Source organism: Ranitomeya imitator, chromosome 6 (assembly GCF_032444005.1).
Source record: "Ranitomeya imitator isolate aRanImi1 chromosome 6, aRanImi1.pri, whole genome shotgun sequence".
Classification (NCBI taxonomy): domain Eukaryota; kingdom Metazoa; phylum Chordata; class Amphibia; order Anura; family Dendrobatidae; genus Ranitomeya; species Ranitomeya imitator.
Genome location: NC_091287.1, coordinates 483,489,693 through 483,611,588, shown reverse-complemented (window position 1 = coordinate 483,611,588; position 121,896 = coordinate 483,489,693). Strand labels below are relative to the sequence as shown.

At 43.9% G+C, this 121,896-nt stretch overlaps 1 protein-coding gene across 1 annotated transcript; it reads left to right on the top strand.

Annotated features, from left to right (window-relative positions):
• Positions 1-424: 424 nt before the first annotated feature.
• On the top strand, positions 425-99,298 carry PIP4P2 (phosphatidylinositol-4,5-bisphosphate 4-phosphatase 2). Its single transcript, XM_069731594.1, has 7 exons — positions 425-564; positions 63,292-63,440; positions 65,603-65,709; positions 65,854-65,977; positions 75,327-75,379; positions 78,557-78,647; positions 94,831-99,298. Exons 1-7 carry the CDS (start codon positions 462-464, stop codon positions 94,972-94,974), a joined length of 771 nt encoding a protein of 256 aa, XP_069587695.1. The 5' UTR covers positions 425-461; the 3' UTR covers positions 94,975-99,298.
• Positions 99,299-121,896: the final 22,598 nt, after the last annotated feature.

Below are 121,896 nucleotides of genomic sequence, written 5' to 3'. Positions count from 1 at the left end.
GGGCTTAGAGGTCATTTTCAGGAGCAAAAATAGCGAAAAGAAACCTGCAGCAAACTTTTTAAAAGTCGTGCAAAATTTGACACAAGCTGTAGATTCCAGTCTTGCGCATGATGCTCCACTTTCGATCATTTTTCCCATGTTTGGTTTGTGGTTTTTTTTTATCCAGTGTTATTTTCTTTGAAAACAATGAGTTATCCAGGTGCAGAATTTGGGGGAACTTGTGAAATGGCATATGTGTTTTAAAAATGTTACAGAATGAATCAAACATTCTACAATCTGCTTACAACGACTGCACATTTAATAAACCTGGTGAAATGCCCTATTCGTGCCATTGCCCAGCCTGTGGATGGGTGGGAGGCTGTCTCCTCCCCTCCTTCCCTGTGATTGCCAGCCCTGTGACATGCACATCATGAGAATCAGCCTCTCCCCTCCCCTCTGCTGGAGCTGCAGCTGCTGCAGTCATGGCTGCTGATGGCATTGATGAACGCTCTCCCCTGATCTCTCCACATTCTGGCAATGTCACCCCTACAGCACCTCCATACAGCCAGGAGAGCAACCTGCGGGGTAAGGCCAGGCTTCCTCCATACAATGCAGTCAGTCTGTCTGTGTCCATGTGTCCTCCAATTCCCACTCACAGGGGGGAGGTGGTGCTGGCGGAGTGGCTGAAGGATCCTACAGCTCAGGACCCTCACTGCAGAGGTCCAGGCTATCACATCTCTGATGCTTTGTTTGTCTGGGATATAAGTACACCCCAAGACGTGCACTGGGTCCCATACAGCGCTGCCCCCCTATACCGCCACCATGCCTACGTCTCATGGAGATGCCCTTTAATCCTGGTATACAATGTGTCTGCTTCTTGCTACACGTGTGTTACCAGTTGTCCAGGTGGTAACTAAATCTGCAGGAGATTAATCCCTGTAACGAGCTTTACCCCGCCAGGCACCAGTCCCAATATCGCACCGGTAATACGCCAATAATTACTCGTCCTAATCATGTAAGACTCCATTCTGCGCTGATCATAGGATATTGATACAGACGAAACCCTCAACATTATAAGTATATGCTGAAATATGGACCAGTTTTCAGTTTTGTGTGTTTTTGTTACTGACCTTACCTTGTATAGTATTATATAAATATGGCTGAGACAAAGGAGCACATGGGAGCTTGTAACTTTTCTCACGCAGTCCTTGTGGACACATGGGGTCGTCCTTCTTTTGTCTCGCTGTTTATATGGGGGGCACGGGGTAGAGCGTCTTGACACATTCATCAAATTGCGTATATATCTGTACACTTTTTTTTGTGTGTGTCTTCGGGACATTTTGGGATGACGTATTTTCCACAGTGCAACATATATATAAAAGATTTTGGACTATTAAATAATGTGAAAATATGAGTAACTGTAATTAGGGGTCTCATATGACGCCCCTCATGTGTTGTGAGCCCCCTGTCCTATATCCCATCACTGGGGCTAAATTCATATCAATATAGCAGTTTTGTGATGTGGATTTTTGGGTCAGATTCTTCTCCAAACTCCACATAGAGGGTCTGTACACACAGCGATGCTGACCCGGATGCCAAATTTTTCCAGGCGGTCATTTTCCTGATGCCAGTTTGCGGGCAGCTTTGCCATCATTCTTGCTGTACGGCGGCTTCCGGGCAGAAGCACACGGAGAGTGAACACGTCACTTCTTAAGGCTATGTGCACACGTGAGAAAAGAGGTGCAGAATTTTCTGCACAAAATCCGCATCTCCTGGCAGAATCCGCAGCCGTGGATTTTATGCGGATTTTTTGTGGTTTTTGCCACTGCGGATATTTAACATGGAGGGGTACAGAAACGCTGTAGATCCAATTCCGCACTGATTTTTCCGCACCATCTGCACATCCTTTTTTCTTTTTTTTTACCATTGAATAACATTGTACTGTACATCGCAGTGCGGATCTGCAGCGTTTCTGCGCGGAAGGATCCGCAGCAAATCCGCATCGTGTGCACATAGCCTTATAAGCTCTTTAGGTTTCCACGGCCTGACAGAAGTGACATAAGACGGAGCATGAGAACTGTATTGGCGTTTGACATTACTGTGCACTATGTTCGTTTTATGGCACTTTTTTTTTTTTTTTAGGTTGATCCCTCACAAAATCCACCTGAAAAAGTCTCCGTGTGCACAAAGCCAAGTAAATTCATCAAATACTATTTCAATAATCTTCCTATTCGTTTCAGCGTTCAAACCCGCCTATAAATCACTTGGCGCTGTCTGCTCCCATGTGTCGATTATTGAATTGTTTCTGCTTGGGGAAAAAAATGCTCCAAATTTGACCGCTCAATAAGTAAAAGCAGAAAAAAAAAGTCTCAAACACAAAAATGTAAAAAGAAAAAAACAAGTTATAAAAGATTTTTTTTTTTTTTTTAATGTGGATATTTCAAGCAGAAAAATCCTATATATGCCCGAATAGTATTTGAAAAGGTTCTTGATATGGATTTTTTTTTTTTTTAGTGCATACTTTTCAAAATCCATGTGAACACTAATAACATTTACACACCCGTTTTTTGTATTTTTCATACATAAGTTATTTTTTCTTTGTGGTTTTTGTCGGTAAGTCCATTTTTACCATTATTATTCTTCTCGTAATGACACAGCTTCTCCTACCCATTGCAATTTTGGAAACGGACAGCACACGAAGGCACTCGTGTTGTTGTTTTCACTGGCCCATAGACTAGTGTGGGTGATTTTGATCCGTGATTTGGATCAAGAATGGTCATATCACTCAAACAGCACCATCGACTATAATGGGTTCTTGTTCTGTCTGTGAAAAATGTGGCTAGAACATGTACATGACAACATGCATGTGAATAAGGCATTGGCTGTGTCCGCACGTTGCAGTTTTTTGCTGCTTTTTTATGCAAATTAAAAGTTGCATTTTACAGTACCAGCAATATCATTGAGATTTCAGAAATCTTAGGCACACACTTGTTTTCGGCTTTTTTTTTCTTTTCCTGAATGTATTGGAAAACTGCAGCATTTTTTAAATCTGCAGCGTGTCACTACTTTCAGCGGTTTTTTTTTTCCATCTGTATAAAAATGAGTGCAAAAACGCTTGGTTGCGTTTGTTGCATCATTTTTGGTGAATAAAACTAACTTTATTAAACGTACTGTAGATCTATTGCCCAAGTAATCCGCACCAAGAAACAAAACACAAACATTTTGAAAAGAGGAGCTTTGAGCGCAGCGTTTTTACTGCCAAGAGAGCAGGTCCTGGCTGCTGAGGGAAAAACCTGCAAAAACGCAACGTGTGAACATAGCTTTAGGGAACAGCCACACTGTTTGGATATGCATAAATCACATAGTTTTGGTGATAATACTACACAGCAATCCCAAAACAAAAGGTACTTTCTAATAAAATATAGTTTATTATACAGAAATAAAACATACATAGACATCAATTGACAAAAAATATATATAAACACAAAATCACAAAAATTCACAAAAAAAGGGTACAAAGACCATTAAAAAGAGGGACATATCCATAGGAGAACCACTAAATACTATGATGCTGCGGTGCTGTAAAGTAAAGAGAGGCAAAATACCTCACTAATAGAAAAAGGTCATAGTCTAGTATGGACCATATGTAGTATCATGTGTTCCTGTCTAAGTTTTTAGACCATCCTATATTGTACAAGTGACACATATGGTACTCTAAGGGGAGAAGCCCCTATGACTAAAGTGATAAGTGCCGATATCGGCATAAAAAGATGCTAGTTACCCGCAGTATGCAGTGTAGTCTCTCCTCGGCGTCCCTCTGCCCCAACGCGCGTTTCACTGACGGCTTCTTCAGGAGGCGTGTCTAGGCAGGGGGATAGCCGGTTTATATACGCAAGGGAGCTATTCTCATTGGAGAAAACATGAGCAATAGGTGGGTCCTTGGTGCAGTCACTTCCGCTTTAGCCCTGCTACCAGTGCACATCGCGCGTGCGCGGAAAAGTCCCCGCGAACATAAAGGTGCATATATACATAGTGACAGTCTGATCACCCCAGTTAAAATGCAGCTGGCGTTGCGCATGCGTGGGAAGTTACCGCACGCACCAATATATGTGCGCGGAAATCCCCGTAAATACTATAACAGGCCATAGCGCGTGCGCACTTAATGCCAAAATGTAACAGGCATTGCGCATGCGCAATAAATCCCCACCATATAAATAGCACCCGTATATCACGCACGCGCCGAATGCCGTACATCGAAGTATGCTTCTAAGGTGAGTATAGAGGATTAACCACGGAGATGTTTAGCAGCACAACCGCTAAAAATGTGATACAGCGCTATAAATGTGATTCAGCTCCGCTACACTAGAGGTGACTACAGCGGAAACCATAATATACAACCAATGGACCAACCCATAAATGTATAAGGAGCAATATCAAAACTGAAAATAATAAAAGGGAGGAAATACAGCAGTCCATATGACTATGTCACGGCTACAGTAAAAATTACCTGGATGCCGCATGTGTGCCACACTGATGTGCCACGTGAGCACACGGACACGGATAATTCCGGTACCAATTTTTCCAGTACCGGAATTATCTGGACGTGTGGGACAGGCCTAACAGAATGAATTTCTCTATGTCAAAAACCAAAGTCCTACATCTGGGCAAGAAAAATGAAAAAAGCATATAGAGAATGGGAGGGATAGAACTAAGCAACAGCACGTGTGGAAAAGACTTGAGTGTACTAATAGATGACAGACTGCACATGAGTCAACAGTGTGATGCAGCAGCTTAAAAAGGCAATTGCAATTCTAGGATGTATTAACAGAAGCATAGAGTCTAGATCACATGAAGTAATTATTGCCCTCTACTCCTCCTTGGTCAGACCTCATCTGGAATACTGTGTCTAGATCTGGGCACCACATTTTAAAAAAAGACATCAACATACTGGAGCAAGTTCAGAGAAGAGCGACCAGAATGGTAAGAGGATTTGGGAATTTGGTAGCTGCCTACAAATATCTGAAGGGCTGTCACAGTGTAGAGGATCATAATTATTCTCATTTGCACAAAGAAACACTAGAAGCAATGGGATGAAACTGAAAGGGAGAAGATACAGATTAGATATTAGAAAAAACTTTTGGACAGTGAGGGTGATCAATGAGTGGAACAGGCTGACACGAGAGGTGGCGAGTTCTCCTTCAATGGAAGTCTTAAAACAGAGGTTGGACAGACATCTGTCTGAGATGGTTTGGTGAATCCTGCATTGAGCAAATCCAGGGTTCTGGTTAGTTTATGGTGCAGATTTTTATTTTTTTTCTCAATGCATGCATAAGACTTTTTTTAAATCTCATACCAAGCATTACTTCTGTAAAATGCAGCTGGTTTTCAATCCAGAAAATTCAATTTGTTTTGCTACGTGGAGACATACTAATAGTGCATATTCCTGCTTGGAGAACTTGTTTCAGACGTTTCTGTAAATGAAAATTCTATTATGTCCATCCGATTGGTATTTTTCTAGCAGCATGTGCATTGCTTTTCACATAGCTATTTTAAAGAGGACCTTTCTCCAAAGTTTTCATGTTGAACTGGACACAGGATGTAATAGTGGCTGCAGTGGCCTAATGAGTTAACCTTTTGTTAATGGGACTCTGTCAGCACAGAATGACTGTTCAAACCAAGTACAGGCGCTCGGTGCATCATTTATATACACCTTCCTACCTGTTTGTTTTCCATCTATATCCACCCTTCTCTGACTCTATGAAGCCAGAGCTGTAAATCAAAGAGGAGGAGGGTGGAGATTAAGGAAAACCAAGCAGGTGGGAAGGTGATAATTTATTGGCCTTGCCATGAAGCAAAGTGTGTTGGAACTTGGTTAGAACAGTCTTTCTGTGCTGACAGCACCCACCTGCTCTTAAAGGGACACTATCAGACAGTTTTCACTGGGGGCGTGGATTCTCCCTGTAATGAGTTGCCCAATCATAAGCAGGCAGCAACAGCAGAAATAAATCCCCCCCCCCCCCCAACAGCTAGGTTTTTCAGTGAGATGAATGACATACAGTTCTAAGCTCCTGCGTAATGAAAAAGTGCTGGGAGAATAGAGCAAATCATCAACACCTTTCAGATAAGGTCCCTGTGGGGGGATAGACAGCGGAGCTGAGTTTAGCTGTGTCACATTACAAACGCTTATATCAGCTCTCCTTTTTATAGCGCTGACTGCTCTGCTGTATTACCCCTCCCCCAACACTGCCTCTGCCTGTGCAGAGAGGAATCATACTTATGTCTGTTTGTGCTCAAAGCAACTTGTAATTGCTCTGATCTAGAGATGGACGGACACCTGGATGTTCGGGTTTGATGGGTTCGGACAAACGGTTACAAAAAGTTCAGGTAATAGAACAGTACCCGGACCCCATTCACTTGAATGGGGACCCGAATATCCAGTGTTTGCCACGCTGTCATGTGCAAAAACAGCGTGGCAAACAATGCTTCTGATTGGTGGTAAAATCATTACCGCCGGTCAGACAGCCGCGCTTCCCACGCTGTCAAGACTGCGTAAGCCAGCAAGCTGTGATCAGAAGTAGAAAGTTTACCTCTAGTCATAAGTGTCTGTTACTTCTCCCACCAGGCGACACCTGTTGCCGCTAATAACAGCGAGAACAGGAGCGGCTGATGAGATTATCCATCAGCCAGCACCTGCGCTGTAAATAATTATAAAAAAATGTCTTTGGGTCCCCTTATTTTTGATAGGCAGCTTTGCTAAAGCAGACAGCTTCGGGCTGGTATTCTCAGGCTGGTAAGGGACCATTGATATTGGACCCCCCTCCCCCAGCCAAAAAATAGCAGCCCGCAGCTGCCCAGAAAAGGTGCATCTATTAGATGGGCCAATTCTGGCGCTTTGCCTGGCTCTTCCCACTTGCCCTGTGACGGTGGCAAGTAGGGTTCATATTTGTGGGGTTGAAGTCACCTTTGTACTGTCCGGTGACATCAAGCCCTCGGATTAGTAACGGAAAGGTGTCTATTGTGGTTCACTCTTCTCTACTTTGCACATACAGTATGTTGACTTTAGCTGAAAGGTGTGAGACCTCTGTGCTTTACTCCTGCACTTTCTAATCATACAGGAGGTTAGACCTGGAGATCAGAGCTGTATTCTTACATCTCACACCATGAGAAACTGAAGCAAAGGCAATGTGAAAATGACAGAAACTATTGGTCTTTGGGCGACTTCGTTTGGAATTCACCCGGTCTGTAAGGTAGAAGGTCTAGGCAAAAGACAAAAAACAAGCTGGCAGATCTGCTTCAGGAAAAAAGTGGCCATCTTTTTCCTGAATCGGCTTTGTGAGGCAACTGCGGCGTCTCCGCCTATGGATTAAAGATATTATGAGCACATAGCCACTGAGCAGAAAATCTGAGTTTTTGAGGAGGATTTTGAGAGTTTCCTCTGTTTCTTTGTGCCCATACACTTAGGCCATGTTTGGATGTCCCAATCTCAAAATGTCCGGCTATCAGCTCTCAAGTGTGAGGAACATCCTCGGCCGTTGTCAATGCAGCTTCATTTCCTTGACCCCTTTGAGCGCCTGGCTGTATTTTGTGGGGGTGCTTTGAGACTTAATCAGTTGTGTTTTACAGAGGGATATAATTTATAGGAGTCCTGTTCACATGTTTAGGATCTGACGAGGAGTTAATTGCAGCTTCTGTGTTAAAGGGGGATGTCCACCTCTGGCTACAATTTTTTTTTAATTTCTTTTAATATAAATATGCATGTATTTGTGGTTAAAAATCATATCATATTTGCAGTTTGATTACAAATTTCGCACCGTTTCGTTTTTCATATATTTCCCTGCACGTTCAACTTTGATGTGGTCATAAATTGAAATAAAGACACACGAGTTGGAAACTTTCCTGTTTGGGCCTTCAGCACTAAATGTGCTGTGGCCAGGAGTATGTATAACACAGATACTGTATATCCTCCAGTCCCGGGTCTGAGACCAGCGGTTCTTCGCAGCGTACAGTATGTGTGTCCTGGGGGATTCATAAGTCTCCAGTCACACACAGTAACTGCAGACTTATCGATATGTACAGGCAGCGCCTAGATGGCATAAAAATCCTAGTCGCCGGTCCCATAGACTTGTATAGGTGATTTTGATCCCTGACTTGGATTAAAAACATGACTTATCTCTGTGGTTTTGTGCGGACACACCAATGTGTGGACAGCTCCATAGATTTTAATGGTTAAAAAAAAAAAATGGCTTGAACTCGTATATGAAAAATGGATGTCTGAATAAGGCCTTAGTGTACCTTCAAAGTCATACACTCGTTCATGGCTGCAGGCGGTCACGATTGACGGAAGCATGCGGCAGCCTCACCATTGGATCCCAGCCATAGGCAGACCCTGAAGATGTGAACATACCTATAGGGTAACTCGCATGATCGCTGTAGATCTTCCAGTATGGAGACGGCTCAGCAAAATCCCCTGCTGTAACTACATGTATCTCACTGTGGCAGTGGCGCAGCCACGTTCCCGTATGTGGGTGATGTCCTCCACAATCCCTACATGAAGGGTAACAGGGCGGCCTCTGTGTGCTGCACTGTACTAGATACAAGGACGGCACAGTCCGGCTACTGTCGCTTCATAGGACGGCATTGTGAAGACTGATAGAAACGCACGTGCCAGTCTCTATGAATTAATCGCAGCTGCTACAAGTTCAGGATTGTAAAACAGATGCTGCAATAAAATAATGTAAGGGATTTAGTATCCAGTTGAGCACAAATTGGATATACAGTATTTGAGATACAGACGCACAAGGTGGATTTGCTCTGAATTTTCTGCATTGAAACTGTGACAAATCGGCAGCCAGATTTGCTACATGTGGATCTGCGTCGCAGAATCCTCAGAGAAAGAAGTGACCTGCTTTCGAATTGAAAATCGGCACCGTGGATCATTTTACATGCTGAACATTTCAGCAATGTGTACCCAATTTATTTTTTATTCACTTTTTTCAAAATCCCATCTGTGTGAAATTATGGAAATCACAGGCTGGATAGACATTTTAATGATGTGCATATAATGAAAGAAACAGAAACAACATTTTCAAAACAGCCGCGAGCAGAAATGCCAACACTTACAGCCTTGGCTGCTATCACTGAGGTTACTAATGGTCGTCTGAGGAAGGTTCTACTACACTGATTCCGCATGGGCAAATCATCAAGATCCGCTACTGGCAGCTGTTTGCTGTTGCCTATCAATGATGTGCTTGATGGATGAGAAGTCTAATGTCGCTGGCCATGGTAGCACGTTTAGGCCACGCAGGCTGCTCACAGTAGCACGAGAAACTTATGTTCTGCTTGTCATTGTCGCGTTGAAAAAAATCTGCTTCTGGGACACTGCTGACATGTCCGTACCACTGGTTCCACAATCGATCCCTTCTGTACTGGAAGCAATATTAATGTCACATACCAAGCCTGAACAGTGTCTACACAAACCAGCGGAACATCTCTGCCCATCATTGAGCTGCGAGCCAGATGTGGTGGTGTTCCCTGGCCTCATGCCACTACTCATGGTGCAGAGCAAGACTGCAATGGAGATCTATCCTCTTAGCGATGAGTCTCTCTAGTGTTGGATGCAAGATATTGGCCTCTAAATCATGCGTATAAGACCATGTAGAAGTCTTCACAAGGGAGAACGTCGCAGCAGTGTTCATCCCGGGATTATGGTGTGGGGTGGCATAAGGTAAAGTAGTCATCCTTCCAGGGACACTGCCAGCTCAACATTAAGGCTCGTCCATATGGCCGTATTTTCGGTTCAAGTGCGATCCAACAAAAGTGGGATCAAACTCGGACCAATGTTATTTTATGGGGCTTTGCACATGCCAGAGTCTGATCTGATATTCAGATTGTAGTCCGCCATGTAAATCAATGAGTCCATGGAACCCATGGGACTGCACTCTACCAGCTGCGAGCAGAATAGAGGAGATGGAGAAATTTGTTTCTCCATCTTCACCTATGAGATAATTGGAGCGCACTGTGATCAGTGTGTGATTTTCATAATAGACCCGACTCTCTGGGATGAGAGACTACGCGGCCGTCTGCACCTTTCCTTTCATTGTTAGCTGTGGAACCAGTGTCTCCTTCAATGAAGCTAATCCGCATGGTTTGCTCCTCACTTATGGAAGCTTTGGAAAGATCAGCAGCCACATAAGGAGCGCATCGTCTACACTGGAAGCAGATTGTAGGATATTTTGTGGAGTTTAAGTTCACGTTTTTGCTGCTTTTTTTTTTTTTTTTTTTTGCAAAACCTCTCTTGGCAGTAAAACTTCTGCATTCAAAATGCACATTTTGCATTGATTTCTGATGGTTTTGTTTCTCTTCTTTGCAGGATTTTCTGGGGTCTGGATTTTTTTTTTTTGGCTTAATAGTTTAGTTTTTGTTTTACCAAAAAAAAGCTGCAAAAAGTTTGCATTTGTGAACATGGCCTTAATGTCACATGATATAATGATATGTTACTAGGTGACGGCAATGGCATGTAACCACTGCAGCCAATCACTGGCCTCCTAGAGGGCTAATCGGAAAGCATTTCACATACACAAATACCCCTGAACGCTCCTAGCCTTGTCTATTTGCTGACTTAGGGCTAGCTTATTCATGAATACGATATGGGTATTACCGTAAATATATTAAAATAAATAATATACGTCAGCAACAAAATCCTAGTACTAGTTTCTCCAACAGGTAATTTTGCATTGAGCCATTCCCTTTATTTCATTAGTTTCGGCTCTTTTTAGAGCTTCCCTGTAACATCTTTATATGGCGGAGTCCCTGCTGCTGATAAATCCTTGTCTCCTAACACTACAGAATGATAACCCGTCTTACACCACTGACTGCAGACCCTACATTTACACGGTAGATCAGTATTTGGCCAATTTAACCGATATGGGGAGAGCGCACTGTCACTTTTTGGCTAAACGCCTTGTTTATCGCTGTGAAAATTGCAAAGCAAAGACCATAAGTAATTGTGCTTCAATCAATTCCTGCCCGGGGTTCTCGTCGATTGCTCCTCGTCGCTGACTTGATATTGTGGCTGAACGTCTCGGCCATGCAGAAGCAGCTGACTGGACAGGACGGTCTACCCCGGCTTATGCGAATCCATTTTGCTATGAATGTACAGATTAGATCCCGGCACAGTGATCACAAGAATTTATCTAATGAGCCCTGTGGATAGTGCTCAAGTTTATGTTCTCCCTTGGGGGTGTCACATGGCGGATAAGCTTCCTCTCGGGGTCCAGTGGTGGGGAGGAATAATGCAGCAGATGTATTCATCCTGCATATCTTATTTCATGTCCGACTGGAGCTACAAGAGCACAAAGCCTGACATCCTGAATGTTATGGCTTCTAAGAAACCCCAAAGTATTAACTCTTACTAAGGGATCCTTTATGCTGTAGAATGCCCATAGAGATCAACGGGATTATACCACACCGCCATGCATCACATGTTTTACATGTTAGACTTGTATCATGTCCTATTAGATGCTGCAGGTCGGTAATGGGGGTACCCACCATAGTTATGTGCAAAATAGCAGTGTGCTTAAAACTAGTGATGAGCAAACGTGCTGGGATAAGGTGTTATCTGAGCATGCTTGGGTGCTAACCGAGTGACTCTTTGGCATGCAGCTGCATGTGTCACGGCTGTTCGACAGCTGCCACACATACAGAGATTGTCTAACAATTGGGCAATCCCTGCATCTGTTGCGGCTGTCTAACAAAAAAAGAATTTGTGGAGCGACATCAGAAATGCTGTTTTTGATACAAAACATAAAAATGCAAAAGAAGTGTGGAATGTGGAGCAATCGGCTCGGGCTAGAATATCTGTCCCCAGGGTTCAGATGTTGGCTCCATGCCGCAGTGATGTAAAGCCGTCCTCAGAAATAAAGGTTATACGGCTAAATATTAGTTCAGTGACTCACATAAAAAAGCGAAGTCTGTAACCAAACTTTCAGTCTCTGCTGTAAATATTCCAGTTTGTAAATGAAAACATACACAGCTATTTAATATTTGTATTATATATGAGATACACTGCTGATTTTACAAGTTTCCCACCTACAAAGAATGGAGAGATCTGTAATTATCATAGGTACACTTCACCTGTAAAAGACAGAGGCGGCACTGCAGCTCCTGGTCCAATGCAGCTGCCCGCATGGCTACGCTACGTAGATGCCATGGACAACGCAGCTAAAGACAGTTTTAATTTGTAAGGAAAAAAAAAAAAATATATATATATATATATATATATATATATATATATATATATATATATATATATATATATATATATATATATATATATCCCAATTCTAACGCATCGGGTATTCTAGAATATGTATGTATGTATATAGCAGTCACATAGTATATAGCACAGGCCACGTAGTATATGGGAGTACCAGGGCTGCCACTAGAAATTTCGGGGCCCCATACTGGCAAAATTTTCGGGGCCCCCTTGAGACTCCGCCCAGGCTCCACCCCAGCCCCGCCTCCAGGCTCCACCCCTCGAACTGTCCACAGTCCCACCGCTCTCTCTTGGAAAAACTCCACTTCTCACCAATCACACATTAACAGTTCCCATCACCAGATCACACATATAGCAGGCAGCTTTTGTTTTGGCCAAAAGATTTTTTAAGCCGCCACCATAACACGGTAGACACTTTTGGCCAGGCCCTACTCTGCTGTAACCTATTAAATATTTGTTAAAATATGCAATACAATTTAGGTATATTTTTATTTATTTTTCAATTTTTAAAATGCCCAATAATATCACATAGAAGGAACAAATACCACAACACCATGACCAGATGACATATTACCACCACAGTGATCGAATAATATCACATACAAAGAACAAATACCACAACACCATGTCCAGACCACATATTACCACCACATAGTGACTGAATACTACAATTCTGATCAGTAATTTTTTAAAAAGCACCATACTATCACCATAAGTGCCATTATACACAGGAGATCTGTACTTAGTATGCAGTGTCTGTGTACAGATAATACAGTGATCACTAGTGAAATTATACACAGGAGCTCTGTATACAGTGTATAGTGTCAGTGTATAGGTAACACACTGACTCACCAGTGACGTCTCTAGGTGAAGTCCTTCATCTTTCATCCAGTACAGACCGCCATCATTTCATCCAGCCAGGACTTCTCTCTGCAGGAAATAACACAGTTATCTCGAGCTCCGCTTGCAGAACACATTACTTAATTTTTCACAACTTCTACATTACACCACATGAAGAAGGCGACATAGTATCACTCTATACAGTAACAGGACCGCCCCCCCATTTAAAACAGTATACTCAAAAAATAAAATAAATACATCACTGCAGTAATAATATCCCTAAATTAGCCCCTATGGTATTAATAATATCACCCAGCCTGGCCCCGTGTGTCTCATTCCTGGCGTCAGCCAGATATTCTCCCATCCTGCCCTCATGAGTATCCATTCTGCCCCATATGATCGCCCCATCCTGCCCCATCTGTCTCCATCATATCCATCCTGCCCCATGATCCTGCACGATCTGTCTCCAATTCTGCCCCCAGTGTCTCCAATCATGCCCCATGTCTCCATTCTGCCCCCTATGTCTCCAACCATGCCCCCATGTCTGCAATCCTGACACTTGTCTCCAATCATGCCCCCTGTGTCTCCATTCTGCCCCATCTGTCTCCAATCCTGCCCCATCTGTCTCCAGTCATGCCCCCATGTCTTTCATCCTGCCCCGTGTCTCCAATCATGCCCCGTATCTCCATTCTGCCCCGTGTCTCGCATTCTGCCCCTGGGTCTCACAGTCTGCCCCTGTGTCCAGCATTCTGCACCTGTCACTGTGTCCAGCATTCTGCACCTGTCACTGTGTCCAGCATTCTGCACCTGTCACTGTGTCCAGCATTCTGCCCCACTGTGTGTCCGGCATTCTGCCCCACTGTGTGTCCGGCATTCTGCCCCACTGTGTGTCCGGCATTCTGCCCCCCGGGCCCCCCTGGATCGCAGCAGCTCTCAAAGAAAAAAAAAAAACACAACTTCTTACCTGGCCAAGCTCCAGCGCCGGGTGAAGCTCCCTCTCCAGGCTCCACACAGACGCACTCGCCGCCGGGCCCGGCGGCTGACAATGACGTCAGACGCCGGCGAGTGCGCACTGCGGCCCTATTCAGCCGCCAGCCTCAGACTGGCTGGCGGCTGTTAACTATTGACGTGCGGGCTCGGGCCCGCACGTCAATAGTGTGCCGCTGCCGCAGCGCCTGCAGGGGGGGCCCGGTGACCAGATGAGACGGGGCCCGATGCGGGCCCCCTCTGCTCACCGGGCCCCATACGCCAGTCACGGCTGTCATGCCCTGATGGCGGCCCTGGGGAGTACTACTTGGCCTGTGGTATATACCATGTGGCTGCTATATACATACATACATATTGTAGAATACCCGATGAGTTAATATAGGTCATGCAGTAAATAACACAGAGCCACGCGGTATACAGCAGCCCACGCGGTATACAGCAGCCCACGCAGTATTTGGCAGTGTGGGCACCATATCCCTGTAAAAAAAAAAAAAACTAAAAAATAGTGTTATACTCGATCCAGCGTAGATCCAGCAAGCCTCTGGCGATGCGTGTGCGGCTGCCGCCATCTTGCGTTCCCAGGATGCATTGCGCAATTACCCAGATCACTTAGCGGTCTTCTGGGTAATTTCGCAATGCATCTGTGGGAACGGAAGCTGGCGGCAGGCGCGAGCGCATCGTCTGACTACGGAAGGTGAGAATAGCAGGTTTTTTTTTTTTTTTTTTTTAAATTATTTTTAACATTAGATATTTTTACTATTGCTGCATAGGCAGATAAGAAAAACAGTTAGATTATACTCACCCTGGGGCGGTCCCGCTGCGGTCCGGGTCCGATGGGTGTCGCGTTCCATGTCCAGGGCCTCCTATCTTCATACGATGACGTCCTCTTCTTGTCTTCCTGCTCCGGCGCCGGCGTACTTTATCTGCCCTGTTGAAGGAAGAGCAAAGTACTGCAGTGCGCATGCGCCGGTGTAACAGGTCAGATTATCCCTGCGCCCAGAATATACTCGGGGTATAAATTGGACTAGGGCCAGATTATACCCCTCTGGGTCAAAATATACACCAGCTGCTGTAGATCAGATTTTTCAGGCTTTTGAGAACCAATGAGTGATATACTCCATAACGGGGCCCCAGGCAGCATACAGGATCCCAAGGCAGTGTAGAGGGGTAGAGACAGCGCATGGGACTCCAGACAGCACACGGGGGGGGGGGGGCCAGAGTCAGCGCGCAAGGGGGGAAGAGACAGCGCCTGGGGCCCCCCGTGCGCTGCCTGCCCCCCCCCCCCCCCCCCCCCCGTGCACTGTTTCTGCCTCCCTGTGCGCTGCCTGGGGCCCCGTGTGCTGTTTCTGCCTCCCTGGGTGCTGCCTGGGGCCCCGTGTGCTGCCTGGGGACCAGTTCGCTGTCTCTGCTCCCCATGTGCTGCTTGTGGCCCTGTGCGCTGCCTGGGTCCACTTTGTGCTGCCTGGGGCCCCTGTGCACTGACTGGGGCCCCGTTATTAAGTATATCACTCAATGGTTCTCAAAAGTATGAAAAATCTGATCTACAGCAGCTGGGGTATATTCTGTCCCAGAGGGGTATAAACTGGCCTAGGCCACTTCAACCCCTGGTATATTGTGGGTGGGGGGGTCAATCTGGCTTGTTACACCGGGAAAGGTCAGAGAGGCCCAGCGTCTGCGCACTGCAGTACTTTGCTCTGCCCTCAACAGGGCAAATTAGTACGCCTGCGCCGGAGCCATAGCGTGAAGACCAGAAGAGGACATCATTGTATGAAGCTAGGAGGCCCCGGACCGCGACGCCCATTGGACCAGGACCGCCCCTGGGTGAGTATAATCTAACCTCTTTTTCTCATCTTTCAGGATACATCGGGGGCTTATCTACAGCATTACAGAATGCTGTAGATAAACCCCTGATGCCGGTGGGCTTAGTTTATAGGCCAATTTTGGGGTGACAGATTCCCTTTAATAATGTGGAACATCATTTTTAAGAAGTTTTCCTTTAATTAGAATAATCTGGAAAACTAATTATAACGTTTTTAAGATTGATTTCAGTGATCCATTGAGCCCTGAGACACAATCCCATCCATGAGTTTATTTGAAAAACAAAACAATTAAATCTTCATGACACTTAAATCCAATTTTGCATAATAATTTGGAACACGGTGTATATCATAGGGAGTCAGAAGCGTCCTTCATATTTATTACATTACTTGTATCCTCACACCGCACGTTCAGGGACATATAGTGCTGCCAAGTAGAGACGCAACTGGATACAAAATCCATCAAAAGGTATGTTTAACCCCTTCGCGCCATGCGCCGTACTAGTACTGCGCTGCCGGCACTGCATTAGTGCCAGCAGCAGTACTAGTACGGCGCATCGATCACCGCGGTCTCGCGCTGAGCGCCGCGGTGATCGGGTGCGGGTGTCAGCTGTATATGACGGCTGACACCCCGCAGCAATGCCCACGATCGGCGCTATCGCCGATCGCGGGCATTTAACCCCTCTGATGCCGCTGTCAGTAGTGACAGCGGCATAGAGGGGGATCGCGCAGGGACGGGGGCTCCCTGCGCTCTCCCACCGGAGCAACGCAATGAGATCGCGTTGCTCCGGTGACCCGGAAGGAGTCCCCGGATCCAAGATGGCCGCCGGACTCCTTCCGGGTCATGAAGTCACCTGGCTAGCCGGCGCCTGCTGAGAGCAGGCGCTGGAGAGCCAGCTAAACTGCATGTCAGATCGTTGATCTGACAGTGTGCTATGCACAGTGTCAGATCAACGATCTGATCTAATACAGAGATGTCCCACCCTGGGACAATGTTAGAAAGTAAAAAAAAAAAAAATAGAATGTGTAAAAAAAAAAATAAAAAAAAATCCCCAAATAAAAAAAAAAAATTTCCCAATAAATCCATTTATTTATGTAAAAAAAAAAACAAACAATAAATGTACACATATTTGGTATCGCCGCGTCCGTAACGACCCGCTCTATAAAACTATCCCACTAGTTAACCCCTTCAGTGAACACCGCAAAAAAAAAAAAAAAAAAAAGGCAAAAAACAACGCTTTATTATCATACAGGCGAACAAAAAGTGGAATAACACGCGATCAAAACGACGGATATAAATAACCATGGTACCGCTGAAAACGTCATCTTGTCCCGCAAAAAAAAAGCCGCCATACAGCATCATCAGCAGAAAAATAAAAAAGTTATAGCTCTCAGAATAATGCGATGCAAAAAACAATTATTTTTTTATATAAAATAGTTTTTATTGTGTAAAAGCGCCAAAACATAAAAAAAATTACATAAAGGAGGTATCGCTGTAATCGTACTGACCCGAAGAATAAAACTGCTTTATCCATTTTACCACACGTGGAACGGTATAAACGCCCCCCCCTAAAAGAAATTCAGGAATTGCTGGTTTTTGTTCATTCCGCCTCCCAAAAATCGGAATAAAAAGCGATCAAAAAATGTCATCTGCCTGAAAATGTTACCAATAAAAACGTCAACTCATCCCGCAAAAAACAAGATCTCACATGACTCTGTGGGCCAAAATATGGATAAATTATAGCTCTCAAAATGTGGTGATGCAAAAACTATTTTTTGCAATAAAAAGCGTCTTTTAGTGTGTGACGGCTGCCAATCATAAAAATCCGCCAAAAAAACGCTATAAAAGTAAATCAAACCCCCCCTTCATCACCCCCTTAGTTAGGGAAAAATAATAAAATGTAAAAAAATGTATTTATTTCCATTTTCCCATTAGTGCTAGGGTTAGGGCTAGGGTTAGGGCTAGGGTTAGGGCTGGGGTTAGGGTTTCAGTTATAATTGGGGGGTTTCCACTGTTTAGGCACATCAGGGGCTCTCCAAACGCGACATGGCGTCCGATCTCAATTCCAGCCAATTCTGCTTTGAAAAAGTAAAACAGGGCTCCTTCCCTTCAGAGTTCTCCTGTGTGCCCAAACAGGGGTTCCCCCCAACATATGGGGTATCAGCGTTCTCAGGACAAGTTGGACAACAACTTTTGGGGTCCAATTTGTCCTGTTACCCTTGGGAAAATAAAAACAGGGGATAAAATATCATTTTCGTGGAAAAAAAAATATTTTTTATTTTCACGGCTCTGCGTTATAAACTGTAGTGAAGCACTTGTTGGTTCAAAGCTCTCACAACACATCTAGATAAGTTCCTTGGGGGGTCTAGTTTCCAATATGGGGTCACTTGTGGTGGGTTTCTACTGTTTAGGTACATCAGGGGCTCTGCAAATGCAACATGACACCTGCAGTCCATTCCATCTAAGTCTGCATTTCAAACGGTGCTCCTTCCCTTCCGAGCTCTGCCATGCACTCAAACGGTGGTTCCCCCCCACATGTGGGGTATCATCGTACTCAGGACAAATTGGACAATAACATTTGTGGTCCAATTTCTCCTGTTACCCTTGGGAAAAAAAAAATTGCGGGCTAAAACATCATTTTGTGGAAAGAAAAAATGATTTTTTAATTTTCACAATGCTACATTCTAAACTTTAGTGAAACAATTGGGGGTTAAAAGTGCTCACCACACATCTAGATAAGTTCATTAGGGGGTCTTCTTTCCAAAATGGGGTCACTTGTGGGGGGTTTCCACTGTTAAGGCACGTCAGGGGCTCTCCAAATGCGACATGGCGTCCGATCTCAATTCCAGCCAATTTTGCATTGAAAAGTCAAATGGCACTCCTTCCCTTCCGAGCTCTGCCATGCGCTCAAACAGTGGTTTATCCCCATATATGAAGTATCGACGTACTCAGGACAAATTGCACAACAACTTTTGGGGTACAATTTATCCTTTTACCCTTGGGAAAATAAAAAATTTGGGGCAAAAAGATCATTTTTTGTGAAAATTAATAAAAAAATTTTTTTTACGGCTCTACATTATAAACTTCTGTGAAGCACTTGGAGGTTCAAAGTGCTCACCACACATCTAGATTAGTTCCTTAGGGGGTCTACTTTCCAAAATGGTGTCACCTGTGGGGGTTTCCACTGTTTAGGCACATCAGGGGCTCTCCAATCGTGACATGGGCTCCGATCTCAATTCCAGCAAATCTTGCATTGAAAAGTCAAATAGCGCTCCTTCCCTTCCGAGCTCTGCCATGTGCCCAAACAGTGGTTTACCCCCACATATGGGGTATCGGCGTACTCAGGACAAATTGTACAACGACTTTTGTGGTCCAATTTCTCCTGTTACCCTTGGTAAAATGAAACAAATTGGACCTGAAGTAAAAATTTTGTGAAAAAAAAGTTAAATGTTCAATTTTTTTAAACATTCAAAAAATTCCTGTGAAGCACCTGAAGGGTTAATAAACTTTTTGAATGTGGTTTTGAGTACCTTGAGGGGTGCAGTTTTTAGAATGGTGTCACTTTTGGGCATTTTCTGTCATATAGACCCCTCAAAGTCACTTCAAGTGTGAGGTGGTCCGTAAAAAAATGGTTTTGCAAATTTTGTTGCAAAAATGAGAAATCGCTGGTCAACTTTTAACCCTTATAACGTCCTAACAAAAAAAAATTATGTTTCCAAAATTGTGCTGATGTAAAGCAGACATGTGGGAAATGTTGTTTATTAACTATATTATGTGATATAACTCTGTAATTTAAGGGCATAAAAACTAAGAGTTTGAAAATTGCTAAATTTTCATAATTTCCGACAAATTTTTGTTTTTTTCACAAATAAATGCAAGTCATATCGAAGAAGTTTTACCACTATCATGAAGTACAATATGTCACGAGAAAACAATGTCAGAATCACCAGGATCCGTTGAAGCGTTTCAGAGTTATAACCTCATAAAGTGACAGTGGTCAGAATTGTAAAAATTGGCCCTGTCACTTAGGTGAAAACAGGCTTTGGGGTGAAGGGGTTAAAGGTATTTTCCCAACCACAGGATCAATGATAAATCGACTGCTGAAACCCACTCTGACTATGGGAAAAGGGGGCCCAAAGTCCCGTGTTGTAGCTTGACATGCAGCCTACCACCCCTTCTATGGACCGTGAATGGAGCAGGGGTCGTCCATAGACCTTCCAGCTTGTTGGCCCCGTTGGTCAGTGTCTCATCTATCTCTTATTTATCATCTATCTTGTGAATAGGCAATATGATCATGGGAGAACCAGAGTCTTTGTAGCTCCATATTTTCAGAAATGGTAAAAGCCCCTCCTGTCACCTATATCTGTATGTGTGGGTACATTACAGTATGTGATCAGATCTGTTCTGACCATGTTTTATCAGAAGGCTCAGAAGATGCATTTATGAGATAGATTTGTTGCTTTTACAGTAGTCTAAGGCTTTGTGCCCACGTTGCAGAGTGTTCGCAGAACTTTCCTGAACAAAACCAGACTCCTTTCGCAGGAAATCCGCTCGTGTTTTTTTTGCTTTTTTTTCTTGAGCGTCCCACTACTATATTATACAGCGGCAAATCCGGAGATTTTCCACAAAATTAATGAACATGCTGCATTTCTTTCCGCAATGCGTCTTTTTTTTTTTGCGGGAAAAAAACGCAGCATGGGCACAAAAATTGCGGAATGCATTCTAATAATGGGATGCTTAATGTAAGCATTTTTTTAGCACTTTTGCAGCAGGAAACTGACGAAAAAACGCTAAAAATCCTGAACGTGGGCACACAGCCTAAGGCCGGCATCACACTAGCAGTATTTGGTCAGTATTTTACATCAGTATTTGTAGCCAAAACCAGCAGTGGAACAAATAGAGGAAAAGTATAACAGAAACATATGCACCACTTCTGTATTTATCACCCACTCCTGGTTTTGGCTACAAATACTGATGTAAAATACTGACCAAATACTGATAGTGTGACGGCAGCCTAAGGAGTGATGTTTCTCCTTGTGAAGAGTGATTAGCCAAGCATGGCATGTCAGAGTGAGGAGACTTGTAGGCCATGCAATTCTCCTCTGGGAAGTGAATTATGGAAATTGTCTCTTCAGAAGAACCATTTCCATACCTGCTTCTACAGCGTATTTATTCTAAAAATTTTTTAGGAGAACGACCTCTAAATGTTAGTGTATGCTTCCCCTGAGGAAGGATGGAGACTGAACAGTAATGTAACAGGATGCAGTCTCCTCACATGTGGGGTTAATAACGTTAAACCATCCCTGACATTCCCTGGCATCCAGCTGTGGGCTACTTTTCAGCCTCTCTGCCTTTGTCAGACTAGGAATGATATAGGGGTGGACAGACAAGCCAATGGATTCCAGAAATCTCTCAGCCCTCTAAACTTTTTTTTTTTTTAAGCTAGTTGTACTATATCTATCAATATAGATATAGAACAACTAGCTTAAAAAAAAGTTAGAGGGCTGATATATATATATATATTTATTATTATTATTATTATTATTATTATTATTATTATTATTCAGTACAGACCAAAAGTTTGGACACACCTTCTCACTTAAAGATTTTTCTGTATTTTCATGACTATGAAAATTGCACATTCACACTGAAGGCATCAACACTATGAATTAACACATGTGGAATTATATACTTAACAAAAAGTGTGAAACAACTGAAATTATGTCCTATATTCTAGGTTCTTCAAAGTAGCCACCTTTTGCTTTGATGACTGCTTTGCACCCTCTTGGCATTCTCTTGATGAGCTTCAAGAGGTAGTCACCGGGAATGGTTTTCAATTCATAGGTGTGCCCTGTCAGGTTTAATAAGATTTCTTGCCTTATAAATGGGGTTGGGACCATCAGTTGTGTTGTGGTGGATACACAGCTGATAGTCCTACTGAATAAAAAAGCAGCTAAGTAAAGAGAAACGCATAGCCATCATGACTTTAAGAAATGAAGGTCAGTCAGTCCAAAAGATTGGGCAAACTTTGAAAGTGTCTCGAAGTGCAGTGGCAAAATCCATCAAGCGCTACAAAGAAACTGGCTCACATGAGGACCGCCCCAGGAAAGGAAGACCAAGAGTCACCTCTGCTTCTGAGGATAAGTTTATCTGAGTCACCAGCCTCAGAAATCGCAGGTTAACAGCAGCTCAGATTAGAGACCAGGTCAATGCCACACAGAGTTCTAGCAGCAGACACATCTCTACAACAACTGTTAAGAGGAGATTTTGTGCACCATGCCTTCATGGTACAATAGCTGCTAGGAAACCACTGCTAAGGACAGGCAACAAGCAGAAGAGACTTTTTTGGGCTAAAGAACACAAGGAATGGACATTAGACCAGTGGAAATCTGTGCTTTGGTCTGATGAGTCCAAATTTGAGATCTTTGGTTCCAACCACCGTGTCTTTGTGCGACACAGAAAAGGTGAACGGATGGACTCTACATGCCTGGTTCCCACTCTGAAGCATGGAGGAGGAGGTGTGATGGTGTGGGGTGCTTTGCTGGTGACACTGTTGGGGATTTATTCAAAATTGAAGGCATACTGAACCAGCATGGATACCACAGCATCTTGCAGTGGCATGCTATTCCATCCGGTTTGCGTATAGTTGGACCATCATTTATTTTTCAACAGGACAATGACCCCAAACACACCTCCAGGCTGTGTAAGGGCTATTTGACCAAGAAGGAGAGTGATGGGGTGCTACGCCAGATGACCTGGCCTCCCCAGTTACCAGACCTGAACCCAATCGAGATGGTTTGGGGTGAGCTGGACCGCAGAGTGAAGGCAAAAGGGCCAACAAGTGCTAAGCATCTCTGGGAACTCCTTCAAGATTGCTGGAAGACATAGTAACATAGTTAGTAAGGCCGAAAAAAGACATTTGTCCATTCAATTCAGCCTATATTCCATCATAATAAATCCCCAGATTTACGTCCTTCTACAGAACCTAATAATTGTATGATACAATATTGTTCTGCCCCAGGAAGACATCCAGGCCTCTCTTGAACCCCTCGACTGAGTTCGCCATCACCACCTCCTCAGGCAAGCAATTCCAGATTCTCACCGCCCTAACAGTAAAGAATCTTCTTCTATGTTGGTGGAAAAACCTTCTCTCCTCCAGACGCAAAGAATGCCCCCTTGTGCCCGTCACATTCCTTGGTATAAACAGATCCTCAGCGAGATATTTGTATTGTCCCCTTATATACTTATACATGGTTATTAGATCACCCCTCAGTCGTCTTTTTTCTAGACTAAATAATCCTAATTTCGCTAATCTATCTGGGTATTGTAGTTCTCCCATCCCCTTTATTAATTTTGTTGCCCTCCTTTGTACTCTCTCTAGTTCCATTATATCCTTCCTGAGCACCGGTGCCCAAAATTGGACACAGTACTCCATGTGCGGTCTAACTAGGGATTTGTACAGAGGCAGTATAATGCTCTCATCATGTGTGTCCAGACCTCTTTTAATGCACCCCATGATGCTGTTTGCCTTGGCAGCTGCTGCCTGGCACTGGCTGCTCCAGGTAAGTTTATCATTAACTAGGATCCCCAAGTCCTTCTCCCTGTCAGATTTACCCAGTGGTTTCCCATTCAGTGTGTAATGGTGACATTGATTCCTTCTTCCCATGTGTATAACCTTACATTTATCATTGTTAAACCTCATCTGCCACCTTTTAGCCCAAGTTTCCAACTTATCCAGATCCATCTGTAGCAGAATACTATCTTCTCTTGTATTAACTGCTTTACATAGTTTTGTATCATCTGCAAATATCGATATTTTACTGTGTAAACCTTCTACCAGATCATTAATGAATATGTTGAAGAGAACAGGTCCCAATACCGACCCCTGCGGTACCCCACTGGTCACAGCGACCCAGTTAGAGACTATACCATTTATAACCACCCTCTGCTTTCTATCACTAAGCCAGTTACTAACCCATTTACACACATTTTCCCCCAGACCAAGCATTCTCATTTTGTGTACCAACCTCTTGTGCGGCACGGTATCAAACGCTTTGGAAAAATCGAGATATACCACGTCCAATGACTCACCGTGGTCCAGCCTATAGCTTGCCTCTTCATAAAAACTGATTAGATTGGTTTGACAGGAGCGATTTCTCATAAACCCATGCTGATATGGAGTTAAACAGTTATTCTCATTGAGATAATCCAGAATAACATCCCTCAGAAACCCTTCAAATATTTTACCAACAATAGAGGTTAGACTTACTGGCCTATAATTTCCAGGTTCACTTTTAGAGCCCTTTTTGAATATTGGCACCACATTTGCTATGCGCCAATCCTGCGGAACAGACCCTGTCGCTATAGAGTCCCTAAAAATAAGAAATAATGGTTTATCTATTACATTACTTAGTTCTCTTAGTACTCAAGGGTGTATGCCATCCGGACCCGGAGATTTATCTATTTTAATCTTATTTAGCCGGTTTCGCACCTCTTCTTGGGTTAGATTGGTGACCCTTAACCCCTTCATGACCGTGGGATTTTCCATTTTTCCGTGTTCGTTTTTCGCTCCCCTCCTTCCCAGAGCCATGACTTTTTTATTTTTCCGTCAATTTGGCCATCTTAGGGCTTATTTTTTGCGGGACGAGTTGTACTTTTGAACGACATCATTGGTTTTAGCATGTCGTGTACTAGAAAACGGGAAAAAAATTCCAAGTGCAGTGAAATTGCAAAAAAAAGTGCAGTCCCACACGTTTTTTGTTTGGCTTTTTTGCTAGGTTCACTGAATGCTAAAACTGACCTCCCATTATGATTCTCCAGGTCATTATGAGTTCATAGACACCTAACATGACTAGGTTATTTTTTATCTAAGTGGTGAAAAAAAATTCCAAACTTTAATAAAAAAAAAAAAAAAAAAAAATTTCCGTTACTCGTAGCGTCTCCATTTTTCATGATCTGGGGTCTGTTGAGGGCTTATTTTTTGCGTGCCGAGATGACGTTTTTAATGATATCAATTCGGTGCAGATACGTTCATTTGATTGCCCGTTATTGCTTTTTAATGCAATGTCGCGGCGACCAAAAAACCGTAATTCTGGCGTTTCGATTTTTTTTTCTTGTTACGCCGTTTAGCGATCAGGTTAATGCTTTTTTTTATTGATAGATCAGGCGATTCTGAACGCGGCGATACCAAATATGTGTAGGTTTGATTTTTTTTTTTATTTTTTTTTTTATTGATTTATTTTGATTGGGGCGAAAGGGGGGTGATTTCAACTTTTATATTTTTATTTTTTTTCACTTTTTTTTTTTACTTTTGCCATGCTTCAATAGCCTCCATTGGAGGCTAGAAGCAGGCACAACCCGATCGCCTCTGCTACATAGCAGCGATCTGATGTTCGCTGCTATGTAGCAGAAAATCAGGTGTGCTGTGAGCGCCGACCACAGGGTGGCGCTCACAGCTACCGGCGATCAGTAACCATAGAGGTCTCAAGGACCTCTATGGTTACAATGGAGCAGCATTGCTGACCCCCGATCATGTGACGGGGGTCGGCGATGCGCTCATATCCGGACGGATGCGGTAGTTAAATACCGCTGTCTGCGTTTGATGCGGGCACATGTCAGCTGTTCAAAACAGCTGACATGTCCCGGCTTTGATGCGGGCTCACCACCGGAGCCCTGCATCAAAGCAGGGGATCTGACCTCGGACGTACTATCCCGTCCGAGGTCAGTAAGGGGTTAATATAGGGTTTTCATTGTTTCTTGGGATTTCACCTAGCATTTCATTTTCCACCGTGAATACCTTGTAACTAACTCTTGAAGCTCATCAAGAGAATGCCAAGAGTGTGCAAAGCAGTCATCAAAGCAAAAGGTGGCTACTTTGAAGAACCTACAATATAAGACATATTTTCAGTTGTCTCACACTTTTTTGTTAAGTATATAATTCCACATGTGTTAATTCATAGTGTTGATGCCTTCAGTGTGAATGTACAATTTTCATAGTCATGAAAATACAGAAAAAAATTTAAATGAGAAGGTGTGTCCAAACTTATGGTCTGTACTGTATATACGGTAGGAGCGTCACTCTGTCCGAAGCCTTTATAGACTGCGCAAGCGCGACGCTCCTAGCGTTAGATTATAGACACAGTGTCAGTATTGAAGAAAAAATGGCACCGGAAAGCGCAGACTGCGCTGGCGCCGAGATCTGTGTCATAATTCCGCCCATAGCACTTAGTTTCCACCCCCACAGTGTCCTCATGCCCCCGATTCCAGCCTATAAATGTCCCCCTGCTCCCGGAATCAGGGGGCGTGAGAACACGGACACGATCCCACCTTCATGACATTGCAGCAGATCATGCCACAGCAATTACTTACGCCCCCTGATTCCGGCGCATGAATGTCCCCTTGCTCCCGGAATCGGCGCCTGCGCAGTCCGCACTTTCCGGCACCATTTTCTTGAATACATACTACGGGAGCAGGGGGACATTTATGAGCTGGAATCGGGGGGCGTGGGGACACAGTGGACACGATCCCTCCCTCATGACGTTGTGGCAGTTCATGCCACAGCAATTACTTACTTAGGCCCCCTGATTCCAGGGCATGAATGTCCCCCTGCTCCTGGTATCGGCGCCTGCGCAGTCCGTGCTTTCCGGCGCCATTTTCTTGAAGACACACTGCAGTATCCAAGAAAATGGCGCCAGTCTTCAAGAAAATGGCGCCGGAAAGCGCGGACTGCGCAGGCGCCGATCCAGGGAGCGGGGGGACATTTATGGGATGGAATCAGGGGCTGTGGGGACACGATCCCGCCCTCATGACGTTACTTGCATACATCTGAAGAGACACTGCTGCCCGGACTGCGCAGGCGCCGATTACTGCATCACAATCCCGCCCTCATGATGTCGTGGCATTTCCGCCCACATTAATGATTTTGTTACAGATATCAGGAGCATGTGTAAGAATATCTACACTATACAATACGTCAGAAAAGCTACCAAGTAACTTTCTACTTAATACCGCCACAGTGTCTGTTGCCATCACTGATTAAAACGGGGGCGCAGGATGGGAGAGCAGCACATGACAGGATGGTGACCATATACCAATATAAATGCTCGCCACCCGGGCGTAGAACGGGTTCAATAGCTAGTGTGTGTGTGTGTATATATACATATCTATATGTATATCTCTAAAGGGTCATTTCCGTCTGTCTGTCCTTCTGTCACGGTTATTCATTCGCTGATTGGTCTCGCCAGCTGCCTGTCATGGCTGGCGCGACCAATCAGTGACGGGCACAGTCTGGAAGAAAATGGCCGCTCCTTACTCCCCGCAGTCAGTGCTTGTCGCCCGCATACTCCCCTCTGGTCACCGCTAACGCAGGGTTAATGCCGGCGGTAACGGACCGCGTTATGCCGCGGGTAACGCACTCCGTTACCGCCGCTATTAACCCTGTGTCCCCAACCTTTTACTATTGATGCTGCCTATGCGGCATCAATAGTAAAAAAAAGTAATGTTAAAAATAGTAAAAAAAACAAAAAACCTACTATACTCCCCCTCCGTTGTCCGCTGAGCCGCTCGCGCCTGCCGCCATCTTCCTTTCCCAGCGATGCATTGCGAAATTACCCAGAAGACCTAGCGGTCTCGCGAGACCTAAGTCATCTGGGTAATTTCACAATGCATCCTGGGAACGCAAGATGGCAGCAGCCACACGCCCATCGGCACAGTGCCGTTGGATCCCAGGAGGCGGAGAGACAGGACGCTGAGGAGCAGCGACGAGAATGGTGAGTATGTTAAAACTACAAGGGGCCCTCGGATCGTTAGGCGAGTATGTTTATTTTTTAACCTGTAACATACGTGGCTGGGCAATATACTAGAATACCCGATGTGTTAGAATCGGGCCACCATCTAGTGTGTGTATATATATCTATAATATAACGCTGGGAGCGTCACTCTGTCCGAAGCCTTTATAGACTGCGCAAGCGCCGGCGCAGTCTGGGCCTCACAGAGTGACGCTCCCGGGAGATCGCGGTATGTGTTAACACTGAACGCACACCGCGATCTCCAACAGAGAAGCAGGGACCGCCAGGAGGGTGAGTATCGGCTATATTCACCTGTCCCGTTCCACCGCTGCTCGCCGCCATCTTCCCGGTCCTCGGCCTGTGACCTTCAGTTCAGAGGGCGCGATGATGCGCTTAATGCGCGCCGGCGCCGCCCTCTGACTGAACAGTCACAGCCAGAGGACCGGGAAGATGGCGGCGCACAGCGGTGGAACGGAGGACAGGTGAATATAGTAAGTGCTGGGGGGCCTGAGCTGGCAGCGATACCGGCACCTGACCCCCACAGCGCGCCGGTGTCCCCGCCTGCTCAGGCCCCCCAGCACTCGGGGCCGAGCGGGTCAGAGGCAGCGGGGCCGAGCGGGTCAGAGCTGAGTGTGGCAGGATGGGAGCAGCCCATGTCAGAATGGGGGCGCAGCACATACCAGGATGGAGACCATATACCAATATAAATGCTCGCCACCCGGGCGTAGAACGGGTTCAATAGCTAGTATACAGCACATGACAGAACAGGGGCACAGGATAGCAGCAGCACATGACAGAACGGGCGCAGGATGGGAGCAGCACATGACAGAACGGGGGCGCAGGATGGGAGCAGCACATGTCAGAATGGGGGTGCAGGATGGGTGCAGCACATACCAAGATGGAGACCATATACCAATATAGATGCTAGCCATATATATACATATATTCTCTATAATCTATAATATAACGCTGGGAGCCTCACTCTGTCTGAAGCCTTTATAGACTGCGCAAGCGCCGGCGCAGTCTGGACCCCACAGAGTGACGCTCCCAGGAGATCGCGGTATGCGTAAGCACTGAACGCACACCGCGATCTCCAACGGAGAGGCAGGGACGTGCCAGGAGGGTAAGTATAGCTGGAGCGCCCCCAGACACAGGGCCAGTACTGGGCCTCTCTGGTTCGGTTCTGAGGCTGTCACGGTGGCTAGACCCGGTCCGTGACCCTGCTAAGGGGCGTCCAGTAAAGGGATTTGTACAGTCTGTCAAAGGTTCATGACGCCACCTGTGGTGTTCGGTCAGGGTGACCGACGCTGCTGTGGGGTCCACTGGGGTGATGGAATGGCAGCTGGATGGTATACCTTCCCACAGGTGAAGTATGTCCCCAGGGCTTCCCAGTGAGGTGGATGGTGATGGTGTAAGGCGCAGTCAATAACGAAGACACAAGGTTGCAGTCGCTTTACCTCTTTACTAAAGGCTTCAGGATCCTCAATCCAGAGTACGTTCAACAGGGCTATCAGAGACCGGCCGGTCCGATGGGCACATCCAGAGTTTCCCTCGCAGATGGAAATCGTTGCCTACCAATAGCGCCCGTGTGTTGTAGTCCTACCCTGCTGAGCATTCGGAATAGTCCTCACAACTGCTGTTTCTCTTCGTTCTCTCTCTCCCTCTCTCCCTCTCTCCCCCTCTCCCTCTCTCCCCCAGATATGTTATGGCTAGGACACCACCCGTTTGACGGGAAGGCTTGGAGGTCTTCCGAGACCCTAGACACGCCCCTCTCCCAATGTTGCCCCCTATGTCTTCGTAGGTGTGAAAGGTAGGCAGCCAACCTATAATCAACTGTCCAGCGGAATTTAAAGTAAGGCCTGAAGTCAGTTACTCCTACGGTGATCCGGCCACCGACTACGCGCCTCAGTAAGATGTTGCCTTCCTCTCTCGCCACGACTCTTACTGGCTCTCCTTTGTGCTGATCTCGTTTACACTGTTCCACAATATTCTTCCCCTCTTGTCTCTCTCTGCCAGGTTCCCACGCCTGACAGGGATCCCCCCTGCCACGGGATGTTGCCTGGTTCCAACCCAGTCAGCTTCTGACTAACTTCCTCCCCAGCCCCTAGTTTTACCAGTGTGAGGAGTGGCCCAATAAATAAAGCTTTTTTCTCCCCCTAGTGGCCGGAGTGTGAAGTGTAATGTGTTCTAGTGATACCTGGTCAGGAGAACTCCTTAGTGCCATCAGACGTACCGCTGCTCCCCTTAGTGGCAGAGCGCTATACTGCAACGACCAGGTCTCTGGGGCGCTGCATAGCTATATTCACCTGTCTGTCCCGTTCCAGCGCTGCGCGTCGCTCCATCTTTCGGGTCCTCTGCCTGTGACGTTCACAGTTCAGAGGGCGCGATGACGCGCTTAATGCGCGCCACCCTCTGACTGAACAGTCACAGCCAGGGGAGCCGGAACACGGAGCGGCGCGCAGCGCTGGAATGGGACACAGGCGAATATAGCAAGTGCTGGGGGGCCTGAGCTAGCGGCGATACTGGCACCTGACCCCCACAGCGCGCCGGTGTCCCCGCCTGCTCAGGCCCCCCAGCACTCGGCGCCCAGCGACGATAGGTGAGTATGGTATTTTTTTTTTTTTTTTATATATCGCAGCAGCATACGGGGCATATACTATGGAGCATCTTATGGGGGCCATAAACCTTTATGGAGCATTGTACGGGGGCATATACTATGGGGGCCATAAACCTTTATGGAGCAGTGTACGGGGCATATAATATGGAGCATCTTATGGGGGCCATAAACCTTTATGGAGCAGTGTATGGGGGCATATACTATGGAGCATCTTATGGGGGCCATAAACCTTTATGGAGCAGCATATGGGGCATATGGATGGGAGCAGCAAATTACAGAACGGGAGTGCATGATGGCAGCAGCACATGACAGAACGGGGGTGCAGGATGGCAGCAGCACATGACAGAACGGGGGTGCAGGATGGCAGCAGCACATGACAGAACGGGGGTGCAGGATGGCAGCAGCACATGACAGAACGGGGGCGCAGGATGGGAGCAGCACATGACAGAACGGGGGCGCAGGATGGGAGCAGCACATGACAGAACGGGGGCGCAGGATGGGAGCAGCACATGACAGAACGGGGGCGCAGGATGGCAGCAGCACATGACAGAACGGGGGTGCAGGATGGGTGCAGCACATGTCAGAATGGGGGCGCAGGATGGGTGCAGCACATGACAGAATGGGGACGCAGGATGGGTGCAGCACATACCAGGATGGAGACCATATACCAATATAAATGCGAGATATATATATATATATATATATATATATATATATATATATATATATATATATATATATATATATATATATATATATATATATATATATTTATTTTTATAATTTTTTTTTTTTTTTAATTATTATTTATTTTATTACTATAAGACCAGTGAAGTAGGAAATCCAGGCCAAATGACAGACCCCCCTCAGTCTCCTCCCACCATCTTGATTTCAATGGTTGAACACAATGGAATAACGGAGTGGTCGGCTCTCTGCTCCACCAATCATCCGTGCGTCTGAGTCTCAGTGCTGCAGGCGCAATTACATCACTAGATGACACCACCTGCGCTGTACGTTTTTGTGGCGCACTGGGGGTCCCAAGACCCTTATTTTGCTTGCTGAAATCTCCTATCCAGGTGGAGGATGAGTGAGGAGGTGGCCGCACATGAGCTGACTGGCTCCGCTATTTCCATGAGGCTAAGATCAGACGACACATTACGCATGTGAGCATACATCTGCTGATATCTAGAGCAGCTTTATTTTAAGAGGGGGGTTTGAACAGTTTTGATCACGCATTTAAATTATGGAGATGCTTTTTTTTAATACCTTTTTAGTTCATGGTACGGTAGGATGGCGTTTTTAAAGGGGTTGTCTGGTTTTAGGTTACAAGTCTGCAGTCACACAGCGCTGTGAGGATTGTCACCTGGGCAGCGGGTGGACATTTGACCCTCAAGTATGTGATTTGCATACTTCTGGCCACTGTCCTACTAGATGTGTCCGGCCTCGCTCAGCATATTTACATTGAGAGGCCGTGCACGTCTAGTTGGCACGGAACCTCATGTATGCAAATCGCATACTTATGGTCATACTTCCCCCTTCTTCAGACATCGGAGAATCCTCACAGCGCGCCCAGGCCTCTAGATGAGTTCAGAGACATCTCTAGGAAAAAAACAAAACAAAACCGGTCCTTTATAAATTGAACAAAAATGGTTGCAAAACGTAATGTAAATGCCTGTTTTTAAGGGGGTCCATTCACTGTAGAGACACACACAGAAGTATAAACTTTAGTTTCCATGTTGCGTCTCTTTTTGCTCCTTTTGTAACTGATCTGTTTTAATGCTGAATGTGTTATAAACTGACAACTGTACATGTGAACAAAGCCTTAAATCTACATCTATGTTACAGGTTTGGCTGTAGTAGTGTATATTGCGCCATGTTCCATGTTTTTCTGCTGCAGGAAAACATGGAACATTTAAAAATGTTAAATAATGATGGTACTTAGGGCACAAATTTGTGTGAGCCCAATTGTATGAAGTTGGCCTTTTTGTGTTTACATATTACAGCGTTTCAGAGTGCAGCTTTAATTTGTTAGTTACATATTGAGTGGCTTTAACATGCCCATGTTCACATTTTCTTTTCTGATTGGAAGTGCTGGTCATTTTGCTCCATGTAATTTTTTTTTTTCTAAGCGCACCATAGTGTATGCAGTATGTAAAATAGGCAGCGGATCAGTGACCGGTCGTAAGCCCATACCGATGCATATGTAAGCAGAGCACCACATGAAGACCCCCTTCCCCCCCCCCCCCCCCAGTCCCACTCACGAGCATATCATTAACTGAAAACTGAAAATAAAGAATAAACCACCACAAGACGGATTTCATCACTCGGGTATCATTTTTAATCAGTATAACGGCGCCAGCTTGACAGTGTCTGTAGTTTACTGAGCACAATTCTGCTGACAGATTTGCTTTAAGGTTACTGGACAACAGGGGGCTGATTACAAATGCAGGTCGCAATTTGCAGATTTATATTTTTTAAATTAATTTGAAAACCATGTGTGGAGACCCAGGTCAGTGGATGCTCTACTCCGCTAGCCAAAACCTCATAGACCAGGGATCATCCCACCGAACACCTGCTCTCCTTTTACCATGGGCATAATACTGCTCAGGTTGTGGGAAAAAGTGTGGCAAGCCTTTTATTGAACAACAAAACAGGCAAATAACACACAGAACAGTCCCAGCAAAATACCCAAGATGGTGCAAAATTAGTCTCGCCCTTCCGCTAACTCGCCGGGTTAGGAGCAGCTGTGACTTCAGAGCCTCCAGGGCCACTTGTATGACGCCAATAGGCTATCTGTAGAAACTACAGGTATGGATCGTATGAGAATGAGCCCTAAGGCCAGGTTCACATTGCATCAACAGCAGCCTGTTCAACACATATGTTAACGGGCTACTGTCAACGCAAGTGCCGGTATGGCAGAGCGCTAGCGCAGATAGAGCATCTGTTAGCTCTATCTGCGCTAGCGGTGACGGACCCGGAAACACTGCAGCCCGCGTCTCGGGGTCCGTTACTCAATGACGGCACATCGCTAGCGCACGCCCATTGTGGGCGTGCGCTAGCGATGCGTCTGATATTGAATTCAATGGCAGCATTACCGGACTGCGTTACACCGCGTTATGCCGCGGTGTAACGTAGTCCATCTAACGGATTCCATTAACGCTATGTGAACCCAGCCTTACAGTCAATATCGACCCTTTTAAAGGGTCTTCTCGGGACAGTCTGTGAAAAATGTACAGCACTAGGATGCCTTGGACCCATTGATATGAATAAGGAAGTCTGATCCTTGATTATGATCAGATTTGTCCCTGGTTTATTATGGTTACATTTTCTATCCAGGAATAACACTAATTAGAACATGAACGAAGAGATCCAGAATACAATTAAAATAAAGCTTTATTACAGAACAAAATTCTATCCAGTGCAGTAGTGCACAAGCACCTTAACAAAAGATGGGAAGCCATGTAATATCCATTGCTACTAACATATGCTGCATGGTAATAAGTACAGAATCATATATTTATCTGGTACAATATTGGCTGCCTAAGCATGCATATAGTGTAAGCAGTACAGACATGTAATTGACCAGAAACTATTGCAATATCTGCCTGCAGCAGACCCAGCGTCTCACCTCACCCCAAAACGTGCGTTTTGCAACCAGCTTCTTCTGGGGGCGTGACACCTCTGGAAGAAGCTAGCTGCGAAACGCGCCGCTTCACTCATATGCGACTTTCATACTTGCGCTGTTACGTGACAATGAGCTTCTCTTCTGCTTCTCTCAGTTTTTCACTGGACATTGAATTAGGGAGAGCAGCTCATCGGCACGTGACCAAGTGTGCAAATCGCATATGTGCTTGGGAGGAGACACTGAATTCTTGCCCCGGGTGCCAGAAAATCTAGATATATCTCTGATGACATGGATCTTGTACAGAAGTCACCTCGTAAAAAGAGCAATCGCACTTAATTGATGGCTGCTTGAGGCCTTTTTTTTTAGGAATTGGTTGCTGTGGTGTTTCTGTTAATTAGCACTTTGTATCCATTGTTAGAAATAAAGACTTCACCAAAGATTTAAAAGGAATCCGTCATCGGGTTTTAGCTATTTTATCTGACAGCACCAAAATACAGCTCTGGCAAAAATTAAGAGACCACTGCAAAATGTTCAGTTTTGTCTGATTTTTCTCTTTATAGGTCTACTTTTGAATAAAATGTAAATTGTTCATTTATTCGATAAACTTCTGACATGTCTCCAAATTTCCAAGCAATAAATTTTGGATTTTTTTTTCTGACAAAGAAAAATTGTCAAAATTTATAATACAAAGAAAACAAGTTCAGAATTATTTAGAAACAACAATACTAATGTTTTAACTCGGGAAGAGTTCACAATCAATATTTTGTGGAATAACCATGATTATTAATCACAGCTTTCATGCGTCTTGGCATGCTTTCCTCCAGTCTTTCACACTGCTCCGGCGCAAAAAATGTAAGCAGTTCTTCTTTGTTGATGGCTTGTGACTATCCATCTTCCTCTTGATTACATTCCAGGGGTTTTCAATGGGGTTCAGGTCTGGAGATTGGGCTGCCCATGACAGGGTTTTGATGTGGTGGTCTCTTCATTTTTGCCAGAGCTGTATATGGCAAGACAGCCTGATTCTAGAGATGTCACATATTCGGCTGTGTTGGAGTTTCAATACAACCAGTGTTTATCAGCAAGAGATTATCATTGCCTTACTAGGTTTCATGTGCAGACCAGTCCAGCTAATTTGTGTAACCCCAACCCGACCACTGATTGGCTGCTTGCTGACAATGTATACTGGAAGCTGCCAATCAGTAGTGTGGGCGGGATTATACACGGCCCAGCATTCATAGCACTGCTTCATCCACAGCAGAGAAAACAGGGATTCTAGTAAAACTACAACAAGCAGCCCAGTAAGTGACACATTGCTGGAGTCAGGATCTCGGCCCCTACATCATGCTGCTCTCAGATTACATAGCAAAAAGCTGCTGACGGATGGATTTCCTTCAAAAAAATTAAAAGACCGAATAGTGAAATTCTATTAGTTTTGCTCTCAGGAGCCCATGGCAATAATGAACGTTGTGTTATGAAAAGCTGTGATCAATTGGATTTTATTCTTTTTTTAGTTTGAGGTTGTTTGAGCAATGGCCCCTTCTCCTCTTTAGTACCCCGGGTGGAGATCTGCACTTTTCTCTTTTGGATTCATTACAAGTATTGTCATTTATCTACTATATAATTGTCTAAGGGTCACTTCCTTCTGTCACGGTTATTCATTCGCTGATTGGTCTCGCCAGCTGCCTGTCATGGCTGCCGTGACCAATCAGCGACGGGCACAGTTCGGAAGAAAATGGCCGCTCCTTACTCCCTGCATTTAGTGCCTGTCGCCCGCATACTCCCCTTCGGTCACCGCTAACACAGGGTTAATGCCGGCGGTAACGGACCGCGTTATGCCGCGGGTAACGCACTCCGTTACCGCCGCTATTAACCCTGTGTGTCCCCAACTTTTTACTATTGATGCTGCTTATGCATGGAAGGTCCTGCGCTCATACCAATCCTGGGACCGGACACCACACACAAGCGCCGGAACTACAACGGGCTCTTCGGATGGTGAGTATGTTTCTTTTTATTTTTTAACCTGTTACATACGTGACTGGGCAATATACTACCTGGCTGGGCAATATACTACGTGTCTGTGCTGTATACTACGTGACTGGGCAATATACTACCTGGCTCTGTGCTGTATATTACGTGGCTGTGCAATATACTACGTGGCTGGGCAATATAGTACGTGGCTGGGCAATATACTACGTGGCTGGGCAATATACTACGTGGCTGGGCAATATACTACGTGGCTGGGCAATATACTACGTGGCTGGGCAATATACTACGTGGCTGGGCAATATACTACGTGGCTGGGCAATATACTACGTGGCTGGGCAATATACTACGTGGCTGGGCAGTATACTACGTGACTGGGCAATATACTACCTGGCTCTGTGCTGTATATTACGTGGCTGGGCAATATACTACGTGGCTGGGCAATATACTACGTGACTGGGCAATATACTACCTGGCTCTGTGCTGTATATTACGTGGCTGTGCAATATACTACGTGACTGGGCAATATAGTACGTGGCTGGGCAATATACTACATAGCTGGGCAATATACTACGTGGCTCTGTGCTGTATATTACGTGGCTGGGCAATATACTACATAGCTGGGCAATATACTACGTGGCTGGGCAATATACTACGTGGCTGGGCAATATACTACGTGGCTGGGCAATATACTACCTTGCTCTGTGCTGTATATTACGTGGCTGGGCAATATACTACATAGCTGGGCAATATACTACATAGCTGGGCAATATACTACGTGGCTGGGCAATATACTACGTGGCTGGGCAATATACTACCTTGCTCTGTGCTGTATATTACGTGGCTGGGCAATATACTACATAGCTGGGCAATATACTACATAGCTGGGCAATATACTACGTGGCTGGGCAATATACTACGTGACTGGGCAATATACTACGTGACTGGGCAATATACTACGTGGCTGTGCAATATACTACGTGGCTGTGCAATATACTACATAGCTGGGCAATATACTACGTGGCTGGGCAATATACTACGTGGCTGGGCAATATACTACGTGGCTGGGCAATATACTACGTGGCTGGGCAATATGCTACCTGGCTCTGTGCTGTATATTACGTGGCTGTGCAATATACTACGTGACTGGGCAATATAGTACGTGGCTGGGCAATATACTACATAGCTGGGCAATATAGTACGTGGCTCTGTGCTGTATATTACGTGGCTGGGCAATATAGTACGTGGCTGGGCAATATAGTACGTGGCTGGGCAATATAGTACGTGGACATGCATATTCTAGAACAGGGGTCCCCAACTCCAGTCCTCAAGGCCCACCAACATGTCATGTTTTCAGGATTTCCTTAGTCTTGCCCAGGTAATAATTGCATCACCTGTGCAATGCAAAGGAAATCCTGAAAACATGACCTGTTGGTGGGCCTTGAGGACTGGAGTTGGGGACCCCTGTTCTAGAATACCCGATGCGTTAGAATCGGGCCACCATCTAGTAAGAAATAAAGGCCGATTTCCGCACAGTCAGATTCCATGTATGACTCCAAGCTTCAGCGTTAAAATGGTCAACGCAAAGATTTCTGCCGCACCATTACCTCTTTGTAAATTTGATCGCTAGTTATTGTTACGCTTTGCATTGTGCTGTTAATTTAGGCATTTACAATAGTAATAATAGAGTCCTGGATGTTTCGCCAGGGTCTGCACCTCTACACTTGGGTTCTGGCCAAAGTGCAGCACAACGCACCCGAAAGCCACACGGACACGCTTTTTGCTGCTGTCATTTACAAACTGTGCTTGCGCGGCATTGTGGCCCGTACCTAGTTGATGATCTTTAAAGTGGTCTTCCAATGCGAAGGCCATGTTCACATCACGTGTCGGCCAGCGTAAAAACCTAACTGTGTATATTACTATCAGCTTTTGGCAAGAAGAGGTGCTGGTCCTGGGGTGGAAAATCTGTTTGAGGCTACGTTCCCACCATGCATTTTTGGTGCGTTTTTGATGTTGCAAATTTTCTGCACCTATTATGTAAATTAAATATCGCATTTTGTCTCTTGTTGGCACGTCCTGCTATACAGTGGGGCAAAAAAGTATTTAGTCAGTCAGCAATAGTGCAAGTTCCACCATTTAAAAAGATGAGAGGCGTCTGTAATTTACATCATAGGTAGACCTCAACTATGGGAGACAAACTGAGAAAAAAAAATCCAGAAAATCACATTGTCTGTTTTTTTAACAATTTCTTTGCATATTATGGTGGAAAATAAGTATTTGGTCAGAAACAAAATTTCATCTCAATACTTTGTAATATATCCTTTGTTGGCAATGACAGAGGTCAAACGTTTTCTGTAAGTCTTCACAAGGTTGCCACACACTGTTGTTGGTATGTTGGCCCATTCCTCCATGCAGATCTCCTCTAGAGCAGTGATGTTTTTGGCTTTTCGCTTGGCAACACAGACTTTCAACTCCCTCCAAAGGTTTTTCTATAGGGTTGAGATCTGGAGACTGGCTAGGCCACTCCAGGACCTTGAAATGCTTCTTACGAAGCCACTCCTTCATTGCCCTGGCGGTGTGCTTTGGATCATTGTCATGTTGAAAGACCCAGCCATGTTTCATCTTCAATGCCCTTGCTGATGGAAGGAGGTTTGCACTCAAAATCTCACGATACATGGCCCCATTCATTCTTTCATGTACCCGGATCAGTCGTCCTGGCCCCTTTGCAGAGAAACAGCCCCAAAGCATGATGTTTCCACCACCATGCTTTACAGTAGGTATGGTGTTTGATGGATGCAACTCAGTATTCTTTTTCCTCCAAACACGACAAGTTGTGTTTCTACCAAACAGTTCCAGTTTGGTTTCATCAGACCATAGGACATTCTCCCCAAACTCCTCTGGATCATCCAAATGCTCTCTAGCAAACTTCAGACGGGCCCGGACATGTACTGGCTTAAGCAGTGGGACACGTCTGGCACTGCAGGATCTGAGTCCATGGTGGCGTAGTGTGTTACTTATGGTAGGCCTTGTTACATTGGTCCCAGCTCTCTGCAGTTCATTCACTAGGTCCCCCCGCGTGGTTCTGGGATTTTTGCTCACCGGTCTTGTGATCATTCTGACCCCACGGGGTGGGATTTTGCATGGAGCCCCAGATCGAGGGAGATTATCAGTGGTCTTGTATGTCTTCCATTTTCTAAGTATTGCTCCCACTGTTGATTTCTTCACTCCAAGCTGGTTGGCTATTGCAGAATCAGTCTTCCCAGCCTGGTGCAGGGCTACAATTTTGTTTCTGGTGTCCTTTGACAGCTCTTTGGTCTTCACCATAGTGGAGTTTGGAGTCAGACTGTTTGAGGGTGTGCACAGGTGTCTTTTTATACTGATAACAAGTTTAAACAGGTGCCATTACTACAGGTAATGAGTGGAGGATAGAGGAGACTCTTAAAGAAGAAGTTACAGGTCTGTGAGAGCCAGAAATCTTGATTGTTTGTTTCTGACCAAATACTTATTTTCCACCATAATATGCAAATAAATTGTTAAAAAAACAGACAATGTGATTTTCTGGATTTTTTTTTCTCAGTTTGTCTCCCATAGTTGAGGTCTACCTATGATGTAAATTAAAGACGCCTCTCATCTTTTTAAGTGGTGGAACTTGCACTATTGCTGACTGACTAAATACTTTTTTGCCCCACTGTATATATATATAAATCTACTTTGTTTATTGATACTTCGTGTTCACCTGTGGTGGCTGCTTCTTCTCGTGTGTGCTGCCACACCGGTCCTCGATACAGCGCGGGTGGCGCATGAACAGATTGAACTCATTGCTTGCCGAAAGATGCCACTGTGCATGTGCCCGCCACCGGCACCATTTTGTTGTAGACCAATTTTTTTTTTTTTTTTTTTTTTTTTGAAGACATGCTACCTATTGTGCAGGCACAGCATTTAGAATAGGAGGCAGGTCTCTGACGGTTCGGTGTCATTTCAGCACAAAACAGGGTGGATAAAAATCAATTTAAAAAAAAAAAAAAAAACGGATTTTTTTTTATTTAAATCGGATTTTTTTTATTTAAATCGGATTTTTTTCAATAAACTGCTTTTTGAGGAAAATATTTTACCATCCAAAGGTTCTTTCATCATGAGATAAAGCTGAGTTGTTTAACTCAGTAGAATAAAGGCTGTATTTGTGTAACATTCACAATGCCATGCTCTTCCAGAGGTTTCTGTAGGATTAGTGGGCAGTTTCTCTCCTATATTATCACAGACGCTCGCTTTACTTACGCAGTTCTCAAAACTGAATTTGACAAGAACTAAAGGGTTTTTCTACAAAAGAGCTAATGTTTGTGGGCGCCCTCCAGCACGACTGCTTCATCCCAGATCGGGTCCCACCCTTATCTCATCACTCAAAAATGATAAGGGCCAACTGGTCCATAGTAATGAGGAGATCCTAGAGGTCTTTCAAAAGTTCTATAAATCCCTATACAACATTAGGGGCAGGGGCAGTATTAGACCTAATACTATCTAATAGACCTGACAGAATAACAAATCTGCAGGTGGTTGGGCATCTAGGAAATAGCGACCACAATATTGTACAGTTTCACCTGTCTTTCACTAGGGGGACTTGTCAGGGAGTCACAAAAATACTGAACTTTAGGAAGGCAAAGTTTGACCAGCTTAGAGATGCCCTTAATCTGGTAGACTGGGACAATATCCTCAGAAATAAGAATACAGATAATAAATGGGAAATGTTTAAGAACATCCTAAATAGGCAGTGTAAGCGGTTTATACCTTGTGGGAATAAAAGGACTAGAAATAGGGAAAACCCAATGTGGCTAAACAAAGAAGTAAGACAGGCAATTAACAGTAAAAAGAAAGCATTTGCACTACTAAAGCAGGATGGCACCATTGAAGCTCTAAAAAACTATAGGGAGAAAAATACTTTATCTAAAAAACTAATTAAAGCTGCCAAAAAGGAAACAGAGAAGCACATTGCTAAGGAGAGTAAAACTAATCCCAAACTGTTCTTCAACTATATCAATGGTAAAAGAATAAAAACTGAAAATGTAGGCCCCTTAAAAAATAGTGAGGAAAGAATGGTTGTAGATGACGAGGAAAAAGCTAACATATTAAACACCTTCTTCTCCACGGTATTCACGGTGGAAAATGAAATGCTAGGTGAAATCCCAAGAAACAATGAAAACCCTATATTAAGGGTCACCAATCTAACCCAAGAAGAGGTGCGGAACCGGCTAAATAAGATTAAAATAGATAAATCTCCGGGTCCGGATGGCATACACCCACGAGTACTAAGGGAACTAAGTAATGTAATAGATAGTTACATAGTTACATAGTTATTAAGGTTGAAGGAAGACTATATGTCCATCTAGTTCAACCCATAGCCTAACCTAACATGTTGATCCAGAGGAAGGCAAAAAAACCCCATGTGCAAAGAGTAAGCTCCACATTGGGGAAAAAAATTCCTTCCCGACTCCACATACGGCAATCAGACTAGTTCCCTGGATCAACGCCCTATCAAGGAATCTAGTGTATATACCCTGTAACATTATACTTTTCCAGAAAGGTATCCAGTCCCCTCTTAAATTTAAGTAATGAATCACTCATTACAACATCATACGGCAGAGAGTTCCATAGTCTCACTGCTCTTACAGTAAAGAATCCGCGTCTGTTATTATGCTTAAACCTTTTTTCCTCCAACCGCAGAGGATGCCCCCTTGTCCCTGTTTCAGGTCTATGATTAAAAAGATCATCAGAAAGGTCTTTGTACTGTCCCCTCATATATTTATACATTAAAATAAGATCACCCCTTAGTCTTCGTTTTTCCAAACTAAATAGCCCCAAGTGTAATAACCTATCTTGGTATTGCAGACCCCCCAGTCCTCTAATAACCTTGGTCGCTCTTCTCTGCACCCGCTCCAGTTCAGCTATGTCTTTCTTAACCCCTTTCTGCCATCAGACGTACTATTGCGTCCATGGGGGGTGGGCCCTACTTCCCAAGGACGCAATAGTACGTCATATGCGATCGGCAGCGCTCACGGGGGGAGCGGCGCCGATCGCGGCCGGGTGTCAGCTGCCTATCGCAGCTGACATCCGGCACTATGTGCCAGGAGCGGTCACGGACCGCCCCCGGCACATTAACCCCCGGCACACCGCGATCAAAGATGATCGCGATGTGCCGGCGGTGCAGGGAAGCACCGCGCAGGGAGGGGGGCTCCCTGCGGGCTTCCCTGAGCCCCCCGCAGCAACGCGAAGTGATCGCGTTGCTGCGAGGGTCTTGCCGCCCTCCCTCCCTGCTCCAGGTCCCGGATCCAAGATGGCCGCGGATCCGGGTCCTGCAGGGAGGGAGGTGGCTTCACAGAGCCTGCTCAGAGCAGGCACTGTGAAGGCTGCAGCGCTGCATGTCAGATCAGTGATCTGACAGAGTGCTGTGCAAACTGTCAGATCACTGATCTGTGATGTCCCCCCCTGGGACAAAGTAAAAAAGTAAAAAAAAAATTTTCCAAATGTGTAAAAAAAATTAAAAAAAAATATTCCTAAATAATGAAAAAAAAAAAAAAATATTCCCATAAATACATTTCTTCATCTAAATAAAAAAAAAAAAAAACAATAAAAGTACACATATTTAGTATCGCCGCGTCCGTATCGACTCGCCCTATAAAACTGGCACACTAGTTAACCCCTTCAGTAAACACCGTAAGAAAAAAAAAAAAAAAAACGAGGCAAAAAACGACGCTTTATTATCATACCGCCGAACAAAAAGTGGAATAACACGTGATCAAAAAGACAGATATAAACAACCATGGTACCGCTGAAAGCGTCATCTTGTCCCGCAAAAAACGAGCCACCATACAGCATCATCAGCAAAAAAATGAAAAAGTTATAGTCCTGAGAATAAAGCGATGCCAAAATAATTATTTTTTCTATAAAATAGTTTTTATCGTATAAAAGCGCCAAAACATAAAAAAATGATATAAATGAGATGTCGCTGTAATCGTACTGACCCGAAGAATAAAACTGCTTTATCAATTTTACCAAACGCGGAACGGTATAAACGCCTCCCCCAAAAGAAATTCATGAATAGCTGGTTTTTGGTCATTCTGTCTCACAAAAATCGGAATAAAAAGCGATCAAAAAATGTCACGTGCCCGAAAATGTTACCAATAAAAACGTCAACTCGTCGCGTAAAAAACAAGACCTCACATGACTGTGTGGACCAAAATATGGAAAAATTATAGCTCTCAAAATGTGGTAACGCAAAAAATATTTTTTGCAATAAAAAGCGTCTTTCAGTGTGTGACGGCTGCCAATCATAAAAATCCGCTAAAAAACCCGCTATAAAAGTAAATCAAACCCCCCTTCATCACCCCCTTAGTTAGGGAAAAATAAAAAAATGTATTTATTTCCATTTTCCCGTTAGGGCTAGGGTTAGGGCTAGGGTTAGGGCTAGGGTTAGGGCTAGTGTTAGGGTTAGGGCTAGGGTTAGGGCTAGGGTTAGGGCTAGGGTTAGGACTAGGGTTAGGGTTAGGGCTAGGGTTAGGGTTAGGGTTAGGGCTAGGGTTAGGGCTAGGGTTAGGGTTAGGGCTAGGGTTAGGGCTAGGGTTAGGGCTAGGGTTAGGGTTAGGGCTAGGGTTAGGGTTGGGGCTAGGGTTAGGGCTAGGGTTAGGGCTAGGGTTAGGGCTACAGTTAGGGTTGGGGCTAAAGTTACAGTTAGGGTTTAGATTACATTTACAGTTGGGAATAGGGTTGGGATTAGGGTTAGGGGTGTGTCAGGGTTAGAGGTGTGGTTAGGGTTACCGTTGGAATTAGGGTTAGGGGAGTGTTTGGATTAGGGTTTCAGTTATAATTGGGGGGTTTCCACTGTTTAGGCACATCAGGGGCTCTCCAAAAGCGACATGGCGTCCGATCTCAATTCCAGCCAATTCTGCGTTGAAAAAGTAAAACAGTGCTTCTTTCCTTCCGAGCTCACCCGTGTGCCCAAACAGGGGTTTACCCCAACATATGGGGTATCAGCGTACTCAGGACAAATAGGACAACAACTGTTGGGGTCCAATTTCTCCTGCTACCCTTGGGAAAATACAAAACTGGGGGCTAAAAAATAATTTTTGTGGGAAAAAAAAGATTTTTTATTTTTACGGCTCTGCGTTATAAACTGTAGTGAAACACTTGGGGTTCAAAGTTCTCACAACACATCTAGATAAGTTCCCGGGGGGGTCTAGTTTCCAATATGGGGTCACTTGTGGGGGGTTTCTACTGTTTAGGTACATTAGGGGCTCTGCAAACGCAATGTGACGCCTGCAGACCATTCCATCTAAGTCTGCATTCAAATGGCACTCCTTCCCTTCCGAGCCCTCCCATGCGCCCAAACAGTGGTTTCCCCCCACATATGGGGTATCAGCGCACTCAGGACAAATTGGACAACACATTTTTGGGTCCAATTTCTCCTGTTACCCTCGGGAAAATACAAAACTGGGGGCTAAAAAATAATTTTTGTGGGAAAAAAATTTTGTTTTATTTTTACGGCTCTCCATTATAAACCTCTGTGAAGCCCTTGGTGGGTCAAAGCGCTCACCACACATCTAGATAAGTTCCTTAGGGGGTCTACTTTCCAAAATGGTGTCACTTGTGGGGGGTTTCTACTGTTTAGGTACATTAGGGGCTCTGCAAACGCAATGTGACGCCTGCAGACCATTCCATCTAAGTCTGCATTCAAATGGCACTCCTTCCCTTCCGAGCCCTCCCATGCGCCCAAACAGTGGTTTCCCCCCACATATGGGGTATCAGCGCACTCAGGACAAATTGGACAACACATTTTTGGGTCCAATTTCTCCTGTTACCCTCGGGAAAATACAAAACTGGGGGCTAAAAAATAATTTTTGTGGGAAAAAATTTTTGTTTTATTTTTACGGCTCTCCATTATAAACCTCTGTGAAGCCCTTGGTGGGTCAAAGCGCTCACCACACATCTAGATAAGTTCCTTAGGGGGTCTACTTTCCAAAATGGTGTCACTTGTGAGTGGTTTCTACTATTTAGGTACATTAGGGGCTCTGCAAACGCAACATGGCGTCTCATCTCAATTCCTGTCAATTTTGCATTGAAAAGTCAAACGGCGCTCCTTCCTTTCCGAGCTCTCCCATCCGCCCAAACAGTGGTTTACCCCCACATATGGGGTATCAGCGCACTCAGGACAAATTGTACAACAACTATTGGGGTCCAATTTCTTCTCTTACCCTTGGAAAAATAAAAAATTGGGGGCGAAAAGATAATTTTTGTGAAAAAATATGATTTTTTTATTTTTACGGTTCTGCATTATAAACTTCTGTGAAGCACTGGGTGGGTCAAAGTGCTCACCACACCTCTAGATAAGTTCCTTAGGGGGTCTACTTTCCAAAATGGTGTCACTTGTGGGGGGTTTCAATGTTTAGGCACATCAGTGGCTTTCCAAACGCAACATGGCATCCCATCTCAATTCCTGTCAATTTTGCATTGAAAAGTCAAACGGCGCTCCTTCCCTTCCGAGCTCTCCCATCCGCCCAAACAGTGGTTTACCCCCACATATGGGATATCAGCTTACTCAGGACAAATTGTACAACAACTATTGGGGTCCAATTTCTTCTCTTACCCTTGGAAAAATAAAAAATTGGGGGCGAAAAGATAATTTGTGTGAAAAAATATGATTTTTTATTTTTACGGTTCTACATTATAAACTTCTGTGAAGCACTTGGTGGGTGAAAGAGCTCACCACACCTCTATATAAGTTCCTTAGGGGGTCTACTTTCCAAAATGGTGTCACTTGTGGGGGGTTTCAATGTTTAGGCACATCAGGGGCTCTCCAAACGAAACATGGTGTCCCATCTCAATTCCTGTCAATTTTGCATTGAAAAGTCAAATGGCGCTCCTTCGCTTCCGAGCTGTGCCATGCGCCCAAACAGTGGTTTACCCCCACATGTGGGGTATTGGCGTACTCAGGACAAATTGTACAACAATGATTGCGGTCCATTTTCTCCTGTTACCCTTGGTAAAATAAAACAAATTGGAGCTGAATTAAATTTTTTGTGAAAAAAAGTTAAATGTTCATTTTTATTTAAACATTCAAAAAATTCCTGTGAAGCACCAGAAGGGTTAATAAACTTCTTGAATGTGGTTTTAAGCACCTTGAGGGGTGTAGTTTTTAGAATGGTGTCACACTTGGGTATTTTCTATCATATAGACCCCTCAAAATGACTTCAAATGAGATGTGGTCCCTAAAAAAAAATGGTGTTGTAGAAATGAGAAATTTCTGGTCAACTTTTCACCCTTATAACTCCCTAACAAAAAAAAATTTTGGTTCCAAAATTGTGCTGATGTAAAGTAGACATGTGGGAAATGTTACTTATTAAGTATTTTGTGTGACATATATCTGTGATTTAATTGCATAAAAATTCAAAGTTGGAAAATTGCGAAATTTTCATAATTTTCGCCAAATTTCCGTTTTTTTCACAAATAAACGCAGGTACTATCAAAGAATTTTTACCATTGTCATGAAGTACAATATGTCACGAGAAAACAATGTCAGATTCACTGGGATCCGTTGAAGCGTTCCAGAGTTATAACCTCATAAAGGGACAGTGGTCAGAATTGTAAAAATTGGCCCGGTCATTAACGTGCAAACCACCCTTGGGGGTAAAGGGGTTAAACACCGGAGACCAGAACTGTGCACAGTATTCTAAGTGTGGTCGAACTAGTGACTTGTATAGAGGTAAAATTATGTTCTCCTCATGAGCATCTATGCCTCTTTTAATGCATCCCATTATTTTATTTGCCTTTGTAGCAGCTGCCTGACACTGGCCACTGAATTTAAGTTTGTCATCCACCCATACACCCAGGTCTTTTTCATTGACGGTTTTGCCCAGAGTTTTAGAATTAAGCACATAATTATACATCTTATTACTTCTACCCAAGTGCATGACCTTACATTTATCCCCATTAAAGCTCATTTGCCATTTATCAGCCCAAGCTTCTAGTTTACATATATCATCCTGTAATATAAAATTGTCCTCCTCTGTATTGATTACCCTGAAGAGTTTAGTGTCATCTGCAAATATTGAAATTCTACTCTGAATGCCCCCTACAAGGTCATTAATAAATATGTTAAAAAGAAGAGGGCCCAATACTGACCCCTGTGGTACCCTACTGCTAACCGCTACCCAGTCCGAGTGTGCTCCATTAATAACCACCCTTTGTTTCCTATCCCTGAGCCAGCTCTCAACCCACTTGCACATATTTCCCCCTATCCCCATTATTCTCATTTTATGTATCAACCTTTTGTGTGGCACCGTATCAAAAGCTTTTGAAAAGTCCATATACACTACATCCACTGGGTTCCCTTTTTCCAATCCGGAACTTACCTCTTCATAGAAACTGATCAAATTAGTCTGACGTGAACGGTCCCTAGTAAACCCGTGCTGATACTGGGTCATGAGGTTATTCCTCTTCAGATACTCCAGTATAGCATCCCTTAGAATGCCCTCCAGTATTTTACCCACAGTAGAGGTTAAGCTTACTGGCCTATAATTTCCGAGTTCAGTTTTTGTCCCCTTTTTGAATATTGGCACCACATTTGCTATACGCCAGTCCTGTGGCACAGACCCTGTTATTATGGAGTCTTTAAAGATTAAAAATAATGGTCTATCGCCTTATGGTTGGCTGTCTTTGAGCTTTATAACAAGATGTCTATCATTCAGATTCAACCTTCTCCATGCATAGCATTACTATCCCTATGTGATTTGTCGATTTCCCGATATAAAAAGAGCATCCTCAGACACTTCCTCACCGCGGTTAGGAACTTGATTCCACGCTTTTGGAAACAGGAAAAATTTCCCTCACGTGCGGAGTTTGTGGCGGAACTCAATGACATCTATAGGATGGAGCAGTTAATAAATCAATCTCTAGGTAATGTAAATAAAACATATATCACATGGGCCCCCTGGATAGCTTTCAGGGAAACCCCTGACCTGGATTTCTGGATTTCTGAAGCCCGATGTAATACATGACTCGCTCTCGCTTATCATTAGATCATTCATCAGTTTACGTCCTGACAACTGGGACGGGATGATGGCCGCGCCTTTCCCCACCCTGCCCCGTTACCCTACCCAATTCTCTCCTCTTCTTCTACCCCTCTATCTCTTCTCTACTCTAATCTCTTTGTTTGTTTTCCACCCCTTCTTTAGTTTGAATACGCATTGTGAGTACTGAATAGTCATAATGAAAATAATATAGGTTATTATTCACTTCAATTGTTCTTCATTGTCAACATATTATAATATCAATCAGTAGTATTACTTTTTAGAATGTTAAGTGCAAGATATATGATGTTGCTGTAATGCATTTCTTGTCTAGCGTGTAATTTTACCTGGTATTTTACTGATATACTAGCATGCATCGTTTACTTTTATTCTTCTTGCTTCACTCAATAAACATGATTTAAACAAAAAATAATGGTCTATCAATGACTGTACTTAATTCCTGCAGTACTCGAGGGTGTATCCCATCCGGGCCCGGAGATTTGTCAATTTTAGTGATTTTTAGACGCCGCCGCACTTCCTGCTGGGTTAAGCAGGTGACATTTAATTGGGAATTTTTATCACTAGACATTTTGTCTGCCATGGGATTTTCTTGTGTAAATACTGATGAAAAAAAGTCATTTAGCATATTGGCTTTTTCCTCATCCTCATCCACCATCTCACCCAGACTATTTTTAAGGGGGCCAACACTATCATTTTTTAGTTTCTTACTATTTATGTAGTTAAAGAATATTTTAGGATTATTTTTACTCTCTCTGGCAATGAGTCTCTGTCTCAATCTTTGCTGCCTTGATTTGCTTTTTACAGAATTTATTTAATTTTCTGTATTTATTTAATGCCTCCTCACTACCTACTTCCTTTAATTCTCTAAATGCTTTCTTTTTGTCACTTATTGCGCCCCTTACAGCTCTATTTAGCCATATTGGTTTCCTCCTATTTCTAGTATGTTTATTCCCATACGGTATATACTGTGCACAGGTCCTATCCAGGATGCTAATAAACGTCTCCCATTTTCTTTGTGTATTTTTGTGTCTCAGGATATCGTCCCAGTTAATTGCACCAAGATCCTCTCTCATCCGTTGGAAATTTGCCCTCCTGATGTTTAGTGTCCTTGTAACCCCTCTACTACACATCTTTTTAAAGGATACTTGAAAACTTATTATTTTGTGATCGCTATTTCCCAAGTGACCCCCAACCCTTATATTTGATATGCGGTCTGGCCTGTTGGTTAATATTAGGTCTAGCAGTGCCCCCCTTCTTGTTGGGTCCTGAACCAGTTGTGAAAGGTAATTGTCTCTCATAATTGTCAAAAACTGATTACCTTTGCTGGAACTGCAGATTTCTATTCCCCAATCTATTTCAGGGTAGTTGAAGTCCCCCATAATAATGACTTCTCCTTGAGTCGCAGCTTCATCTATTTGCTTTACGAGGATATTCTCCATTGCTTCCATTATTTTTGGAGATTTATAACAAACCCCTATCAGTAATTTATTATTTTTTCCCCCTCCCCTTATCTCCACCCACAGGGATTCTACATTTTCATTAAATTCACCTATATTATCGCGCAGGATGGGTTTTAAGGATGATTTTACATATAGACACACCCCTCCCCCTCGCTTATCTGTACGGTCATTTCTGAACAGGCTGTAGCCCTGCAAGTTAACAGCCCAGTCATGGCTCTCATCCAGCCACGTTTCAGATATCCCCACCATGTCATAATTATGCTCCAACAACATTAGTTCTAATTAAATAAATAAACCATTATTTCTTATTTTTAGGGACTCTATAGCGACAGGATCTGTTCCGCAGGACTGGCGCATAGCAAATGTGGTGCCAATATTCAAAAAGGGCTCTAAAAGTGAACCTGGAAATTATAGGCCAGTAAGTCTAACCTCTATTGTTGGTAAAATATTTGAAGGGTTTCTGAGGGATGTTATTCTGGATTATCTCAATGAGAATAACTGTTTAACTCCATATCAGCATGGGTTTATGAGAAATCGCTCCTGTCAAACCAATCTAATCAGTTTTTATGAAGAGGTAAGCTATAGGCTGGACCACGGTGAGTCATTGGACGTGGTACATCTCGATTTTTCCAAAGCGTTTGATACCGTGCCGCACAAGAGGTTGGTACACAAAATGAGAATGCTTGGTCTGGGGGAAAATGTGTGTAAATGGGTTAGTAACTGGCTTAGTGATAGAAAGCAGAGGGTGGTTATAAATGGTATAGTCTCTAACTGGGTCGCTGTGACCAGTGGGGTACCGCAGGGGTCAGTATTGGGACCTGTTCTCTTCAACATATTCATTAATGATCTGGTAGAAGGTTTACACAGTAAAATATCGATATTTGCAGATGATACAAAACTATGTAAAGCAGTTAATACAAGAGAAGATAGTATTCTGCTACAGATGGATCTGGATAAGTTGGAAACTTGGGCTGAAAGGTGGCAGATGAGGTTTAACAATGATAAATGTAAGGTTATACACATGGGAAGAAGGAATCAATATCACCATTACACACTGAATGGGAAACCACTGGGTAAATCTGACAGGGAGAAGGACTTGGGGATCCTAGTTAATGATAAACTTACCTGGAGCAGCCAGTGCCAGGCAGCAGCTGCCAAGGCAAACAGGATCATGGGGTGCATTAAAAGAGGTCTGGATACACATGATGAGAGCATTATACTGCCTCTGTACAAATCCCTAGTTAGACCGCACATGGAGTACTGTGTCCAGTTTTGGGCACCGGTGCTCATGAAGGATATAATGGAACTAGAGAGAGTACAAAGGAGGGCAACAAAATAAATAAAGGGGATGGGAGAACTACAATACCCAGATAGATTAGCGAAATTAGGATTATTTAGTCTAGAAAAAAGACGACTGAGGGGCGATCTAATAACCATGTATAAGTATATAAGGGGACAATACAAATATCTCGCTGAGGATCTGTTTATACCAAGGAAGGTGACGGGCACAAGGGGGCATTCTTTGCGTCTGGAGGAGAGAAGGTTTTTCCACCAACATAGAAGAGGATTCTTTACTGTTAGGGCAGTGAGAATCTGGAATTGCTTGCCTGAGGAGGTGGTGATGGCGAACTCAGTCGAGGGGTTCAAGAGAGGCCTGAATGTCTTCCTGGAGCAGAACAATATTGTATCATACAATTATTAGGTTCTGTAGAAGGACGTAGATCTGGGGATTTATTATGATGGAATATAGGCTGAACTGGATGGACAAATGTCTTTTTTCGGCCTTACTAACTATGTTACTATGTTACTATGTTCGCTGATTTGGATCCCACCACGTTGAAAAATAAAATTAAATCTTATATGAGTAGGATCAAGGTCCTGTCCCTTCTTGAGGCGGATTTGGTGGTCCTGGAAAAGGACGTAACCCCTGAGGAGCTGGCAGAAGCTGTTAAATCCACATCCACCTCTAAATGTCCTGGGCCGGATGGGTTCACTCCCTTATTCTATAAATCCCTTCTATCTGACTTGCTTCCCCAAATGGTCCTCACCTTTAATGCGATTTCTGAGGAGAATAGTTTTACCCCCCAGTCCCTAGAGGCTCATATTTCTGTTCTGCCAAAGCCTAATAAAGATCCCCTGCTGGCCGGGAGTTATAGGCCAATCTCCCTGATCAATGTCGATATAAAATTATTTGTTAAGGTATTGGCTGACAGATTGTCGGGACTTCTCCCATCTGTTATTGACCTTGATCAGGTGGGCTTTGTCAGAGGCCGGGAGGCGCGGGACAGCATTATCAGGTCTCTTCTCCTTATTGAGAGGACCAAGATGCAAAAGTCCCCTCTTTGTCTTCTGTCGATTGACGCGGAAAAGGCCTTTGATAGAGTCCATTGGGATTTTTTACGGGAGACCCTGACCCATATTGGCTTACAATCCAATTTCCTGGGGAAAATTATGTCATTATATTCAAAACCCTCAGCTCGTGTTAGTCAATGGATCTTTGTCCGATCTTTTTCATATCCAGAACGGTACTAGACAAGGCTGCCCGTTGTCGCCCCTTTTATATGTTTTAGTTATTGAACATTTGGCTAAGGCTATCCGAGTTAATGACAGTATCTCAGGGATTCAGGTTGGAAACTCTAACCATAAAACGGCCCTATTTGCCGACGACATCCTCCTCTTCGTCTCTAACCCAGTCGTCTCTTTTCCAGTGCTTATGAAGGAGTTCGAATCCTTCGGGGATTTAAGTAACGTCAAGATTAATTACTCCAAAACTGAGGTCCTGAACGTTTCTCTATCTTCCGTGGTGGCTTCCTTGAAGCAGACCTTCCCCTTCAGATGGCAACAGGATCAGATTTCATATCTCGGAGTGAACCTCACCTCGGATCCTCTTCAATTATTTTCTTTGAACCATCAGGTCGTTTTGAACAAGGTGGGATCCCTTCTGGAGTCTTACGGCCCATTGAGGCTGTCGTGGCTCAGTAGGATTCAGGTGGTTAAGATGGATATCCTGCCGAGATTTCTTTTATATCTTTCAGGCAATTCCCTTTTGGCCACATAAATCGTTTTTTATTAAAATACGGTCCTTGATTTCCCGTTTTATCTGGAAGGGGAAAACACCGAGGGTGAGTTACAAGGTTTTATCTAGGCCACGCCAGTTTGGTGGGGTTGGTCTACCCAACCTCCGAAACTATTGCAGGGCAGCCATATTAGTTCGCCTCTTGGACTGGAAATATAAAATTAAATTTAAAAAATGGGTAGATTTGGAACAAGAATGGTCTGATTTGCCTCTTCATTATCTTCAGTGGATCCCAAAGCAATATGCTCTTCAACGGGGGAGATTTTCCTTCCTAACCTCAGAGGCTATGAGGGCATGGCACTGCAGTGGTGTGAAGGGGTCCGCTCCTGCTGGGGCCAGCCTTCTTACACCTATTTTTTGCAACCCGGCATTTCCTCCGGGCATTCACAGGAAAGCCTTCATGGGATGGAAATACAAGGATGACATACGGGTTGGTGATATCTTTCAGCGTGGCGAGATTCCCACCTTCTGTTCCCTCCAAACCCAATCTCCCTCCACTAAACTTCTATGGTGGGAGTACTTACAGGTCCGGTCCTTCCTGGCCTCTTTGAATTTGCCAAGGGGTTCGAATTGTATACTTTCTCCCTTGGAACTGTTGTTTGCCGGTGGTGACGCCCCGAGCAGGGGAATCTCTTCCCTCTACTCAATTTTTTCAACACCTGTGTCTGACGCAAGGCTCTATTTCCAGTCTGCTTGGGAGAAGGATTTAGGGCGAATTCTGTCGGATGCGGAATGGGAGCGTTGCTTCCTGATGAACCATAAACTCCCGAGTTCCAGTGAGGCCTCGGAGAAGGGGTTTAACCCTGCTGTTCTGTTGGTCAAAAATGACCGACTTTGAACTTCAATATTCTTTAAAATATTCAAGATGCGGCTCTGAAACCCGTGGCCGACCGACCCATCCTCATTTAAGTCAATCAACCACAAGTTTCAGAACCGCATCTTGAACACCCCAAAAAATACCAAAGTTCAAAATAGGTCTCCCCAGACCGAACAGAACAGCAGGGTTAAACTGCAATATAGGTGGTACCTCACACCTGACAGGTTACACAAATTTTCTCCCACAATTTCAAACTGCTGTTGGAGGTGTAGAAATGGCATTGGCTCCCTTTTGCATATCTGGTGGGGCTGCCCCTTGATTAGAACATTCTGGGATCAAGTGTTCAGAAATTATGGTTTGATCACAGGCAAGCACATCACCGGTACTCCGGAGATGGCATTGCTCTCCATGATTCCCGGTTCGGTGAGATCCCAAAAAAAGGACATCCTCAAATTTTGTCTAGCGGCTGCTAGAACGGTGATCCCCCGCCGATGGCGAGACCCGGTTCCCCCCGATATTGTGGAGTGGTTTTCAGAATTTGAAACCATCTTTAGGATGGAGGAAATTGATTCAGACCTTTCACAGACAAGGGTCTCCTTTTTAGGTATCTGGACTGAATGGATTCTATTTAAAGATTCTGCTCGTTTCCCTGACCTGTTTACCTGAATACACCTGTCTATTCTACAGTCGATTACTATGCTACTCTTCCTTTCTTTTCGTGTTCTCATTTTATATTTATTTTCTTGAGCCCCACCTACTCGGGCTCCCCCCTCTATTTCCTCTTCTTTCAATCTCCCCCCTGGGTGAGCTGTTCACCTTCCACCAGCTCGGTGTGATAGGTCTATACCATGATTTATCAGTTACTTTTATAATGATACTATTTGCGTGCATGTCTCGCTATAGGGGACATGGGCGAACTGATTTTAGGTATGCTTTATTTTATTCACGGTAAGGAAAGTCCTCGCCTGTTGCGGGGGCAAGGAGTTATTGCTTATATGTTAAAGATACCGTAGTCATTCTAGAGGGTTTACTCCCTCTAATTTTTTTTTTTTTTTTAATTCTTTCTCTCTTTTATGTAAGATTTATGCAAGGTTTGTGAACAAGTGTTTTTTGTGTTACTCTTCTCAAATTGTATATTATAAGAAAAAGTACTTTGATCATTGACATAGTTTTCAACTACTGTTTTTCTTGTAAAATTCTCTTCTCTTTTTTTTTTTTAATCAGATAAATTTTTATTGATCATAATAAATGTTATCTACTTATACAACAAGGTGCATTTGTGTTTTTTATTTTAACAAGAAAATATACCCCTTCTCCCCCCTCCCTCCCTCCCTCAGATAACCAACCCCAACTTTCCCCCTCTCCTCCACAAGAAGATCTTCTTTATTACAAACATATTGCATTATTAACATTGTTTTCCACAACCTCTTAATCATTCCCATTTAGCCATGGCTGCCATAGCTTTTGAAAAAATCCCATCCTATTCCTCTTGGTATAGATGCTTTTTTCGAGCTGGACAATATGATTCACTTGTGCAACAAACTCTCGTCTGGTTGGAGGTTCCTCCCTAATCCAGTATCTCGCAATCACTTTCCTTGCAACGAAGAGCAATCTAGCTATTGCCATTTTGGCAGTTTCATCGGCCGACAATTCCTCCACATACCCAAGTATACAAACCACTGGATCCTTGGGAACCGCACATCCATAAAGCACCCCAATTTGGTTCAACACTGCTACCCAATACGAAAAGAGCCTGGGGCACACCCACAACATGTGAAGCATACCCGCCTCAGTCTGAGTGCACCTAGGGCACTCAGAATCCAATCTCACTCCGGCTTTGAACAACAAGTCGGGTGTCCTATAGGCCCTATTAACCACATACAGTTGCGACAGTCTCCCAGGCTCACTCATTGACAATTTAGGAATGTATTCCAGAATAGACCCCCATTTGTCATCGTCTATTTCCCCCAGTTCGGCCTCCCATTTCTCTCTAGCTTTAATCGGGTAATCCTCCAAAAATGTGTGTAGTAAATCCCCATATACTTCCGATATAGCCCCCTTTTGTTCCATTATTATTTAGTATACAGTCTAACATGAGATCCTTCTGAATCACTATGGGCCCCCTCCTCCTCTGTGCCTGAAAAGCGTGCTGAACTCTCCTATATTGATACCATTTCAACCCCGGAAACTGAAATTCCTGCTGAAGCGCATCATAAGACCTAAGACTCCCATTGTGAATCAGTTGTCCTAATAGCCTAATGCCCTTTTCCCTCCATTCTCCCATTCCTTCCATATGGTTAAATTCTTGAAGAGATGAGTTATCCCAGATAGGTGAAAATTCCGTGAATCCCCCAATTCCCCTAATTCGCTTCAGCATCTGCCATACTCTATGAATTAAATTCATGGTGGGACAACCAGTCCCCAATTTCCTAAATAGTCCTGATTCCAGACCCAAACTCAAGGGCCACACCCCGCTGATATGCACCAGACTACTGTGACCCATTTCTTCCTCTAACCCTTTCCCCCATCCCCTAAGATGTTGGCTCTGTGCAGCCAGAAAGTACAACCATGGGTTGGGTAACGCAAGCCCCCCCTCATCTTTGGGTCTCTGCAGAGTCTCCTGCCTAATCCTCGGGCTCTTCTTTCCCCACACCAACTCTCCAAATAACGATCTCCGCTTACGGAATGTTCTCATCGGGATCCATACCGGAGAATTATGTAGGACATATAAGATCTGAGGCATCACCACCATCTTGAGGAGATTTACTCTTCCTACCACCGACAAATTTAGCTTACTCCAAGCTGAGATCTTAGTGCGTATCTTAGTTATTAAAGGCTCGAGATTAAGTTCCTCAAATCTGGTTAAGGGAAGAGCTACTTGAATCCCCAAATATTTAAACTGAGTGACCACCCTTAATTTTGTACCTTCTTCCACCTCCCTTGTACAATCCACTTCTCTATCTACCTGCAAAACGCTCGATTTGTCCCAATTATTAACTAGCCCTGAAATTTGCCCAAATCTCTCGATTAATGCTATTACGTTCCTCAATGGTTCCCCAGAGCTCTCAAGAAAAAGCAGTATGTCATCTGCATATAAGGCGATTTTTTTTCCTCCATCTTCCCATATAAAAACCCTTTCACCATTTGAGACCGTCTGATAGTCGCTGCCAGTGGTTCCACCGCCAAAGCAAACCGTAGCGGGGACAACGGGCACCCCTGCCTTGTACCTCTAAAAAGCTGAAAGCTGTCTGACATCATATTATTCACCTTGATTTTGGCCACCGGAGAGGAGTATAGGAGTCTCACCCATGACATAAAGACTGGCCCAAACCCACAACGACTCAGCACCGACCACAGGTATTGCCATTCTATACTATCAAAGGCCTTATGTGCATCGAGGGAAACCACCACTCTCCTGCCAGCATTATCAGCCGGTATTTGCATATTGAGAAATAGCCTTCTCAAGTTAATGGCAGTTGATTTATTAGGCATAAAGCCTGATTGGTCCGAATGAACCACTTTTTCTATCACCCGGGTCAGCCTGTTCGCCAGGGCCTTAGCCAGAATCTTGACATCTGTTGTTAGGAGTGATATTGGTCTATATGACTCCGGTAACCGTGGATTTTTGTCTGGTTTGGGGATGACCACAATAATGGCCTCCCTCATGGAATTAGGCAATATACCTCTCTCCAGCGACTCCTCAAAGACCCCCAACAACTGAGCCATCAGCTCCTCAGCAAGGTCGCCATATAGTTCGACAGGAATGCCGTCCGCCCCCGGCGCCTTCCCTCCCGCCATGGATCTCAAGGCCCCCTCCAATTCCTCCACCGTAAACGGCCTATCCAACCATTCTCTATCCTCTGTCTCTATTCTAGGCAAGTCTGCCTCCTCTAGGAACCTGTCAATTCCTTCTTCTCCCTGTTCCAATCGTGATGTATATAATTTGCTGTAAAATCCCTTAAATCCTTCCACAATTTGGGCCCCCTGTGTGACAATACTGCCATTCTCCAATTCTAGGGCATGTACATGTGCCGATTCCCTTTGCGCCGATGCCACCACCGACAGCAGATGACCCACTTTCTCTCCCTCCGCATAAAATGCCTCTCTTTGGAAATTCCTTGTCCTTTCTGCTCTACGTAAGTGTAACTTATTCACCTCCTCCTGAGCCTTCTTCATACGTTCTATGGTAAATTCTCTTCTCTTTAATAAAAATATATTTAAGAAAAAAAAAAAAAATGAATTTGACTCCGCAGAGGTCCCAGCCTCTTCTTCACGGCAAAAATGTTACAACATGAACAGAGTTGAGAAAAAGACCTTAATCCTATTGTTCTACAAACCTATGAATACAGAATCAACCCCTTCAGTGCCAAGTCCAAGAAGTTAGACAGTATGTTTCTGATTGTTTGGAGTGGAATAGATCTGCACAACACAAGAAGAATGTGAATCTAAGTGTGAGGAGGAGGAAGGGCAAGCAGACAAGAAAATGAAAGTGAAACTTTGAGCACAATACTGCAGCATAGCCACAGACAGACAAGTCTGGATCTGTTTGTGTGTACGATCTGAGGTTTATTACATTCTTTCCTTATAATGGCAGCAGGCCGTAAAAGAGACCCAGTTTGGGAATATTTTAATGAAGCTCCTTCGCCTATCGGTAAGGCAGGCATGCGTGCAAAATGCAAACGATGCAACAAAGAGATGCTAGGCCTGGTGGCGCGAATGAGGCAACATCATGAGAAGTGCGGTGATGAAGATGACGACAAGTGAGCTACAGAGGACAGCAGGGACAGTAGTATTTAAGTTTTTCATGTGTCGGCTGGGCTGACCGTCTAAGTTTCTTAAAATATATATATATATTTTGTTTAGCCAAATTAGTTAACAAACATTGATGTTTGTTTAAGCAAATAACTTATGCTGTAACGTTGTTATTGTTTCAGTTGAATAAATCTATTAAAATTGTTATTAAGGTCAGGATTATTTTTCTCCTTCCTAAGTACAACAGAACAGTGGTGTCCAAATATGAATGATTAACCCATTAAACTGGGGAGAAAAAGTAATATAAAAAGTGATTCTAAAAATCTTCATCTACTTGCATGTTAAAGTAGCAAGAACTAGTTTAGGTAGAAACTTTGATTTAAATCACTGATTTAAATCAAGCCTTACTGACTAGTGATTTAAATCGTGATTTAAATCAGTTAGATTTAAATCAAATCCACCCTGGCACATAATAATGACGATGAGGCCAGACCACCAAGAAAAGGCCCTCCCTGAAGCAAGAGCATATCACTCACTTCAAACAAAGATTACACAAGAACCACAAGACGGATTTCTTCACCCCAGGTATCAATTCAATCAGTAGAACGGCACCAACCTGACAGTGTCGGTAGCTTACTTAGCAAAATCCTGCTGACAGACTCTCTTGAAACTGAATTGGTGCTGTTCCATTGATTCTGGATAAGTTGGGAACCCCACCTCACCCCCAAAGGAGGAGATTTGTCTAACGTGACCATGCTGAGAACCCCACAGTTGCCCCTTCTTTTTCTGCTAGTGAAGCGCTGGAACCCAGAAAGCACATCACTTGTAATGTAGTCGGGGGTCTGGCGCTCCGACCCCACTGCACTGCGGCCCTCCTGTGTTCTGGGACCTTCTCTGTGGGCGTTTGCTTTCCTGCTTTATGGTGTAACTTTCACCACATGCTGGACAAACGTGTACACTTTATTATGCAGGTCATGGGATGGATGTGGCAATACCACTGAGGTAAGGATGCTTTCACTGTGCGTTCAGGCACCTGTTCAGTGGTCTTGTTGTGACTTATGTCTGAACCCCCCACAAAACAGGATTCGGGAGTACAATGGTGCCAAAAGAACAAACATGCAGTCTGTCAGGCATAATTTTATGGCGTATGTGCGGCCTACTAGAGACTGACACTCATTTGTAGCAGTCTGTGTCTGGGAGTCCGTCTCCAGTATGTGTACACACCCAAAAATGATGCACAACCGCACTCGTTCATTCTGTCGGCACCATTATAGTCATTTGTGTATACGCTTGAATCCTGTTTTGCTGGGGGTTCGGGCATAAGCCCCAATGAGACCAATGGAAAGGGTTGAAAGCATCCTAAAGTAATTGCTTTTTTTTGTCTGAAAAGGGAATTTAAACATGCAGTCCTATGATCACTTCTATAATACACTCCAATGACCCTGTATTTCAGAGCACTATTCTGGTCAGTGTAAGCCCACATTCACACAGTCAGTATTTTACCTCAGTATTTGTAAGCTAAAACCAGGAGTGGAACAATCAGAGGAAAAGTATAATCAAAACATGTGCACCACTTCTGTATCACCCACTCCTGGTTTTGGCTTACAAATACTGAGGTAAAATACTGACCAAATATTGAATGTGTGAACGTGGCCTTAAGCTGATGGGCAGTGGTTTGATCCCTCCTGTGTAAGCCATGGGTGGCTTTGATCACGGCATATGAAAGGTTTACCAGTCTACATCAAAGTGCAGCAGGGTGTTGGCAGTGTGGTAAACCTTCCTTCTAATTTTAGATTTGCCTCTAAAATCACAGGTATTTTTCACATTTATTATTTTTAATGATTACTGAGAATACATGATTATAAAACAGATTTCACTGAAAATCAATGTGCAAATAGATGCATAATCCTGATACTATATTGTAAGCTGATCAGTTTAGGCAGTGCAAAAACAGCATATGGGCCCATTCCAGTCCAATAGTTCTGCCATGACAGAAGAGCCTAGCTGCTTTGAAGGTGTTAGAGGGCGACATTACCTCTTGGGCCCCTGTGCGACTACACATGCTGCACCAATGATATGTCCGCCCCTGACTTTAGGAGTCCAGCAAAAGAGTCTGAGCGTTTGTGTCCCCAAGTGTATCTAGACTGTACCCAGCCAGCCTTACAGCTGCAGCTTGTGCTGAGCAGTGTGAGATCTCAGCTGCATCAGCCAGGAGGAGGGACACTGAGGAGCTGTTTGTCAGGATGGGTGGGTGAGTTTGGCTGTTTAATCCTTTAGGAAATTTAACTCCTTCTGACATGGATTGTCAGCGTAAATACATCATTATCAGGTCTAAGCGTTCTGTTTAGTATGGAGTTTGTGTTGTGGAATTAGGCGACAGATCCATATTAATATAATAATCCATTCCTTATACACCTATCCTCTAATATACTACTTTGCATATAAACCAGTCCTCTAATTTAACAGGACCGTGCTTTAGGGCGACATCTTTATTTTTCATCTCCCTTCCCATATACTGCAGTCAGTGTGTTATTCCTCCCTCCCAGAGCTGCCGGCTCCATCACCTTCCTCGTGTCACAATATACTAAAATGATTTTCTCAGACTATCGCCCGAGTCCCTATTGTCTGCCTTCCACCACCGCTGACGATAATGACATGTGAATTCTTGTCAGTTTAATAGACGGCCAGAATTTGATTTATATTCAGAGGAGTGGGAAGGACACAATGGAGATCGGAATTTTTTTTCATCAAAGATGCAGTAAAGGGGTTTCCAGTTTTAATGAAAATTAGACTTATCAGTTGTAATTTTCTAATAAACCTCCTTTTGCTTTTGAGATCTGTTTTCTGTCGGTAAATGGAAATATTCTTGCTTTCCTTTTAGAGGGGAACCCGTCACTTCCCCCTGGCGTTTGTAACTAAAAGAGCCACAAGGTGCACTAATGCTGCATATAAAAACAGAATACAAAACTTGGTGCAATCATCATAGAATAGAGAGCGGTGCTCCGGAGCAGAATTATGTTTGGACATTTCTTTTAAAGACTTTAAAGGGAACCTCTCACCCCCCCAGGCGTTTGTAACTAAAAGAGCCTCCTTGTGCTGCACTAATGCTGCATTCTGACAAGGTGGCTCTTTTAGTTCGGGTACCTGGCACTGCTGTGATAATCGCTTTTGAAATTTGTCCCTCATACCTGTGAATTCCCCCCCTAATCCAGACGCCTCACAGCCGTCACTCATGGCCTCTTCCTTCAGTAGCGTCCCCGGCGCCTGCGCTGTAAGTTCGAAGGACAGCGCAGCTGCGCATGCCCAAAAAACAAACAAACAAAAAAAAAAAAAAAACAGCAGGCGCCGGGGATTCTACTGAAGGAAGAGGAGGCGGTGCCCGGCGCGCAGAGGCCATGAGTGACGGCTGGGAGGCGTCTGGATTAGGGGGGAACGACTTGCCCCCCGGACAATTTCACAGGTATGAGGGACAAATTTCAAAAGCGATTATCGCAGCAGTGCCAGGAACCCGAAGTAAAAGAGCCACCTTGTCAGAATGCAGCATTAGTGCAGCACAAGGAGGCTCTTTTAGTTACAAACGCCAGATGGGGGTGACAGGTTCCCTTTAAAGTCTTTAAAAGAAATGTCCAAACATAATTCTGCTCCGGAGCACCGCTCTCTATTCTATGATTGCACCAAGTTTTGTATTCTGTTGTTATAGCATCAGATAGTAAATATAAAGAGGTTATCAGTGGACGTACATAAAGGGCTGGCCGGTAGTGATGAGCGAATAGCATTGTTGCTCGGGTGATCGGTATTTGTCAGTGCTCGGAGATTTTGTTTTCCTTGCCTCAGCTGCATGAATTACGACTGCTGGACAGCCTGAATACATGTGGGAATTCCCTAACAAACAGGCATTCCTCACATGCATTCAGCCTGTCTAGCAGCTGTAAATCATGCATCTGAGGCGACAAACTAAATTTCCGAGCACATGCAAATACTCGGAGATCACCTGAGCGTGCTCGGGGAAAACCCGAGCAACGAGTATACTCGCTCATCACTACTATCCGGCCTTGGGGTACAAGTCTGCAGTCTCTTTGTGACGGCAGATCTGTGCATCCTTGTAGCGAGATGTGAGGGTTGTCCGGGACTGGCACCGTGAGAATCGAAAATGGCAAAACTGCTTTCTACAAGAAATGTAAAGATTTACTCAGCAGTATAGCTCCTTTACATACGTGCTATTAGTTTTGTTGGCATATGCAACAGATTGGGACTTATTATAAGTGAAAGGAGGACTTTATACTAACCAGACAGCAGATGGCGATAGTGTGTAAAGTTATATACTTGCTGTAATGTGGGGAGGGAAGCTCTCAGTGGTTGGTTGTTTTCTTACTTTCGGTTTTGCTTTTCTTCATGAATGTGTTGTCTTCAGTGCACGGACTGTGTGACACTGAATTGTATCTCATGTTTATCCAGTATGAAGTAAATACTGTTTACTCAAGATATTTTGCTGATTGAAGCTCTCCTAAGTACAGCGGTGACTGCAAGAAGACGCACTCTTTAAACAGAATCGTTCATCAGCATTTTATACCCCAAACTTGTTGCAGAGACTTTCTCAGCACAAAATGACTGTTCAAACCAAGCACAGGCGCCAAGTGCAGCATGGTGTGGCCAAACATACTACACCTTCCCACCGGCTTGTTTTTCCTCAATCTCCTCCCTCTACTTTGACTGTTCTGACTTGATAGTCAAAGAAGGGTGGAGATAGACGGAAAACAATTAGGTGAGAAGGTGTAGTTAAATGTTTGGCCGCCATGATGCCCCAAGCACCTGTACTTGGTTTGAAAAGTCACTCTGTGCTGACAGTCTCTTTTAAGTGTGGCTAATCTGTAGTTTAGTTTTTAGTTGTTTATATTCTTGTGGATTTAAAATAATGTCGGCGGCTCAAAATTGGCGTTTCCATTGCAAATTTGAACATGGCCTTACTGCGATTGTTGACATCGGATAGATAATAGTTGATGTGATTCCCAGACAAATCATTAGTTGTGCTGGTGGCTGCTGTTGTGGCTGCTGTTGTGGCTGCGGTTGTGGCTGCGGTTGTGGCTGCTGTTGTGGCTGCTGTTGTGGCTGCTGTTGTGGCTGCTGTTGTGGCTGCTGTTGTTGTTGTGCCGCTCATGTTTTCACCAAATGTTGATAGTCACTTTCCCACAATGTTTCTGTGCAGCTGAATTACCGCCTCCATATACAGCAATCGTCAGTCCAGATGCCAGTGGTGTTCCCGTAATAAACTGCCGCGTGTGCCAGTCCCTCATTAATTTGGACGGAAAGCTTCATCAGCATGTAGTGAAGTGCACAGTCTGCAATGAGGCTACGGTAAGAGAAATGCCATGTGACGTTATGTCCGGGAGGGTGCTGATTTTTTTTTTTCCTAGTCTTAGAGCCTGTGCACACGTTGCAGGTTTTTCACATTTTTGTTACGTTTTGTTTTCTTCTGCGCTAATTTGTCAGAAAACCGAAAGGGTTTCCTGATGCCAGCAAAGTGAATGAGAATCCTGAAGTCTCATGCATATTGAGCTTATTTGTGACTTGCAGATTTCACCTATACCCATGAATGGGGAAAAATCTACAACAGAAACGCATGTAAAAAAAATTCAGCAAAAAACGCATCTATTTTACGCTGTATGTTTTTTTTTTTTTTTTCCTGCCATGAATGCAGAAATGGTGCATGCATTTCTGCACTAAATACGTGTGCACAGAGCCTTATTCACACACTGTGTATAAAAACATAGGACTTGCTAATGCCTTTTTCACTTTGTATAGCACCTGCTTTATGAACATTTCAAAAAGCAACTTTATTAAAAAAAAAAAAAAAAAGTCCATAGCAAAAACTGCATGTCAGAACATGCGTTCCTTTTTTATTTACCGTATTTTTGTACATGGTTTCTGGTAAGCGGTAGCAGTTCTGCACCACAAAGCAATGTGTGAATCCGGCCCTTTATCGTCTACAAAAGAAGCCATTAAAATTCTTGGCCTACATTGAGAAGCCATGATTATTTCATCAGTCTGGTCCACCAATTAGTATGGTGCTGTTTTTTTGTAAACAGTAAAGTAAACCTATAGCTCTTAAAGGGGATGTCCACTTTTAGGGAAGTGGGCTACAAACTGTAAATTAACAACTCGGCACGTACTCTCCCTCCTTGGCTGCAGCGAGGACATCACGTGTCGCCCCCTATAGCCGATCACTGACATCAGCGGCTTGGGCACTGAGCTCGGTGTCATGTGCCGTCAGCCTTGACAGAGCCGCTGGGCCCCGTGCATGAGACGCTGGAAGCCATTATGGTAGCATTCAGGTTGCAATTTGACTCCACTCAACATTTTGCTGTGATGTCCTGTGATCTGTTTTGTGGCCAGAGTTTGTTTTGTCCGAGTCTTTTGTGGACCATAGACTGGAAAAAAAAAAAATCCCAACAAAGTCATAAAAATAAATTTATATTTTTTTAAAACTGCACCAATATTGATGAATTTACACTCTGAAACATTGAAATGACCACACCAAGAAGAAAACCATGGAATTCTGGAAATCACCAGACGGATAGATGTGTTATTGATAAGTAAATGTTGAAAAAATGGAATCCAAATATTCAAAAGCTCCGTCATTTACTCAGTATTGAGTATGAGGGTCACATGCAGAAATCCACACACTTGCGTCTTGGCTGTTATCAATGAGGTTATTAATGGTTGTCTGCGGAATGATCTGACGCACTGAATGCATGTGGGCAGCAAATCATCAAGATCCGCTGCTGGCAGCTCCCTTCATAATTTGCCAATCAATGAGGTCAAGGAAGACCAGTCTGGAAGGAAGACCAGGCCAACCAGGCTGATCACAGTTGGCTGAGCAACATGAGGCCTGTTGTAGTTGTGTTGAAAAAAGGGCTCCTGGGACACTTTGGAGAAATGGCCGCACCACTGAATCCATTATGTGCTACAAGTGAAGTTAGATGTCACATCCCAAGTCTAAGGTGTCACTATCTACACAAACCATTAGAATGCGTTTCATGACATTGGCATCCAGGTACAAGTGTTCACTGACCTCACGCCACCGCTTTCAAAGGCGGTCGTGGTGCAGAGTAAGACAGCAATGGCGGTCGGTCGTCTTTAGCGCTGAGTCCTGCTCTTATCAATAATAGCCAAGTGCAATCAGCATGGCAGAACATTCCTCAGCCATTAAGAGCCTAAGATGTATGTGTGGGATTTCTACATGTGGCGCTCCTACTCTGTACCGAATAAATCGATATCTTGTCTGTATTTGTAGATCAAGAACACGTCTTGGTGATGAGTGAACGTGCTCTGATAAGGTGTTATACATGCTCAAGTGCTAACCGAGTGACTCCAGCATGTTCCAGGCCCTGCAGTTGCATGTCTCGTGGCTTTTCGACAGCCGCAACACATTCGGACATCGCCTGTTTGTAGACTGCTGATCTACATATATAATCACTGTTATATTCTCTTGTGCTTTTTTTTTTTCTTTTTTAAAGCCAATCAAAACCCCTCCCTCAGGGAAGAAATATGTCCGATGTCCTTGTAATTGTCTCCTCATCTGCAAGGATACCTCACGGCGAATAGGATGTCCACGACCAAACTGGTACGTAGAACGTCAGTCATCCATAGTCTCTGTCTCCAATAAATAGACATGAGCCCGAGCATAATCCCAACGATGGACGGAGGCGAGAAGTGGGCAGACCGGGGGTTGTCGCCTACTGGGAGTAATGCGGATTTCTCTCTATAGCAGACGTATTATTAATCTGGGTCCGGTGATGCTGATTCCCGAAGAGCAACCGGCACAGCCCGCTCTACCAGTCCAGCCGGAGGGCACCAGAGTGGTTTGTGGTCACTGTGGAAATACCTTTTTGGTGAGTTGCGGACCCCTAAGTATTATATGAAATGCTGATATTGCATATATTATTTAGTAGTTTTGTTAATTTAAAGGGAACCTGTCACCCCGAAAATCGCGGGTGAGGTAAGCCCACCGGCATCAGGGGCTTATCTACAGCATTCTGTAATGCTGTAGATAAGCCCCTGATGTTACCTGAAAGAGGAGAAAGAGGTTAGATTATACTCACCCAGGGGCGGTCCCGCTGCTGGTCCGGTCGGATGGGCGTCTCTGGTCCGCTGCGGCGCCTCCCATCTTCATTCCAAGACATCCTCTTCTGATCTTCAGCCACGGCTCCGGTGCAGGCGTACTTTGTCTGCCCTATTGAGGGCAGAGCAAAGTACTGCAGTGCGCAGGCGCTGGGCCTCTCTGACCTTTCCGGCGCCTGCGCACTGCAGTACTTTGTTCTGCCCTCAACAGGGCAGACAAAGTACGCCTGCGCCGGAGCCGTGGCTGACGATCAGAAGAGGACGTCTTGGAATGAAGATGGGAGGCGCCGCAGCGGATCAGAGACACCCATCCGACCGGACCAGCAGCGGGACCGCCCCTGGGTGAGTATAATATAACGTCTTTTTCTCCTTTTTCAGGTAACATCGGGGGCTTAGCTACAGCATTACAGAATGCTGCAGATAAGCCCCTGATGCCGGTGGGCTTACCTCACCCGCGATTTTCGGGGTGACAGGTTCCCTTTAAATTTAAGAATTTCCATCATAAACGTAATAATGTTAATAAATTAGAACATAACCGTGGTTGTAAGCTTTATATTGCCTAGAGATCTTGTCAACTTTCATGGATAGATTTATACTTTGCTTTTCATGTTGTCACTTTTTCAATCTTATTGGTTTTACAATTATTGGTTGTCGCCTTACCATTAAAAAGGTATTCACAGCTCCAAGATCTTATTCCAATACGTAGCAGGTGTAATAATGATAATTTTAGCAAATACCTCCAGTTAGAAATGTAACACAGCTCTTCTGCTTCACTATGTCTCTTACCCTATGTGCAAGGCATTGCAGTAGCTTAGGTATCCATGGTTACGACAACTAAGCTACTCCAATTCCCTGCACGTGGGGTAAGAGACATAGCGAATCTGAAGAACTATATTACATTTCTAATTTGAAGTATTTGCTATTATTATTTATTATTATTACTATTATTTAGATTGGATCTTGGAGATGAGAATACCCCTTTGTCTTTAAGAAGCTAAATCAAATGAGAACCAATATGTCTGCACTTCATAGTATGTACGGAAAATGACATAATGGAAAAATTAAAATAGAATTACCAAACTGTGACTGCTGCTCTAACTTTAATGTTATTGGTACTAGATGGGCGGACACCTGGATGTTCGGGTCCGGAGGGTTCAGCCACAAAAAGTATGGGTTCGGGTATCAGAACAGTACTCGAACCCGGACCGCATTCACTTGACTGGGGGGCCCAAACATCCAGTGTTTGCCGCTCTGTCATGTGCATGAAAGCGTGGGAAACTCCACTTCTGATCAGTGGTGAAATCCTCATCACCAGTCCCACAGCCGCGGTTCCCACGCTGTCATAAGACAGCATGAGCGAACCGCTGTGATCAGAGGTATAAAGTTCACCTCAAGTCACTCGTGTCAGCTGATGGGACTACTGCTCCCATCAGCTGACGCCTGCTGCTAATAACAGTGAGAGCAGGAACGGCTGATGAGAGTATGCATATAAAAAAAAACTTTACAAGCCGGTGTGGATTCCACTATATTTTTGATAACCAACCAGGCAATACTCACAGCTGGGGGCTGCAACCCTCAGCTGTCAGCTTCAGCAAGGCTGGTTATCAAGAATAGAGGCGTCCCCATGCCATATTTTTTAATTATATAAATAAATAATTAAAAACAAAAAAACAGTATGGGATTCCCCTGTTTTTTTACAACCAACCTTGCTAAAGCAGACAGCTGGGGCTGGTATCCTCAGGCTGGTAAGGGGCCATGGATATTTGCCCCCACCAGACTAAAAATAGCAGCCCGCAGCTGCCAGAAAAGGTGCATCTATGAAATGCGACAATTCTGGCTCTTTGCCCGGCTCCTCCCACTTGCCCTGTAGCGGTGGCAAATGGGGTAATATTTGTGAGGCTGATGTCACCTTTGTATTGTCAGGTGACATCAAGCCCATGGATTACCAATGGAGAGGGATCTGCAAGACACCCATCCATTACTAATCCTATAGTTATGATGTAAATAAAGACACAGCCAGATTAAAGTGTTTTATTTGAAATGAAACAAAACCGTTTTACTTTTTTATTTAAAAAAAGCAAACCGTTATATTCATCTAACACATATTCCACAGAATCCTTCGTCTCCTGTAATAATACAAAAATAAAAAACAACCATATCCCTGACCTCTCCGTAGTTGTGTCCCCTGCCATAATCCATGACTGGGGGATTAATAGTTTTCAACCTGGACGGTGCCAAGATGTGACCTATCAGGCTGAGAACCACTGGTGAATGCGAAGCTGTGAGCGCAGTATCGGTGACTAGTAGTGACGTCATCAAGGCTACCTTCGGTCACTGAGGTTGCGTTCCCAGCTGGACTGAACGGCGGAGATCTCACCGAGGTCACTGCAGTTCATCCCGGCTGGGAACGCAGCCTGAGTAACTATCGCTCCCATCAGCCGACACCAGTGACCGGAGGTGAACTTTATACCTCTCATCACAGCAGCTCACGCTGTCTTTTGATAGAGTGGGAACCACAGCTGTCTGACTGGCAGTGATGATTTTGCTGAGCTGTCATGCACATAATGTTTGTGAACCTCCTACATGCGAAATCTAATCTAAAGTATGCATGGCTCCTTATCCCCATCCTTGCATGCATGGCTCCTTATCCCCATCCTTGCATGCATGGCTCTTTATCCCCATCCTTGCATGCATGGCTCCTTATCCCCATCCTTGCATGCATGGCTCCTCATCCCCATCCTTGCATGCATGGCTCCTCATCCCCATCCTTGTATGTATGGCCCCGATGAGAAAAGCAGAAAAATACAAAACCTCCAACTTACCTTGCCTGCGTGCCCTTGTAGTGTCTCGTTCTGGTGCCAGCAGCTCCCATGGCCAATCGATCACGTGTCCCCACTCATTAAGGTATTGAATAGTCGCCTCTCTCCATGCCTATAGGAGTTGAGAGAGGTGAATATTTATTACCTTAATGAGCGGGCACCAGTGATAGCCCGGTGACTGCTGCCTGACATGACTGCTGCCTGACACGGTTTGTGCACTGTAAGAGAAATGAATGTTCACTGCAAGTTCAGTGAATAGTCATTTCTTTTTAGCAGCAGGCACAGGCTTTAGCTGCAGCTGCTGGCTCCTGCCTCTTGTGACCCGCTACTCCCTCGACCCCCCCCCCCCCCCTCCCCGCCGCCTTCTGGGACAATGTCTTGTGAAAAAACAGAGGGAGGGATTTTCAGTACAAAAAAAGTGCTGAAATATACATAATTTTTAGTGTGTATGTATATATATATATATATATATATATATATATATATATATATATATATATATATATATATATATATATATATATATATATATATATATATATATATATATATATATATATATATATATATATATTCGTATATACTCGAGTATAAGCCGAGATTTTTGGGCTGAAAGTGCCCCTCTCGGCTTATATTCGAGTCACGGTCGGCGGGTGAGGGAGAGAGGGCGCTGAGGCATACTTACCTGCTTCCGGCGATCCTGGTGCTCCCCCTGCCGTCCCACGGTCTTCGGTGCTGCAGCTCTTCCTCTATCAGCGGTCACGTGGGACCGCTCATTAGAGAAATGAATAGGCGGCTCCACCTCCCATAGGGGTGGAGCCGCCTATTCATTTCTCTAATCAGCTGTAACGGAAGAGGCTGCGGCACCGAAGACAGTTGTCCGGGAGAAGGAGCCGGACGCCAGGACCAGGTAAGTATGTAATATTCACCTGTCCGCGTTCCAGCCGCCGGGCGCCGCTCCATCTTCCCGGCGTCGCTGCGCTCTGACTGTTCAGGTCAGAGGGCGCGATGACGCATATAGTGTGCGCGGCGCCCTCTGCCTGATCAGTCAGAGCGGAGACGCCGGAACGAGACGCCGGGAGCTGCAAGCAAGAGAGGTATGTGTTTTTTTTTGTTTGTTTTTTTTACTGCAGCAGCAGCAGCAGCGACAATGGCAGAGCTTTCTATGGGGCAATATGAACGGTGCAAGAGCACTATATGGGGCAGAGCTATAGGGCAATAATGAACGGTGCAGAGCACTATATGGGGCACAGCTATAGGGCAATAATGAACGGTGCAGAGCACTATATGGGGCACAGCTATAGGGCAATAATGAACGGCGCAGAGCACTATATGGCACAGCTATGGGGAAATAATGATCTATTTGTATTATTGAAATTCACCGGTAGCTGCTGCATTTCCACCCTAGGCTTATACTCGAGTCAATAAGTTTTCCCAGTTTTTTGTGGCAAAATTAGGGGGGTCGGCTTATACTCGGGTCGGCTTATACTCGAGTATATACGGTATATAATCTATAATATAACGCTGGGAGCGTCACTCTGTCCGAAGCCTTTATAGACTGTGCAAGCGCCGGCGCAGTCTGGGCCTCACAGAGTGACGCTCCCGGGAGATCGCGGTATGCATTAACACTGAGCGCACACCGCGATCTCCAACAGAGAAGCAGGGACTGCCAGGAGGGTGAGTATGAGCTATATTCACCTGTCCCGTTCCACCGCTGCGCGCCGCCATCTTCCCGGTCCTCGGTCTGTGACCTTCAGTTCAGAGGGTGCGATGACGCGCTTAATGCGCGCCGGCGCCGCCCTCTGACTGAACAGTCACAGCCAGAGGACCGGGAAGATGGCGGCGCGCAGCGGTGGAACGGAGGACAGGTGAATATAGTAAGTGCTGGGGGGCCTGAGCTGGCGGCGATACCGGCACCTGACCCCCACAGCGTGCCGGTGTCCCCGCCTGCTCAGGCCCCCCAGCACTCGGCGCCGAGCGGGTCAGAGGCAGCGGGGCCGAGCGGGTCAGAGCAGAGTGTGGCAGATGTAGCGGAGCAGAGTGTGGCAGATGTAGCGGAGCAGAGTGTGGCAGATGTAGCGGAGCAGAGTGTGGCAGATGTAGCGGAGCAGAGTGTGGCAGATGTAGCGGAGCAGAGTGTGGCAGATGTAGCGGAGCAGAGTGTGGCAGATGTAGCGGAGCAGAGTGTGGCAGATGTAGCGGAGCAGAGTGTGGCAGATGTAGCGGAGCAGAGTGTGGCAGATGTAGCGGAGCAGAGTGTGGCAGATGTAGCGGAGCAGAGTGTGGCAGATGTAGCGGAGCAGAGTGTGGCAGATGTAGCGGAGCAGAGTGTGGCAGATGTAGCGGAGCAGAGTGTGGCAGATGTAGCGGAGCAGAGTGTGGCAGATGTAGCGGAGCAGAGTGTGGCAGATGTAGCGGAGCAGAGTGTGGCAGATGTAGCGGAGCAGAGTGTGGCAGATGTAGCGGAGCAGAGTGTGGCAGATGTAGCAGAGCATGACAGGATGGGGACGCAGGATGGAGCAGCACATACCAGGATGGAGACCATATACCAATATAAATGCTCGCCACCCGGGCGTAGAACGGGTTCAATAGCTAGTGTGTATATATATATATATATATATATATATATATATGTATGTACAGACCAAAAGTTTGGACACACCTTCTCATTTAAAGATTTTCCTGTATTTACATGACTATGAAAATTGTAAATTCACACTGAAGGCATCTAAACTATGAATTAACACATGTGGAATTATATACTTAACAAAAAAGTGTGAAACAACTGAAATTCTGTCTTATATTCTAGGTTCTTCAAAGTAGCCACCTTTTGCTTTGATGACTGCTTTGCACACTCTTGGCATTCTCTTGATGAGCTTCAAGAGGTAGTCACCGGAAATGGTTTTCACTTCACAGGTGTGCCCTGTCTGGTTTAATAAGTGGGATTTCTTGCCTTATTAATGGGGTTGGGACCATCAGTTGTGTTGTGCAGAAGTCTGGTGGATACACAGCTGATAGTCCTACTAAATAGACTGTTAGAATTTGTATTATGGCAAGAAAAAAGCAGCTAAGTAAAGAAAAATGAGTGGCCATCATTACTGAAATGAAGATCAGTCAGTCCGAAAAATTGGGCAGACTTTGAAAGTGTCCCCAAGTGCAGTTGCAAAAACCATCAAGCGCTACAAAAAACTGGCTCACATGAGGATCGTCCCAGGAAAGGAAGACCAAGAGTCACCTCTGCTTCTGAGTATAAGTTTATCCGAGTCGCCAGCCTCAGAAATCGCAGGTTAACAGCAGCTCAGATTAGAGACCAGGTCAATACCACACAGAGTTTTAGCAGCAGACACATCTCTACAACAACTGTTAAGAGGAGACTTTGTGCAGCAGGCCTTCATGGTACAATAGCTGCTAGGAAACCACTGCTGAGGACAGGCAACAAGCAGAAGAGACTTGTTTGGGCTAAAGAACACAAGGAATGGAAATTAGACCAGTGGAAATCTGTGCTTTGGTCTGATGAGTCCAAATTTGAGATCTTTAGTTCCAACCACCGTGTCTTTGGGCAACGCAGAAAAGGTGAACGGATGGACTCTACATGCCTGGTTCCCACCGAGAAGCATGGAGGAGGAGGTGTGATGGTGTGGGGGTGCTTTGCTGGTGACACTGTTGGGGATTTATTCAAAACTGAAGTCATACTGAACCAGCATGGCTACCACAGCATCTTGCAGCGGCATGCTATTCCATCCGGTTTGCATTTAGTTGGACCATCATTTATTTTCAACAGGACAATGACCCCAAACACACCTCCAGGCTGTGTAAGGGCTATTTGACCAAGAAGGAGAGTGATGTGGTGCTACGCCAGATGACCTGGCCTCCACAGTCACCAGACCTGAACCCAATCGAGATGGTTTGGGGTGAGCTGGACCGCAGAGTGAAGGCAAAAGGGCCAACAAGTGCTAAGCATCTCTGGGAACTCTTTCAAGATAGTTGGAAGACCATTCCCGGTGACTACCTCTTGAAGCTAATCAAGAGAATGCCAAGAGTGGGCAAAGCAGTCATCAAAGCAAAAGGTGGCTACTTAGAAGAACCTAGAATATAAGATATATTTCCAGTTGTTTCACACTTTTTGAATTCATAGTTTTGATGCCATCAGTGTCAATGTACAATTTTCATAGTCATGAAGGAACAGAAAAATCTTTAAATGAGGTGTGTCCAAACTTTTGGTCTGTACTGTGTGTGTAATATATATATATATATATATATATATATATATATATATATATATATATATATATATATATATATATATATATATATACATAATTTTTAATATATATTTCAGCACTTTTTTTTGTACTGAAAATCCCTCCCTCTGTTTTTTCACAAGACATTGTCCCAGAAGGCGGCGGGGAGGGGGGTCGAGGGAGTAGCGGGTCCCTCGAGACAGAAGAGCACCTTCAGTAACCGGCTAATACTTCTGAGGTGTAAGAAGGAAAAATATAGGAAATCGTTTGTGCCAACTGCTATGGGAATGTACAATAATAACATTAGGGTTAAACCACCAAGGTGAATGTCTACTTATTTCTCTACATTTCAGTTCACTCGTTGTGTATGTCCTATTCTAATGTATAATGTTCTTCTGTCAACAAACTGTCATGTCAACTATGTAATTCCTTTATGATTTTTATGATTTAAGTTGTGCTGCTGTGATACCATAATTTCCCACGGGATCAATAAAGTGTATCGTATCGTATCGTATCGTAAGAGGCAGGAGCCAGCAGCTGCAGCTAAAGCCTGTGCCTGCTGCTAAAAAGAAATGACTATTCACTGAACTTGCAGTGAACATTCATTTCTCTTACAGTGCACAAACCGTGTCAGGCAGCAGTCACCGGGCTATCACTGGTGCCCGCTCATTAAGGTAATAATCGGGTATTCTAGAATATGCATGTCCACGTAATATATTGCACAGCCCACATAGTATATAGCAATGTGGGCATCATATCCCTGTTAAAAAAGGAATTAAAATAAAATATAGTTATATACTCACCTTCCGTGGATCCAGGAAGCGTTTACCGACGCTCCTCGTGCGCTCCGGTGACCGGTCCATGCATTGCGGTCTCGTGAGATGATGTAGCGGTCTCGCGAGACTGCTACGTCATCATCTCGCGAGATCGCAATGCATGGACCGGTCACCGGAGCGTCACGAGGAGCGGGAAAGGCGCCGGAAGATGAGTGTATGATGATTTATTTTTTTTATTATTTTTAACATTAGATCTTTTTACTATTGATGCTGCATAGGCAGCATCAATAGTAAAAAAAAAAGTTGGTCACATAGGGTTAATAGCAGCGTTAATGGAGTGCGTTACACCGTGGCATAACGCGGTCCATTAGCACTGCCATTAACCCTGTGTGAGCGCTGACTGGAGGGGAGTATGGAGCGGCCACTGACTGTGGGGAGGAAGGAGCGGCCATGTTGCCGCCGGACTGCGCCCGTCGCTGATTGGTCGTGGCAATGGTCATGGGCGTTTTGCCTTTTGCCACGAACAATCAGCGACTTGGGTTTCCATGACAGATGGAGGCCGCGACCAATAAATATCCGTGACAGACAGAAAGACGGAAATGACCCTTAGACATTTATACAGAGTGTGTGTGTGTGTATAATATATATATATATATATATATATATATATATATATATATATATATATATATATATATATATATATATATATATAATTTATTTATTTAGCATTACAAAACCAAGCTCGTCTAAAGACAGAAAACAAACCCTCATAGTCGTATTATTGAGAAAAATTGTAGAAGATTTATACAAATTTTAAAAAAAATGGCCACAGGAGTGAAGGAAGGGGTTGGCCGGGTATTTGGAGATGGACAACCTCTCGTATATAGTGTAGGTACTTTCTGTCTATAGTGTTTGGCTCGTATTCCTCCTGGATGATTAGAGATAGCCCTCGTGTCACATGGTCATGTTCTCTTCCCAAAATACTGTAAACTCCAGAAGGAGTCAGGTTCCAGCAGAGGCCGGTGCGGTATTATTACGCCGAGCTGTTAGGAGAAGTTGGCACTTTTGTAGATCATTTCCCGTCTGTCTGTCTTTTGTCAACCAGTCATTGACCCACTTTCTCCAAAGCATGGGAACTTTCCTGTCTGAGGGGCATGCTTGTGGTGGGCAGACCTCATTTACTGTTCATTTGACCATGGGACAGAAGATTCTTTCTGTCTGTGATATTCAGATGACGCTGAGATGAAAAATAAATAAACTCAGTCTTTTCTCAATTTACAGTGGATGGAGCTGAGGTTCAACACTTTGGCAAAGTGCCCGCACTGCAAGAGAATGTGAGTATGATGGAGCAGCGTGTCTGGTGTGCTGCGGGGAGGAATCCGGCACAAGGGGGCACTGTCACTAACGGCCGTGTTCATGCGGTCACAATGCAGTCATATGAGCGGTTTCTTCTTTGCATGGAGCCAATAGTCACACTGTTTGGCTTTTCGTTTTTTCTTCCTAATCTTCTTATGAATATGGGTCAAAATGTAAGAAATTTAGATAATCCAAACCGACGCAGAAAAATGAGTGAGTGAATGAATGAAGCAAGACTGCTTTTGCTATTGTGCAGCTGAGATTAAAACCTTTACTCATAGTAAATCGGTGAGTTGTCCTCCACTTTAAGGTTATACTTTGGAGGTTGGCAATTTTCTGAAAAATACTGTAGCTTTCCGTACATCTTACAAGGTGGGATATAATATATATTTATATAGCACATCACAGCTTGGTAGGCATGGGGGTTGTATGGCAGAAGACCTGTCAGAATGCCCATGCTAACCTTGTCAAGAGGTTGAATTGGCCTCTAAAGTCCTCAGATGTAAATTTGCTCAAGCTCCTATTTGAGGAAAATAAAATGCAAGGTCACTCCTTACAGGACCTAAAAAGAATCTTTCACCAAGATGAGTTCTCCCTTCATGCCGCTCTCATTTTCATTTTTGCAGTTCTGTGTTTTAGTCGTCTTCTTCCCAGAGGCATTTGCATGACACCATTGGTTTTGCCATATCGTGTACTGGAAAACTGGAAAAAAAACTTCCAAGTGCAGTGAAATTACAAAAAAGTGCAATTCCACAATTTTTTTTTTACTTTGTTCACCAAATGCTAAAACTGACCTGCCATTATGATTCTCCAGGTCATTATGAGTTCTTAGACACCAAAGATGTCTAGGTTGTTTTTTATTGAAGTGGCGAAAAATCCAAGGTTTGTTTTTAATTTAAAAAAAAAAAAAAAGCGTCATTTTCCAAGACCCGTAGCATCTCCATTTGTTTGGCATCTGGGGCTAAGTGACAGCTTATTTTTTTGTATGCCTAGGTAACGTTTTTATTTATACCATTTTTTGACCTCCCATTATTGCATTTTAATGCATTTTTGCGGCGACCAAAAAACCTAATTCTGGCATTTTTACTTTTTTATCGCTATGCCATTTACCAATCAGATTAATTCTTTTTATATCTTGATAGATCGGGTGATTCTGAAAATGTTTTTTTTTTGTTTGTTTGTTTTATTTTGAATGGGGCAAATGGAGAGGGTGTTTTGAACTTTTATATTTTAATTTTTTAATAATTTAAAAAACATTTTGTTTTATTTTACACTTGCTTTAATAGTCTCTATGGGAGACTAGAAGCTGCGATCATCCAATCACTTGTGCTACACACAGCAGAGCTACAGCCCTGCTCTATGTAGCAGTAATGCTCACTTGCTAAGAGTGCCGACCACTGGGCGGTGCTCATAGCAGTACGGCAATGACAACCACAGAGGTCTGCTGTGGATCCCGGGTTGTCATCCCCACCATATTTTGGTCCACAGAGTCATGTGAGGTCTTGTTTTTTTGCGGGACGAGTTGACGTTTTTATTGGTAACATTTTCTGACACGTGACATTTTTTGATCGCTTTTTATTCCGATTTTTGTGAGGCAGAATGACCAAAAACCAGGTATTCATGAATTTCTTTTGGGGGAGGCGTTTATACCGTGAGACGTAGTGACTGATAGTCTCCTCTCCTGATCTACATGTCTCACACTGGTAATGCTCTGTGTCATTTATAATAATCCCTGGAGGCAGATTCTCGGGGAGATCTATGTCCGGCCCATAGATCTTAACAGCTCATTTCCAGATTAAGAAAAACATGTATTCCTGTGGAATAAAACATCAGGTCACAGATGTAAAGATATTATTTTATTCAGCTTCCTATGACCCACATACCCATATAGACGGCATAGCAGTGTTGATCCTACCAATAGATTCCCTTTTAATACTGTTCAGCCATTTCTTTATCATAAATAATGTGGCTGCCATTTTATAGTTTGTAATATACAGCAGGGTAGAAAAGGTACTATATAAAAATTAACTTTTAATATTAGTATTTAAAATCCTAAAAGATAAGAGCAACTAACACACAAAATACTATTTTGTGTGTTAGTTGCTCTTATCTTTTAGGATTTTAAATACTAATATTAAAAGTTAATTTTTATATAGTACCTTTTCTACCCTGCTGTATATTATTAGTTTTTTTTTTTTTTTTTTTTTGGGATTGGTAGAATTTTTTGGATTAATCATTTTATAGTTTGCCCAAATACAAGGTCTTTGCCCATAATGGGGTCTTCTGAGCTGAGAAGTGTGCAGTCCTCTACATCAAGGGTGTCAAACTGCATTCCTCGAGGGCTGCAAACAGGTCATGTTTTCAGGATTTCCTTGTACTGCACAGGTGATAATTTAATCACCTACACAAATAATGAGTTGGTGATTAAATTATCCCCTGTGCAGTACAAGGAAATCCTGAAAACATGACCTGTTTGCAGCCCTCGAGGAATGCAGTTTGACACCCCTGCTCTACATGACTGCAGACTGCCGTATCTTGACCATGTGCACAGTCGCGATTCACCTGTGTTCCCCATGTGAGGTGGCGGTCACGTGACTGCATGTATGAGATTTCCATATTTTTGGTCATGTGCCGACAAGATTCTGCCGATCTCTCAAACATTGATAAAAGCAGAGGAGAGACAAGTCAGCACGTGACCGCATCTATCATGCATGCAGTCACGTGGCCACCAGCTCGCACAGGAGAGGCGTAACAGCACGCACACGGTCAACATTCTGCAATCACACGGAGACTGTAGACTTTCATCACCCCTTCTAACATGCAACTCCAGATGTCTGCCTCTTTGACCCGTCTAACTCTGCTGAGATGTTACTTCTGCTTAGCTCTCTAGTATGCGGAGGTCTGACATCGAGGAAATGGCTGGTGGGTCCTGTTGGAAACGCCGACTAATGGAGCATGTCTGTACAGCGCTGCGGCGTATGTTGGTGCTAGTTATTCCCGCTCATCTGATATCACGTCACGCATAGCGGATGCATTTACACCGTGCATGTTTTATGCTCCTCTTTTGGTCCTGTTGGGAATATGATAGATTGGTGAGATGATTGCATCTTGAGAACTTAATGGATTTACTGTGTATAATTGTTTTTGTATTGTAGATCATCTGTAGGAAGCGCGTTACCCCGCAGACGCTGCTGTGCGTACATTACTATGGGAATGATCTGCATTTTTATAGGAGTTGGCTTAACCGTAAGTCATGTAAATATAAGTTACTGTATGACAGGATGGAAAGCTGATTTGATGGGAATTTTGATCATTCAGAAACCTTTACTTTACCAATAAGTGATACCCCCAACAGTTACTCCGACCCATCAACGAGTTGTGAGGTAAATCATTTCTTTGCCCATTTTTAATCAAGTACGGAAATGTTTTACCTCACAGAAAGCAGCAGCTGTGATCCTCTGCCGTCCTGTCTGTGTACTCTTTTGCTTCCTCCCCTGCCCATGAGCTGTGATATGATCAGACCATGTTCCAACGCAGTACACAGCAGGGGCACATTTATAAGACTATCTCGGCACAGTAACATTTTTTTTTTTTTTTTTAACACATCCAATTGTGGAAATCATGTGCAGACATACCGCCGGTTCAACCTGTGCGGCTGCACAGGGGCTCGAAGGCTCCAGGGGGCCCTGCAGGCAGGGCCGGCGTTGGGGGCAGGCAGCTGCCTAGGTCCTCGCTCCCCCAGGGGCCCCCAGCTAGCGGCACATCACGAAGCTGCTATGGGACCCCTGTGAGGCAAGGGGCCTGCCTGCCGCCAGCGCCGACTCCCCCGCCGCATTGAACTATACCGGCATCTGCCGGTACAGTTCAAAGCAAAGATGGAGGAGAGAGCGTCACCTGACGCTCCCTCTCCCATCACTCCCCGCTCTGCCTCTGACAGACACTGCCGCCACTCGCTGTGTGCCGACAGGAGCAGGAAGTGGATGCAGCGCAGGCACAAGGTGAGGAGTAACATAGTAACATAGTTAGTAAGGCCGAAAAAAGACATTTGTCCATCCAGTTCAGCCTATATTCCATCATAATAAATCCCCAGATCTACGTCCTTCTACAGAACCTAATAATTGTATGATACAATATTGTTCTGCTCCAGGAAGACATCCAGGCCTCTCTTGAACCCCTCGACTGAGTTTGCCATCACCACCTCCTCAGGCAAGCAATTCCAGATTCTCACTGCCCTAACAGTAAAGAATCCTCTTCTATGTTGGTGGAAAAATCTTCTCTCCTCCAGACGCAAAGAATGCCCCCTTGTGCCCGTCACCTTCCTTGGTATAAACAGATCCTCAGCGAGATATTTGTATTGTCCCCTTATATACTTATACATGGTTATTAGATCGCCCCTCAGTCGTCTTTTTTCTAGACTAAATAATCCTAATTTCGCTAATCTATCTGGGTATTGTAGTTCTCCCATCCCCTTTATTAATTTTGTTGCCCTCCTTTGTACTCTCTCTATTTCCATTATATCCTTCCTGAGCATCGGTGCCCAAAACTGGACACAGTACTCCATGTGCGGTCTAACTAGGGATTTGTACAGAGGCAGTATAATGCTCTCATCATGTGTATCCAGACCTCTTTTAATGCACCCCATGATCCTGTTTGCCTTGGCAGCTGCTGCCTGGCACTGGCTGCTCCAGGTAAGTTTATCATTAACTAGGATCCCCAAGTCCTTCTCCCTGTCAGATTTACCCAGTGGTTTCCCATTCAGTGTGTAATGGTGACATTGATTCCTTCTTCCCATGTGTATAACCTTACATTTATCATTGTTAAACCTCATCTGCCACCTTTCAGCCCAAGTTTCCAACTTATCCAGATCCATCTGTAGCAGAATACTATCTTCTCTTGTATTAACTGCTTTACATAGTTTTGTATCATCTGCAAATATCGATATTTTACTGTGTAAACCTTCTACCAGATCATTAATGAATATGTTGAAGAGAACAGGTCCCAATACTGACCCCTGCGGTACCCCACTGGTCACAGCGACCCAGTTAGAGACTATACCATTTATAACCACCCTCTGCTTTCTATCACTAAGCCAGTTACTAACCCATTTACACACAATTTCCCCCAGACCAAGCATTCTCATTTTGTGTACCAACCTCTTGTGCGGCACGGTATCAAACGCTTTGGAAAAATCGAGATATACCACGTCCAATGACTCACCGTGGTCCAGCCTATAGCTTACCTCTTCATAAAAACTGATTAGATTGGTTTGACAGGAGCGATTTCTCATAAACCCATGCTGATATGGAGTTAAACAGTTATTCTCATTGAGATAATCCAGAATAACATCCCTCAGAAACCCTTCAAATATTTTACCAACAATAGAGGTTAGACTTACTGGCCTATAATTTCCAGGTTCACTTTTAGAGCCCTTTTTGAATATTGGCACCACATTTGCTATGCGCCAATCCTGCGGAACAGACCCTGTCGCTATAGAGTCCCTAAAAATAAGAAATAATGGTTTATCTATTACATTACTTAGTTCTCTTAGTACTCGTGGGTGTATGCCATCCGGACCCGGAGATTTATCTATTTTAATCTTATTTAGCCGGTTTCGCACCTCTTCTTGGGTTAGATTGGTGACCCTTAATATAGGGTTTTCATTGTTTCTTGGGATTTCACCTAGCATTTCATTTTCCACCGTGAATACCGTGGAGAAGAAGGTGTTTAATATGTTTAGCTTTTTCCTCGTCATCTACAACCATTCTTTCCTCACTATTTTTTAAGGGGCCTACATTTTCAGTTTTTATTCTTTTACTATTGATATAGTTGAAGAACAGTTTGGGATTAGTTTTACTCTCCTTAGCAATGTGCTTCTCTGTTTCCTTTTTGGCAGCTTTAATTAGTTTTTTAGATAAAGTCTTTTTCTCCCTATAGTTTTTTAGAGCTTCAATGGTGCCATCCTGCTTTAGTAGTGCAAATGCTTTCTTTTTACTGTTAATTGCCTGTCTTACTTCTTTGTTTAGCCACATTGGGTTTTTCCTATTTCTAGTCCTTTTATTCCCACAAGGTATAAACCGCTTACACTGCCTATTTAGGATGTTCTTAAACATTTCCCATTTATTATCTGTATTCTTATTTCTGAGGATATTGTCCCAGTCTACCAAATTAAGGGCATCTCTAAGCTGGTCAAACTTTGCCTTCCTAAAATTCAGTGTTTTTGTGACTCCCTGACAAGTGCCCCTAGTGAAAGACAGGTGAAACTGTACAATATTGTGGTCGCTATTTCCTAGATGCCCGACCACCTGCAGATTTGTTATTCTGTCAGGTCTATTAGATAGTATTAGGTCTAAAAGTGCTGCTCCTCTGGTTGGATTCTGCACCAATTGTGAAAGATATTTTTTCTTGGTTATTAGCAGAAACCTGTTGCCTTTATGGGTTTCACAGGTTTCTGTTTCCCAGTTAATATCCGGGTAGTTAAAGTCCCCCATAACCAGGACCTCATTATGGGTTGCAGCTTCATCTATCTGCTTTAGAAGTAGACTTTCCATGCTTTCTGTTATATTTGGGGGTTTGTAACAGACCCCAATGAGAATTTTGTTACCATTTTTCCCTCCATGAATTTCAACCCATATGCACTCGACATCCTCATTCCCTTCGCTAATATCCTCCCTTAAAGTGGACTTTAGACAAGACTTTACATAGAGACAAACCCCTCCTCCTCTCCGATTTTTACGATCCTTTCTAAACAGACTGTAACCCTGTAAGTTAACTGCCCAGTCATAGCTTTCATCTAACCATGTCTCGGTTATTCCCACTATGTCAAAGTTACCTGTAGATATTTCTGCTTCTAGTTCTTCCATCTTGTTTGTCAGGCTTCTGGCGTTTGCGAGCATGCAGTTTAGAGGATTTTGTTTTGTTCCAATCTCCTCACTGTGGATTGTTTTAGAAATGTTCTTACCTCCCTTCTGAGTATGTTTTCCTGGGTCGTCTTTGTTCGAGTCTAATGTTTTTCTTCCCGTCCCCTCTTCTTCTAGTTTAACGCCCTCCTGATGAGTGTAGCGAGTCTTCTGGCGAATGTGTGTTTCCCAGGTTTGTTGAGGTGTAGTCCGTCTCTGGCGAGGAGTCCATCATACCAGTAATTCACACCGTGGTCCAGGAATCCAAATCCTTGTTGTCTGCACCATCGTCTTAGCCAGTTGTTTGCATCAAGGATCCTGTTCCATCTCCTGGTGCCATGCCCGTCTACTGGAAGGATAGAAGAAAAAACTACCTGTGCATCCAGTTCCTTTACTTTCTTCCCCAACTCTTCAAAGTCCTTGCAGATTGTCGGTAGGTCCTTCCTTGCCGTGTCATTGGTGCCAACATGTATCAGAAGAAATGGGTGGACGTCCTTGGAGCTGAAGAGCTTTGGTATCCTATCGGTCACATCCTTGATCATCGCACCTGGAAGGCAGCATACTTCTCTTGCAGTTATGTCCGGTCTGCAGATGGCTGCTTCGGTGCCTCTCAGTAGTGAGTCTCCCACCACCACCACTCTTCGTTGCTTCTTGGCTGTACTTTTTGCTATCACTTGTTGCTGTGTGCCCTTTTCTTTTTTGCTTGCTGGTATTGCTTCATTCTTAGGTGTGCCATCTTCATCCTCTACAAAGATTTGATATCGGTTCTTCAGTTGTGTGGTTGGTGATTTCTCCATGGTCTTCTTGCTTCTTTTGGTCACATGCTTCCACTCATCTGCTTTTGGAGGTTCTCTGACACTTTTTTCACCTTCTGTGACCAGTAGAGATGCTTCTGTTCTGTCTAGAAAGTCTTCATTCTCTTTGATGAGTTTCAAAGTTGCTATTCTTTCTTCCAAACCCCGCACCTTTTCTTCTAAAAGGGCCACTAGTCTACACTACTGACAGGTGAAATTTGATTCTTCTTCTGGTCGGTCTGTGAACATGTAGCACATGCTGCAGCTCACCATGTAGGTTGTCACATCTGCCATGTTGCTCCTAGATCCTGCTGACTTGCTGTGTGTTTTCCTTCTTGTGTAATCTACTCAGCCAAGCTCTCTTGCAATAATGTCCTACAGGCAAAAATTTGGTGATGCTTTCGAAGCAGCTGGTCCCGGCTGTACCCAACGATCTTCTAGCTTAGGGAGACTTCGCTTCTCCCAGAGTAGTGATTTGTGTTTTTGTTTTTTTTAACTCTATAACAGGGAGTACTAAACTGTGGGGCCATTCTGGGGGGGGGGGAGCTGCGCTGTATGCCTTGAGGCTGTGTGCTGTATTCCATGATGCTGTGTGCTGTATTCCATGAGGCTGTGTGCTGTATGCCATGATGCTGTGTGCTGTATGCCATGAGGCTGTGTGCTGTATGCCATGAGGCTGTGTGCTGTATGCCATGAGGCTGTGTGCTGTATGCCATGAGGCTGTGTGCTGTATGCCATGAGGCTGTGTGCTGTATGCCATGAGGCTGTGTGCTGTATGCCATGAGGCTGTGTGCTGTATGCCATGAGGCTGTGTGCTGTATGCCATGAGGCTGTGTGCTGTATGCCATGAGGCTGTGTGCTGTATGCCATGAGGCTGTGTGCTGTATGCCATGATGCTGTGTGCAGTATACCATGAGGCTGTGTGCTGTATGCCATGGGGGGTACATTATACGTTATATTCTATGGGAGAGGCTGTGTTATATACTATGGGGGGTGCATTATATTCTTTGGGGAAGGCTGTGTTATATACTATGGGGGTTGCATTATATTCTATGGGGAGGTGGGCTGTACTATATTTATATTTTATGACGGGTGATTGCATCATACTTTGAGGGGGCTACATTATACTATATGAGGGGGGCTGCATTATATTCTATGGGGTTACATCATACTCTGTGGGGTGGTGGCTGCATTATACTACATGTGGCCTGCATTATACTGTATCAAGGACTAAAGGGCACATTATATTATATGGAGGACTATGCAGTGTGCATTTTACAATATGGAGGACTGTGGTGCACATTATAATATATTGAGGACTATGGGGTGTATTATACTAAACAAGTAAAATGCTGCATATTCGAGTGATTGGATTGGTTATGCCGGAACAGAAATCATTGTTCTCAGCAGCACATCACCGGTGTAGATGTGCTGCTGGTAACATGATACTGTATGGTGATCTGTTAGTGATCTATTAGTGATTCTTTTGTCCCCATCATTCTTTCTTAGACGGTGTAGAGAGGTCGGGAAACAAGCGTTGAACGATTTCAATATTGTTGATCACACCTTTAGTGGCCTGAAATCAGCGCATGTAAATACAACCAAAATGCTTCTGTGTGATCTGCAATATGTGAGGATTTGAGGCCCCACTTTAAACTTTGCCTAGGGCCCCACTTTGCCTAAAACCGGCCCTGCCTGCAGGGTGGCTAATAATGAGGGCAATCGGGCCAGTTTATCTGGCTCTGGCGGGCACCTGGCCAGATTGCCATCATGGGATTGCAGCTCTGCTGCCTACAAGAGAAAAAGGCAGTGGAGTGGAGCTGCAGGGAATGGATCCATCGTGCTTCCTGCCACAGCAAGGAATGACATCATCATTTAGCAGGAATTACATCATCATTTAGCAGGAATGACCTCATCATTTAGCGCCGCGGCTGTGTGAGACAGTAAGCTGCCAGCGATGGTGCAGCTTCAGGATACCGTGCGAGCAGAGGTGAGGTGTGTGTATGTGTGCAGAGAGGTGAATGGTGCTGTGTGTAGGTGGAGGAGAGGGCAATGATGGGGGTGACGGGGCCGAAGGCAATGATTGGGTTGATGGAGAGGGCAATGATAGGGGTGGTGGAGCAGGAGAAATGATGGTGGCAGTGGAAAGGACAATGATGGGGGTGGTGGGGAGGAGGCAATGATGGAGGTGGTGGAATGGGCAATGATATGGGGTGGGGGAGAGGGCAATAATGGGATGCGGGGGATTTATAATGGGTTTAAGAACAGGGGGAGGTGGAGGAAGACATTATTATCGATTATTATGTCTAACACAGTCCCTTAGTATAAAGTGTGCTCACTTATGTATAGCCAACATAGTAAGAAAGGATTGCAAATGCACTCACCGACTGCAGTTCAAAGTGTTTATTCCAACAACAAGTGAAACATCTTCACGGCACGGGGGAAAGGAAATTAGCCAGGGAGAGTGCGGCAGACGAGACGACGGCCGTTTCGCGCTGCACAAGAGCGCTTCTACGGGTCCATAGCCAGACGGGAAGTGACACCAGGTTAAGTAAGTAACTGAATACAAGCTCCACCTGTGTCATCAACCCGCCGGGCAAAGAAAGAAAGTGCACAGTGTGTTAAAACTAATTAAAAACAAACGCATATAACTGACACTGAACAGATGTTACATAGATATATACGTACAGTCCTACAAACGAAATCTAACAATGAATACTTCATATCTAGTTGCTGAGAGATTGCTGAAAGATTGCTTAACATAAATCACTAAATCCATAAAAGAGACAGGTATAAACAAATATATTTCCATATTGATTGTGACTAAGAATATGTAGACGTACCGAGAATACAATTCTATATCGGTCCTAGATATTCACACCTAAATCTAAATCATCACCTCGCTGCAAGACACGAAACAAATCCATGATAATATACAAGAGCTACAGAAAAACCGACATATCGACTCTGTCGTTTAGGCCGGCCGGGCCGGTGGCTTTCGTCTTTAATATCCATGTAGCTTCCTGTCTCAATAATATCTTATGGAGATCGCCGCCCTGTACCGGTAATGTTATTTTTTCTACCCCCGCGAATGTCAGAACTTCTGGGTTACCGTTGTGACTTTCTTTGATATGATCGATTAGTCTCGGTACACCCTTGCCTGAGGTGACTGATTTAAAGTGTTCCCTAAAACGCATATACAATCTACGAATGGTCTTACCGATATAAAAACGCCCACAAGGACAAAAAACGACATAGACTACAAACTCCGTCTTACAAGAGATGAATTGTCGGACCTGATGTATCACAGGTCCAATATGTAATGTTTGGCCCAATAGATGAAATCTACAGTACTGGCAATGACCACACCGATGGTTACCTATTGGAACAGACCGCTCCAGCCAATTTGATCTATCCCTAGTAATCCGATTCCGTACAAGTACGTCTCTAATCCGTGTCCCCCGTCTATTAGAGACCAAGGGGCCTCCTTTGCTCCTCCCAGTAAGCTCTCTATCTCTCTCCAAAACATGCCAATGTTTGCGGAGGGTGGCTTTAATCTCGCTATCCAAAGGACTGTATTGAAAGCAGAAGGAAAAGCGTTGTGACGCTGTGTCTGGTAATTTCTTTTTCTGACCGCAATGCACGGTTTCTACCCGTTCTAACGTAGATTTTAATAATTTTTCCGGATAACCTCTATCCCGAAGTCTACTGCAAAGTTCCTCTGACTGTTGCGCAAAGCCCTCCTGGGTATTGTTCACACGTCGTGTTCTAAGTAACTGGCTATGCGGTAAAGATTTTTTTGTATGATGAGGGTGAAAACTGTTATAGTGTAGAATGGAATTAACCGAAGAAGGTTTTCGAAAGATGGAAGTACACACCTTCCCTTCCACCACTTCTAACCATACATCCAGAAACTCCAACGTACAACCCCCAAATTTATGTGTAAAAGACATCCCCATCACATTGCTGGTATTAAGATATTCCACAAAAGAATGAAATTCTGTCTCAGTGCCGTCCCATATCAAGAACAGGTCATCCACATATCTCAATAATAGCTTGATATGTTTCAAAAAAACGTTGTTAGTAGAGTAAATATAATCCTCCTCAAAGACAGCCATGTACAAATTAGCAAAAGTACATGCAGCCGGGGTCCCCATGGCAGTCCCCGTGGTCTGCCTATACCAGACATCCAAAAAGGTGAAGGCATTATGGGTTAGGATGAAATCTAAGCCTCCACATACAAATTCAATGTATGCCTGACTCTTATCTGTGGTATCCAGAATCCGTCTCACGGTTTCCACACCCAACACTTGGGGTATATTAGTGTATAAGCTGACCACGTCAATGGACACCATGGAGAACCCCGGCTGCCAAACAAAATCCTGAACATGTCTGAGAAAGGAATCCGTGTCCTTGATATAGGACGGCACATTAATGAGCAAAGGACGCAACAACCAATCAATGTATTGTGAAAGGGGTTCAGTAAGGGAGCCGACCCCTGACACAATAGGTCTCCCAGGGGGAGCAGTGTTAGATTTGTGAATCTTCGGTAAGTAATACCAATGAGGTCTCATGGGGAAATTGGGGAGCAATTTTTCGGCTTTCCTCTGCGGGATGACACCATTCTCTACTGCCCTCCTAAGGAAGGAGCAAAGCTCTCTTTTAAACCTCTGGGTAGGATCACCTTGCAATTTGGCATAAACGGAGGTATCAGATAATTGCCTATTGGCTTCGGCTATATATGACTCCCTCGGCAACAAGACCGTCTTTCCGCCTTTGTCTGCGGGACGTATAATAACATCAGTCCAATTGGCCATTTCTTTTAAAGCCTTACTTTCATTGATGCTCAAATTAGGAATGGCCTTGTTGTATACCAAGGCTTCTACATCCTTAAGGACCAAAGTTTCAAATAGATCGATCATGTTGCCGGGGGAGACTGGGGGTATATATGTAGAGGGAACTCCTCCCAAAAAAGGTTTATACCCATCAGAATTGGTGATCTCTTCACCAAGTCTCTCATCAGAAATGCTAAGCAGACATTTAGCATCTTCTTGTAAATCTGCTAACGCTCCCCCCTGTGCACTAGCCATAAAGCCCAAAGGTCCTATATTACAAGGACGTTCTCCTTCCAATACTGCCGATTCTACAGAATTGCAACGAAAATGTCTATACAAGTGCATTTTTCTTGTAGCCTTAAATAAGTCCACCTGGAAAGAAACAAAGTCAAATTCATCAGGGACACAGTAGTTCAGACCCCTGGCCAAAACAGACAATTGGGAGGAGTCTAAACTGCGTTGTGTCAAATTGACAACGTAGTCCTCAGGAGAAGTATTTAGAACCGTTCCTGTCTCCAAGAAACGAACTTCCTTTTGCGCTGCCATGTAGCGCCGGCACTTGTGCTGGCCCCTCCGTGTTTTTCTCCTAAAGGGATAGGGGTAGTGTGTTGAGAATCCAAGTGCACCTCTTCTGATGAACCTGCATTGGTAATAGGGCCTTCGCTGAGACTGGAATCCGATTCCGTTGTCAAGTAATCTCTCCCATATTGCTGGTTAGATCTTTTTTTCTGCTGGAAGCGACGTTTCCTTTGTCTGAATCTATTGCCTTGTGAATACATGGGCTGGTTATCTTTAGATATTTTATTCCAAGAGAAAATATTACCGGAATCATAGTCGCCCTTGTCGCGTAAAAATTTGTCTCTTTTACGTTGTTTTGTCTCTACTTGTATCAGAATCAGTTTGGAATCTAATTTTTTATTGAAAGCCAACCACTGGCTATCTGACAATCTACCCTGCAGCTCCGATTGAGCCTTCAGGATTTCTGCATTAAGTAACTCGTAGCTCTGTATATTGGATTTTAAGACCAATTCCAATAAGTCCTGGGAGCATTTCAACATGATTTTCTCCCATTCACTTTTAAAAGCCATATCATTATTATTATGCGCAATATCCTTCCATACTCGTAGACCTCTCGGCACTCTTTTATTATCCACATAGGACTGTAACGAATTATTCGTCCAAAAAAGTCTCACTTCCCTTTCGGAAAGATTAGTCAGTTTATGCTCTAAAGACCTGGTGCTTAACATCTGCACTTCATCAGTCTGCTCGCACTCTTTAAAATAATTAATGGCATCCTCCCGGCCGGCTTGTAAACTGCCACGAACAGGTGCTGACTCAGGCTGCATGACTTGGTGGAGCTGATCGCAATCACACCAAGATCCAGAGCCACGAGAATCTCAAAGGGAGTGTGCGTGCTAAAAAAGTCTTAGTCAAAAGAAATACAAAAGAAAACCAGAGCAGCACAACGTCCCACACACAGAGAAACTTACAATAGGCTCATTTGTTTTGATCTAGCAGTCTGGGAAAGAGGGGGAGGTGCTATTTGCATGAAAAAAGTCTGTGTAAATCCAACATAGTAAGAAAGGATTGCAAATGCACTCACCGACTGCAGTTCAAAGTGTTTATTCCAACAACAAGTGAAACATCTTCACGGCACGGGGGAAAGGAAATTAGCCAGGGAGAGTGCGGCAGACGAGACGACGGCCGTTTCGCGCTGCACAAGAGCGCTTCTACGGGTCCATAGCCAGACGGGAAGTGACACCAGGTTAAGTAAGTAACTGAATACAAGCTCCACCTGTGTCATCAACCCGCCGGGCAAAGAAAGAAAGTGCACAGTGTGTTAAAACTAATTAAAAACAAACGCATATATCTAGGACCGATATAGAATTGTATTCTCGGTACGTCTACATATTCTTAGTCACAATCAATATGGAAATATATTTGTTTATACCTGTCTCTTTTATGGATTTAGTGATTTATGTTAAGCAATCTTTCAGCAATCTCTCAGCAACTAGATATGAAGTATTCATTGTTAGATTTCGTTTGTAGGACTGTACGTATATATCTATGTAACATCTGTTCAGTGTCAGTTATATGCGTTTGTTTTTAATTAGTTTTAACACACTGTGCACTTTCTTTCTTTGCCCGGCGGGTTGATGACACAGGTGGAGCTTGTATTCAGTTACTTACTTAACCTGGTGTCACTTCCCGTCTGGCTATGGACCCGTAGAAGCGCTCTTGTGCAGCGCGAAACGGCCGTCGTCTCGTCTGCCGCACTCTCCCTGGCTAATTTCCTTTCCCCCGTGCCGTGAAGATGTTTCACTTGTTGTTGGAATAAACACTTTGAACTGCAGTCGGTGAGTGCATTTGCAATCCTTTCTTACTATGTTGGATTTACACAGACTTTTTTCATGCAAATAGCACCTCCCCCTCTTTCCCAGACTGCTAGATCAAAACAAATGAGCCTATTGTAAGTTTCTCTGTGTGTGGGACGTTGTGCTGCTCTGGTTTTCTTTTGTATTTCTTTTGACTAAGACTTTTTTAGCACGCACACTCCCTTTGAGATTCTCGTGGCTCTGGATCTTGGTGTGATTGCGATCAGCTCCACCAAGTCATGCAGCCTGAGTCAGCACCTGTTCGTGGCAGTTTACAAGCCGGCCGGGAGGATGCCATTAATTATTTTAAAGAGTGCGAGCAGACTGATGAAGTGCAGATGTTAAGCACCAGGTCTTTAGAGCATAAACTGACTAATCTTTCCGAAAGGGAAGTGAGACTTTTTTGGACGAATAATTCGTTACAGTCCTATGTGGATAATAAAAGAGTGCCGAGAGGTCTACGAGTATGGAAGGATATTGCGCATAATAATAATGATATGGCTTTTAAAAGTGAATGGGAGAAAATCATGTTGAAATGCTCCCAGGACTTATTGGAATTGGTCTTAAAATCCAATATACAGAGCTACGAGTTACTTAATGCAGAAATCCTGAAGGCTCAATCGGAGCTGCAGGGTAGATTGTCAGATAGCCAGTGGTTGGCTTTCAATAAAAAATTAGATTCCAAACTGATTCTGATACAAGTAGAGACAAAACAACGTAAAAGAGACAAATTTTTACGCGACAAGGGCGACTATGATTCCGGTAATATTTTCTCTTGGAATAAAATATCTAAAGATAACCAGCCCATGTATTCACAAGGCAATAGATTCAGACAAAGGAAACGTCGCTTCCAGCAGAAAAAAAGATCTAACCAGCAATATGGGAGAGATTACTTGACAACGGAATCGGATTCCAGTCTCAGCGAAGGCCCTATTACCAATGCAGGTTCATCAGAAGAGGTGCACTTGGATTCTCAACACACTACCCCTATCCCTTTAGGAGAAAAACACGGAGGGGCCAGCACAAGTGCCGGCGCTACATGGCAGCGCAAAAGGAAGTTCGTTTCTTGGAGACAGGAACGGTTCTAAATACTTCTCCTGAGGACTACGTTGTCAATTTGACACAACGCAGTTTAGACTCCTCCCAATTGTCTGTTTTGGCCAGGGGTCTGAACTACTGTGTCCCTGATGAATTTGACTTTGTTTCTTTCCAGGTGGACTTATTTAAGGCTACAAGAAAAATGCACTTGTATAGACATTTTCGTTGCAATTCTGTAGAATCGGCAGTATTGGAAGGAGAACGTCCTTGTAATATAGGACCTTTGGGCTTTATGGCTAGTGCACAGGGGGGAGCGTTAGCAGATTTACAAGAAGATGCTAAATGTCTGCTTAGCATTTCTGATGAGAGACTTGGTGAAGAGATCACCAATTCTGATGGGTATAAACCTTTTTTGGGAGGAGTTCCCTCTACATATATACCCCCAGTCTCCCCCGGCAACATGATCGATCTATTTGAAACTTTGGTCCTTAAGGATGTAGAAGCCTTGGTATACAACAAGGCCATTCCTAATTTGAGCATCAATGAAAGTAAGGCTTTAAAAGAAATGGCCAATTGGACTGATGTTATTATACGTCCCGCAGACAAAGGCGGAAAGACGGTCTTGTTGCCGAGGGAGTCATATATAGCCGAAGCCAATAGGCAATTATCTGATACCTCCGTTTATGCCAAATTGCAAGGTGATCCTACCCAGAGGTTTAAAAGAGAGCTTTGCTCCTTCCTTAGGAGGGCAGTAGAGAATGGTGTCATCCCGCAGAGGAAAGCCGAAAAATTGCTCCCCAATTTCCCCATGAGACCTCATTGGTATTACTTACCGAAGATTCACAAATCTAACACTGCTCCCCCTGGGAGACCTATTGTGTCAGGGGTCGGCTCCCTTACTGAACCCCTTTCACAATACATTGATTGGTTGTTGCGTCCTTTGCTCATTAATGTGCCGTCCTATATCAAGGACACGGATTCCTTTCTCAGACATGTTCAGGATTTTGTTTGGCAGCCGGGGTTCTCCATGGTGTCCATTGACGTGGTCAGCTTATACACTAATATACCCCAAGTGTTGGGTGTGGAAACCGTGAGACGGATTCTGGATACCACAGATAAGAGTCAGGCATACATTGAATTTGTATGTGGAGGCTTAGATTTCATCCTAACCCATAATGCCTTCACCTTTTTGGATGTCTGGTATAGGCAGACCACGGGGACTGCCATGGGGACCCCGGCTGCATGTACTTTTGCTAATTTGTACATGGCTGTCTTTGAGGAGGATTATATTTACTCTACTAACAACGTTTTTTTGAAACATATCAAGCTATTATTGAGATATGTGGATGACCTGTTCTTGATATGGGACGGCACTGAGACAGAATTTCATTCTTTTGTGGAATATCTTAATACCAGCAATGTGATGGGGATGTCTTTTACACATAAATTTGGGGGTTGTACGTTGGAGTTTCTGGATGTATGGTTAGAAGTGGTGGAAGGGAAGGTGTGTACTTCCATCTTTCGAAAACCTTCTTCGGTTAATTCCATTCTACACTATAACAGTTTTCACCCTCATCATACAAAAAAATCTTTACCGCATAGCCAGTTACTTAGAACACGACGTGTGAACAATACCCAGGAGGGCTTTGCGCAACAGTCAGAGGAACTTTGCAGTAGACTTCGGGATAGAGGTTATCCGGAAAAATTATTAAAATCTACGTTAGAACGGGTAGAAACCGTGCATTGCGGTCAGAAAAAGAAATTACCAGACACAGCGTCACAACGCTTTTCCTTCTGCTTTCAATACAGTCCTTTGGATAGCGAGATTAAAGCCACCCTCCGCAAACATTGGCATGTTTTGGAGAGAGATAGAGAGCTTACTGGGAGGAGCAAAGGAGGCCCCTTGGTCTCTAATAGACGGGGGACACGGATTAGAGACGTACTTGTACGGAATCGGATTACTAGGGATAGATCAAATTGGCTGGAGCGGTCTGTTCCAATAGGTAACCATCGGTGTGGTCATTGCCAGTACTGTAGATTTCATCTATTGGGCCAAACATTACATATTGGACCTGTGATACATCAGGTCCGACAATTCATCTCTTGTAAGACGGAGTTTGTAGTCTATGTCGTTTTTTGTCCTTGTGGGCGTTTTTATATCGGTAAGACCATTCGTAGATTGTATATGCGTTTTAGGGAACACTTTAAATCAGTCACCTCAGGCAAGGGTGTACCGAGACTAATCGATCATATCAAAGAAAGTCACAACGGTAACCCAGAAGTTCTGACATTCGCGGGGGTAGAAAAAATAACATTACCGGTACAGGGCGGCGATCTCCATAAGATATTATTGAGACAGGAAGCTACATGGATATTAAAGACGAAAGCCACCGGCCCGGCCGGCCTAAACGACAGAGTCGATATGTCGGTTTTTCTGTAGCTCTTGTATATTATCATGGATTTGTTTCGTGTCTTGCAGCGAGGTGATGATTTAGATTTAGGTGTGAATATCTAGGACCGATATAGAATTGTATTCTCGGTACGTCTACATATTCTTAGTCACAATCAATATGGAAATATATTTGTTTATACCTGTCTCTTTTATGGATTTAGTGATTTATGTTAAGCAATCTTTCAGCAATCTCTCAGCAACTAGATATGAAGTATTCATTGTTAGATTTCGTTTGTAGGACTGTACGTATATATCTATGTAACATCTGTTCAGTGTCAGTTATATGCGTTTGTTTTTAATTAGTTTTAACACACTGTGCACTTTCTTTCTTTGCCCGGCGGGTTGATGACACAGGTGGAGCTTGTATTCAGTTACTTACTTAACCTGGTGTCACTTCCCGTCTGGCTATGGACCCGTAGAAGCGCTCTTGTGCAGCGCGAAACGGCCGTCGTCTCGTCTGCCGCACTCTCCCTGGCTAATTTCCTTTCCCCCGTGCCGTGAAGATGTTTCACTTGTTGTTGGAATAAACACTTTGAACTGCAGTCGGTGAGTGCATTTGCAATCCTTTCTTACTATGTTGGATTTACACAGACTTTTTTCATGCAAATAGCACCTCCCCCTCTTTCCCAGACTGCTAGATCAAAACAAATGAGCCTATTGTAAGTTTCTCTGTGTGTGGGACTTTGTGCTGCTCTGGTTTTCTTTTGTATTTCTTTTCACTTATGTATAGCACAGTCCCTTAGCTTTGTCTCCTTAAAAGGAGGGGGGCCCAGGCACATTTCCTGCACAGGGGCCCCAAGCTGTCTGTGTTCGCCCCTGGTGGAAATTATTATTCAAAGATCTATTGATTAAAATTTACTTTGTTTACGTTTTGTGGGGAAACTCCTATAACGACATATCTTACAGGCTTGTTGACTCCAATGACGACCTGCAGAAATGTACATACATAATGCAATGTATTTTTGTATTTTTAAAGCTGCTCGACATTTTATTTCTTACCTGTAACGGTTACATGACTACGTTTTTTGTGTTTTTTCAGGTTGGCACACAAGATTTCGCCAGACGCTTCCACGCGACATACGTCTCCTGGGCGGTGGCCTACCTCTTAGGCTTAGTTTGTCTAGTCCGGGCGTGCTACTGGGGAGCCATAAGAGTCAGCTATCCAGAGCACACCTTTGCATAGAATTGTCCACTGTCCATCGTTTCATGTGATTTTCATCAAAATGATTCTGGGTATTATCTTAATTTTAACCACTACATTGCTGGATTTACCTCAGAACAGAACCCCGGGAGTCTTCTGCCTGGAATAGGGAATGTCCTCCCTCGTGTGTGGGTGTTTTCATGATATCTGACTTTTACACCCGGGGCCGTGCCCTCGGCTACAGTCCACCACAGCTTATTATCCAGGTGCTGGTGGCATGGGTGGCCATAGATCAGACGGACATGATAGGGGTCATCATCCCATTATTCTCATCCCATGAAAACCTTTTGGCTGTTGATTTGCAGGTTGGTGTACGCGGGCGCCTGAAGGCTGGAGCTTACGAACCTGCGTTTCTTCAACGTTGTGTAACATCTAGGCCAATGTAAAGGCTTACTATCCATAGTCATGATGTCTTCTGACAGGAGGTAGTTGTACATGAGCTGAATACCATTGCACTACATAATATGCAACTTAGTTTCGTCCGCGCTGCTAGAATTTGAAGCTTTGAATATCTCGCCCGTGTCCATGTTCCTGCATCCGCCATTGTTCTGTGCTTTCAGCGTGTCAGATATTAAGCCGATGTTTTCCCTTTTATTTTCTGTCTTTGCCATGGGTATTATACGGCCAAACATGAATAATACTGTTTCTACCTGTCTCCACTACCGCTGTAAATCTCTGGTTAAGGCGCCATGACCTATATTTACAGCCCAGAGTGGCGATGGCTTCCACAATGATCAGTGATCCCTGTGGCATCTTCAGCAGTGAACATAACTGTAGATTAACTATTAAATGTGTTTTGAGGCCTTACTGTATTTTTTATTATAGGGTTATTTCCAAAATAATAAGTTAATTAAATTACTGATCGCTGCAGGTCCAAACGCTGGGTTCTTTCCTGCAATACCAAGATCGGTGCCCCATCCTCAATGGAGCGGATATGTCCATGCTTGGCCTCCATTGTTTATGGGACTGATCGAGAAGACGGAGCACAGTGCAGCATCGAGCATGCGCAGCTTCACTTCATTCATTGTCTACAGGACTAACGGAGAAAGCTGAGTGCAATATTGTATTCTACAGCATTGGATACATTTAAAGGTATATTCACACAGCAGATTTTGTTATAGCCTTTATTCATCTGAAAGGGGTTGTATCACGCACATGGATTTCTGCAAACCCCATACAGATGGCTAGGAAAGTCACAGAAATATCTACAACTAACCTTTAGCGTTTGTGGACGAATGCCTCTGCGTGTATCTGCCAACAGTGTGGACCGAGCCCAATGCTGGTTTTAGAGTCAGGGTGAAGGCCCCTAACCCTACTAATACCCAATTGATAATTTATTTGTATATTTCTAGGAACATCACAATGTAGTTATATATAGATTTTTTTTTTTTTTTACCAAAATAGACCTGTCAGAGAGGTCCTTGGTGACCCATCTTGTACATGTCACTGAGATACATGGCATACTGCATATTGGTGAACCGCGATCTATCTTGAGATGCTGAGAATAAGGTCGGTTTTACTATTCTTCCATTGGGCAGGGAGGTCTCTTAACCTGTGCAAATGTGAAGTATTCAGCTCAGGTCTGGAGAACTGGCTCTAGGGCCAGGTCGTGTGATCTGCATAAAATCGGGCTAAGGAGACATGACCTTTTGATTAAAGGGAATCTGTCATGAGATTCATGCTGTCCAAACCACAGGCAGCATGAAGCAGACACTGGCTGTTATTGCAGACTTGTATGTTTCACTCTTTAAAGCTGCAGCGTTCCATAGAAAACATAGTCTGAAAACCGGGCGGGGGCTCTGCGTCGTGGATGACTAGTCCAAGAAGCCGGTCCTCGGCAGCTTCTCCTTGCCTCACTCCCCATGACTGACAGGTCTTTCCCTATGTGTGTGTATATAAGAAAAGACGTGTAGAGTGTAGAGAAGTGGGCTGGGGAGAATCCGCCAGGGACCAGACTCTTAGACTAATCATCTTAGATGCATTGTCCTCAGCTGACTTCTCATAGTATGTCTTCTCCGCACTGTTTCAGCATCAAACATACACGGGTGCAATAATGCTCGTAAACCAACAGCAAAAGAAGCGGAGCACAAAAAAACCTACTTCCTTTATGGCTTAGTCAACTAATAAACTATCATCTACAAATTGAAAACGGACCCATCACAAACTGCATATATTAAATAGATCTTACACCCGGTGTCCTTACTTTGAAAATCCATGTTAAAATGGCTGTATAATCCTGATGTTAAGATGAGCATTTTAACAGAGGATTATACCAACATTCTCACACAATTATCAAAGTAAGTACACCTGTCTCAGTAGATCTCGTAGCTCTTTTTGATAATGTATGCTGTATTTAATGTTGAATTTGAGGACCATCTCATTTGAAGGCTCCTAGTTTGGTTAGATTACATATAAAATAAAGTCGGCCGCCTCTCCTGAGTTTCCTTCTGAGCATCTGTGTGTGGGGTACCATGAGGATCTGCATTCTGAATTCCTTCTGTATTCAGAGGAGATGAGCTGCCATCACAGCTGCTGGACTGTGGCCTTCTGCGTTTTCAACAAGGATAGAGGAGAATTGCTGAGCTGAGTTGAACGTTCCTGTATATTGGAGGAGTTAGGAGAGCAAGCAGATGGCTACCCAAGAGTGTATGGGCACATTTAGCTATCTGGTGCTTTGGTACGGCCATTCCTCACTGCTTAAAGCAACCTGTCGGATCAGACGCTAATGATATAACCTACAGATCTGGGGTTAATAACATAATGAAGGTGCCCAGATGCTGAACTGAAAGTGCAGCACTAAGGAGAATATTTACTTTTTCTCCTTTAAGCCGCCGGCTTTCAGTCATGCAGGCGTCTCCGGAGCAATTAATCACCACTCACAGCAGTGAAAGCGCTGTGACCACACCCCGTCACTGACTGACAGCCGACTCTGTACTGATGGACTCACTACTTGTGTTCTTACAGCATCCTCGGCAGTCATCCTAATTGCTCTCGCCACATCTGCATGACTGAAAGCTGGTGCCTCCTGGGAGAAATAAAGTTCACTTTCTCCCCGATGCCGCGCTTTCAGTACAGCAGCTGGGCACTTTAATAACAATTTTAACAGATTTACCCTATATCTGTAGGTGGATAGTGTTATTGGACCTGACAGGCTTCTTTAATCTGCCCTCGGTTGGTATTCTTATAAGTAGTTAGGTGACGGAGATCACTTTTTGGTATTTTCAGGAATAATTCCCCCCTGCAGTATTTCCTATTACTCATGCATATCGCCCCTGTTTTATCTGAGCCACTTTTTTTCCCATTACAAAGACTTTGCACTTTTTTGGCTCTTGCTGTCCTCAGCCATTAAGCAGCCGCACGGAAAAAAATGTAAACTAAGTGCACACTAATAAAGTAATAGCCAGTTTACCCATCATCCATCCCCTGTATGTGTATTAGTAAGTGTACTTCTCTGGATATTGCTATTTCAGGTTCCATTTTGCAATGTGTGGGAGGGCTGTAGTATTTGCGCTTTCCATTCATTGATCTCCAGCAGGATTATAGGACGTTTGTACCAGTCGTAGGATGGTTCTTTTCTTGCGTGGTACCACTTTACTCAAGGATCTTAATTTTGTTTTTTTGTTTTCTACAAAAATGAGAAGCCATTGTTTTCAGTGTATAGAATGTTCCAATTCCAGTTTGTATGATTTCCTAACCACAGTTGGTGGATGTCTTTTATCTGATTTTTGTTATGTGGTGGCACATGGCATCCTGATGGACGGGGTGGGGTTTTACAGTCCGCGCGTTGTCTGGATGCGGTGGAGGTGGATACTTTGTGCCTAATGGCTCGGTGTTCATGAGCCTGGATGTCTCCATTATACATGGGCAATGGTTAGGCTTTAGATATGTTTGGCCTAAAGAATTGAACCTTGTCCAATATTAATAATGCCTGTGACGTCTTCTTGAACTCTAAAAAATCCATATGTAACATCACGAATAGCTTAATGTATATTGTACATTGCATCTAGGTGGCGTCGCCTTGTTCAAGAACCGTAAAGCTATGGCTGAGACCCTACACATGACTTATACACTACGTGTCGCTGTCTCCGTGTTCATTATTTCTTATTCTGAATTTAGACAAATTGTAACCATCTTAGCAAAATAAAGAAATTTAGGCAACGTGGCTATTTTATCCAGACGCCAGAGCACAATATTCTGTATTTCCTAAGTTCTGTTACCTGTTTGTATGATGGATATTACTATTAGCTTCTTTAGGAATCTCTTGTATCTTTTAAATAATACTAATAAAGATTATTATACAAATTGAGTTAAATATAATTTTATTGTCCATTCCCCTCCCCCAAAAAAAGAAAAATCACCTGTGAGACTGGCAATACCAATATGGCACTATTGCAACTCCTACAGAAGCTGGAACGCTGGGTTTCTGGCTGGTAAATCCGCTAAGTGACCAGGTGAATGGAGAACTCATCGGTTTTAGGCACTAAGGATTTTAGGAGATTTGCGGACACGGGCGCATGAATTCACCCAGCTACATTCACTAATTATAAGGCTTCGCTAAAGGGAATCCTCAGTCGACTGATGCTGTCCGAACCATAGGTGGCATGAATCGGAGGCTGGCTGCATAGTTTAAAGAGTAGTCATTGTTTTAATCTTGTTTTCATAATGCAACACATGAAAATAAGAAACCTTGTAATATACAGGTGCTTCTCACAAAATTAGAATATCATCAAAAAGTTAATTTATTTCAGTTCTTCAATACAAAATGTGAAACTCATATGTTATATAGTCATTACAAACAGTAACATAGTAACATAGTTAGTAAGGCCGAAAAAAGACATTTGTCCATCCAGTTCAGCCTATATTCCATCATAATAAATCCCCAGATCTACGTCCTTCTACAGAACCTAATAATTGTATGATACAATATTGTTCTGCTCCAGGAAGACATCCAGGCCTCTCTTGAACCCCTCGACTGAGTTTGCCATCACCACCTCCTCAGGCAAGCAATTCCAGATTCTCACTGCCCTAACAGTAAAGAATCCTCTTCTATGTTGGTGGAAAAATCTTCTCTCCTCCAGACGCAAAGAATGCCCCCTTGTGCCCGTCACCTTCCTTGGTATAAACAGATCCTCAGCGAGATATTTGTATTGTCCCCTTATATACTTATACATGGTTATTAGATCGCCCCTCAGTCGTCTTTTTTCTAGACTAAATAATCCTAATTTCGCTAATCTATCTGGGTATTGTAGTTCTCCCATCCCCTTTATTAATTTTGTTGCCCTCCTTTGTACTCTCTCTATTTCCATTATATCCTTCCTGAGCATCGGTGCCCAAAACTGGACACAGTACTCCATGTGCGGTCTAACTAGGGATTTGTACAGAGGCAGTATAATGCTCTCATCATGTGTATCCAGACCTCTTTTAATGCACCCCATGATCCTGTTTGCCTTGGCAGCTGCTGCCTGGCACTGGCTGCTCCAAGTAAGTTTATCATTAACTAGGATCCCCAAGTCCTTCTCCCTGTCAGATTTACCCAGTGGTTTCCCATTCAGTGTGTAATGGTGACATTGATTCCTTCTTCCCATGTGTATAACCTTACATTTATCATTGTTAAACCTCATCTGCCACCTTTCAGCCCAAGTTTCCAACTTATCCAGATCCATCTGTAGCAGAATACTATCTTCTCTTGTATTAACTGCTTTACATAGTTTTGTATCATCTGCAAATATCGATATTTTACTGTGTAAACCTTCTACCAGATCATTAATGAATATGTTGAAGAGAACAGGTCCCAATACCGACCCCTGCGGTACCCCACTGGTCACAGCGACCCAGTTAGAGACTATACCATTTATAACCACCCTCTGCTTTCTATCACTAAGCCAGTTACTAACCCATTTACACACAATTTCCCCCAGACCAAGCATTCTCATTTTGTGTACCAACCTCTTGTGCGGCACGGTATCAAACGCTTTGGAAAAATCGAGATATACCACGTCCAATGACTCACCGTGGTCCAGCCTATAGCTTACCTCTTCATAAAAACTGATTAGATTGGTTTGACAGGAGCGATTTCTCATAAACCCATGCTGATATGGAGTTAAACAGTTATTCTCATTGAGATAATCCAGAATAACATCCCTCAGAAACCCTTCAAATATTTTACCAACAATAGAGGTTAGACTTACTGGCCTATAATTTCCAGGTTCACTTTTAGAGCCCTTTTTGAATATTGGCACCACATTTGCTATGCGCCAATCCTGCGGAACAGACCCTGTCGCTATAGAGTCCCTAAAAATAAGAAATAATGGTTTATCTATTACATTACTTAGTTCTCTTAGTACTCGTGGGTGTATGCCATCCGGACCCGGAGATTTATCTATTTTAATCTTATTTAGCCGGTTTCGCACCTCTTCTTGGGTTAGATTGGTGACCCTTAATATAGGGTTTTCATTGTTTCTTGGGATTTCACCTAGCATTTCATTTTCCACCGTGAATACCGTGGAGAAGAAGGTGTTTAATATGTTTAGCTTTTTCCTCGTCATCTACAACCATTCTTTCCTCACTATTTTTTAAGGGGCCTACATTTTCAGTTTTTATTCTTTTACTATTGATATAGTTGAAGAACAGTTTGGGATTAGTTTTACTCTCCTTAGCAATGTGCTTCTCTGTTTCCTTTTTGGCAGCTTTAATTAGTTTTTTAGATAAAGTCTTTTTCTCCCTATAGTTTTTTAGAGCTTCAATGGTGCCATCCTGCTTTAGTAGTGCAAATGCTTTCTTTTTACTGTTAATTGCCTGTCTTACTTCTTTGTTTAGCCACATTGGGTTTTTCCTATTTCTAGTCCTTTTATTCCCACAAGGTATAAACCGCTTACACTGCCTATTTAGGATGTTCTTAAACATTTCCCATTTATTATCTGTATTCTTATTTCTGAGGATATTGTCCCAGTCTACCAAATTAAGGGCATCTCTAAGCTGGTCAAACTTTGCCTTCCTAAAATTCAGTGTTTTTGTGACTCCCTGACAAGTGCCCCTAGTGAAAGACAGGTGAAACTGTACAATATTGTGGTCGCTATTTCCTAGATGCCCGACCACCTGCAGATTTGTTATTCTGTCAGGTCTATTAGATAGTATTAGGTCTAAAAGTGCTGCTCCTCTGGTTGGATTCTGCACCAATTGTGAAAGATATTTTTTCTTGGTTATTAGCAGAAACCTGTTGCCTTTATGGGTTTCACAGGTTTCTGTTTCCCAGTTAATATCCGGGTAGTTAAAGTCCCCCATAACCAGGACCTCATTATGGGTTGCAGCTTCATCTATCTGCTTTAGAAGTAGACTTTCCATGGTTTCTGTTATATTTGGGGGTTTGTAACAGACCCCAATGAGAATTTTGTTACCATTTTTCCCTCCATGAATTTCGACCCATATGGACTCGACATCCTCATTTCCTTCGCTAATATCCTCCCTTAAAGTGGACTTTAGACAAGACTTTACATAGAGACAAACCCCTCCTCCTCTCCGATTTTTACGATCCTTTCTAAACAGACTGTAACCCTGTAAGTTAACTGCCCAGTCATAGCTTTCATCTAACCATGTCTCGGTTATTCCCACTACGTCAAAGTTACCTGTAGATATTTCTGCTTCTAGTTCTTCCATCTTGTTTGTCAGACTTCTGGCGTTTGCGAGCATGCAGTTTAGAGGATTTTGTTTTGTTCCAATCTCCTCGCTGTGGATTGTTTTAGAAATGTTCTTACCTCCCTTCTGAGTATGTTTTCCTGGATCTTCTTTGTTCAAGTCTAATGTTTTTCTTCCCGTCCCCTCTTCTTCTAGTTTAACGCCCTCCTGATGAGTGTAGCGAGTCTTCTGGCGAATGTGTGTTTCCCAGGTTTGTTGAGGTGTAGTCCGTCTCTGGCGAGGAGTCCATCGTACAAGTAATTCACACCGTGGTCCAGGAATCCGAATCCTTGTTGTCTGCACCATCGTCTTAGCCAGTTGTTTGCATCAAGGATCCTGTTCCATCTCCTGGTGCCATGCCCGTCTACTGGAAGGATAGAAGAAAAAACTACCTGTGCATCCAGTTCCTTTACTTTCTTCCCCAACTCTTCAAAGTCTTTGCAGATTGTCGGTAGGTCCTTCCTTGCCGTGTCATTGGTGCCAACATGTATCAGAAGAAATGGGTGGACGTCCTTGGAGCTGAAGAGCTTTGGTATCCTATCGGTCACATCCTTGATCATCGCACCTGGAAGGCAGCATACTTCTCTTGCAGTTATGTCCGGTCTGCAGATGGCTGCTTCTGTGCCTCTCAGTAGTGAGTCTCCCACCACCACCACTCTTCGTTGCTTCTTGGCTGTACTTTTTGCTGTCACTTGTTGCTGTGTGCCCTTTTCTTTTTTGCTTGCTGGTATTGCTTCATCCTTAGGTGTGCCATCTTCATCCTCTACAAAGATTTGATATCGGTTCTTCAGTTGTGTGGTTGGTGATTTCTCCATGGTCTTCTTGCTTCTTTTGGTCACATGCTTCCACTCATCTGCTTTTGGAGGTTCTCTGACACTTTTTTCACCTTCTGTGACCAGTAGAGATGCTTCTGTTCTGTCTAGGAAGTCTTCATTCTCTTTGATGAGTTTCAAAGTTGCTATTCTTTCTTCCAAACCCCGCACCTTTTCTTCTAAAAGGGCCACTAGTCTACACTTCTGACAGGTGAAATTTGATTCTTCTTCTGGTCGGTCTGTGAACATGTAGCACATGCTGCAGCTCACCATGTAGGTTGTCACATCTGCCATGTTGCTCCTAGATCCTGCTGACTTGCTGTGTGTTTTCCTTCTTGTGTAATCTACTCAGCCAAGCTCTCTTGCATTAATGTCCTACAGGCAAAAATTTGCGCGCCGTAAGGCAAATTAGCCTCCTCAAGCTTGAATCCCTGGTTTGGTGATTCTTTCCAAGCAGCTGGTCCCGGCTGTACCCAACGATCTTCTAGCTTAGGGAGACTCTTCGCTTTTCCCAGAAGGCACCTGGAATATGCAAATTAGCCTCCTCAAGCTTGAATCCCTGGTTTGGTGATTCTTTCCAAGCAGCTGGTCCCGGCTGTACCCAACGATCTTCTAGCTTAGGGAGACTCTTCGCTTTTCCCAGAAGGCACCTGGAATATGCAAATTAGCCTCCTCAAGCTTGAATCCCTGGTTTGGTGATTCTTTCCAAGCAGCTGGTCCCGGCTGTACCCAACGATCTTCTAGCTTAGGGAGACTCTTCGCTTTTCCCAGAAAAGTGTTTTCCCACTCAAGTGTTTATTTCTGTTAATGTTGATGATTATGGCTTACGGCCAAAGTCATTATCTCAGTAAATTAGAATAATTAACAAAAAAACTTCTGCAAAGGCTTCCTAAACATTTAAAAAGGTCCCTTAGTCTGTTTCAGTAGGCTCCACAATCATGGGGAAGACTGCTGACTTGACAGATGTCCAGAAGGCAGTCATTGACACACTCCACAAGGAGGGTAAGCCACAAAAGGTCATTGCTACATAAGCTGTCTGTTCACAGAGTGCTGTATCCAAACATATTAATGGAAAGTTGAGTGGAAGAAAAGTGTGGGAGAAAAAGGTGCACAAGCAACCGGGTTGACCACAGCCTTGAAAGGATTCTTGAGAAAAGGCCATTCAAAAATTTGGGGGAGATTCAGAAGGAGTGGACTGCTGCTGGAATTATTGCTTCAAGAGCCACCACACACACAGATGTACCCAGGACATGGGCTACCATTGTCGCATTTCTTGTGTGAAGTCACTCATGACCAATAGACAACGCCAGAAGCGTCTTACCTGGGCCAAGGAGAAAAAGAACTGGACTGCTGCTCAGTGGTACAAGGTGTTGTTTTCAGATGAAAGTAAATTTTGCATTTCATTTGGAAATCAAGGTCCCAGAGTCTGGAGGAGGAGTGGAGAGGCCACAATCCAAGCTGCCTGAGGTCTATCATGAAATCTCCACAGTGATGGTTTGGGGAGCCATGTCATCTGCTGGTGTAGGTCCACTGTGTTTTATCAAGACCAAAGTCAGCACAGCCATCTACCAAGGAAATTTTAGAACACTTCATGCTTTCCTCTGCCGACAAGTTTTTTGGAGATGGAAATTTCACTCTCCAGCAGGACTTGGCACCTGTCCACACTGCCAAAAGTACCAATACCTGGTTTACAAACAACAGTATCACTGTGCTTGATTGGCAGCAAACTCGCCTGACCTTAACCCCATAGAGAATCTATGAGGTATTGTCAAGAGGAAGATGAGACACCAGAGCTAACCATGCAGACGAGCTGAAGGCTGCTATCAAAGCAACCTGGGCTTCCATAACACCTCAGCAGTGCCACAGGCTGATCGCCTCCATGCCACACTGATGCAGTTTATGATGCAAAAGGAGCCCTGACTAAATACTGAGTGCATTTACTGAACATACATTTCAGTAGGCCAACATTTCAGATTTTAAAATCATATTTCATGCTGGTGTTATAAAGTATTCTAATTTACTGAGATAATGACTTTTGGGTTTTCATTGGCTGTAAGCCATAATCATCAACATTAACAGAAATAAATACTTGAAATACATCACTCTGCTTGTAATGACTCTATATAATGAGTTTCACTTTTAGTATTGAAGAACTGAAATTAACTTTTTACTGATATTCTAGTTTTGTGAGAAGCACCTGAATATTATCAGAGAAATTTGATTAAAATAAAGCTTCATGTAAATAAAAAGGGTCCAATATCCCCGTCGATGATAAAGGACAACTAATGGTTCTACACCACAACACTAAAATCATATAAACTAAAAGGTGTCTAACACAAGTGCTAAAAACTCATGATTAAAAAGGTTTAATTTTAGTCTGACAAAAAATAAACTAACAAAGAAACATGTCAAATACCAAAGTTGGCCAGAAGGTGTTGCCACAGTTTAACCCCTTTCTGCCATTAGATGTACTATTGCGTCCATGTGGGGTGGGCTTTACTTCCCAAGGACGCAATAGTACGTCATATGCGATTGGCAGCGCTCACGGGGGGAGCGCCGCCGATCGCGGCCGGGTGTCAGCTGTTTATCGCAGCTGACATCCGGCACTATGTGCCAGGAGCGGTCACGGACCGCCCCCGGCACATTAACCCCCGGCACACCGCGATCAAAGATGATCGCGATGTGCCGGCGGTGCAGGGAAGCACCGCGCAGGGAGGGGGCTCCCTGCGGGCTTCCCTGAGCCCCCCGCAGCAACGCGATGTGATCGCGTTGTTGCGAGGGTCTCACCTCCCTCCCTGCTCCCTCCAGCCCCGGATCCAAGATGGCCGCAGATCCGGGTCCTGCAGGGAGGGAGGTGGCTTCACAGAGCCTGCTCAGAGCAGGCACTGTGAAGGCTGCAGCGCTGCATGTCAGATCAGTGATCTGACAGAGTGCTGTGCAAACTGTCAGATCACTGATCTGTGATGTCCCCCCCTGGGACAAAGTAAAAAAGTTAAAAAAAAATAATTTCAAATGTCTAAAAAAAAAATAAAAAAAAATATTCCAAAATAATGAAAAAAAAAAAAAATATTATTCCCATAAATACATTTCTTTATCTAAATAAAAAAAAAAAAACAATAAAAGTACACATATTTAGTATCGCCGCGTCCGTAACGGCCCGACCTATAAAACTGGCCCACGAGTTAACCCCTTCAGTAAACACCGTAAGAAAAAAAAAAAAAAAAACGAGGCAAAAAACCGCTTTATTATCATACCGCCGAACAAAAAGTGGAATAACACGCGATCAAAAAGACAGATATAACTAACCATGGTACCGCTGAAAACGTCATCTTGTCCCGCAAAAAACGAGCCGCCATACAGCATCAGCAAAAAAATAAAAAAGTTATAGTCCTGAGAATAAAGCGATGCAAAAATAATTATTTTTTCTATAAAATAGTTTTTATCGTATAAAAGCGCCAAAACATAAAAAAATGATATAAATGAGGTGTCGCTGTAATCGTACTGACCCGAAGAATAAAACTGCTTCATCAATTTTACCAAACGCGGAACGGTATAAACGCCTCCCCCAAAAGAAATTCATGAATAGCTGGTTTTTGGTCATTCTGCCTCACAAAAATCGGAATAAAAAGCGATCAAAAAATGTCACGTGCCCGAAAATGTTACCAATAAAAACATCAACTCGTCCCGCAAAAAACAAGACCTCACATGACTCTGTGGACCAAAATATAGAAAAATTATAGCTCTCAAAATGTGGTAACGCAAAAAATATTTTTTGCAATAAAAAGCGTCTTTCAGTGTGTGACGGCTGCCAATCATAAAAATCCACTAAAAAACCCGCTATAAAAGTAAATCAAACCCCCCTTCATCACCCCCTTAGTTAGGGAAAAATTAAAAAAATGTATTTATTTCCATTTTCCCATTAGGGCTAGGGCTAGGGTTAGGGTTAGGGCTAGGGTTAGGGCTAGGATTAGGGTTAGGGTTAGGGCTAGGGCTACAGTTTGGGTTGGGGCTAAAGTTACAGTTAGGGTTTAGATTACATTTACGGTTGGGAATAGGGTTGGGATTAGGGTTAGGGGTGTGTCAGGGTTAGAGGTGTGGTTAGGGTTACTGTTGGGATTAGGGTTAGGGATGTGTTTGGATTAGGGTTTCAGTTATAATTGGGGGGTTTCCACTGTTTAGGCACATCAGGGGCTCTCCAAACGCGACATGGCGTCCGATCTCAATTCCAGCCAATTCTGCGTTTGAAAAAGTAAAACAGTGCTTCTTCCCTTCCGAGCTCTCCCGTGTGCCCAAACAGGGGTTTACCCCAACATATGGGGTATCAGCGTACTCAGGACAAATAGGACAACAACTTTTGGGGTCCAATTTCTCCTGCTACCCTTGGGAAAATACAAAACTCGGGGCTAAAACATTTTTTGTGGGAAAAAAAAGATTTTTTATTTTCACGGCTCTGCGTTATAAACTGTAGTGAAACACTTGGGGGTTCAAAGTTCTCACAACACATCTAGATTAGTTCCCTGGGGGGTCTAGTTTCCAATATGGGGTCACTTGGGGGTTTCTACTGTTTAGGTACATTAGGGGTTCTGCAAACGCAATGTGACGTCTGCAGACCATTCCATCTAAGTCTGCATTCCAAATGGCGCTCCTTCCCTTCTGAGCCCTCCCATGTGCCCAAACAGTGGTTCCCCCCACATATGGTGTATCATCGCACTCAGGACAAATTGGGCAACAAATTTTGGGGTCCAATTTCTCCTGTTACCCTCAGGAAAATACAAAACTGGGGGCTAAAAAAATAATTTTTGTGGGAAACAATTTTGTTTTATTTTTACGGCTCTGCATTATAAACTTCTGTGAAGCACTTGGTGGGTCAAAGTGCTCACCACACCTCTAGATAAGTTCCTTAGGGGGTCTACTTTCCAAAATGGTGTCATTTGTGGGGGGTTTCAATGTTTAGGCACATCAGTGGCTCTTCAAACGCAACATGGCGTCCCATCTCAATTCCTGTCAATTTTGCTTTGAAAAGTCAAACGGCGCTCCTTCCCTTCCGAGCTCTCCCATCCACCCAAACAGTGGTTTACCCCCACATATGGGGTATCAGCGTACTCAGGACAAATTGTACAACAACTTTTGGGGTCCAATTTCTTCTCTTACCCTTGGGAAAATAAAAAATTGGGGGCAAAAAGATAATTTTTGTGAAAAAATATGATTTTTTATTTTTACGGTTCTACATTATAAACTTCTGTGAAGCACTTGGTGGGTCAAAGTGCTCACCACACCTCTAGATAAGTTCCTTAGTGGGTCTACTTTCCAAAATGGTGTCACTTGTGGGGGGTTTCAATGTTTAGCCACATCAGGGGCTCTCCAAACGAAACATGGCGTCCCATCTCAATTCCAGTCAATTTTGCATTGAAAAGTCAAATGGCACTCCTTCGCTTCCGAGCTGTGCCATGCGCCCAAACAGTGGTTTACCCCCACATGTGGGGTATTGGCATACTCAGGACAAATTGTACAACAATGTTTGGGGTCCATTTTCTCCTGTTACCCTTGGTAAAATAAAACAAATTGGAGCTGAATTAAATTTTTTGTGAAAAAAAGTTAAATGTTCATTTTTATTTAAACATTCAAAAAATTCCTGTGAAGCACCAGAAGGGTTAATAAACTTCTTGAATATGGTTTTGAGCACCTTGAGGGGTGTAGTTTTTAGAATGGTGTCACACTTGGGTATTTTCTATCATATAGACCCCTCAAAATGACTTCAAATGAGATGTGGTCCCTAAAATAAAATGGTGTTGTAGAAATGAGAAATTGCTGGTCAACTTTTAACCCTTATAACTCCCGAACAAAAAAAAATTTTGGTTCCAAAATTGTGCTGCTGTAAAGTAGACATGTGGGAAATGTTACTTATTAAGTATTTTGTGTGACATATCTCTGTGATTTAATTGCATAAAAATTCAAAGTTGGAAAATTGCGAAATTTTCATAATTTTCGCCAAATTTCCATTTTTTTCACAAATAAACGCAGGTACTATCAAAGAATTTTTACCATTGTCATGAAGTGCAATATGTCACGAGAAAACAATGTCAGAATCACCGGGATCCGTTGAAGCGTTCCAGAGTTATAACCTCATAAAGGGACAGTGGTCAGAATTGTAAAAATTGGCCCGGTCATTAACGTGCAAACCACCCTTGGGGGTAAAGGGGTTAATAACAAAAAAAAAATATATATATATATATATATATATATATATATATCTCCCTCAGAAGTGATTGCAACAATAATATAAAATTGATAAACACATGTGGTTATAAAGATAAACAATGTGTGACAAAATGCATTGAAAAAGCACCAGGATTTGTTTTAAAAATGAAGTGAGTACCGTGGATATGCTGTGGAGCCAACCTGTCCCTACGCACATTTCGGCAGTATAAGCCTCTTCCCCCTCCCAAACCCCCCCCCCCTGTGTTTCTTGCAACCTTAAATTTCACTCTTTTCTGAGGGTTTGCATCAGTTCATGTAAAGAACATGCCTACAACTGTGAACATTTTGGTTTTCTTTCTTTTTTTTTTTTTTTTTTTGGGGGGGGGGGGGGGGGTAAATGGCAAATAGTATTTGCCATTTACCCCCCCCCCCCCCCCAAAAAAAAAAAAAAAAGAAATAGTACAAAATAAATGAAACTTCAGTGTGCATAACTATTCATCCATGTAAAGTCAGTACTTTGTAGAGTCTTTTTTTGCGGCAATTATAGTAGCAAGTTGCTTTAGATAAGTCTCTATGAGCTTTCCACATCTTGCCACTGTGATTTTTGCCCATTCCTCAAGGCAAAACTGCTCCAGCTCCTTCAATCTTGCTGTTCACCAGAGGAAACCCTTTATCTTCAAGTCTGACCACAGATTCTCAAATGGATTAAGGTCTGGGCTTTGACTCGGCACCCCAAAACATTTTACCCATTAAACCACTCTCCTGTTGCTTTAGCAGTATGCTTTGGGTCATTGTCTTGTTTGTAGGTGAACATAGACTAAGTGTGAACAGGTGCTGAACCTAGAAGTCTCCAACTCGTACACAGTCAAATAAACAAGGCAGCTCACTGTAGCGCCAAAACCTGCAAACATGAAACCTGAAAATTGAATTGCATTACTGCACTAGAAATATGAAAAATGTATGCGCTAAACTTCCTCAATTTTTGGCCTTTTTATACTTTGGCCATACTGCTTTTCTTGTTGTGGCCAGAAGAGGGCAGTACAGCCCAATATAACGTAATGTAGAAAGATGATCGGCAATAAACCTCCAAAGTACAGTGGTGGCCAAAAGTATTGAGATGGCTGCAAATTTTGATTTTCACAAAGTTTGTTGCTTCATTTTTTTTTTTTTTTTTTTATAATGGCAACTTACATTATCTCTACATTGTTATGAAGGGGGATCAGATGAATTGTAAAGTCATTCCTTGCCATGAAAATAAATTTACACACAAAATAAACAATTCCACTGATTTTCAGCCCTGTTACATAATGACATCACTTCACCTTAGCTTTGGAGAAAGTGTTAAACAGGACAAGGCAGCTGATATCACTCCGTCAGGTCTCATTCAGACATCCATGGTGCCAGTATGTGTTTTATCCTTATTTTTCACAGATACAACACAAACCCATTATATTCTATGGTGGGGTATGTGTTTTTTCTCGGACACTGCGTCTGTGCAAAACTCAAAGACATGCCAGTCTTACTGTATTTTATGTCCGTATTTGTAGCCACAACCAGGAGTGGAGCAATCAGATGAAAAGTATAATAGTAACACGTCACCACTTCTGTATTTACCACCCACTCCTGGTTTTGGCTTACAAATACTGATGTAAAATACTGACCAAATACTGCTAGTGTGAACATGGCCAAGAAAGTGCAGCAAGTGCCAGGTCCATGTCCTTCAGCTTCTGGGATTGGTGCAACACCAGTGCAGAGCTTGCTCAGGAATGGCAGCAGGCGGGTGTCAGTGCATCTGTACGCACAGTGAGGTGAAGGTTTTTGGATGTTGGCCTGTTGTCAAAATGACAAGCAAAGAATCCACTTCACTCTAAGAAAAACCTAGAGGACTGACATTCTGCAGGGATTGGACTGCCAAGGACTAGGGTAAAGCTATTTTCTCTGATGAAGCCTCCTCCAGATTCTTTGTGACATCTTGAAGAATGATTATCCCTAGAAGAAAAGGCGAGCGCTTCCATAAACAAAAACACCAAAATTCTAATAAATGCCAAAAATGGATTAGGCAAGAAAAGATTATCATCAGTCAAGATTCGGCCCAGAAGCTGATATCCAACATGGCAGGGAAAATTGCAGAAGTCTTGAAAAATAAGGAAAAACACTGCAAATATTGAGTCTTTGTAGAAACTTGATGCATTTGTCAAAAGTTTAAAGGGAACCTGTCACCTGAATTTGGCAGGACTGGTTTTGGGTCATATGGGCGGAGTTTTCGGGTGTTTGATTCACCCTTTCCTTACCCGCTGGCTGCATGCTGGCCGCAATATTGGATTGAAGTTCATTCTCCGTCCTCCGTAGTACACGCCTGCACAAGGCAAGTCTCTCCCCCCGCTCCTCGGCATGTCAGACGTAACTCGATCTGTGAATAGCACAGATCACGCTCATTTTTTGCATTTGCGCAGTGCATTAGCCTCTAGCGCATGCGCAGTGTATATTGCCCAACAGTGGGCAAAGCATACAACACATCATTGTGCATGCGCCGGCTTTTTACAGTAACCTCTGTTTTCTGCAAATTATGTTGTTCTGGACGCCGGAAAACTTTTCCCATCCAGGACATACCGCCGTAACCCACTGCACTGCTAGCGTAGGTTTTGTGACAAAATCGCTCATCTATCTATCTCTTTACATCATTCTATCTATCTCATTCTATCTGTTATTCTTTCTAACTTTCTGATTCCTTTCTATCTACCGTATATACTCGAGTATAAGCCAAGATTTTCAGCCCATTTTTTTGGGCTGAAAGTCCCCCTCTCGGCTTATACTCGAGTCATACCCAGGGGTCAGCAGGGGAGGGGAGTCTAATAACTCACCTGCTCCCGGCGCGGTCCCTGCAGGTCCCTGGTTCTCCCGGCGCCGCAGCTTCTCCGTGTAGTGAGCAGTCACATGGTACTGCTCATTGCAGTACTGAATATGGACCCCACTCCCATAGGGGTGGAGCAGCATATTCATCACTGTAAAGCGTGGTAGCAGTGACTGCTCACTACAGGAAGAAGCTGCGGGCTCGGGGAACCAGGGACCACGCCAGGAGCAGGTGAGTATAATGGGGAGGGGGAGCGCTGCGCGATATTCACCTCTCCTCGTTCTGGGCGCCCCTCCGTCTTCAGCATCTTCTGCAGTGACGCTCAGGTCAGAGGGTGTGTTGATGTGGTTAGTGCTCTGAACGTCAGTGCAGAAGACGCTGAAGATGGAGCGGTGCCCGGAACGAGGAGAGGTGAATATGTGATTTTTTTTTAATTTATTTTTTATCGCAGCAACAGCAAATGGGGCAAATATCTCTATGGAGCATCTTATGGGGCCATTATCAACGTTTGTGCAGCACAGTATGGGGCAAATATCTTTATGGAGCATCTTATGGGGCCATATTCAGCATTTGTGCAGCATTATATGGGGGCAAATGTGTCTATGGAGCATCTTATGGGGCCATTATTAACCTTTATGCAGGATTATATGGGGCATATTTTAATATGGAGCATCTTACGTAGCCCATCATAAACTGTATGGAGCCATATATGGGGCGTATTTTGTATGGAGCATCTTATGGGGCCCATCATGAACTGTATGGAGCATTATATGGGGCTCCTGATTCAATATGGATATTCAAAAAAAATTAACCTACTGATGTCTCAATTAATTTTGGTTTTATTGGTATCTGTTTTTACTTTTGACATTTACCGGTAGCTGCTGCATTTCCCACCCTAGGCTTATACTCGAGTCATTAAGTTTTCCCAGTGTTTTGTGGCAAAATTAGGGGGGTCGGCTTATACTCGGGTCGGCTTATACTCCAGTATATACAGTATTTATCTATCTCCTCTATCTAAGAGCACAGTACATAAAACATACACCCTGGAACATACTCCATGCAACATACACCCTGCAACATGCACCCTGCAACATGCAATATGCACCATACACCCTGCAACATACACCATGTGACATACACCATGCGACATACATCATGCGACATGCAACATACCACAGTCAACATGCGATCTACTACATGCGACATACGACATGCAACATACCACATGCAACATGCAACATACCACATGCAACATATGAAATGTGACATGCAACATACCACATGCGACATGCAACATACCACATGCGCCATATGAAATGTGACATGCAACATACCACATGCGACATGCAACATACCACATGCGCCATATGAAATGTGACATGCAACATACCACATGCGACATGCAACATACCACATGCGACATGCAACACATGACATGCGACATACCACATGCGATATGCGACATGCAGCATACCACATGTGACATACTACATGCAACATACTGTACATACAAACAGAACATGCAACATACATAACATACATACAGTTCATACAGACATACAGTACATTAAACAGAGTACATACTCACATCACCTTGTCACCTTGATCCCCAAAGCCATTGTCACCTGTAACAAATAATAAAATAATAAACAAAGACTATACTCCCTGATCTGCAGAAATCAAATTAAGAGTGTCCCTCCACGATCTCCTGTGGAGAGCAGCCACATCAGCTGTTGTGACCGCTCTCCAGGGGCTCCAGGAATACAATGATGGAAGGTATCCTTCCACAATGTATTTCTCTGCCCCTGTGAGAAAATAGTCCCTAGTCTCACTTCTGGCACTGCTGTGCGGGAAAATTCCCAGGCAACTTTGCCATAAAGTGAGACTCTGAACTAAGGTAACCTCAGTGATACACTGCAGGAGCCATTGTCTCCTGTCAGTGTGTCACTGGAGGTATGTAGAGCATTGACATCACCCGATGTCACTGTTCTATAGGGGAGATCTTGTGGGACACTCATTATTAATTGGAGGAAAGTAAGTATACAGTTTCTTTATTATTTTTTCTTATTTTTGCAGGTGATCATGTATGGTAAGTATGGTGAAATTAAAAATAATAAAATACTTTTTTCTGGCTGTGTCTTTATTTTTTTTCACGCTTTCACTACTATAGGATTAGCAATGGATGGGGGTCTTATTGACGCCTCTCCATTATTAACCAGGCTTAATGTCACCTTACATAAGCAAGGTGACATTAACTCCTTATTACCTCCTTATCGCACCGCTACAGGGGAGTGGTAAGAGAGGGGCTAAGTGCCGGAATTGGCGCATCCTACAGATGCGCCATTTCTAGGGCTGCTACGGGCTGGTATTTGTAGCCGGGGGGCAAATATCCATGGCCCCTCTCTAGGCTATGAATATCAGCCACTTCATTTTGTTTGGGGGGTCGCCCTATTTTAATAGCCAGTAAAGGCTACGCAGACAGCTGCAGGTTGATAATCATAGCCTGGGAGGGGGCCATGGGTATTAACCCCTTCCCAGGCTACAAATATTGGCTGTCGGCTTTCCCCCTCTGGCACAGAAGATTGTGCGGGAGCCCACGCCATTGTTTTCCGTTTTTGTAATTAAACATTCATTAATAAATATAGGCCTTGCTATTATATATCTATGAATATATCCATAGATAAATCTATATATCTATAGATGGATGCCTCCTTTGGCCTCACTCAATGGTCCTCTGAGGCCACTCACAAAGATGGCCACACGCTGGACCTCATTTTCACCCGCCTCTGCTCCCTTACTAATCTCATTAACACACCCCTCCCCCTGTCTGACCACAACGTACTGACATTCTCTTCCCTCTCCTCTCCTAATGTGCAACCCCCACTCCACAAACTCCCTCGCAGAAATCTCAAACATCTCAACTTACAATCACTCTCGGGGTCCCTTCTCCCTCTCACAGACATAGCCTCCCTTCATGACACAGATGCTGCTGCCACTTTTTATAACACCACAATAACAGCAACACTCGATTCGGCCGCCCCACTCATGCATAGTAAAACTCGTACAATTAACAGGCAGCCCTGGCTGACCAGCCTGACCAAAGAATTAAGATGGGCTTCCAGGATTGCTGAGCGGAGATGGAAGCAATCCCGCTCTGCCGACCACTTCACTACATACAAGCAGTCCCTCGCCAGCTTCAAGTCTGCACTCACTGCCGCAAAACAAACTTACTTCTCATCTCTCATATCCTCCCTGTCTCACAACCCTAAACAGCTTTTCAACACTTTCAATTCTCTACTCCGTCCCCCAGCACCTCCTCCCTCTCCCCTCATTTCTGCTGAAGACTTCGCCTCTTTCTTTAAACAGAAGATCGATACGATCAGAGAAAGCTTTGGCCCACAGCGCCCACTGCCCCTCTTAGCTGCTCAACCCTGCTCCTCCAAAACCAGCTTCTCCACCATGACAGAAGATCAGCTCTCCACCCTCCTGTCAAGATCACACCTCACCACCTGCACGCTTGACCTGCTCCCATCCCACCTCATCCCTAACCTTTCCATGGTCTTCATCCCAACCCTAACGCACCTCTTCAACCTCTCACTCACAACAGGTGTCTTCCCCTCATCCTTCAAGCATGCCAAGATCACACCCATCCTCAAAAAGCCCTCCCTCGACCCATCCTCTGTGTCTAGCTATCGCCCGATATCTCTTCTCCCTTATGCCTCCAAATTGCTGGAGCAACACGTCCATCTTGAACTGTCCTCCCACCTCTCCTCCTGCTCCTTCTTTGATCGGTTACAATCAGGCTTCCGTCCCCATCACTCAACTGAAACTGCCCTAACTAAAGTCACCAATGACCTACTAACTGCCAGGAGCAAGCGACACTACTCTGTCCTCCTTCTCCTGGACCTGTCTTCTGCCTTTCACACTGTGGACCACTCCCTTTTGCTACAAATTCTCTCATCTCTTGGCATCACAGACTTGGCCCTTTCCTGGATCTCGTCATATCTGACAGACCGAACATTCAGTGTCTCCCTCCCCCACACCACCTCCTCACTTCGCCCCTTGTCAGTCGGTGTTCCTCAAGGCTCTGTTCTAGGACCCCTACTCTTCTCCATCTACACTTTTGGCTTGGGACAGCTCATAGAATCCCACGGTATGCAGTACCATCTCTACGCTGATGACACGCAGATCTACCTCTCCGGACCTGACCTCTCCTCCTTACTTACCAAAATCCCGCACTGTCTGTCTGCTATTTCAGCCTTCTTTTCTGTTCGCTTTCTACAACTGAACATGGACAAAACAGAATTCATCATCTTTCCCCCATCTCACTCTACCCTTCCACCAGACCTATCCATCAATGTCAATGGCTGCTCACTTTCCCCAGTCCCACACGCCCGGTGCCTCGGGGTGATCCTCGACTCTGCCCTCTCTTTCAAGCCACATATCCAAGCCCTTGCCTCCTCCTGCCGTCTCAAACTCAAAAATATTTCCCGGATCCGTGCTTTCCTTGACCGCGACACCGCAAAAACGCTAGTGCATGCCCTTATCATCTCCCGCCTCGACTACTGCAACCTCCTACTCTCTGGACTCCCCTCTAGCACTCTGGCACTGCTCCAATCCATCCTACACTCTGCTGCCCGACTAATCTACCTGTCTCCCCGCTATTCCCCAGCCTCTCCCCTATGTCAAGCCCTTCACTGGCTTCCTATCGCCCAGAGACTCCAGTTCAAAACCCTCACAATGACATACAAAGCCATCCACAACCTTTCTCCTCCATACATCTGTGACATGGTCTCCCGGTACCTACCTACACGCAACCTCCGATCCTCTCAAGACCTCCTTCTCTACTCCCCTCTCATCTCTTCTTCCCACAACCGCATCCAAGACTTCTCCCGTGCTTGCCCCATACTCTGGAACTCTCTACCCCAACACATCAGACTCTCGCCTACCATATAAACCTTCAAAAAGAACCTGAAGACCCACCTCTTCCGACAAGCCTACAGCCTGCAGTGATCCTGAAGTTACTGAACCGCCGCGCAACCTGCCCTACCCTCTCATAGTGTTTCATCACCCATCCCCTGCAGACTGTGAGCCCTCCCTTATGTACCCGTGTGCCTGTTATCTGCTCATGTTTAATGTATTTGCCTATATTTGCCTCGTATTCACATGTAAAGCGCCATGGAATAAATGGCGCTATAAAAATGTATAATAATAATAATAATATCTATGGATATATGTATAGATATAGCTATAGATATATTTATAGATGGATAACTATGGCTTTATCTATCTATAGATATATATATAGAGAGAGAGAGAGAGATAGATATATCTATCTGGCTACTTTCACACATCAGGTTTTTGCCGTCAGGCACAATCCAGCGAGTTTTGAAAAAAACGGATCAATTTTTTTTCCACCGTCTCCGTTTTTTTCTCATAGAGTTATAATAGTGCTGGATTGTGCCTGATAGCCACACGTTTCATCCGTTTTTTGCTGGATCCGTCAGAAAAGCGGTTTCCGGCGGACGGAGAAAACGTACAGAAGAACGTTTTTTTCTGTCTGGCGAAAAACGTATGAAACTGAAATGATGAATCTGGCCTCCGAATCCTGTTTCCCGTGCATTTTTTCCATTGAAATCATGCACATTTTCCGTTCACTCTCTCTCTCTAAAAAAAACGGATCAGGTGCATCAGTTTTCCACTATTTGCAACGGATCCAAGAGCGAGAACGGAAAATGTGCATGATTTCAATGGAAAAAAAATGCATGAGAAACTGGATTCGGAGGTCGGATTCATCATTTCACATCTCAGTTTCATACGTTTTTCGCCAGACAGAAAAAAATGTTCTTCTGTATGTTTTCTCTGTCCGCCGGAGACAGCTTTTCTGATGGATCCGGCAAAAAACAGATGAAACGTGTGGCCATCAGGCGCAATCCGGCACTATTACAACTCTATGAGGAAAAAAAACGGATCTTTCAAAAAAAGGATGTTTTTTTCAAAACTCGCCGGATTGTGCCTGACGGCAAAAACCTGATGTGTGAAAGTAGCCTAACTATCCATATATCTATCTACATATATCCATAGATATATCTATCTACATCTATCTATCTAATTTTTTTGCAAAAAAAGTATTAACTAAATACCCTGTATTTTTTTCATTTTTTGACTAGTACTTGCTTATTTACTGTGACTTTTTTACAACAGAGTATTTTTGACCTCTCCGTGCGTTTTTGTGTCTTCAAGTTCTTTGGTGGTGTGAACAGGTTTCTACAGACTTGTTCACTATGCAAGTAGCCCATGTGTTTCTGGATCTATCTATCTGTCTGTCTGTCTGTCTGTCTGTCATGGAGTGTGGGTTGGACAAATGTAAAAGAGGAGGTTGGACAAGAAATGACATCACAAATCTTTTTTTGTTCAATTAATACATCTTTATTGAGCTTTCAAAAACGCATACAAAAACGCATTAAAAAAAAGCTTCAAAAAACAGCACAAAAACGCATCAAAACCACACCTGCATGTTCTGCCAAGAGCTGCCGATTTAGCGCAGAAAAATCCGCAGGCAAATTTGCACTAAGGGTATGTGGATTTTCCTGCTGATTTTTCCGCAGCGGATTTGGAAAATCCGCAGTGCAAAACCACTGCGGTTTTCACTGCGGATTTTCTTGTGGTTTCTTCTGCTGGTTTTCACCAGCACTTTCCTATTGGTGCTGGTTGGAATCCGCACAAACAATTGACATGCTGCAGAAAATAATCCGCAGCGTTTCCGCGCGGCTTTTTCCGCAGCATGTGCACAGCGGGGTTTTTTTCCCTTAGGTTTACATGGTACTGTAAACTTTGGGAAAACTGCTGCGGATCTGCAGCGGCCAAATCCGCTGCGGATCCGCAGCGTGTGCACACAGCCTAAATCTGCAGCTCTTGGCAGAAAACGCAGGTGCATTTTTTTGCGCGGGTTTGATGCGTTTTTTATGCGTTTTTGAAAGCTAAATACAGAAGTATTAATGAACAAATTTGTCATGTCTTGTCCAACTTCCTCTTTTACATTTGTTCAATCCACACTCCATTAGATAGATAGATAGAATCAGATAGATAGATGTAGATAGATATATGGATAGTTAAGCTACCTTTACACATCAGGTTTTTGCCGTCAACCATAATCTGGCGAGTTTTGAAAAAACCGGACCTGTTGTTTTTTTTTTCCGCTGGATTCTTTTTTTTTTTCTCATAGAGTTGTATTAGCGCCGGATTGCGCCTGATGGCCACACGTTTCATGCGTTTTTTGCCGGATCTGTAAAAAAAAACTTTCCGGAGGACGGAGTAAACGTACAGAGGAAATATTTTTCTGTCCGGCGAAAACACGCCCAGCGAAGGATCCGGCGAAAAATGTATGAAACTGAGATGTGAAATGATGAATCCGGCCTCCGAATCCAGTTTCTCATGCATTTTTTCCACTGAAATCATGCACATCTTCAATTCTCTCTCTCTAAAAAAAAAAAAACAACAAAAAAAAAAAAAAACAGGAAGATGTGGATGATTTCAATGGAAACATGCATGAAAAACTGGATTCGGAGGTCGGATTCATCATTTCACATCTCTGTTTATATGTTTTTCGCTGGATCCGTCGCTGTACATTTTTTTTTGCTGGACAGAAAAACCGTTCTGTACATGGTATGTTGCATGTGGTATGTTGCATGGCACATGTCATATGTCGCATGTGGTATGTTGCATATTGCATGTCATATGTCGCATGTGGTATGTTGCATATTGCATGTCATATGTCGCATGTGGTATGTTGCATGTTGCAGGGTGTATGTCGCATGTACTGTGCTCTTAGATCGATGAGATAGATATATAGATAAAAAGAAGGAATCAAAGTTAGAAGGAATAACATAAATAGAAAGAGATAGATAGATGTAAAGAGATAGAAAGATAGACAGATTAGCGATTTTGTCAGAAAACTTACGCTAGCAGTGCAGTGGGTTACGGCGTTATGTCCTGGATGGGAAAAGTTTTCCGGCGACCAGGACAACACAATTTGCATATCCAGACTTCCAGGGCACAGAGGTTAATGTGAAAAGCCGGCGCATGCGCAGTAATGTTGGGCAAAGCATACTGCGCAGGCGCGAGATGACACTTTAATGCGCAGGCGCTAAATACAACGCCAACGCCGGGAAGAAGATTCGTAGTGAAAAGCTGGAGGTGGGGAGAATCTGCGATTAGGCCCCGCCCATCGGATCGGACCGTGGTGATTGACAGCCAAAAATGGCGAGATTAAGGTATTTTCTCTGCAAAAGTGGGGAATCGGGATATTAAAGGTACTAATGTAAAGCAGAATTCAGGCCCTATTGAACGATATTTTTAGCTCATATCAATAAAATGGGGTGACAGGTTCCCTTTACGTAATCATAGAAACATCTGACTGAAAGATCTAAAAATGCTGAAGTGGCAAACAATGTGAAAACAATACTTCTGTGTCAGTCTTAAATCTTTTGGCTACAACAGTGGTTGGTAATTTATATGGTGTAAAGAAGGCAGAGTTGGCCTCATAAGGGTACGCACAATGGATGTCTTTTGCAGTTGGGTACACCTAAAGGGGTTGTCTGGCCTTGGGCTACAAGTCCGCATTCACTCTGGCTCGCTGGGAGGATTCCCCGATACTGGTAGCATGAGTATAATGATCTGATTTGCATACATGCTGTAACAATCTGACTAGCCGTGCGCGGCCTCATTCAATGCAAGTGTATTGAGCGAGGCCATACGAGGTTTAGTCTGAATATTGTTGGAAATACGCAAATCGCATACTTGGGGGCTAGCATCTACGCAAGAGAAATTGATGTGCTGCGGTCTGGAAAGACGCGCCGCATGTCCGTCTATGCTGATAATCTGGGGGCATCTGTAGATGCATAGTGCACATGGGATTTCCTGAAATCCCACCCACTATGATGTAACAGATGGCCACTGCGGGTTTGACACTGCATAAATACGCAACGTCAAACCCGCAGCAACTTTGGATCGTGGGCACATTCCCTTAAGCATCCTGAGACCATTCATTTGTGGGGACTTTCCATACATGGAGGGGGGTCAGTCACAATTTTGCATAAGAACACTGCTCGGCGCTGAGTTGCCGTGAGAGAGGTCACACGAGTTTATCAGCTGATGAGCTCTGGTGATATCACTCATGGAACCACCGCTGCGTGAGAAAGTTCTCACTCCGTGGTGTTGCTGTGAGATCACCAGAGCTCATCAGCTGATAAACTCGTGTGACCTCTCTGATGGCAGCTCAGAACTATACACTGCGAGAGCGATGACGCTCCTGTCAGTGTGGTTGGTTAGAGTAGTCACATTTCCCGATGTGACTGTTCTGCACATGAGATC

Bases quoted from the DNA above. Each gene is read 5' to 3' on its own strand.
- PIP4P2 (XM_069731594.1), top strand. From the start codon at position 462: ATGGCTGCTGATGGCATTGATGAACGCTCTCCCCTGATCTCTCCACAT. The intron at 65,978-75,326 runs GTGAGTTGCGGA...CTCAATTTACAG, and splicing joins ACTGTGGAAATACCTTTTTG to TGGATGGAGCTGAGGTTCAA. The intron at 78,648-94,830 runs GTAAGTCATGTA...GTGTTTTTTCAG, and splicing joins TTATAGGAGTTGGCTTAACC to GTTGGCACACAAGATTTCGC.